This window comes from Protopterus annectens, chromosome 8.part0 (genome assembly GCF_019279795.1).
Source record: "Protopterus annectens isolate FY-2018-M chromosome 8.part0, PAN1.0, whole genome shotgun sequence".
In the NCBI taxonomy this organism is placed as follows: domain Eukaryota; kingdom Metazoa; phylum Chordata; order Ceratodontiformes; family Protopteridae; genus Protopterus; species Protopterus annectens.
In genome coordinates, this window is record NC_056741.1 from 1325538766 (window position 1) to 1325682944 (window position 144179).

Genomic DNA, 144179 nt, shown 5'->3' on the forward strand with positions numbered 1-144179 from the left:
GAGGTGGTAGGTAGATGAGTGCGACTCTGGGTGGTGTAACTGTGTGAGGTAGTAGGTAGATGAGTGGGGCACTGGGTGGTTGTAACTGTGTGAGGTGGTAGGTAGATGAGTGGGGCACTGGGTGGTTGTAACTGTGTGAGGTGGTAGGTAGATGAGTGGGGCACTGGGTGGTGTAACTGTGTGAGGTGGTAGGTAGATGAGTGGGGCACTGGGTGGTTGTAACTGTGTGAGGCGGTAGGTAGATGAGTGGGGCACTGGGTGGTGTAACTGTGTGAGGTGGTAGATAGATAAGTGGGGCAGTGGGTGGTTGTAACTGTGTGAGGCAGTAGGTAGATGAGTGTGGAACTGGGTGGTGTAACTGTGTGAGGTGGTAGGTAGATGAGTGAGGCACTGGGTGGTTGTAACTGTGAGAGGTGGTAGGTAGATAAGTGGGGCACTGGGTGGTTATAACTGTGTGAGGCGGTAGGTAGATGAGTGGTGCACTGGGTGGTTGTAACTGTGAGAGGTGATAGGTAGATGAGTGGGGCAGTGGGTGGTGTAACTGTGTGAGGCGGTAGGTAGATGAGTGGGGTACTGGCTGGTTGTAACTGTGTGAGGTGGTACGTAGCTGAGATGGCAGGTGTCTGGAGATGGATGAGAACGTAGATAGACTTGAAGGTAGGTGGCAGTAGATGGGAGAGGTGGTGAGAGTGTAATTTGATGGGTAGAGAATGAAGAGGGAAGAAGTGGTAGGAATGGTGAGTGGCTGTACATAAATGAGGCTGTGAGTTGTAGATGGTGACTGGGTATCATTTGATGAGGGAGACAATGAATGTATAGGGAAGAGGTGTTGAGCAAAATGGTGAGTGCATTAGTTAAGTGAAGGTGAGGCTTTGGGTTGCTATAGGTGTCTGAGGTAGTGTGTGTGTTTATAAATGTGTCAAATGATGGGTGACTGCAGGCAGATTATATGGTAGGAGGCTGCAGATGGATGAAATTGTGGGTGACTCTGTGGATGAGGTGGTGAATGAAATGGTGAGCGGTTATAGATGAGTGAAGGTTATGGGTCACTGTGATTGAGTTGGTGTGGTGTGACTATATAGATGCTAGTACACTGTCAGTGACTGTAAACAGTTGCCGTGAGGAGGTGGATAACTTCAAAATGAACTAGACAGAAGGTGATTTTAGATGGATGAGGTACTGTTTGACTTCTAGTAGATGAGATTGCAGAGGGAAGAGATAGTGGGTGACATACATGACAGAGGCTGTTGGTGTCCCTAAGTGGTTGAGATGGTGTCTGAATGTAGATGGATGTGACAGCAGGTGAATGTAGGTCGATGAAGTGGTTGCTGAGGTGGTGAGTGACTGTAGGGGGCAAGATTGTTGATGGCTATATTGGTTTAGGTGGTAGGTAGCTGTAGGTATATGAAGTGGTGGATGACTATATAGAGATTAAATGGAAGGTGTTTTAAAGGTGAGGTAGTTAGTAAGTACAGACAGATGAGGCTGCAGATGACTACAGCAGGATCAGCTGATAGCTACATACGACACATACCTCATTGCCAATTGTCATCAAGATCCACTGTTCTCAAGTTAAAGCAACAGCTGATTGTCCATCTATGGCAGTGAAGAAAATTAAGAAACAGGTTGTGCTTGTACCCTGAGATGAAGGTAGCAAACTGCTTTAGCTGAATGTTTAGTTTGATTACAGCATAATTAGTCATTTGTAACTTTTAAAAAAGCCAACCATTTTTGGTAATATGTGCATGAAAAATGAAGCTGGAAGGTGGGAAACAAAATCTACATGTAAACAGAGTCTGATAATAATCCACTGTGGTCAGTGTTCTGCCCTGGTTAACAAATATAAATACATATGATGTTACTAAAATACATTATTTCAAATTATAGGCTTTTCAAGGAGAACAGGCACTTCAACCCACAATGATAATCCGTAACTCTCACTTTTCTCACCTAATAACAACCTCTCTAGGATTTGTTTAATTATTACTTTTTAATTTTCTGTCTACTCAACATATTCTTATGTATGTAACACTTTGTATATTATTTCTTTTTGTGGAACTTTCCTCCCCGGGCCTGTGCTGAAAAGGGGTACTTTTTCCAGTCAGATTTTCCTGGTCAACAAATGCAAATAAACATAGCATAGCATAGCATAGCATAACATAATAAATCACTAATACTCTGTGAATGGTACTCATTCCCCAGGCTAATTGTCATATTGTGCCCTTTGCACTCTTTCTGGCAAATTATAATCTGCTTAGTCTTGTTGACACATTGGATTTGTTTTATAATACTGCAATTTTTTATCCTCCTCACATTTGTGTTGATGAGACATTAGTTTTATTTTATAGCATTGTAATAGGTTCATAGAGTCATAGGTATTTACTAGGCTAACAATCGCCAGGACATTTATAAGTTTAGCTGTGCAATCCAACCCAACTGTGTCCCTAAAGGCATTTATTAAGAGGTGGTATGTTAGTTAGGAAGTTTCCAGGGGAGTATGTTTGATTAGGCATTACTATCTACCTCTGTCTATCAAAGACATGGGTGCCAGACTCTAGTTGAATTTCTGATTTTCCATCTGTTGCTCAAGATTACACTTACAGGGATGCACTGTGCTTCACATGGATAGGGAGCCTGTTCCAGAGCATGGGGATCCTCTTGAGACACATATCTGACTCGCCAACATGTCTTACTTATGTCACAAGCAAAATTTAAATCGTTAGCTCTAGTGGTTCTGATGCTGTTCATTTTGCGGCTGTGCAAAGGGTCCAGCAGAGTTGGATATGAGGATACCTTGTATCCCATGCATAGATCACCTCCAAGTAACCTGTAGGAGTCTGTAATAATATTTCCCTCCTCATATTTGTCTTTTTGGTTTAGTTTGATGTTTTTATTAAACTTCATACTAGCATGTTGTAGACATGGAGCTTCATGTTAGGATCTCACTGAAAACGGACTCCGTTCAGTAGACTTTTCCAGCAAGTAAAATAAAACAGATGAATGACTGCACAGACACTTGGAAAGCTGAATGCTGAAAAGAATGATATGCAAATGACACTGAAAAGAGATTTGTTTTTCTCTCTGTAGTATGACCTCAGAGATGACTATACTTATTTTAGATTATAGGGATTAAAGCCTCTAGCAAAGATGTAACTTGGGACAAAGCCCTTTGTAAATATATTTATATATATTTTTCAGCATTTTGTGACATTATTTGAGCCTCAGCTTTGCATGCACCAGTAATTTGTAAATGCAGCAGATTTCGTGAACGAGATGGGGTAATTAATTTAACTTACTAGGAGCTTTACTGAATAAAAATAGAGGTGCTTAAAACCAAGCTGTTCTGCCCAGATGCAATGTGGGAAATGGGAATCTGTCATCTGGGGGAGATACGATTTCTCTTCTTAGTCCTGATACAAAGCATATAAGATAAATTTAAAGAAGAAAATCTTGTTAGACAGACATAAGTGAATCATTGGGACAGCTTCTGAGTCCATGACTATTTTATAAACACGTGGAAAGAGAGGTAAAACATACCTGAAAATCTGAAACAGCCGCAGTGAGAGGAAGGGATGATAAAAAGTAGGTCAATACTTTAAAAAACCTTTCTGCTGCTGGGCTCCATTTTATGTATTGCATATTTTTATTACTGCACGCCTCATTAATCATAAGACAAGTCAGTACTCACTAGTTAATAGGACCCCTAACGTGAAAAAAATGAATAAATAAACTCACAGAATTAATTGATTACATATAATGATTTTATCGGGGAGTGCAGTCTCAGTTCCTGTTCATTTTCCCGTACAAATTAGCTGTGGCAGCAGTTAGAAACCAGTGCTCCAGGAACCGATTCCTGTTGCATTGAGTTTGCATTTCAAGGTTTTGCTTTCATATTTACCTTTTAGGATAAGTCAGCACCTAAGTAAAAGCAAAATATTGCTACAGAGAACAAGTGAAACATTCGCTCCTGCCTATTTACCTTTCAGTACATTTACTGTATCTTAATACTCACTGTAATAAACTGCTGTTTTAGTCATTGTATAATTACAGGAAAAAAACAAGCCACATATATTCTGAAAACGTGTGTGAAGTAATTATTAAAAGAAAATGTAATACATGAAAAGCAATAATATTGAAATATAAGTGGTGAAGAATAAATACCTTATAAACCGTTTTATTCTGAGACTTTATATCATTTTCCTCTTTTTTGTGGATAATAAGATTATCGGTAAAATATTCTTTACATTTTCATTTAATTTCATTTCAAATGCACAGATTAAAGCATATTTGTCAAACCATTCAGTGCATGCTAAGTGAAAATAATAAGCAAGTATATATATATATATATATATATATATATATATATATATATATATATATATATATATATATATTTGGTATGGCAATAGATCTGGACAGAAAAGCCTTAAATAGAGTACAACAATTCACTGTGACCTTCTTGTTAGATCCCTGGCAACTAGTTAAGTTGTACAATGAAGCAGTAAGTTAAGCCAGTACCTTCTTATTTCCTCGAAAAGCAGCAATAATGCAGGAGGCCATGCCGTGTCTCCCTGAATGGAGTATCGTGATGTTCCCTGTTGCATTCTGTGGTGACCCTTAGAGGGCCCACTTTAAGGTCATGGCTCCCAAGCAGCACCTACTGCCGCTTGAGCTGATGGGACCTGGAGAAAGTAATGGACTTCGGATAATCACAATTACTCTTAATATAGGCAGCATTTATCCTACTGTCTCTTGTGTTTTGAAAATCCATCAGTAAGTGTAAAACAGTCTGCAGAGCTTGGTGGCTTGCAATAGGTGGAGTACTGTAGATCAACACAGAGAAAACATCCATTAGTAGTCCGCAGGCTTCTAATGTTTCCCTCCACTACATTAATCCATTAGCTGTTAACCTCTAACAGCTTGCTCTGAGCAAGATAAAAATATGCTGATCCAGAGCTCTGCTATTTTACCATAATTCAGCTTGCATCACAAGCAATTGTGGGGGCAGATGAGCATGGTAAGATCATTAGCTATATTGACGTATCACAAAAAATTAAATTAAGCATGCATTGTTCCATATGCAGTTGCTTGGGCATACTCAGCTATACATATTGATTTTCTTTTACTTCTTTAAGATTTTCTAATAGCTTAGCAGATAACTTTTATTGCAAATTGGTATATATTCATTTAAATATATGCCTTGCTTGAGAAACTGTGCATTACAATGCAGCATATCTTTCACATACGTGTTTTAAGAGTCTTTACTTTGTAGCACAAATCTGAACCGATTTCTGTTTATGTTGGACATGGTGAGCATGTTGCTCATTTTTTTTCAATGTATTACAAATTTATTAGGTTTGTTTCATTTTATTTTAACTATCATTTGTTGACCAGGCTAGTCCCACAAGGCTAGTGTCCTCTTTTCAGGGGAGACCCAATATTGTATTTATACACTAATGGAAATTTGCCAAGAGCATTGGAGAACTTTCACTACTCTTTTTGATAGGTGCCATGGGATCTTTTACATCCACCTGAGCTACCATCATCTCAAGTAGATTTTACCTTGGTTTAACTTCTCATCAGAAGGACAACAAACAAGGAGTACAGGACTCCCCCTGTGCTGCACTGTAGTGTCTGCAATCCATCCACCTGGTGTGGGAAAAGAACCCACAGTCCAATACCCTAAAGGTGAGTTTGCTACTGTTAAGCCACTGACACTGCTAAAATATAAACCCCCCAGTTTTCTTTTCTACTTAGAAATGCACTTTCATTGGTAATGAAGTGTACTCCTATGAAATTGAGTTTTACCAACCATATGCGTGTCCTCCCTGTGTTTGCATGGGTTTTCTCTGGGTGCTCCGGTTCCCTCCCACATTCCAAAGACATGCAGTAGGTGGATTGGATACTCTAAATTGTCTATAGGTGTGAGTGTGTGCAAGTGTGTAGTGTGGAAGAATTACTACTGCAGGGCTAGGCACTTGGTGATGTAAACCACGTCTCTAGATGACTGTCACTGTTGATGTAACACACTGGCCCCCCTGTGGGGTTGTAGATAGATGGAATCAGTCAACAATTAATCCACTGACAGCACAATGAATGACACACACACACACACACACACACACACACACACACACACACACACACACACACACACACACACACACACACACACACATATGCACACAAATATGAAACTGCATATGTGACACCATGTGCCACTACTATTACATTCTAACTGAGACAGCCATTGCCACTTATCATAGGATCATAGGAGGTTACTAGGCTAATAGCCCCAGGGCCCTTACAAGCCTAGCCAAGTTCAACCCGTGTTCCCAAGGGTGTCTGGTACAAACAGACACTAAAATCAGCACCTATATCAACATCCTCATCACTAAGTTCTGCATTATCTCTGCATTCAAAAAAATATCAGAAATGAATCAAGCCAGCTTCAAGGACTAAGCATTCATTCAGTAATCATGCCATTAATGTAAAAGTTTTATTTTTTTTCTTACATTTTTTTGGTACATTGATATAATACTGTACTATGATTTGGTAGACAATTTCTTAAACCAAACAAGCCTTTGTAGATGATGTTGATACTGAAAACCATGTTTTCTTGACAAGATAAATATTAGCCAGATATTTCAGATTTTCCAAAGAAAAACTAACAAAACATGTCCTCCGTACTGAGATTTGTTGATTTCTTTTTCACATGCACAATATATATGGAAAGGGCACATAATGTTTAAAGCAGCCCAGTTTTTAATAGATAACACAAAACCTATTTGTTTTCATAAATTAATTGTTTATAATTTATATATTCCTTACTTTTAGCTTCATTGACATCCTAGAGTTAATTTTCTATGGATTACTGGCCATTACATTTTAATAGACACTGTAGTAGGTAGGGGCCATTAAGTTTTTCTAAAGCTACCTTGCAGTGGCAGCTTGACAAAAGACCTGCTAATTAGCTCTGTGGTTACATCATAATGGGTTAATACAACAACAGGTCAACATCATCCGCTCCCTTGTGATAAATGAACTGGCCTTCAGCTTTTCAAGCGTATCTTCCTGCCTTGCAACCAATGTCCAGAGTGAATGTAAACTCATACTCTGTTATGTGCTAATCCCAACCCCACCCTGCTTTATATGCACGAATGTAAACTCATACGATGTTATGTACAAAGCAGGCTGCCAGTCAGATCATATCGGATCTAACTGAGATCTATACCAGCTGTGTCTTTTCGGAACACTTGGAATCCTTATCTCACCCACTGAAGAAAGTTCCGGATGCTCTTTTTCCATGGAAAAACAATCCAGAGAGAACAGTAACCTCATAGATAACACTGACCAGTCCATTGGTGCCGCTGTTATTTGGCAGCCTAGTTGCAACCCTTCACTTTATTTTATGGTGTTGCTGTGTAGAAACACAGCTCCTAGTGTAGGTCTCCCTTTGCAGCCAACTGTAGTCATAACAGCTGCTGTTGCCAGAAAGCAACTGCAACAAATTTCAGGTAGCTAGCTGTGACAAGTCATACAGTGGCAATGATAAGAAATCTAGCAGTAGGTCATTTTCTCTACAGGTCATTAACTTGTTTGTGACAATGTGGGACAGATGGATAGGCTAAAATAAATCACTATAAATACACCTAAGTGCTTGACATTTCCACTAGTATTATAAATTACCATTGGTCCTCCCTTCTAAAGTTTTATTTTAAGTTTGTCTCGTAAAGTAAAAAAATTCAAGTCCTTCTGCAGTTGATCCTGCCTTTCTTGAAATACCTTTGATTTTTATAGCCATGGTAGTATATCACAATTGCTAATTTCTTATTAATTTAGAACAGTACTAGAGGTTCATAGGTTTGTAGGTGTTTACTAGGCTAACGACCACAAGGACCTTTTTAAGCCTAGCCATGCATCCCAAATCTCTGACAAGTTCTGATACCCTTGGTAAGTGTAAGCAGGTGTTTGGGAGATGAACCATTTACAAGTTACCTGGGTCCAACAGAGACATAAGTGCCAAGCTGGAAACCTGCTATTATCCTTCTGTTGTCCAGACATCCTAAAACACAAAAACCTGAATATTACATGTCCTTTTCTAACTTACTCTCACTTGACAACATCTTTTTTTTTTTTTTTTTTGCAACTTTTTGACCCCACTGCCTGCTGGCCATCAGAATTTTCCTCACTCCATTGGTCCATTTGTTCCAATCACTGGATGAAAGATGACCCCAAGAAGACTCATCATCTAGGCATTCATCAGGGGTGGTTTGAGCATTTTTTTCTGTTTGTCTATCTATCCTTATCCATGCATCCATCTAGTGAGATGCTGAAGAGGGACATAGAAGGGGCTGTCTATGATGGAAGTTTCCACACTTCTGCAGTGGTTTTCCTTGTCTCCACTAAGGAGATTGCACAAACCTGTGTACCTGTGAGGGAGTACAACCTCCCTGGGAGAGCAGAGTGGGCCACCCCCCTTCACCCCCCACCCTCCCCCCGCCTGGTTTCTGCACTGCTGGAGCTGCTAATAAAACCCAAGTCACCTGAGTCATAGACAGAGCTCTATCCTTCTGCCCCATAGAGCCAGGCTCAGATCTTTGAAAGAGGTATTTACCTCTAGGTATTTGACTTTGCTAGTCAGCATGGAACACTTAGCATGGATTAAAAAACAGACACAGTAGAATTACTTTGGTCAGTGACTACATACATATTTAATAACTGGGATAAAGTCCTTATTGGGGTTCTTTTCACTAACATCAAATGAGCCGTTGACTCAATAACAAAGTAATAATAAATAAACTCACAAACCTGTCTTCTGAAAAGGAATTTACTTGTTTTAAAGGCTGTCTATGTTGTTTGTAAGGTTAACTCATCAGCCAGATTCTGCTACAGTGGAGTATGACACGAATGTTCCCTGGGTCCTCTCATTTCCCTATTTCATCAGTGATCTGCCTGTCAAGTTACCAAGACTTGATATCATGCTGTATGTGGATTATCTTATTATTCTGACCCTGGGAAAATCTATGCAGCATATACAAACCCTTTTAGTGTATTGTTTCTTCCCTCTAACAATGGTTGGAAAACCTAAATCTCCACAATAACATGATTAACATGGATACTGTGCTGCTCAGAACAGGTAAAACTCTTGTAAAAGTGGGTGATATTCACTTTCAGACCAATCGGTGCCTACCAGCTCTGAAGCATTTCAGTTTAAATATTTAGATATTTGGTGGGATCCACTTTATGATATCAACTGCCAAACTGTCTGAAAACTATCTGCATAGGGAGAACCCCTTCAAATCCCCATGAGAGCTCCATTACTCCTGCTAAATATAACAACTACAGGACAGGATATTTTCTACAAAGTTTGAGAGATCATATAATTTGGTGAAACAGATATAGCGAAATGTGTTGCACCAAATCACTGTCTAACCATCATGCTTACCTTGACAAATGCAATTGTTTTACTGGTGATATTACATTTTCCTATAAACTGTAGTGGTTGTAAAACTCTACTAAATGTATGCTTATTTGTGTATACTGCATGTGGCACCCTTATCCTTAATTATACTCCAGTACTCAGCTCTCCCTATTAAAATGTAATGCCTCTATGTTTTGCCTACTAAACTATAAATACACCTACTGTTGCTATGTTCTTCTGTACCTGTCGAATTATGTTGTGCTGCTTACATTTATAGCAAGTTTTGATTCAGAGTGAATTACTCAGTTATGTTTTGATCTGCATTTAACTGAGCCTGGGTCATAGATGTATAAGGACCACAAGCCCAATCCATTATACCAATTACATAACAAACAAATAAATAAACATACCTGTTTGGAATAAGAACGTGTTATCCAGTATTTAAATGCAGAAAACAGCTCACACTGCCACCTGCTGCTTTGTCAGATAAACTGCATTTTAGTGGTTGAAAGACTTGATGGCTCAGCTCATTTTCCATTACAACAACCTAAACAATGACTTTATAAGCATGTTTTCATTTCCCTACAGGGGAAACTGGTAAAAGAATAAAAGAAAAGCCATTTTGCAGACTGAGCTTTTGTTGATATCACCTTCATGAAATCCAAATATAGGTAATGTTTATGTACTGGACAACTTTATTATGGATAACCAGAACAGGTACAGATGCAGCCACCACATTATTTTGAGTTCAAAAAGTAAAATAATTGAATGTAATAACATTTCCATTTGTTAGATTTTTTCCATCAGTTTCAAAATATGACAGGTAGATATAGTCAGTATGCAGAACTCATGATTTATGAAAAAGGAGAGTGCGTACTTATAGGACAGAAAAGTGATGGGCAGAGTATGTTGACAGTCACCTACTACTTAAATAAAATGACAGTGTTTGAGAGATGCAGTTATTTAATGCTGTGGAGTCAAAACTCTCACATGAGGACAATACAAATGGGTTCATAGGTTCATAGGTGTGTACTAGGCTAATGGCCCTGGAGCCTTTACAAGCCTAGCCCATAGGATTACCCTGGCATCGTGCTACCTGACCTTAGTTCCCAGTGCCTCTGTCAAGTAGATCCACTGGAGTGATCCCTGGGATGAATTTTCTATTTTCCATCCACTCATCAAGATTTCTCTTGAAGAGGGCCAGTGAGGTGCACTGCTTGACATGTATGGGAAGTTTATTCCATAGCATGGGCAGTCTCTGGGTTATGAACTTGTTCCTCCAGCAAGTTCTGTTGATTGTGATAATGAGGTTGAGGTCTCTGGAACGTGTGGTGCGGAGGGATTGGGATTTCTTTAGATGTAACATTTCTAACAGAGCTGGGTCAGACATGGCTTTGTAACTTAAGCAGAGATCGCCTCTAAGTAGGTGATATGAGACAAAGAATAGTTGGAGTTTTCTGAGTCTGTCCAAATAGGGCAAGTGTTTAAGGCCTGGGATCCTCTTTGTGAGGTACTATTGCGGCCTCTCCAGTTGTTGCGGTGTCTAGTGAGGTACATGCCAAATGGGACATTGTACTCGATGATTAGCCAATGAGGGAAGAGTAGAGGGAGACAATGACCTCTTTCTTCCAGGATGTAAAACCGTTAGTAATGAGATGTGCCACACAGAAGGACTTTCTGACCACAGTGGCAATGTGGTGGTCAAAGGAGAGGTTGCTGTCAACCTGTGTTCCAAGATCTCTTATAACGCCTTCTGTGTTCAGTGGACTACCATCAATGTGGTAATTCATGAGAACCGTGTTTTACCCAAAGGGGATGACGACACATTTTTTGGCATTGAGCTTAAGGCCATGGTTCTGACACTAGTCGTTGGTCTCAGTGAGGCCTTTCTGTAGGATATCAACATCACTTGGGGAGTTAATAATAGCTTCCAACTTGCAATAGTCTGCGAACATTGTCAGCCAGAGTCCCTTCATATTGGCTTGGACTTCAGAGAAATAGATACCAAACAGGAGAGGACCCAAGACCAAACCTGTGGGACTCCACTCGTGACTTGTCGGCAGTCTGACTTGGAGTCAGCTACTTTCACACTGTGGGTTCTGTGAGCCAGTTTGCAACACACCTGGAGATATAGGGGTTGATGCCTAGCTTAGTGAGTTTTTCTATGATTCCTGAGTTTGGAATGGTATCAAAGGCCTTGGCCAGATGAAGGTAGGCTGTATGAACCACCTTGCTTCATCCATAGCTCTGGTGACTGACTCAAAGAAGTCGACTAAGTTGAGCAGGCATGATCTACCCTTCACAACACCAAACTGTGTGGGATCCAGAGTTTGGAGATTCCCTATATCCTTATTTATTAGGTCCATGATGATGCGTTCCATAGCTTTGCATATCAGACTCATCAGGCTAATGAGGCAATAGTTTTGAGGGTCTGTAGTCACTCCTCCTTTGTGGAGGTAGGAACAAAGCCTGAGGTGAGGCTGTGATTGAACAGGGCATACAGGTGAGGTCTCAGTTCACTCTGTAGTTCATGTAGAACACAGCCAGGGATATTGCAGATCCCATAAAAGCTGTATTCTTGGCCTTGGACAGTGCTGTTTTAACCTGTGCAGCAGTAATACTGGTGCCTGGCAATCTATTGGTATTGTGATTGTTCCTTGGGGGGGGTAAAGTTGGCACTGAATCTGTTGGCCAGTATATTGCCAATATCTGTTGGCTCAGTATAGGGGGTACCATTATGCAGTAGCTCAGAGCAAATCTGGGTATTGCCATGGATATTCTTTACATAACTATAGAAGAGCTTGTGGTTGTCTTTACTATCTGCTGCAGTTCTGTTTTCATAGCTGGCTTTAGAGGATTTGATGAGGGATCTCAACTTTCTGTTGAGGCTGATAAGGGAGTTTTTCCAGTCTTGGGACTTCACCTTATTTCACATCAGTTTCCTCCTTCTGTTGTAGAGTTTGTTTATGGCAGGGAACCACCAGATTGGCTTCCTTTTTTTTTTTTTTGGAGGAGAGCATCTTGGTTCTATTGGGTATGGCAAGATCCATGCATTTGTGTACATGTTTGTATAGTGCATTGGTGTATGATTTGGTGGTCATGCAACTATTCTCCATTTGCATGGGTGCCGTGAAGTTAGCCACCTCTGTTTTTAGGCGACCAAAGTTAGCTTTGGAGAAGTTTTTCATGGTGGTTACCTTTGCGGGGGGTGGATTTCCAAGGTGATTAGTTTGTGGTCAAATTTAACCAGGGAGGAGTTAACTACTGGTGAAGAGCAATGGTTGCCCATGTTAGTAATGACCAGGTCAAGGATGTTGCTACCTATAGTGGGGGTAAGACTGAGCTGGTCCAGGGCATTGGAATTAATGAATTCCAGGAAATGTTGGGCAAGTGTATTGGTACATGAGTAGTTTTCCCAGTTAATCGGGGGTAGTTGAAGTTGCCCAGTATGAAAGTGTTAAGTTGGACCCTAATATTCTCCAGGGTGCTTAGGAACATGGAGTGTGAGTCTTGGGACATGGTTGGGACCAATAGCAGGCTATGACCTGAATCGTGGTCTTACCCAATGTTAGCTGCACCTGAAGTATCTCTGATGTGTTATGTTGGGCTACCAGTCTGGCAGTGTGCGCATCCTTTATGAATATGGAAACATCACTGCCTTTGGAGCTTTGGTCCAAGTTCTGGGGCTGAAAGGTGTGGAATGAGTTATAGCCTGGTAGTGCTGCCTTGAACCAGGTCTCTGTTACAGCACAAATGTCGATGTTCTCCTTTTTAAGGAGTGCTTTGAGAATAATCATATTCTCAATGCCACACTAAGCCTATAACACATAGGTCAAACTAAAACATAGACCATATGCTGAGGCTCTTAAAGTTAATTTACCTAAACCACAAAGGCTTGTAAATGTAACCTAAAAAACAAATACACTCATCACCCTCACTAACACACAACACAACACAGACATCATCCACCTTAAAACATACGTCTAAGAGTCATATTGTCTCAGTTCAAAAGCCCATAAGGCAAACCTTCACAAAATCCAACATCCTAGTCATAGTTTACTCCATTGTGAGACACACTGATGCACTATTCAACAGGCTATGCAAGGAGAGGGTGATGGTCAGTTGCCTATCGGGGCCATGCTTCATCACATCGTGCAGGCAGTCAAATCCTTGCACAACAAGTATGCATAGGATATGGTCATACATGTGGGTAAAAATGACTTGAGATACACCTCCCTGGACTATATGAAGAAAACCATGATGGAGTTCTCAGAATAAGTGTCCATGGCAGGTATGAAACTAGCCTTGAGCAGCATTTTACCATCACCAAGAATGATACCGCAATACAAACAAAAGATTATTGACTTCACAATTTGACTTAGCTTCTAATGTCATTCAGAAGGGGTCCAATATATCTATATCAGCCTGAGAAGACATGGTAGACAGTCCTAACTGCTTTAAGAGGGATCATCCGCACCTGTCCCCAACCCCCAAGGCTTTTGTATATTAGATGAAACTCTTGTTTGCCCCATAGTGCCTTTTTAGGCAACATCCATCTTCATAAGCTTCCAACATAACAAAACAGAATCTGGGTAACATAAAGGTATTGCTGTTCAGTACTAGGAGCCTCAACAAAAATCTCCACTCACTGTGAGCACTCCTTACCCTGGAAAAGATTGATATATGCATTGTTAGACAGACCTGATTCTAAATCGTTGAGAGTACCCCCTTAGTGCAGGTTTCAACACATACCACAAGTTCAGGCTCACTGCACTAGATGAACACATCACCTCCAGACTAGTTAGACAAGGTAATGATCTGGAATGTTTCCAAGTCCAACTTCCCATTAACAAGACCATTTATCACATCATGGCTAACTATAGGACCCCCTCTATGTCACACCAGCCCATAACTCCTACCTAACTAGAATGGTCCCTAAGAATTAAGCCAAATACCACACTCCTAGGGGACTTCAACTACTCCACCATTAAATGAGCAACAGACATCCTCTAACATGTATTCTAAGAGACTTCTGGATTTTAAACTGTCTGGACTAGTTAATCCACACAGCAACCAGGGGTAATAAAATCCTGGACTTGGTTCACACCTATATGGGACAGCGCCACTCCCTGCCAACTGTAACTCCTTCCTTAGTCAAATCGCACCACAGATCAGTCACATTAACCTTAGGGCTGAAGCCAGAAGCATCCTACACTACCTCAGCAATTGTCATTCTCTTGCACAAAGGTGTGTCATCAATGAACTGGTGAAATTAGATACCCATAAGTATGACAAGCCTCATATGTAAGGCTATGAAAAAGATCATTAAGAAATTATTAAATACGGACATAGGTAACATGCAAACTCTCAACCCAAGTACGTTTGGATTTGACAAGGGCAGATCCTGCCTACTTTACCCGGGATGACTACTTCAAGAGGGTTACTGAAGCAATGCATGAGGGGAAATCAGTGCACACTGCATATCTAGATCTCACAAAGGCATTCAATACAATATGCTATAGATAAACTATCTCTGCTAAATGTTAATCCCTATATAATTTGTTGGATAGCAAATTGGCTCACAGATAGGACCCAGAAACTTAGGTTGGGCTGCCCTACTTCCTCCAAAAGACATGTCACTACTTGTGTACCCCAGGAATCAGTCCTTGGGCCGCTTCTCATTGAAATTTAGTTCTCAGAGGTCAGTGCTACTGTTAAGGGCTTATGGCTGACCAGATTTACAGAAGACTGTAAACTTGGTGCCATCACAAACTCCTCAGGGAAAACAAGATCCTTCAAGAGAGCCTTTCCTAAATAAATAGCAGGTGTCAGAATCATGGATTAAAACCAACTGCCAAGAAGTGTATAATATTTTTTTTTTTGACAAAAAAAAGTCCTTTGTAAATGTCACATTGACAACACTCCCCTGAAAACTGTTCTGGTAGTTAAGAGACCTGAAAACCTATGTAAACAACGAACTGTCCATCAATCATCATGTATCTGCTATTGTCAAAAAGTCTTTTTTTTTATTGCACAACTTATTACTAAGAGTTTGGCATCCAAGACCAGATATGTAATCATGCCACTGTATTCTGCACTCACCAGGCCAATCATTAAGTATAATGTCCCCTTTGATATGTACTTGTCCAAACATCTGCCACAATCTGAATGCCCACAACTATTTTTTATTAAGAAAATCACAAAAACTATGTGCACCATCTCAAAGCATTGTCCCTCTTCTTGGTGTCATACAGGTTACTGAGATGTGATCTCCACTTCACGTGTAGAGCCTCAGAAGACCCTATACTGTCATACCTACTGCATATTTGCAAATCCAATGGGGGCATAAACACCTGCTCAGGTGTAACATAAATAACATGTTGGAGGGATAGATTTGTATCACAAAGAATAATTCTCTTTACATATATCAAAAGTACTTCTCTTACACTATTCAAACATAATATGGATAAATCAGTTTGTAACCACAAATTCATCCCTGGTTTAGCACCATTGTCCCCCATGTATAGAGACGGCATGCAAATGTTCTGCTCATCTCTGGGTTATTCATACTTAAAATATAAGCGCTAAAAACTTCATGGGAAGCTATGGCTAGGCTTTTAAAGATCCTCGTGGATCAATAGCCAAGTAAGTGCCTTTAAACCTATGAACCTCTGCTTTTCAGAAGTTCAACAGACTAGAACCTGTTCTTGAACCATTACAAAATAAGCAAACCAGGTACATAATGTAGGGAAACCATATTCTGGAATAATTAACAGAAATAAAGGATAAGCCGGAAGATCATAGTTGAAATACTAGTGAGTGGCTTCAAGAAATGTCAGCTTGTACATTAAATAAAACGCTTTGACTGAGATAAGCACATAATAAGAAAAATGGTAAAGCCTGTCACGCATCCTGTCTGCAGTGTGCATAATTCACGTGACTCCCTCCAAGTAGTATATACTATAGAGGGATAAACGTCCCACAGGAAGAAGAGTTGTGTGGTGGCAGACTGTTGCCCCCCTGGGTGTGCTTTTTTGTCCTGCCATGGTCTTTGCTAGTCCTGGCCACATTTACTGCAGCTGTCCTGTTCTTTCTGCAGCATAAATATTTTTAAATGATTTTCTTGAAGAAGATATAAACTCTTGGGCTCTCCCACTGACTTCCTTCTCTTTTCTACTCCATCACTTTGGAGTCTTAAGTATTAAAAACTTGGACCCTTCCCCCTAAGTATGACCAAGTCACTCTCAAAGGGACCTATAGCCATCTATAGCAGACGTATATGCTTCCTTCATTAGATGCATCATACACTTATGTGATGATGGGTAAGCACATGGAACTTCCCCACTGGCAACTGGTGGTACTGCCAGGAACTCCCTCCAGCCAGCCTCTCCTGGAGGAAGGGAGTTCCCAACAGAAAATTCCAAACCTACACTCAAGAAAGGAAAAAAGTCATATGGCTCACTTCTATCAGAAGTCATACAGTTCAGTAAACTGCATTCTATCGCAGCTGATTTCATCACAAAAATGACATTAAAGTGTATTTTACTGATTATCAAGTAACAATAAGGAGGAAGGAAGTGTCTCTTACGCCCTCTGCTGTGTGATCTTGGAATTAATAAAATGAGAGATGAGAAGAGCAGGAGGCTGTCTGCCTGCAAAAACATGCTGTGTGTGAGCTTGACAGTTACTGGTATTTACACAGACCACACAACACTGGGTTTAGAGGATTTGATGTTTTTTCCATGGTTGTGTGATATCTTGAGTTGCATATTTAGAGAGATGGAGGTACAGGGAAATAGCCCCATGTGGAAAGTATAGGGTAGCTTGCCCCACTGAAAAACACTGTTTTTGCAGTTTAGCTGGGTTTCACAGTTGGGTGCTATTTTGATGGTTTATGACATGCATTGAATCTTGATGTATACTTATATCAATGATTCAATATACACATTCTATTTACCCAAATCATTTCTCTAAGCATCTGAGACTATTCCTGAATCCAAATCACCAGAAGAGTGGGTCAAACCCCTACACCCACGACAATGGTTGCATAGCAAACATCTCCGTCCACATCACATATTAAAAAAACAGTGCATGAAATTCAAACAAAAGAACCAACATTTTAATTAATTAACTCTCTTACATTCTGTGTGAAGGTGAAAATGAAATAGGAACAGCAACTCTCAAACAGCTATTACGCTGACCTCCAGGTTTCCTTTTTGTAACAGTGGCAAGTTCATTTGATAGAAAAAAATCCCAGTCTACCATGCATTATATAAAATGAATATATAAAACTAATGGTGGCATTTACCTTTTCCCTGTTCTAGAGGTTTCTGCAGTGCAGCTGCATTCTTTAACACAAAGGAGAGCCATGTGCATAGAGTGACTAGAGAAGGTGCATACAGCAGAGTAAGGACCAGCATAATGGTAAACCTTCACTGCATAGCCGGCCTTAGGCATAGGCAAATGAGGAGACCACCTAGGGCACCATTCTAGCAGAGGCACTTTTCCAGTATTTATTTGGTGTATGTAGACCAGGATGGGGGCACCGGGTGTTGTGGTGGCGGGCACCATGGAGCTCTTTTGCCTAGGGCACCAGTTTACCTAAGGCCGCTCCTGCTTCACTGTCACAACAATATCAAACACAGAACAATTCCAGTGTAAGAAAATACTTGATAGCAGGTTCAATACAACAAAACATCTTTAATAATACATAAAGCATTCAGACATGCATCCTTCCTCAGTGTGAAGAAACAGAACAAAACACTGCCTTTTCCTTTTATATTGAAGCTTAATTGCATCAAATGACACAGCCAGCAATCAAAATCTTCTCTAAAACTTGACATTTTAAAACCATGCATAAAAAAATACAACTCCCCAAACAGTTACTAGGTATAAAAACACCCACATAGAACATACCTAAAAGATACATTTAACATGCATAAGTTCATTTCCATAAAATCACCTGCTTCTTTTTCAGTACAGGTTTTAGGCTTACAGCCATATTGATTCCAGGTTTAGCATCTGCTTGAAGCATTACTATTCACTTGCACTCATTCATTTCTAGCATATTATTATTGTCATCCCCTCTTCTATTTTTAGGGACAACATTTATCACCCTAAACTTAAAAATGTGTTCAGCACCCATTTCAACAATATGTTTTGCAAAAGCATTAGTGCCTACTCTTTTAACATCTGAGTTACACTGTTTAAGTTTACGTGTTGTCTTCTCTATATGAAAAAACGCACATTTCATGCACTTAGCAAGGTAAACTATAGTACAAGTGTTGCATGTAGCAATTACTCTAAAAGTATATACCTTTCCAGTTATAGGGTGCACAAATTCTGGATCTGCAAGTTTATCAGGGCAGCATACACAGTTAAAACATGGGAAAGTCCCTAGTTTATTACTACATTTATTTTCTGCAACCTGCAAATCCTTATAGCACAAGTGTTTCTTCAAATTTTTACTATTTCTATATGAGAAACTTGGTCTATCACCTATAACATCCCTGATTTCAGGTACAGCTGACAATAACCTCTGATTTTTAAGGATAATATTTTGGACACCTCTAGTCCTTCTGTTACATGTAATTAATTAGCGTAGCCATTCAGATTTACCATTCCCCCCAGTAATTTGATATTGGTGTGACAGTGAAGGTTTACCATTGTGTTGGTCCCTACTTTGCTGTATTTTGTGGATTTGGAAAATAGCCTGGGCACTTGATTGCTGAAAGATGACACAGCCTACGTCTTGTACAGGTTTAAACCTGACTAATAACAGCACTGGTCACTCTACCTATGGACTATTGAAGGTACATAGATAGTAACTCTCATCTTGGGACATTTGAAGAATCTGTATAATGCTGGTAACATTGCTGTAGTGGAATCAACTAACAACTTTGAGAAAGCAGTCATAGTACTAGAGAAAAACATACGAACATTTAAAAATTTACAATGGCAGAAGTTCAGTTTCTGTGCATATTTAGAATTGGGGATAGTTCCCCATGGACTTCTGTTATTGAACATGCCCTCATATGGTAATACATATCCTGAACTCTTGCAGAAATGCCAAATGCGTAATTTAAAGCTGGGAGCAGACTATATGAGTCTAATGAATGATTTTTTTTTTTGTTAAAATTGAAGACAAACTGCAAAATCAAATATTGAAACTTGAAAATGATTTAACTGGTCTGCCAGTTGTTTTTAATAATTCAGCTGGATATGAACAAATGCTAGAAAGACTGGTTAAATTTGATGAGAAAATGCAATCTGATAAGAAGTGGTTCAGGACCTGAAAGATTTTAATTCGGGTAACATCTTTTCTTGGTTGGAGGAGAAGGCTGGTAATAATAGAAAGGAGGAGCAGAGTCAATTAGCAACAACCACTACTGAACAAGTTGTAGCTCAGAGTGGATCAATGCATGATTTAGATAACTTTTCCCTCCAGATACCAATTTACTACCGAATGAATGAGTGTTAAATGATAACACTGGTCAGTTTTTGCAAGGATCAATTATTTCGGGTCATTCTGTGCTATTGCAACCTGCAGCAAGAGATACCTCTAGCATGGAGGAAAATGGTTTGAACCAAGTGGATGAGATAACTCAACACACCTCTTTTTGCCTCAACCAACCAGAATGTTTAGAGCTGAGGAGGTGCAACCAATCGAGAGGAAGACCAAAAGGAAGGGAAGACAACAGAAGGACAAGAAGGCGAAGCAGTGGCCTGCAAACACGGAGCCACTCAAAGAACTTGAAAAAGAAAATAAACAAAGTATAGTAAACCTTTCCAGCTTCACCCTTAGAGATGAAGATGTTAAAATTCTGAAGAAAGGTCTGACATTCATCTCAGCAGGTACGGACACTATTGTAGATGTCATTACTGACTTAAAAACTTTTTCCAGGAATTTAAGCCTTAACTTGATTTTTAAAAAGATCGAACTTTGATACACCCTATGTTTGTAAAAATGTTCTAGTGTTTTATACCAATCAATCTTCCTTTGCTAAATGTTTTTAGTGACATTTGTGAAAAGGAACTTCAGTTATTATATTCCCAGAATGAAAAGAAAAATTGGTATAACCTGGCACATAGTGAGCATGAAGGTTTTGTGAAATTACGGAGTAATAATGAAATATTAATAAAACAGGCTGAAATAGTAAAAATTTGAAGAAACAGTTATGCTATAAGGATTTGCAAGTGTAGAAAATAATTGTAGTAATAAGGGACTTTCCCATGTTTTAACTGTGTATGCTGCCCTGATAGTCTTACAGATCCAGAATTTGTGTATCCTATAACTGGAAATGTATATAATTTTAAAGTAGTTGCTACATGCAACACTTGTACTATAGTTTACTTGCTAAGTGCACGAAATGTACGACGTTTTATATAGGGAAGACAACACGTAAACTTAAAGAGCATAAGTCGGATGTTAGAAGAAGAGTAGGCACTAATGCTTTTGCAAAACATATTGTTGAAATGGGTGCTGAACACATTTTTAAGTTTAGGGTGATAAATGTTGTCCCTAAAAATAGAAGAGGGGACGACAATAATAATATGCTAGAAATGAATGAGTGCAAGTGAATAGTAATGCTACAAGCAGATGCTAAACCTGGAATCAATATGGCTGTAAGCCTAAAACCTGTACTGAAAAGAAGCAGGTGATTTTATGGAAATGAACTTATGTATGTTAAATGTATTTTTAGGTATGTTCTATGTGGATGTTTTTATACCTACTAACTGTTTGGGGAGTTGTATTTTTTTATGCATGGTTTAATATGTCTTAAGTTTTAGAGAAAAATTTGATTACTGGCTGTGTCATGTGATGCAATTAAGCTTCATTATAAAAGGAAAAGGAAGTGTTTTGTTCTGTTTGTTCACACTGAGGAAGGATGCATGTCTGAAAGCCTTGTGTTTTATTAAAGTTTTGTTATACTGAAGCTGTTATCAAGTGTTTCCTTACGCTAGAAATTTTTCTTTGTTTGACTAGAGAAAGATGAAGTGCTGACCACAGCTACAGGCAATCAGGATTATCGGTTCCTCACACCCTACAGAAAGGCTTCTGATAATACTTATTTCCAGTTTTCCAAAACAAAGACAAGTATAGGTGGAACCTGGTCTCTGAGGTGAATTACATAACCGTGTTATGATTTGCAGTGGCTAACAACACATTTTAATACAGGGAGACATACATTTGGGATATGCACAATGCAGGATGGAAGCAGAAGTGGCAGCCACCTGAGCTTTAATAATAATGACAAGCACTTGACATGTCAACACAGGAAAGCACTGACACAGTGACTAAATGCCGCTCATCAGTTAAGACCTTAAACTTCCCTGCAGCTATGTATTCTTTTCCATTGCTTGCTGGGTAATGAAGCTTAGAGTCTTAGCAAATGATGAAATAAACAGTGTTGTCTTTGGAAGACTAAAACACCTGCACTGCAGTTTCTCCCATTTTTAGCGCCATGGATTGTATTCACAATGCAGGCTGAAGAAGGCATACTTTATCTTGCACTGTTCTCAGTGCTGGCAAAATATTTCTTGGTCGAAAGTAAAAGCATTTTGGTACTCATTGAAACTAAACCAGTAAAAGATACTACACTCTTCAGCCATTACTATAAATAAGTGCTGTGAGATTATTACTCTCATATGCAGTATTTTCTTATACATAAAATAAGAGGTTTCCCCATAGGTCCCAAGACTGATGTTTCAGCATCCTAGTTCATTTCTGAATTTTCCGAATCTTCAATACATTATTACATTATAGCACACAATCAGAAAAATAAGTCACTGCCAAATAATTTAGCACCTTCCCTGATGGGTGATATTTAATTATAGGGGCATCATCTATCATGTTTTTTTTTGTCTTTTACCGTTTTTATACACCTGTCATTTTCTAGGACCCTTGCACCATTCTGTATATCTGACTGCAGCCAAATTTTCATTTTACAGTCATTCATACGACTCCACACTAGATGAATCTAGCTGTGACTCCTCACTGACAAGGCACTGCCGTTTCACAAGATACAAAGCCTCATGGTGCCTCTTACTGAATGACAGACATAAAAGTTGAGTGATGGTTTAGCCATGGGTTGAAAGCCATCCTCCTTGCAAAAGATCAGTCAACTCACCTACCATTAGAATGTTTTAAGATGCAACATGTGCCTCATACTTTCTCCTCCATGCAGTGGTATGCACCCATTCTTTTCATAACACTGAGCTCTGAGCAGCCACTGGTCTGTACTCAGGAAACACAGTCGTCCATACAGCTCTAGAACCTTAAACTGGGATAAGAGAGCAGACCTATCCCCTTCTTCATCCTGTTCCTCTGAGCTAACCTTTTCAGTAGGCCATGCTCATTCCTCAGCATAGATCACCAGTGTGAGACTCAAACACACTGTTGCCTTTCTCAAAGGGTGAAACCAGTAAAACATCTCTCCATAAAATTTAATAAATAAATAAATAACATAATAAATATGCACTATGCATTTCAGAAGAGCTAGTCGGGTAAAGATAGAGGCATGTCTAGAGAAAGTCTTGGAGACAAAGCTGGACGGAGGTGCTGTGCATGAACGAGACTTCATCGCAAAGTAACAATTTGAAAAACTAAAAGTAGCTCAAGCAGAAAGCTGGAACTAATGAGGGACAAAGACCCAAAATCAAGAATATATTTAAATACTGGTTTTATTCAGTCAGAATATTACAATAAAAAGAATTGCATTTGCCTGTATTTTCTGAAGAAAAAGAAGTGCAACGCCTCTCATTACTTACCAAATATAATCTTTACTGTTCTCTAGCAAAATACCATTTTTAAGGAAAATAAAATTCATAGTGAAAATAAAGAATATTCCTAAAATCAGGGATTTTTATTTATTTGTATTCGCTAATGGAGGTGAAGAACTGATCCACATGGACCTTTTTCAGATTCAGCCCCGAAGCTTTACCTAATTGAGTGACTTGCTTAGAGTCATACAAGCAGGCAAATCAAGCCTTAATCTTCTGTGCTAATGAAAAGCATCACCTTTTCATTTAAAGGGACAGGCTGCAATAGGTAAAGCTACCGACTTTTTGTTTAGGTCAGCATAATAAGATTAAACGAGGAAATAATGCATGACAAGCAAAAGTTGTCTTTATGAGCAATAAAAGAGGTGAGAACTGCAAAAGCAACAGAGGACAAACAAATGAAATGCAAGTGAAACACACACACAAAAAGGAGACATTATTTAACTATAGAAAGAAAAGTGGAACTCAGCCAGAACTAACATGAATGTGGCAAAAAACAGAATTCCTAAACCAACACCTGTGTTCAAGCTTCACTGTAGTAAGGGCTGGTACAAAAACATAACAGAGTATATTTACAGGACTCTGTGCTTGTGTATGTGTGTTTTTAAGCACACTCGTGCATGTTGCGGGTGCCTGTTATGATACAACATGCTCAGAAGACATATAAAGTAATAGAAATAAGAAACAAATCTATTAACTATGCATTATTAAGGTAACTTCACATACTGCTTCAACAACAGCCCTTTAGGGAATATGCAGCATGATGCAGGCCTGAATTCCCTGCCCATACCTTTGTATGAAAGGTGTAACATAATGTCAAAAATATTGACTTTGAGAAAGGTTCATAGGTGTTTACTAAGTTATTGATCCATGAGTGTCTTTATAAGCCTAGCCATTGCACTCCGGTGAAGTTTTTAGTCCTTCTATTTAATTAGAAATAACCCAATGCCAGGCAGACATTTACATGTTACCCCAATCCATTAAGGACAAGCATGCTAGACCAGGGGTCAATTTGTTATTTCCTAGCCAATTGTCCAGATTACATTTGAATTGAGAAAGAGAAGTACTTTTCTTAATGTGGAGAGGAAGATGATTCCAAAGAAATGGTGGTGGAGAGGAAGATGAGAGTCCAAAGAACTGCTAGTGGAGAGGAAGATGATTCTAAAGAACTGGTAGTGGAGAGGAAGATGGTTCCAAAGGAATGTTAGTGGAGAGGAAGATGATTCCAAAGGAATGGTAGTGAAGAGGAAGATGATTCCAAAGGAATGGTAGTGGAGAGGAAGATGGTTCCAAAGGAATGTTAGTGGAGAGGAAGATGATTCCAAAGGAATGGTAGTGAAGAGGAAGATGATTCCAAAGGAATGGTAGTGGAGAGGAAGATGGTTCCAAAGGAATGTTAGTGGAGAGGAAGATGATTCCAAAGGAATGGTAGTGGAGAGGAAGATGATTCCAAAGACATGGTAGTGGAGAGGAAGATGGTTCCAAAGGAATGTTAGTGGAGAGGAAGATGATTCCAAAGGAATGGTAGTGGAGAGGAAGATGATTCCAAAGACATGGTAGTGGAGAGGAAGATGATTCCAAAGACATGGTAGTGGAGAGGAAGATGATTCCAAAGACATGGTAGTGGAGAGGAAGATGATTCCAAAGACATGGCATTCTCTGATAAATATCTGTCCTTCCAGCATATTCTGTTTATGTTGCAAAGGAGTTTCATACTTCTTGGGCAGGTGTTAATGCCACCATTGGACTTGTGGATGTGAAGAAGGTCTTAAAAGATAACATCTGTTGGGAATGTGAATATTTGATGGATTATGCTTCACTGGAGTACACAGCTACCTTATTGCTGAACACCACCTTCAGCAAATAGGATTTGTTGCATTTTCTCCACTGTTGTGTGACAGTTCCATTGGTATATGCAAGTTAAGGGGGAGTACTGGGTCTCCCCCCAACATGGGAGGTGCAGAAGGGCTTGCCCCTTCAAAAAAAATTTAAAATTATAATTGCCGAAAGTACTTTTCATCGAATCATGTTCATGCATTTGTCACAAATAATCAAGAATCTAGTCTGTTGAGGCTCAGAGGCATGATATTAAGAGGATAGGCAAAGCTTTCAGATGGTCATTACAGTTTTTATGATTCAGGCCTTTGATTTTCTTGGTGAGATAGAGTTATGGTCATTCAAGCTGGGTCAAGTGCATATCACAGGGGACATTACACTGAATGATCTGCCTAATATGCACCGAATACAGGAAAATCATCACACGCCTGACTTGGACACCGTAGCCTTACTAATAAGCTGTACAAAGAAAAAGGACTTTCTTACAACAACGGATACACGATAATCGAAGCTCAGTTCATTGTCTCCATAGGTTCCAAAGTCCCTAACTACTGGATCAGTTTTCAAGGGGTGTGTTGTCAGTGTGATAGTTACAGGGCTTGTTATACTTTCCAAACAATACTATTACACATTCTTTGGCATTTAGCTTTAGTCCATGGTTTTGACACCAGCTTTTTTTTGGCAAGCCCTCTTGGAGAATCTTGGTGTGCTCTGGAGAATTTATGATGGCACCAAATTTACAATCATCTGCAAACTTTGTCAGCCATAAACCCTTAACATTTGTTTTGATCTCTGGAAGTAAATGCCAGGAGGAGTGGCCCAAGGATTATACCCTGAGGTAAATCACTAGTGACAGGTCTGCTGGGAGAGGTAGAGCCAAGCATCCTAATTTCCTGTGTTCTACTACTGAGCCAATTTCTTATCCAGTGGGTTACACAGGGATTCGCATTTGTCTTGGAGAGTTTATCGGTGTTGAAGAATCGTATCAGGGAGCACTTGTATGAAATAAGCAGATGTGACAGTAGGAATGCTTTATATAAGCATATTTGTAACACTGGTATTGAACACTCTTTTACGTTTTTAGTTTTGGAATTCCTGAATGTAGGAGCCTGAAGAGGTGATATTAAAACAAAAACTGAATGTTTAGAAGTTAAATGGATGTTAATTTTACAATCTGACAAAGGGAAAGGATTACATTACACCACCATCCATCCTACAGAACGCACCAAATTACTAGGAGTAGAAATAGACAATAAACTGAACTTTGACATTCACATTTCCATGACCATTAAAAAAGTGCACAAAAAACTAGGAGCATTATATAGAAATCAGCAGCTACTTACCAAAGCAGCTAAAATAATAGTAGCAAATTTTCATCTTATCTCTACCCTACTCTACACCTCTCCAATATTTACTAACCTTAGACAATGCAATCTAAATAAGCTCGAAGCCTGCTACAACAAAATCGCCAAATTCACCACAGGGGCTTCCTACCGTACTCTGCACTGTCTCTCACTAGCAGAACTGGGCTGGCTAGAGCTCCCCCACCTCCTTCAATGGTACCAACTCACACTCACCCACAAACTAATAAACCAACCACTAAAAGTCCCATCCCTCCAGAATCTACTCCAACCCTACATAACTACGAGACCACTAAGGTCCAGCCACAAAAAACTCTTGCAAGTCACAAGAGCCATTAACTCTGCTGGAGAAGCATTATTCTCCTGCACTATAGCCAAACTCTGGAACTCGCTCCCATCCTCAATTACCTGTGTAACTTCTTGCGCCCACTTTAAATCCTTACTAAAATCACACTTAAAAACTTGCCAGATATGCCCTTGCAAACCCCCCCTCTAATACCATCCACTCTACCCACCCACTACCTCTCTCGGCCCCCATCAACAACCTACTCTTAGCAAGCTTGGTTATTCATGTTCCCAGTTACCTGCCACATAGTGCTAACTTCTTGTAACAACAACTGCTAATGGCTGTTACGTACCTCAAAAACAGATTGCATCAATTGTTCACTGATGAATCTCAACTGCATTTGTAACCATGTTTAGTATATGTCACCATATTTTAAAATTGTACTATGTTCTACAGCTGTTTTACATCTGTTTTCTTCTTGTCTTGCGTCCTTAACTGGACTAATGTCTATATTTAAATGCTATGTTTCTTAACTGTATAATGCAAATAATACTTAATGTGGAGCTTTTCTTCCCGGGTCTTCGCTGAAAACGGACCTGTGTCCAGTCGGACTCTCCCGGTCAACAAATGTAAATAAACAAATAAATAAATAAATAAATAAATGAGCATATACCTTTAAAACCCTTGCTGAGATCACGTGACTTGACCAGGCGATTTTGAAGTTACCTAACTGTATTTAAGCACTGTTTGTTAGTTTGTTTTTAGATCTGATAAAGTACCTTCAGTGTGAAAGAGCTCATCTGTTATATACTTTTTACTGTTTTTATTTTTTATATTAAATTTTTTATACAGTGCTGTGTTATCTGGTTCTTTTGTTTTACTTGCTAGAGTAACAATGATACCAGAGTGTGGGATGATGTCAAAAACCTTTGCAAGATCTAGATAATGTGGTGTGAAATGATTTTCCCTCATCCATTGCTTCAGTATGCTTCTCAAAGAAGTCAACCAGATTAAATAGGCAGGATCTACCTTTGACAAAACCAAACTAATTTAGGAAAGCTAAACACTCTTAACCCAAGTCAATACTTATTAATTCCATAATGATCCTTGCCATAGTCTTACAGATTAAGCTGGTCAGACTTATGAGTCTATAATTACCCAGGTCTTTTGATGCCCCAGCTTTGTGAAGTGGGATGACCGTTGCTATCCTTCATTCATCTGGCACAAAGCCTGTTTGAATGCGGAAACTGACTAGCCTCTGTAGAAGTTTTAACAGGTCCTGTTCCAGACTGGCCAGAGCCATCCTGGTATGTTATTTGGCCCCATAAAAGTAGTGTTTTTGGCCTTGGATAGTGCTTTGAGGACTTGTGCTTGTGAGATTTGATGGTGGTGTAGATACACGATCTCTGAGTGTTCAGAAGAGAGGAGGTAAAATTAGAGCCAAATTGTTTCCGCTAATAGACTAGCGATGCCCTCTTGCTCAGAGTATATGATATAATTTACTATAAGCTCTGCAGAGTCCTGTGCATTGTTTCTAACATAGTTAAGGAAGGCTTTATGGTTTTCTTTTGCCTGTGTGGCCAGTTTTACTTCATACCTAGCTTTGGTTGATTTGATCAGGAACCACAGTTCCCTGTTAAGTTTAGCAAGAGCAATTTTAGCATCTTGAGAGTTGTATTTATTTTTATGTTATATTTATTTATTAATGTTTTTCTTCAAATACAGAGCCTGGTTATGTTTGGTCCATCACAAGGGTTTATTTTTAAATTTGACATTGTATTTCCTTTAGAGGGAGATAGATTCATTCTATGTAGCTATCTGGGTTCAATTTACATGCTCGAAATTCTAAAATATTGAATTTTAGAATTTCGAGCCTGTAAAGTCGAACAGACGGAAACTGCGAACCTCGAAATGTCGAACCCGCAGTACAGATAGCGTGTTAGGTAAGTTTACATTTTTAGGGTTTATGTGTGTTTGAGTGTGTTGGGATGTTTGAGGTGTGGGTTAGGGTAGGTGTTGTGCGGTTTGAATGTGTTAGTGTTGGGAGTGCTGGTGTGTGTATGTGATGTGTGTTTGTGCGGCGGGTGGAATGTGTGGTGCTGGGTTGTGTGTGTTATGGAGTGTTGTGTGACCTTGGAGTTAGTATATATAAGTAGGGGGTGTGGGGGTTGCAGGGGGTCTTGCCCCCTGCATATACTAAGGGTAGGTGTGTGTATGTGTTTGATTGTTTGCGTGTGTGTTATGTTTGTTGTAGGGAAGTATTGGGAGGTATGTACATTCATCTATGTATGTGTTTTGTAGTCTGTGATGTGTGTTTTTCGGGATTTTGTAGAGTCGCGATTTTGGGTGTCGGGTTTGTGTATGTTCGGTGTTTAGGGTATTCGACTTCATAGTTTTGTGATACTGAAATTCGATATTTCATTATTTCGAGATTAGGAAGGGAATCCAACTATTCACATGTGCATAGAATTTGGCTGTAAAGGATTCCATATAAGCAGTGGAGTCATCGGTTGTAAAGGGGATGTCGAATTTATCCAGGCCATCCCTTAGGTTTAGTTATTTAGTCTTCTAAATACAGAGTTATTAGAAGATGCTTCCACCTTCAGTTTCATGGTAAATGTGACAGATTTGTGGTCTGATTTGACTAGGGAAGAGGTTATAATTAGTAGGGAACAGAGCTATCCCATATCAACAAGGACCAAGTCCAGGATTTCATCTCCCCTAGTTAGGGTGCAAACTAACTGGTCAACAGAGTTTGTACTTATGAAGTCCAGAAATCTCTGGGCATACATTATTGAGGGTATACAAGTCTCATACTTGATGGAAGAAGTCCCCTTGGAGTACCATGTTGGGATTAATGAACAGGGCCTGCATACTAGTTAGGTTGGAGGTATGGGCCAAGTAGGACATAGAGGCGGTCCTATAGCTAGCTATGATGTGATAAGGGGTTTTCCTAATGGTAGGTTGGACTTGGAAAAGTTCCAGGTCATTATCCTGTCTAACAAGTCTGGAAGTGAAATTTTGTTTTATGACTATACAGACAATGCCACTTTTAGTGCTTTTATGTAGTGCAGAGGACCTGAATGCATGATTGACGGTGAAACCCTGCATTGATGGGGTGCTCTCAATGGTCTTGAACAAAGTCTCCACAATGATGTATATATTGCTGTATTCCAGATTAGGAAGTGCCTGTTGGGAGTTAAACTTTTGTTAAGGCTCCTAGCATGAAATTTTACATATTTATCAGAAGATTACATCACCAAAGGCTAATGTTTGCAGAAAAGTAAAACAGTTCCAATTTTAAAACAAGGCAATCCAACTTATAAATAAGGAGCGGGATAGTTTGAGAATGACATGAATATTTGAGTACGGTGTTACAGGCATGAGTTTTCTGTGGGAAACTGTACTGGGGTATCATTTTTGTACTCACAAAACTAATGCAAAAAACATACCATAAAAACAAACATGTTTAATAGTATTTCATAGATGGTTTTCAGTAATGTGCTCTTCTGAATAAGTAAAATGCAGAGAAATATTTTAAGCAAAGATTTCAGCTCTATGTTGCAGAAGTGTGGGTTAATAAAACGGGCTCCAAAAGAAATTCATCTCCTTTTCTTTGTATAATGGGACAGAAAACAGCAAACGTATATAATGCTCTTCATTCAACAGTGATGAACAGAGAAATAGTTTAAAACAGTAATAATGAAGTCTAAGACTTACTTTAATCTATGGAAAATGTTACTCATAGAAAGAATAGATACTTTTTTCATTTCTGTGCAAGTTTATGAAACTAATGTACACTAAGTAACCAAGTTAAAAGAATCTAGCTTACTGAAGTTGATGATTTGGGAGAATTGTTAATAAAGGACAGAAGTGCACATGATATATCTACTGAAACATTACTTAAAGACTGTACTGTTTTGACTTTGAAAAAAGATTTAAATGTTTGTAGAGATAACAAAATTATTAGAGTTAGTAAGACAACTTATTGAAGAAAATGCTTACAGAATTAAATGCCTGGAAAACGAAACCAAAAATAATTAACTCAAAATGCTCAGTCAAAATGACGATATTGAAACTGTTTGTACAAAATGTGAAACCAGGACTACTGATGCACAGAATGTGTTTGGTGAAACAGAATTTCCCTAGTCTGGTTCTCTGAATTTATTGTTCAGCAAACAGACCCTTAAAGAAATATAAACTACCCTAAGGTGTTACAACACTGGAGTATAGTTCAGATTACATAGAGGGTTTCACCCCCATATGACAGTCTGGGGTTTCTCTTCCCTAGGACTTGTTCAGTCTCTGAATACTTCTGTGTAATAGAGTATCTGTTTCAACAGACTGTTTAGTGCAGTCAGTAAAATGTGTGATCTAGGTGTGGTACAGTTAATCTCTGGCTCCATGATGCAGAAGGAAAATATCCTGATTGCAACCCAGATGACCCTTAACACTTAGTGATCTGGGTACCTGGAAAGACAGCCATAGAAGGGAAACAGCCAACTCACTGCATATACAATACCCAACAACAAAGTGCTGCAATATATAGTATAGCTTCACAAATTGAATTGTCAAACTTACAGTCTTCCTTTTTTATTATTTTTCAATTTTATGTGAAATCTGTATTTTTGAATTAATAATCAGATAAATTGCATTAAGTAAATTAACTATCCCAACATGATCCTCCCAGTTCCCCCTGTCACCTGCATAAAATAATATTACACCCTTATCATCTAATAGAATCGGTAATTGTTATTTTAGTCATCTTATATCATCTTCAGAATTTCCATTGTTCACCAGTTTCATATATCAGTTAAAAATACCATCATTTATCTACTGGAAATGTATGGTCTTGAGGAATAAGTGGATGCCAGTTCAGATCTTTGTCGCTATACTACCCAAGACAATTGTCTTAGCAATATATCTAGGTGTCCCTGATAAACCACACAATATCCAAATGTTATAATATTCCTCTTATTAAAGTCTTTTAGCAGATTGGGTTATTTATTAAGGAAAATTTATTATTCCACCAAGAGTATATCTTGGGACAGGTCCACCACATATGTTGCCAGTCTCATGTACTGTCACAATCATGCCAATATTTCTTAGATTTAATGGTCCACCTCATTTTTATGGGTTTACATTAGGACAGCAAAGCGACGAAAGAGCGAACAGATTTTTGTAGAATGTCCAGATTTTTGCCTCATATTTTTGGTGTGTTCCTCCTAAAATCTGTACTTTTCTGGCAAATAGCTGAGGATTGAAGTCATTAAATAATGACAAACATTTGAGTTTAAGATTCCACATCCTTCAGAAAATTCATGCAAATGCAAAACCTATATTCTATCAAATTTCTAAATTTGTAAGAGCAATATTTAAAATCTGTCCCCTATTTGTCCCCCTGTCATTTTAGGCTTTGTCCAGATTTTTTTCTCTAAGAGGTTGAGAGGTATGTAGGTCCCCCAGATACAGCCTCAGTGTTTCAAATCAAACTTCAGTCCCCACCTATCTATACGTAATATTCCCTGCTAAAAGCTGATTATTTCTCCCAAAATTCTCTTAAGCTCCATAATAGGAGTTTTTGGTGCAATATAAATACATGCCAAAGTAATCCTCCTGTATTAGAAGTAGCCCCTTACTACCACAAATCTGTCATTATCAGCTTTTTTTATTCTCTCTTCTATCACTATTGGAGCTCCTCTAACAATTAGTATAAATACTCTCCGTTTCATTTGTTCCTGATACTCTGCTGAATCTCCATCCTGAAATCCTTCCTTTATCAAATTCAGATGTTCACTTCTTTCCAAATGCGTCTCCTGTAGCACTGCTATTTGCACTATTATTTCTTAATATAATTTACTCTTTCCTTTTTATCTATATCTGTGAGGCCATTCAAGTTCCAAAATGATATGGATAGTGTCACTGGTCTTTCTGTAACATATATGACAAGCAGGCAGTGTATTTCATTTAGATGCTTTAATACATAGAAACACATCAGGATGGATAGCAGCATTATAAAATATAAACTGGTTAACAGACAGACCTTAAATACATACATGCTTACATCTCAACATCTTACTACAAAATGGCAGTCTAGCTTGCATGTGCTCAGTATAGGTACATACACACACATTGATCTACATCATCCCTCTTAAAAAGATTGCCCTTTGTAAAAATAATATCAGAGTTAGACATGCATTACTACAGACATTGGAAACAAAACACATTGTTCATGTCAAAGTTGCTTCATATCTGCTACAGGGTTTAAAGATTTGACCATATCTCGTAACTTAACAGTCTGGACCAAATTTAGCAACAGGGACAGTCTGTGGTGCACAACTCTTATTAGGAACTTCTGGATTCATCACAGGAACAGGAATGTCCTCTAGGACTTCCTCAGGAATTGGAACACCGGCCAACTCACTCTGAGATAAAGAGTCTTTCTCACAGGTTATGTGCTATGGTATAGACTCAGACACTGGTCTCAAATGCTTCTGATTCCACCTAAAGAATGCTCCTTATGATTCCATTGTGATTCCACAATGTATGATCTCGGCTCTGGACAAATATTCTTCATGACACCAATCCGATCATAACTTTAGACGTTTGCATCCTTACCACTTCTCCTTCTTGTAATGGATTGAGCGGTTTGCTGGTTTTATTGTAGTAGGACTTCTGAGTTGAATGCTTCTTCAACAGATTGGCTTTCACTGACCTATTGTTCTTGACACATGGAACCAACAATTGACTACTGATTGGTAATGTGGTTCTGGTTTGTCTCGACAGAAGTCTCTGAACAGGTGAACCAAGATGTTTATCACGAGGAACATTCTGAGATTCAGGAGATTCTGGAAAACATCACTAGTATCTCGTTTTGATTTCTCTAGTAACTGCTTCACACTTTGAACTGCATGTTCTGCCAAACCATTCGACTGTGGGTACTCAGGGCTACTAGTGACATGAGTAAAGTCCCATTCTTCAGCAAATCTTTTGAACTATTGGCTTGTAAACTGAGTGCCATTGTCAGAAATAACTTTGTGTGGACTACCATGTACTGCAAAATTACACTTCATCTTAGTAATGTCAGTACTGGATGCTAGGTTATGAAGTAGGTCAATCTCGAACCAACTGGAGTAAGAGTCTAGTAACACCAAATAATGTTGACCATTCCACTTGAAAATGTTCATGGCTACTGTCGACCAAGTTAGTTCAGGAATCTGGTTTAGCTGAAGTGGTTCCTTCTGTTGAAGTGGCTTAATACTATTACACATTGAACAAGATGAAAGTGCTCTCTCAATGTCTTGTGACATAGAAGGCCAAAATGCTAGTCCTTCTGCCCTTCTTTTGGTAGAGTGAGTTCTTTGGGTGACCACGCTGCAAGATAGTAATGTACTCTAGTTGCAAGGACTTTGCAACAATTACTTTTGGACCTTTCATAATAATAACTTTGTCAGACAAAAATCTCATCTCTCTATGGAAAATAAGGTTGCACTTCTTGAGGTAAACTAGATAGTTTTGATGTCATCCTTGATTGATAAAGTGGTTAAGCCTTTGTAAAACTGGAGCTGTGGCTGTGTGATTTCTCAACTCATCAAAGCATGTGGAAGAAATATTTCTCACTTCCATGACTTCAAAATCAAGGTTCTCATTCTCATGTTGTTCTGTGGTGTTTCTGGGTGATCTAGATAAGGTATCAGCAAGATAAAGAAGTTTGCCTTTCTTGTAGACAAGATTGAAATTATAGTTTTGCAATCTCAGCATCATGCATTGCAGTCAGGTTTCAAGATAGTGACTAAAGGTTGGTGGTCTGTTTCGATCTGGATAGGTCTACCATAAAGATAATCATGAAACTTTGGAACACGCAAACACAATTGCCAAAAGGTCTTTCTCCAGCTGGACTTACTGCATTTCAAGTTTGGGTAAGAGTTCTCGATGCATAGGCAACAGGTTGCTCCTCTTGTGGAATAACTGCAGCAAGACCAAATTCTGAGGCATCACAGGAAAGTGTAACTGGCTTGTGAACATCATAGTTGGTGGACTTGCAATTCTCTGTTTCAGGACATTAAATGCTCTTTGGTATTGTTCTAACCAAGACCAGGATACATCTTTATGTATCAGCTCTCTGAGTGGTGCTGATATTTGGCTCAAGTCTGGAATGACCTTGCCTAAGTAGATGACCATGCCAAGAAAACATTGAAGGGCTTGGACATTGTCCAGAGCTGGCATCTCAAGAATGGCTGTTTGTTTAGAAGGGTCTGGTTATAAGCCTGTACTCATAAATAAATGACCAACATAAGTAATTTCTTAACGTGTCATTTCTAGGACTTCTGAGGTTTCTGTCATGTTCTGCTTCATCATGACCTCCTACTAGTATGTTGTCTACTTTAATAGCACAAGGATACCCAGAAAAAAATTTGCTCCATTGCATGCTGAAAGACTTCACTTGCAGAATTTCTCCCAAATGGCATTCTTAAAAATCTGTTCCTGCCAAGTGGAGTGCTGAAAGTAGTGAGCAATGATGATTGTTCATCAAGCTAAATTTGCCAAAATGAACTATTTGCATCTAAGACAGAAAAAAATAGTGGCATTTGGCATTAAGGCGGCGACTTCTTCAATTTTGCACATTGGTTGATGAGGTTGTTTTAGAGCTTTGTTCAAGTCTCATAGATCGATACATATTCTGATGTCATCTGAGCTTTTCTTATGAGCTACCACCATGGAAGATGCCCATTCAGTTGGAGTTTCAACTGGACAAATCACACTTTGTCGCACCATTTTTGTCTAGCTCAGCCTTGACTCTGTCCTGCATGGCTATTGGAAATTTGCATGCTAGCCTGATAACTGGACTGACCTATGGGTCTAACTTCATGAAGTACACAACTGGAAGTTTTCCTAGTTTGTCTTCGAAAAGATCATTATAGGTAGAAAAAAATATACTGGACAAAATTAGAGTAGTGGTCTTTCAAGCTAACTTGGTGGACTTCTTTATTAAATGAAAGTAGTCCCATTTTCAAACTGTCTCTAAGCCATAATAATGACTTGACGTGACCCTTGACCACATAAAATAACACGTCGTAGCTTCTTCCAGCAGAGTAACATGAAAGCACTACTGAGCCTTCAATCTCAATTTCTTTACCTCCATAAGTAACAAGCTTCACACACCTTGCCAAATCAAGCCTTTCACCTTTCACATACTCTAACAAATGTTTCTGCTGACTTAACATTGCACTTGGAACCTGTTTCAACTTTGAGCTCTATGGGTTTGCCATTTATCTGAACAGTACAAAATACTTTATTCTTTGCCATTAAATATACTGCATTAACTGTTTCATGAAACACTTACACACCATCAACATAAAGAGCAGGGTTGCAGCTCTCTAATTGAACAACTGATTTCTTAAAATGTTCCCTTTTAATAAAACAATGTGGGCCTTTTGATTTACAAAACCTTTTGAAATTATTCCATTTATTGTATTTGTGGCATTGCCAACCAAAAGCTAAACATTTTTCCTTTTAGATTCATGACTTCCACCACAGTTATGACAGTTGGCAATGAAATTGGGTTGGGGCCCATGCTCTGAGTTTGCTGACTCACTATTACGCTTCACTGAGACTGTGCAAACTCTGGAATTTGCGGGAAAGTTCTGGAGTTTACAAGTGAGTGCTGCAGGGGCTACAGTTGCTGCCATGTGCTTGGGCCTGTTTCTTTTAACTATGTGCGGCATACTATCAACATGAGCTTTATCACTGTGCCTTCTAGAGCTGCTCTCATTTGTAAGCATATCTGTGTGTTTTTGTGCTTTTCTGTGAGCTCATGTATCTGAAAAATCTCAATGGCCTTATTCAAAGTTAAATCACGGTCATGAAGCAAAATCTTTCTCACAGCGTCATCTTTAATACCACACATAAGTCTGTCTTTTATCAACTCATCCCTTAAATCACCAAATCTGCATATTTTAGCTTTATTTCTCAGGGCAATTTTATATGCTGCAAAAATTTCACCGGGCTTTTGATCCTTTTTATAAAATAAGTGCCTTTCCATTGTAACATTTGTCTGGGGGTTACACATTTCTCTAAATTTATGTTTTAAGCACTCTGTGTCGTCCCTTGACTCAGCCTGTGCAACAATATGAAGGTTCCCCCTTTCCTATATAAATAGCAGGTGCATACACAAATGAACATTCCCTTTCAATGGCTTCTGACCCAGCTACATTAAGTAGAATAACTGCCTTTGTATGGTCATCTTTATCAGAAAATGCAGCCTGTATGAAAATGTCGTACTCTTGTCAAACACTACAGTTCTCAGCAATATTACTGTCAAACACAATTGCACTAGTTTTTTTAAGTCCATCTGCCATGCCTACAAATTATACACAAACATACTGAAAATATGGCCCTTGTAACTATGTATGAATAACCTATGCTGTGAGCTTGTAATAACATTCAAATGCACTCTTTGAAATACTGTACTTTATGAAATATGCTCAGTAATGGCTGTATTCTGTGAAATATGTCCTGTAATGCCTGTACATTTGCAAAATAGCTTTACTGTAACACTGCACAAACATGTGAACATTTTATACACTTCTGATAACTCGGATATCTTTGCTTAATACTAAAAATACATATGTTGCAAAAATGCGGTCGCTTCCCTTTATTTTATTAATTTTATGCAATCAGGCTTTATTTCAAAATTTTCTGTAATAATTTGAATATTTTTATCAATGTCGTACATATCAGTTTATGTGAATATCATTTAGAATGTTCTGTATACCTTGTTTCATATTTTGCGAAAAAGAAATAGTGATGAGTAAGTTTTAATATCTAAAATTTGTTTCTGATCTGTTTTACAAAGTATGCACATTTTAGGGATGATTCACTCCTGTATATTCCACCAGTCCCAAGCAAGTGCCTTAAGTTGTTTTAGCCACGCCACTTCTACCTTCATGCCCTTTAGACATCCCACTTCTGACACCATATGGCTCATCTCTTTTTAACATAGATAACAAGCAGGCAGGGTGTTTTGTTTAGATGCTTTAATACATAGAAACATATCAGGATGAATAGCAGCACCATAAAATATGGGCAAACTAGTTAACAGACAGATACTACATACATACATGCTTACATCTCAACAGCTTACTACAGAATGGCAGTCTAGTTTGCACATGCACAGTATTTATACACTTTTGCAAGCCCTTTGATAGCTTCTTAAAGGTACATACACACACATTGATCTACAGATAGTATAGCCATTTTAAGAAGTTATTATTCCCACCTATTATATATGACAGCTTTTTAAATGTATTTTCCAGCTTTTGTGTTACATCCACCCACTAATGTTTGACAGGTTGATCTCTTATGCAGTTGTTTCTTGTCATCTCCATGTGAACCTATGTAATTAAATTTTTTTGTTTTAATGAAAACCCTCATTCAAAAAAAAAAATAAAAACCCAAAACACCCCAAGAACCACTAACTTAAAACAAATGCACAAAACTATGTACATCTTCAAATAATGAAATTTAACCCATCATATAGGAACAACTGTCTCAAATTGACAGCTGTATACACAGGCACTATCGCACCTAATATTAAGACTATCCATGCTAAGACACAAGTTACAATCTGTGCTCCTACTTACACTAATCACCATTTGTTCTTGTCTTATTATTATTCACCTCACAGATGTGAAAAACAGCTTGTATGCTTTCAGAAAACACTAACTTTTAGCCTTAAAATGTTCTCTGGTATTTATCGCCTGCCTCTGTAGTTGGCTTTTCTCCATGGAAACATAACAAAATGTACAGCTGCCCTCAGCAGACTTCTCAACTCACACTGAACATTTATTTGTTAAAGGAAAACTTTTCATTACATTTAATGTTCTCTATTATATTTGTTTCCACTAAAAACATATCAACCTTACATGTATTATAATATGTGCTCTTTTAAACACCATCCCCATCTCAACAACCCAAGATTACAGCCTATTAACTTAAATATGCTTTTGTCTAGCTTTTCTACTCATTTTACATTGTAATGCTTACATTGCTTAAAACTAAAAAAGAAGGGAAAAGTGTTGGGGTACTTGTTTACTGCAGTATCTTTATCACATACAACTATAAATGAAAATGCTTTACTGTATAACATGTAATTTACATCAGAAAATGTTTTTTACAAATACTATTAAGAACTAAAACTGTTTTACTTAACTACTTTTCCCCTTCCTTTCAGTGTTCTTCCAAACATTCATGATGTGAAGTGGGGTATATGATTTCCAGTCCCCCACAAGTTTAACAAGTCAACAAAAGCCCTGGGGTGTGTGTATTTTTATTTGAGGGTTTTCAATAAAACATAAAAATTCTGCAAGATGTGACATAGGCTTAATGAAGATGACAAGAAACAATTGTATAAAAGATTAACCTGCCAAATGGTGCATGCATTGAATACAAAACCTGGAACCATACATTTAACAAAAAAGCTGTTATACATAAATGGCGGGAAGAATAATCCCTCAAGAACATGATTCTTTCTATAATGTGTGTAAATGTTAATGGTCTCACAGATAAATACAAAAAAGAGAGTAGTGAATTATATTAAAAAAATGTAGAGTATAAGTAGCTATGCTCCAGGAGACACACTTGGAAAGAACTGAACATGTGAATTTAATAAAGAAAGGTTTTCAAGATGGTTATTCAGCAGAATATCTGGGGCAAAGGAAGAGAGGAGTACTTCTATTAATTGCAAGAGGAATAGTAATAGAAGAAATTATAAAAGACAATAATGGAAGATTTATAGTATTAAGGGGCTACTGGCAAAGAAGAAGAATTACACTGGCACATATTTATACTCCACTGAAAACTGCTATAATGGATCTTAAGAAAATTCTTGGAGAAATAATCCACTTTCAGCAAGGAATATTATTTATAAGTCGGGACTGGAATTTGATTTGCAACAGTGAAGATGTGTCTGTGGAGCCCAGAAGGGAAAATATAACAAAGGAGGGTAGATTTATGAAGAAATTTATGAAAACATTTGGCATGAAAGATGTGAATTCAGTAATAGGAGTTCAGAGTGAATTTACATACTATTCTTTGAGATATAAAAACTGGGCTAGGCTAGACAGAATATACAATTCACAGGAACATTTACATTTAATTGAAGGTCTTGATATGCACCCAATAACTATTTCAGATCATGTGCCAATAATAAGTAAAATAAAAACACAGGGTAATGAAATAAAATGGGACACTGGCACTTTCCCACCTATCTGTTGAAAAGAAAGGAATTTAAGGAATGGGCAGTGGAAATTACACAGGAGCTATTAGACAATATAGAGAACTAGGGAGTGGGATAAAATTAAAGTGGAATTTAAAAATAGTGTGGAAATAAAAGAAAGGGAGATATGGTTAAGAAGTAACAATAATTACTTAGAGGGACTGACAAGTGTTAAAGTACTGCAAAATAGAGGGAATCTGAAAGAACAAGAAGAGGAGCAACTACAGAATGCTAAACCTTGATGATATGCATGAGTTTAAAAAGATTGCTGTTAAGCAACTGTTTTTTGATAATAACCCTAAAGCACAAAAACTTTTAGCATAATGGCTCAGGCAACAGAAACTAGAAAGGGCTGTCACCAAGCTTAGGAAGCCTATAACAAGGAAGGTAACAACAGATCCTGTAGAAGTATTGGAAATACTTCAAAAATTCTAAGATAGTCTGTATAAAGCAGAAAATATGGAAATCAAGAAAAGGTACAAATGGAAATGTTTATGGAAGAATTAAATATGCTCGGGCTTGAGGTAGAGGAGGCTCAATTGCTAACAGTTAGAATAATAGGAGATGAGATAAAAATGGTGATGTATAACCAATCTACAGGGAAGTCCCCAGGAATAGATGGTATTCCTGTGGAGGTTTGGAAGCTAGGAGGGAAAAAACTGATAAAGATCTGGAAGGTTTTGTTTAACAGTATTTTAAGAGGATGAGAAGTACCAACATCCTGGAAGAAAGGGGTAGTAGCTGTAATACCTAAAGAGGGTAAAGATCCATCAGATACAGCTTCATACAGACCCATTTCAATACTAAATCATGATTATAAAATGTTTATGTATATAAAGGCAAAACGAATGGCAAAAGTGATGCCAAATTTGATACCTATGGCTCAGTGTGGTTTTGTGGAGGGCAGGCAAACATTTGACAACATTAACCAAACAGTGATGATCCAGAGGGAAGCAGAATGTAAAATAATACCACTGTTGTTGATAGGTCTTGATGCAGAGAAAGCATTTGATAGAGTGAGCTGGGACTTTATGAGCAGAGCAATGGAAACATTCCCTGAAAAAATTATAAGGTTGATTAAGAGGATATATGAGGGATCTGAGAAGTGGGTGGGGTCCTCTCTGATAATCTCTGTTTGAGCAGAGGAACTAGGCAGGGGTGTCCTCTCTCTCTCCTTTGTTGTTTGTATTATATTTAGAACCACTGGCAAAGAAAATAAGCGACTCAAAAATTCAAGGATATAGTTGGTTTGGTAGTCAACAGAAGCTGGCTCTATTTGCAAATGACATTATTTTATACCTGGCAAAATCAGAAAGAGATATTACAGTGCTGTGGAACATATTGAGACATTTTGAACATTTTTAGGATACAGAATTAATGAAGCCAAAACAAAAGCAATAGGGGTAAATTATGTACGAAATACAAATTGATTCAGCAATAGCCATACTTATAGGGACATGACAGAATGAAGTATTTAGTAGTATGGATTAAAAATGATACCGATGTGGCAGCTGAGGATATGTGGGAAGTGACCAAACAAATGATAATACAAAAACTGAGAAAATTGAAGCTCTGTTATATGGATAGTAATAGTAAGATATGGGTAGTTAAAATGTTTTTAGTCCCTTTAGTCTTATATACAGGTCAGGGATATTTTTATCAACCAGAGGGGAAGTTATGGATAGTAATTAATAAAGAGTTGAAGGACTTTATCTGGGAGGGGAAGACGGCAAGAGTCAAGTGGGATAAGCTTATTCTTCCAATCAAACAGGAAGGATTGGGATTACCTGATGTGAAGGGGTATTTCAGAGCAACATAGATAAGCCTCCCATACATAGCACAAGCAGAAAACTATAACTCAAAATAAAAAGCATTGGATACCACGTCTCGTCCCAAAATCACTCAGTTTATTGAAGCACCAAACAGTGAAGCACAGCATCAACCCCAACAAGAAAACATTAACGCTCCTATATTATCCACAAATTTTCATCCAAAAACTTCATCAGATGTGAAAGCTACTACAAACGAGATTAATTTAAATTCTCTAACCACAATTAGATGAGCTTGAACACTGAATAAATTAATAAATCAATAATTTCAAAAACAGTTTAAAAAGTGCTAAAAAAACAGGAATATATGTGTTGCCAAATAAAATATGTATATTCAGGATATTGTAATATGTATAACCCCCTCAATATAGGACTGTTTTCTATAAAAAACAACATATAAAATGGAATGTTTAAAATGTTAAATACATAGATGTTTAAAATCCACTCGTTAAAAGATTATTTCTACCTTGGATATATACTATATACTAAAACGCAAATGCAGGGCTAAATAAACCTTAGATGTATAACTAATGCTCATAGTTTAGCTGCTCTAAGCTTGAATACAGGTTTCAGTGAGACCATGTTGTTTAAACCAGGGTTCTTAGTGGGTTCTTAGTGGCTTCTAAAATTAGCTGCCAATATAGGAGCGTTAATGTTTTCTTGTTGGGGTTGATACTGTGCTTCACTGTTTGGTGCTACAATAAACTGAGTGATTTTGGGATGAGACGTGGTATCCAGAGCTTTTTCTTTGTTTCGTTGTTTTCTATTAAAGCAATTTGGTCATCTTTTTTTGGTTATAACTCAAAATAGAAAGAGATGATGAAGAAACGGGGAAGTTCAAGTAACAGGAATAGGCTGGGATTTTGGATGCAAACCTTTAAGAAGAACAACAATAATCATATAGAATATTATATTCATAAAGTAGCAGAAGCTATTCTAAGACCTAAGCCAATATGGGAATGGAGAAAGGAGATTCTGTCAATAGGGGTTACTGCAGTTAGGTATACAGAAAATAGGCAAGAGGGCCAGGATTATATTGAAGAAAACTTGCATAGGAACCAGGGTATTGTGAGCAAACAAACTGACAAGGAAAGGTAATAGAATGGGAAATGGTAAGAGCTTATTAGGACTGCAGGTTAGAGACTGTCTTCCATAACAAGCATTGACATCAGAGTACAGACACAGTTAAAGAAATAGTGGGGTCCTAAAGAAAAGACCAGCACTGGTAGAGCTCTTAGTAGAACTTAAACAGATGTGGTTGTAACAAAAGGAATAATTAGTACAGCAAATAAAATACTGCATGATAACTATTAGAATCAATCAAAAGAGGATAGGAAGAATTGGGAAGAGAGAGACTGGATAAGCAATTCACAAAGAAACAGTGGGGGATTATATGTATGTCTCTCAAAAATGCAACAAAATCTAGAAGATTTATGATCTTTGCCTGGAAGTGTTTTCATAGATATTTTTATACCCCAAGCAGGCTCCAAAAAATCTTTCCTCAGGTAGAGAACAAATGTTGGAGATGTGATGGGGAAGAAAGAGGTAACTGGGAATATATTTTCTGGGAGTGTATTGAGTTGGCTGACATTATGGATTCCCTGTAGACTGATTTGTCAGAGATGTTGGGTGAGCAAATTTGGAGTGACTAGGGAAATTATTTTTTGAACTATGATAGGGAGTTGGAATTGTCTAGACACAGTGAGGCCTTGCTGAGTCTAATTATGATGGTTGCCAAAAAAGCAATAACTAGAAAATGGAAATCAAAGTCTAAACCAACTTTACTAGACATAACAAAGATAGTAAAAGAGATAAAACAACTGGAACTGGGATCTTTAGAAAAAGGTAGAAATAAATTACAGAGGAAAAAATGGGAACTGTGGGACCATTACATGCAGAGGAGGAACGATGTTTAAGAAAAGGCAGGATCTGAATGAGCTATGCAATGGAGACTGACAATGATAGGATGTATTAAAAGTGATGTATAATGTTTGCAGGTACAGTTGTGTTGGCATGGTTTGTAAGCTATAATGTTTGCAACTGAGATTGTGCCACTATGATTTATTTTCATTTACATAAATGTAAGACTGTCTGTGTCACACATGATAATTTAATAAAGATGCTTCTTGTAAAAAAAAAATAAAAAGTCAACAAAAGCCCAGTCTTTGCACTTTTTCTTGCAAATCCATATTTCAAATGTGACTGACACTTTACAATCTCACATTTATTTACTAATTTCAGTGTTGTTGGTCTTCTTGTTCTTCTCCATCTCCCATCATTAGACTCCAGTTCAAGTCCAAGGCACTCGTGATTCTTTTAGTCAACTCCTGCACATTTTTCTGTCTTCCAAGCATTTTCCTTATGAACATTGGACAAGGTTTCATTGGCAAAGTCTCTCTATGAACTTCATCACCAGAAGAATGAGAAGCAGAGTCCCCTTCTGTGTGATGGTTCACTTTTTGTTGGACAAACTTTTGTATTTCCTCCTTAACCTGTTCTGCATCAAAAATGACTGATCCTCCAGAAAAAAATATTCTGAAGACAGCTGGATACAGCAGCTTGAATCTCATACCTGCCTCTTGACATTCTCTGATTGTTGGGATAATTTTGCTTCTCTTCTGCTTAGTCTACAGTGAATAATCATTTTCTACAAATCCTCTATTGTCTCCAGTTTTTAATGCTTTGCTCTTCTGCCACTGTTTTATCAGGATCGACTCTTTCTGCTGGTATGATTGCATCTTTATTAATACAGGTCTTGGCTACTTTCTCATGGTCAGGTTTTGGGAATACAAATGATGTGCCCTTTCTATTAACAAATCCTGCTGTGGAATACCAGTCCAGTTACTTACTTGTGCTTTCATAAAATGAATATAATCTATGCCTTCCAGTTTCTCTGGTACAGCAGAAAATCTCAGGTTTTCCCTGCATGCTCTGTCCTTTAACACTACCAATTTTTAAACAGTTCTGCTTGAGCGGTTTCGTATTCAGCCAGCCTTTTCTTCATTTCAACCTCTGATTTTTTGTTTGTTTGTTTAACTTTTATCAGTTCATCTGAATACCTGTTTGAAGCTTCCTAAATTTTTTCTAGCCTTTTGTTACTTAAGTTGATATACTCCTTCAATGTTTCATTTAATCAGCTCGGAGCACATTTGATTTATTTTTTTCTCTAGATTACTTGAAGCCATGTCATACACCAAAGGTGGAGCTTGAACTGCCTTTTGCTGAAGAAATGCAGGATTCTTCTCAGTGTCTTTTCTTCACCTTTTCTAGTTGATTTTATATCAGGCTGTCTTAAGCTTCCTCTTTTCTCACATCCAGGCAGTGTACTTAGTAGGCAGTAACCAAATTTACTGAAACTGGCCGAGTTGCAGACCCTTATCTCTCAGTTTCTTTTTCCACACTGGGAGAGCTGAAATTAAACTGCTGATTAGTGTGCAGCCATCTTGGAAAACATCAAAGTTTTTTTAATACTTTCCCACTTACAATCCCAAGCAGCCACAGTCTATCTCCCCATCCCAGCTACCATGCTCATTCCTTCCCTCATCCATTGATCCCCTTGTTGCTCCTTACTAGATTCTCAGGATGTATCCATTTGCAATGTGGGCCTTATGACTCCTTGGGAGTTCAACCTCTGTGGTAATTTACTTCTAAGCTGAGAAGCAAATAATCCAAGTGAAGCCTGGAAGTTGTCATTCATCCAGTGGCCATTCAGCAACCCAAGTACTGTGAGTGGCTAGTGAAAAGATGTCAGGTCATCTTTGCCTCCTTAAATTAACCTGAGATGGCCTACAAGGTTTTTAGTCTCTACCAGAGGTCACCTGGGCATCGAGTTTCCCCTCAAACTCCCTGTCAGGATAGGAAGGCAGGTTATTGTCCTCTTCATTGTATCCATTCCAGCCAGCTCTTCCACTAGCAAAGTTTTTTTCCAAAACTTGGCTCACCAGCAACCCAGTTGGATTCCCTGCCTCTGTGTCATTGACCTGAACCAGTCATTCAGGTTTTTGCATCATACAATTGCATTTATTACTATATTACAGAAAGTCCATTTACCTGTTTATAAAGCTAATATTTTTTTAAACAAAATTTATATACATTCTGTATATGTGAGCACTAATTGCAACACATCCAAAGGATTTGCTATTTTGTTTCAAAAACATTTTTTTTTATCCTGGATATCTCCAAGAATGATAATGCAAGTAATTTGTAACTTAAATTAAAGGTTGTGATGCTACCTAGATTTTGGCTTCAGGATATAAACCATTTAAAAACGCTGCTAATTTTCTTTCAGATTTATCTCAAGGTCTGCAGTTGCTGCAAGTTAGTTTTGTAATTTTAGTTGTGATTTTCAACACAATATTAGATCCTACACAAAACAAGAAGTATTCGATGAAGGACTGCACAACTGTAAGGTATTCTAAGTTAAGCCACCTTCTGTCATAGCATGATTGATTGGATACCTAATGATATAAATTCTCCTCCGATCCCAGTTATTCCCACTTAGATGTGAAGTCTAATGAGTAAGTCTTGGACAGAGTTTTCTGTTGTTCTCATCTCTTGTTGGATATAACTGTCATCTGCTGGTATCCATGACTTCTACCCAGCCACTCTGTACTGTCACTTAATTATCATCTAATGGAGTCTTCCCAGATTATCTTCAATAGAAATAATGTTAATGCACTTTCTGATGCATCCTCTGACAATATCCAGTGAAAAGCAGAGGAGTCTGGGGCCTATAATGAATGATCCCCCTCACCGCTAACTGGGCTGTTTTAAGCTAAATATGCACTTTCCATTTCAGTGTCTGTCAGCATTTTATAATAACATTGGCATTCTCAGTTAAATACACTATTACAGAAATTAGATATATCTGAGAACTTTATGTTGGTCAATTTTGATATTTGAAATTATGATGTTTTTATTTTATGAGCAAAATAGGACATTCTTCCTTATAGGCATCAGGCTGTCTATAGCTCAACTACTGATGAGCAAAAAGACTGAAAACTAAATTATGACTTCAGTGGTATTCAAGGTGCCTAAAATTGACATAGAGTGAGTGAAGTAATGACAGAAATCAGCGGAGTTAGAAATGCTAATATGACAGGGCCTGCAAGAGAATGTTCGATTTACAGGATGGAGACAAAGTAAGAATTTCAAAGCTGAGGGATAGTCCTGAAACTAAGGTGGCTCGTGAAAAAGATGGATCAAGATCTTGTGCAATTTCTGAGAAAGGGGACAAGCTGTATAGAAGATATCAAAGGAAATGATGAAGACTACATCACATGGGATCACCCATTACCAACAGTTCAAAAGACAGATGTGAGAAAAACAGGTATAGTGGTCTATGAAAAGAAGACAAAAGTTGCATTGATCACTGAAATTGCTACACCAAGTGACTACAGTGTCTTGCCTACAGAGAGACACAAAGTCATAAAATATCAGGATTTGCAGGCAGAAACCAGAGCAATGTGGAAGAAAGATACCCAGACAGTTCTAATAGTAGTAGGAGCAACAGGTCTTATAAAAAAGAATCTACAATCGTATTTTGATATGTTACCAATGCACGTAACACCATACAAACTTCAAAAGGAGTCATTACTGGGCATATTGCAGGTGCTGTAAAGAGCACTTCTGGCTGACATCAAAGATTGAAACAATACTAATTTCATGAACTTTAATTGTACTTTGACTTAGGAATAGGGTCCATTCCCGTCATAGTATTAGAAACCCAAAAGACTTGGAGAAATTAAAAAAAGAAATCAAAGGTGTCTATACAAGGCTAGTTATGCTAAAGTTTCAGAAAGGAGAGTAAACAGATGTGTCACAACCAGTCCCTTTGTAAAAAAAAAAAAGTGGTGGCTATGAGAGTTACACACTGCAGAGCAGGACTTCTGAGGCAGTTTCTGCAAATGAAGCTATTAGCTACCTAGAACTGCCCAAAAGCATGATAATATCACTGATTTAAACAGTCCTGTCAAATGATCTGCTGAAGGACATAGACAGATATATGGACTAATCCAATGTTGAAAAGGATTCTAAGGTCTCAAAAGTTACATTGTTAAAACAATGCCTTTTTTCCAATACATAAAGTTTCAGTTTGATGTAAATAGTCTACAATATGCACAGTACAGTATTCAGGTTACTTTCTAGCAATCAATATAATATAATATAATATAATATAATATAATATAATATAATATAATATAATTCATGCTGCACATAAATATGTGTATTTTTCAACTTAAAAGGGGGTGGGTGAGTAATGGGGTATACATTTTTAAATGTTAATGAGTTAACTACAATGATTAGTATATCATGTGTTACATGAAGTTGCAGGTGTTATTGCTTCATCTTGCTTATATGACATTGATATGTTTATATACATCAGAGTTGCTCTGATGCTACCTGTCTCTATTACAGGATCCTCGGTGTCTAGTTATTATGTACTCCTACCTGCATACCTTTATCAGTTGCTACTGATAGAAAGCAAACTCAACACAAATGCTTTTAATGATACACAGCATTACCCATTATCTCCTTTGTGATGATTCATAGGTTAATAGTCGATTCATAGATTCATAGTCACTTACTAGGCTATTGCTCTGTGATAACCTTAATAAGCCTAGCCTTACATTCCCATGGAAGTTTTTAGACCTTTTATTTTGAATATAAATAACGCATAGATAGGCAGAACCAGAATATGTTGGGAGATATTCATGTTTCCCCTATACTTGAGAAATAGGGTTGCTAAATTGGAGTAAATTTGCAGCAATCTGATGGGTCTACAGGATACCTACTATAAGTACAACCAGGTCAAATAGTTGGTATATAGGAAGATTGGACATGGACTTCAATGATGGTAAAGAAACACAGAGCAGCCTAGGTCACACATACTTCAGACTGGAGATAGCCAGAGGAATAGAAGGGGATGCAGAATCTACAGCAAATGGCCAGGGGGTAGAAGTAGTAAGGAATTCCAGAGTGATGACCCCAATGATGACCCAAAACCAGGGTAGACTACAAAATACTGATACTAGCATAAGAGTCAGGAACAAAACTGTGAAACTGAACTTTCACAAAATGACATTTTGAAAGTGTCCCTGATGATGTCATGTTGGACAGAAAACCTTTAGAGGCACATGACAGATAAGATGATCTTAGCATTACATGTCCAGTGAATATTGAACTGATATGTTATGAAATGTCTCATATACTTAAATGTAGCAATCTGCATGCTGAAAATTCTCTGCAGAGTATAATGACAAGCCTCAGTGTTTAACTAAACAAATGGGGATGCCAGAATATGACATACACAGAAGACAGGCGCATTATAATAGTGCCTTGAGCTAAGCACAGAAGCAGTCATTAGCAGCACAGCATCAAAGCACATAAATGTGCCGAATCAAGCAGCAGCCCTGTGTGCAAGAAACAACATCAGGCTGAGGCAGGCCTCAACTCACTGGCCTAAGCATTCAAGTACAGATGTATAGCACACAGTAACCTATTCATGTTACAGAAAACGTAAAAAGGGTGGAAATAAACAGGTTGTCCACATGTTATACAATTATAATTCAAAAGGAACTGAATTAAAACATACATCTGCAGAATCACTCACAGGGTCCTTGTTCAAAAAATCATTAGAAATGATAGTACCAGTAAACTGTAAGAAGGCAGTTAAGTTATTGCATCTTTCCATGAAAGCAGGAACAAGTAGAATGTATGTAATCACCTTTCAAGCAAGCAGATTAGCCACAGTACTTGATATTCAATGTTGAATTTTTTGAGTAACACATTTGACTCTATTTTGAACAAGAGATAAGAAAAAGTACTGGAAAGGTATAGGTTCATAGGTGTGTACTAGACTAATCGCCCTGGAGCCTTTACAAGCCTAGCTCATAGAAGTGCCCTGGCATCGTGCTGCCCAATGTTAGTTCCCAGTGCCTCTATCAAGTAGAGCCACTGGAGTGATCCCGGGGTGAACTTTCTATTTCCCATCCACTCATCAAGATTTTTCTTGAAGATGGCCAGTGAGGTGCTCTGCTTGACATGTACGGGAAGTCTATTGCAGAGCATGGGCAGTCTCTGGGTTATGAACCTGTCCCTCCAGCATGTTCTGTTGATTGTGGTAATGAGGTTGAGGCCTCTGGAGCATGTGGTGCAGAGGGATTAGGATTTCTTTAGCTGTAGCATTTCTAACAGAGCTGGGTCAGACATGGCTTTGTAAGTCAAGCAGAGATCACCTCTTAGTAGATGATATGAGACAGAGAATAGCTGGAGTTTTTTGAGTCTGTCCATGTAGGACATGTGTTTAAGACCTAGGATCCTCTTCATGAGGTACTTTTGTGGCCTTTCCAGCTGCTGTATGTGTCTAGTGAGGTATATGCCAAATGGGGCATTATACTCAATGACTGGCCTAATGAGGGAATAGTAGAGAGAGATGATGACCTCTTTCTTCCTGGATGCAAAACCCTTGGTAATGAGATGTACCACATAGAAGGACTTTCTGACCACAGTGGCAATGTGGTGGTCGAAGGAGAGGTTGCTGTCAACCTGTGCCCCCAGATCTGTTATAACACCTTCAGTGTTCAGTGGGCTGCCATTGATATGGTAATTAGTGGGAACTTAGTTTTTCCCAAAGGGAATGACGACGCATTTTTTAGCATTAAGCTTAAGGCCATGGTTTTGACACCAGTCATTGGTCTCAGTGAGGCCTTTCTGTAGGATGTCTACATCACTTGGGGAGTTAATAATGGCTCCCAGCATGCAGTCATCTACAAACTTGGCCAGCCAGAGTCCCTCTGTGTTGGCCTTGAGTTCTGAGAAGTAGTTGCCAAACAGTAGAGGACCCAGGACCGATCCCTGTGGGACTCCACTCATGACTGTTTGGCAGTCTGACTTGGAGTACGCTACTTTCACACTGTGGGTTCTATCTGTGAGCCAATTTATAAACCACCTAGTGATATAGGGGTTGATGCCTAGTTTGGTGAGTTTATCAATAATTCCTGAGTGGGGAATGGTATCAAAGGCCTTGGCCAGAATGAGGTAGGCTGTATGAACTGCCTTGCCCTCATCCACAGCTCTGGTGACTGACTCAAAGAAGTCAACCAGGTTGAGCAGGCATGATCTACCCTTCACAAAACCAAATTGAGTGGGAGCTAGAGTTTGCAAATTCCCTATATCCTTGTTGATTAGGTCCATGATGATGCGCTCCATAGCCTTACATATTCCACTCGTCAGGCTAATGGGGTGATAATTCCCTGGATCTGTAGTCGCTCCCTTTTTATGGCCAGGGATGACTGTAGCAATGCACCATTTGGTAGAGACAAAGCCTGAGGTGAGGGGTCTGTTGCATATGCTCAAGTTAAGATTTTAGATTTCCTCTTTTTGTTCATACCTGCAGGATAGTTAATGTGGTGCCAGTTCACTTTGTAGTTCATGTAGAACACATCCAGTGATATTGTCAGGTCCCATGGAAGCTGTATTCTTGGCCTTGGACAATGCAGCTTTAACCTGTGCTGCAGTAATGCTGGGTGCCTGGCATTCCTCTGGTATAGTGATGGGTCCTTGGGGGGAGGGGTAACGTTGGCCCTGAATCTGTCAGCAAGTATACTAAATATATTATGCGATGATGCAGCCAAGGTACACTTTCACAGTTTTGCCTTTTTTAAAGAAAAGGTACTATAAACCTATTAAACAAGTGTAACCTAATTAAACAAAGTCATACACAAATGCATCCAGTAGTACCCCTTCCCTTTTTAACCCCCCTTCCTCTTCCCTTTTCTCTCTCCTATCTTCTTTCTCCTTTACTATCAGACATGTTGTATATAGAGAATATGTTTATTCATGTGCCTTAAACTGCTTCCACTTAAGTATATATGTGAAATTGTACACTCTTATATAATGTTTCACTAATGATATTGTCATTCATAATCATACCAAAATCTTCCTTATTACTTTCAATGCATTTTATCGAATTCTTTTCGTCACTGTATTACTTGAAATACTTGTATTCTGTGTCTTATGTATGTTATGCATCCAGGTTGAGACTGAACTTGGTTCATTAAAGTCAGTGCTCTACCCTGGTAAACAAATAGATTATAATATTTATATTATAAGTGGATTGTGACAGCTTCTGGAGAGTACAGCATGTGTCACAATATTTGTCTTGTGTTTCATTTGATTACATGCACTGTCAAGGGCAGTAGGCAAAACAGATGGTAGTCCCTCTCAAAGAAGGATTGAAGTTGGGAGGTAAACAAAAGTGTGAACTAATGTTATGATGTTGAAATTTAAAGGCTGCAATATATATATATATATATATATATATATATATATATATATATATATACACAAAAATACTGTTAGGCTAAACGTTTGTTATAAAAGGTATAATTCTGTAAGTATTACTATACAACAAGGGTTAACAACATAAAAAATTATTTGTTGTTTCTGTCTATTATTTTAAATACATAAAAATAACATTACACAAGAAGCACAAAATTGCAAATTAATCTTACATTAATGATTCAAGGCTAGACAATAAAGTCAAATTAAAGAACTTAAGGTTAGTTGGAACTCTTAAGCAAAGAATTGCCATGTAAAGAAAGTGTCTGACACAACTAACTAACCAAATTCAGTGGATGAAGTTAAAACAATGCAGTACGTGGATGAGCTCAGGTACATTGACAGTTCTACTTTATATAAATAATTATGCAGATATCCATGTATTTAGCAGCACCCAGTAACGATATGCAGTAAGCATTCAAAAAAGAAGTCTACCAGCAGAAAGTCTGAGGTATGCAACTGCAATCCTCATAAGAGTGAGAACTGAAGTGCTAAAAGGGATAAGGTTGCGGCATCTTGGAATATTCCCTTTACTCAGACTCACAATAATCTAAGAATTAGTATATATAATTGCAATTACTAATGGAGTTAGGGGTGCAGTCCCCCCAACCACCCACAGTGGGAATGCAGGGAGCTTTTTTCTTTACCCTGTAAAAATGTTTTAACATCTGGTTTTATGATTTACTGTGTCTTTGCCAACAGCACTTTATTCTTCATAGATGAAGGACCTGTAATTATGGGTTTCACAGTTCTGTCAAGGATTCCCAATTTAAGGGATTCTAGTTCACAAGAAAGCCTGATATAAAGTATTTTCACCAAGATCATTAAAATGAGGTGTCACTGTTTTTAGGGACCTTCTTCTTTTGTTGAAAATATTTTGCTTCTTGTATTTATTTGCTTGTAACTGTAATGATTGCTAGTAGAATTCAGCATGAAAGGCAAAGTTGTAAAGAGGCTGCATCCTACATTTTTTGATTGATATAACCCTGACATACATACTGTCCAGCTCTTAGCAAGTGACTTAACTGGGCCAAAGCTCCCAAGTCACACTTGAAACCAGCCTTGTGATTACCTGCCAGTTAACAATAGGAAGTAAAACATTAGTCACCATGTTTGTGATGCCCGTGCACTAGCCCAGCAATCAAGGAGCCTCAATCCTCACCAATAAGACCAGTGAGGGGTGTCCATATAGGGAAAGGATAATAAATACACACAGAGTAAAGTACAATTTTCCTTAAGAGCACACAGAGATCACAGTCAGCCTGGGGCTGGTTTCTCTCCAGATCCCCAATAAGACTCCCCACTGGCACAGCTATAGGGGCCAGATCTCAGCCTAGTGGACAAGCTAAAACATCCAGCACTCTCTCTGTCCAACCAGTGCTTCGTGTCCCTGCCCAAGTAGCTGACACACACTCACACACACACACACACACACACACACATACACACACACACACACACACACACACACACACACACACACACACACACACACTTTGAGACAAGAGTTATATACAACCACACAGACACTCCTGGGGAAGGCTGGCACAGGTCATCCAGCTGTGCCTCTTTTACCCAGACTATATGGTAGTACAGCTTGCCACAGCCCACTAATATTTATCAGCTACTAAAAGGCCCTTATGAAAGGGTGCCCAATTATACTGTGCAATATTATTATCCAAATGGTAAGTGTGGCTGAACAACAAGGCTATTGGAGTGGCTTTGTACAATATAACTAAATACATGCAATGTACTCTTCGAGCTTAAATTGTCTCTACACAAAACACCCACAGTTGAAAGGTTTAAAAATATTTAATAGTAAATAATAAAAACACAAGACAATACTTGTTACTGCACAGTGCTAGTCAGGAGTTCAGAGATCACAGAGAAATACTTAAAATAATACAGTAGAAAAGTTCTGACATCAATACAGAAAAAAACTAATCTAATCTTCCCAGTTCCTAGCTATATCTAAGAGAAAACACAGTTCTAAAATAAACTTACATATAGAACACAGGCAGAGTGCTGGTGAGTTGGATGTTCTCAAGACAAATGCTAAATGCCCTCATTCTTTGACTCCTTAAATTGATAACACAGTACCACTGATTCATTTCAGATTACATCATTTCTTTCTGGTTCCCAGGCTAACAGAAACTCAGAGGTTAATAGCGCTTTTGATCTGGCAGCTCATCAGGAAGCCAGAGCAATAAAATAAATTATACATGTAAATTCTAGCCATTAACTTTGGCCTCAAAACAATAGGCAGAATGCCTCCCTCTAGACATCTGTGCTCCTAGTTTTAGATTAAAGAATTTCACAATGCTTGACTTATCAGCTTTCTTACAGCAGAGTGCACTGTTGTTACATTTTTTTCAGTTCAACACCCAATGCAGTCTTTTCACATTTAAGAGAACAAGCCTGTGGCTTACATTAATATTTACAAATGACATAATTATCTACAAAATTCTATCTAGCTAGGCTGGCAGCCTTCAACAATCTTCACAATGTTACATATTCAATGGATACCAGGTAGCATAAAAAAAAAGATGACTCTCTTAAAGAGTGGGGCAAATTAAATACATGATTTAGCCAAGGTATGCTGAGGTTAGCATTGCCACCTCACAGTAAGAGGTTTACTGGTTCTATCCTCAGCTGGGGTGCCTTCTGTGTGAAGTCTGCATGTCCACCCTGTGGTCCCATGGGTTTCCTCCGTGTGCTCCGGTTTCCTCCCACATCCCAAAGACATGCTGTAGGTGGATTGGACACTCTAAATTGGCCCTAGGGGTGAGTGCGTGCGTGTGTGTGCCTTCTGTGGAAGGTTGGGCGCCGAGCTGGCAACTCAACACCGTAAAACTCCACTGCCAATCATGAGCGGACAGGTGATCTGCTGTAGTGACACCTAACCAGGAAAAGCCAAAAGAAGAAGAAGAAGATGTAGCCAAGGTATACTTTCATAGTGCTATCATTTTTAAAGAAAAAATTACTGTAGACCCATTAAATAGGTGTAAGTATAATGATCTTCCTTTCCAGGAAGGAGTGGGTCTTGACCCTTTCACCCCAGGTGACTTCTCATCATAACACCATTATTTATTGGGCCCATCAAAAATGTCATAATCCCAGAATCCACACCCGATATCCATGTCCCAGTAACTGTCTCCAGCCTAGCTAGTGTTAATTTGTTTTTAGAAATGCATTTGTTAACTTCATCCTTAAGTTACTTTATGTTGGAAAGAGTATTCTCCTTATTCTTAAGAAGCATATGCTCAAGTTAAGATTTTAGATTTCTTCTTTTTGTTCTTACCTGCAGGATAGTTAATGTTGCCCTGCTGAGCTAACATTTAACACTGTCTCAGAAGATACTGTTTGAGTAGTTTCTGTCTGCGTAGTACTGGAGGAACTTATCAAAACATTCCCAGATTAGATTCATATAGTTTACATCCTGTAGGAGTACAATCAAGTCATCAACTTAACAAACTTTGTTTTAGCTGGAGGCTAGCAGCAAGTATCTCCAGAGTGGTGCTGTCAGATACCATTTGCTCACAGATGGCATAGATAAAAAACAAATGCAGCCGAAGTAAGAAAACCCATGTCCAGATTGCTCCCATTTGATTGGTGCACTGACAGTTGCATTTCCTATAAACCAACTCCACCCCTCTCACCAGAATGGGCACATCCATGTTCCCTACAGCTCCACCAAGCTCCAGAGAAGCTAATCAAACCTGAGTCGCCTGGGCTCTAGATAAGGCTTTATCCGTCTATGCCACTAGGCTGGCTAGAATAATAGCATATTTATCCAGGCTTATAGCTGCAACACTGGTCTTTTGAGAGTCCCTGTTGACCCATCAGACTTATCAAGACTTCTAATATGAGTGGTTTTAACTCACAAACACCTATGTGGTGTGGAATGTCATACCTCTAGCAGCCTACATACATTCTTGCATTCCACAACATTTTCTTAAAATCAACTTAAAAAGCCTAAGGTAAACAAATGTAAATATTTTGTGAAAAATAACATCTATTAAAACTGTATAAATATAACTGTATAAACTGTATAAATAGCAATGTTATCAATAAATACTATAATACATTAATAATTCACACAAGCTCAAAATTATATTTTTTGCTAAACTTTCACAAAATAATTGCTAAATCTTGGAAACTGTACAACCTAGGCATATATTGTTAGTCTATTTTTGTTAACCAGACAAGTTTTCATGTGACAGTAAGAAATTCCTCTCTCAGCACATATTTGAGATATTTACAGAAATATGAAACATATGATTGATGTATGTAAAATACACAGCCTACCAAGCAAATATCTAAAACATTTTTTAACAATATCGAAGGTTTCACCTGAATCAATGGAACAGTTGATAAGTCACTTGGTTTTTGAAGTATTAAGTCCATTTAGAAATATTGCTTATTTTCATAATTCCTACCAAGCAACTAGCAGTATCTCCAGTATAGTTTGATATAAATAGACATTTACAGTAAGTTGTCTTGTCTCTCACCATGGTATTTCATACCTTACCCCTCAGTACTATGTATGCCTCTCATTTATGAAAATATGAACATAATTATGAAAATAAGACAGATCCAAGAATGATCTGGACACCATAAAGAGCTATGGGTGTTAACTGGAAGTGTACAAAAAAGGCACTATATACTTGAATGAGTTAAAATATTTCTTGTATGTATATTCACAACTTTCTCTTGACTAGTGAAAATGTTTTAAGCATTTGATTCACAGTTTCTAGCTTGTCTGATTTTGGGATTTAGTCACTCCATATTGTAATCTGTCCTATAAATGTTGGCTGTAGATAATAGATTATGTGCTCAGTCATCTGTAAATTTCTATCCAAGTGACCATTTGATTCTTACCTATACCTTTACTCTGCTAGTACCACTCAAGACCTTATTTCTGTCCACTTCTGGCCTTAACCAAGTTCACATCCTTAACTTTTGATATGGTCTCTTCAAATAATCAAACTTTGTTTCTAGCCTGTTATAACCTCTCATTACTTTGCACATATTGTTAGATGAGCATAATCCATATATGCTCCAGGAGATATTTTAATCGCCGGGTTAATCCAGACTCATTATGTATAAAACATGGTTTGGGAAGTTTAACCTTATTTGCCACGTAAAAAAGAAAACGTTTTCAGTAAAGTGACCTGACAGCAGTGTTAAATAAACTAAAATAAAGGATCCTTGTGACAATTTCTGACTTGATAGCAAATGCATTTGAGACAAAATGGACAGGCAACCAGTGAGCACATCTGAAAGGATAAGAAGAAGACTACAATTCCTCTTTTGCTGGACATCACATCAACCACTGAAACCCAATAGGCAGGACAAGAAATGAAGTTACAACCAATATTTAATAAAAGTACAGAAAATGATAAGAAATACTGATTACTTGAAGCCTCATAGCAATGAACACAAAAAGGAAATACTGTGTGATATATCCACTATACATACTCTAATAGTGTTAAGGAAGAATGAAGTAGGATTATGTTCATAAGAGCAGGGTAAGATAAAAATGTATTGCTACCCTTACTTAAGGCATGGAGAAACAACAGGTGCATCATTTGTCTGGTACCATGGAAGTGTGTAATATACTGCTATCATATGATCTAAAATAAGGAATAGTGAGTTGAACAAACCAATAAGGTATTGGGGAACTTTCAAACTGGAGTTATAACAAGTTACACAGTAATAAACATGTAAGAGTTATAAAATATCACTCAATGGCAATAGCCTACAGCACCAGCCAATCATTAAAAAGTAATGGCGCCGCTGCAACAATAAGAGTTGTCATTTTGAAATCTACATTAATATTCATTAACAGCTGCAATTCACCAAGACTTCTTGTTGCAACAACTCACTCATGCATTTTGGACCAGTCAGCGCTGCAGATAAATACATTAGTTCTTCCCAGAGCTATAATGAGTCTTGTGAATCCATTTTCCAGAGACATGAATTGGCTGCCAGATGCTGTTCAGAAAGTGTTGAAGGGATCCCTTCTCAAGTGTGTGGGAATCCTGGCTGACTGCAGCACACCTGGGTCTGGGACCAAATTGCAGAATTGTTCAAAGGCTGACTTGGTAGTTTATGAGCATTGTATTTATCTTTTATTAATAAATAAACAGAAAAGTTCCTTGCTTTCACTTAATTGATCACTTATGCTCGAATCACCTTTGATTGAGCCTAATAAATTGAGGTAACAACTGCTCATTTTATGTTATCTGCTTCACTTTATAGTAAAATCGTAGTGCTTGTGTGTGACTCACTGTGAGCAGCCTAAGATCAGAGCATCTTAGGGAAAGAGTGAGACAGGTATTGAGATACAACTTTTAATTTATTATAGTTCTTATTTTCTATGCACTTAAACATTATTCTGAGTGGTCATGCAACTAATACAGTGACAAGAAAAACACATATATTAAAAAATGCAGAGTTATTCTGAATGTAAAGACTCTGAAGATGGTATCAAATTATTACAAAATAAAACAAATAGATTTAAATATGCACATATTGCTCCAATTAATAAAAGTCCCAGACAAACAAATAACTAATGTCCCAAATATCACAAATGAGACAAATGTAAATTAAGGTAGGGTAGATGAAAAAAATGTCTAATAAATCCCAATGATGACTGAGGTAAAACAGTTCTTAAACAATGCCACTGACTACAAAATTGAAGCCAAAGGGTCCTCTCTGGACAAGTCAAAAAGCTTCAGTAATGGCAAGTTATTCAAATACTGGCAAAGTGTCGAATACACTGTCTCTGAAGAGCATCCGCAAAACCTCCAAATATTTTCAGAAGGCATTCTGCTCTAGCCAACTACGGTCCACAGAAGCATAAATCTGGCAAGATTCCCTAATTCCACTGGCAACCTACACATACAAAAATTTTACAACAAGACAGACAGCAGGAAACCACTAAGGGAGTGAACAACAAGACATCAAGCAACCAGGAATACTCATAAGTCCATAGGTCCATAGGAGACCACTAGCTAACATCTCAAAAGCTCTTACAAGCCTAGCCAGTTTCACCAAGATTTTACCCAATTTTCAATCCAGAGAGGAAAGATTACAAGGGTCAGAAAGTGGGGTTTTGACATTTTTTACAGCCTGCCTTTGTCCATAAGGGACATGGATGCCACCCCCAGGAGTGAATCTGCAATTTTCCATCTATTGATGCAGATTGCACTTAAAGGTTGTCAGGGAGGGAGTCTGCTTGACATGAATAGGAAGCCAGTTCTGGGACACACATCTGTCTCTACAGCATGATCTATTTATGCCAGAGATCAGGTTAAGATCCTTGGAATGGGTACCCCTCATGCAGTTAGTTTTATAAATATGCATTTTCATCAGGGCTGGGTCAGAGACTGCCTTGTATGTCAGACATAGATCACCCCTCAGTAATTGGTAGGAAACTGAATACAGTGATAGGGCTTTTAATTGGTCTGCATATGGCAAATTGGTTATAACATGTATTTTTGGTGAGAAACCTCTAAGGACACTCCAACTGTTGCAGGTACCTGGTGAGGTACATGCCAAAGGGTGCATTGCATTCTATTATTGGCTTAATAAGGGCCAAGTACAGTGGTGCTGCAAAATCCTTAGATCTAGATACCATGCTCTTACATATAAGCTGAGCCACAGATAAGGATTTCCTCACAACTGTGGACACAGGGTGGTCAAAATTCAGATTACTATCTATCTGAGTACCCAGATTTCTTTCCACTGGGTCCACTGTTAGGGGCAGCTATCAATGTTGTAATTTGGAGGGGTATTTGATTTCCTAAAGGACATTATTATGTAATTCTTTGCATTTAGTTTGAGGTCATAGCTCTGTCACCAATCATTAGTCTGTGACAGTCCTTTCTGTAGGATATCAACATCATTTGGTGAGACAATGATTGCCTTCAACTTGCAGTCATCAGCAAACTTTGTCAGCCAAAGGCCATATGTGTTTGTCTTGACATCTGAAAAGTATATACCAAAAAGGAAGGGGGCCAGCACTAAACCCTGTGGTACTCCACTGATGACTGGCATCTTGCCAGATGTGGATTCTCCCACTCTAATAACACGTGTCCTATCCATGAGCCATTTGATTATCCATCTAGTGATGTAGAGGTTTATGCCCAATTTTGTGAGTTTATCTATAATACCTGATTGGGGTATTGTGTCAAATGCTTTGGCCAGGTCAAGGTAGGTGGTATGCACTGACTTACCCTCTTTCATGGCAGTGGTGACCTGAAAGAAGTCCAACAGATTGAGCAGGCAGGAGCTGCCCTTGATGAAGATGAACTGGGTTGGGTCTAGAGCCTGGAGATTTCCTATGTTATTGTTAATCAGGTCCATGATTATCCTTTCCATAGCCTTGCATATAAGGCTAGTCAGACTTATGGGTAAGTAGTCCATTGATGGTCCCCCCTTATGTAGAGGGGTGACTGTAGCTGTCCTTCACTCTACTGGGACAAAGTCTGTCTGGAGACTGTGTTTAAATAGAGATCCAAGTAGGTCTGCTAGGTCATGTTTCAAGCTATTTAATAGGCACCCTTGGATTCCATCATGGCCCATTGTTGCCATGTTTCTAGCTTTAGAGAATGCGGTGATGACCTGTTCTTTTATGATAACAGGTAAAGGAATGGTATGGGGTATTTCATGAGGCGTTACTGGAGATGATAAGCGGGGGTGAAATTTGAGCTGAATTTATTGGCTAGCATATTTGCTGTTTCCTCTGGCTGCGTATAGGTAGTGCCATCTACAGCCAATTCAGTACATCGTTGACTGCTCCCCTTAAGATTTTGAACATAAATAAAAAATGCTTTGTAGTTATCCTTTGCTTGGGAGGTTATTTTAGTCTTGTATTTACCTTTTGAAGATTTGACTAGTTCCCTGATTTACCTGCTGAGACTAATGAGGGACTTTTTTCTCTGTGCTATACCCTCCATCTTACTTCTGGACAAGAATTTCTTCCTTCTGTCATATAGTCTATTTAAGCCAGAGGTCCACCAACGTGAGTTGTTTTTTCTGCTACACCCGAGTTTAGTTCAGTCAGGTACTGCCATTTCTATACAGTTGTTTAACTGATTGTACAGGGCATTTGTGTATATTTCTGCATAGGTCTCCATGTTTTGGGGATTGGAGGTTGCTTTAAAATTACCTATGCTATCACTTAATAGAAGGTAATTTGTCTTGGAAAAATTCTTTAGGGTTTTAGGGTTTGATGGGGATTCTACTGTTACATTTATTTCAATGGAGACTGATTTACGATCCAGTTCTAAAAATGAGGACATTACGATGGGGGGTGCAACACTCCCCCATGTTTGACAGTAGTATGTCAAGGATATTTGAGCCCATAGTGGGAATGTAGACTAGCTCTTCCAAGGCATTTGCATTGACAAAGTCCAGGAACTTCTGAGCTTGCATGTTAGGGGTTGTGTATGTTTCCCAGTTTATCAAGGGCATGTTAAAATTGTCCATGAGTAGTGTGGTAGGCTGAATAGTAAGTAATTCTAGTAACTTCAGGTATGAGGAGTGGTTTCCATGGTTCAGGGTCATGGACGTGTAGCTAGTGATGATATGGTGGGGAATTTGGACATGGAGTAGTTCAACTGAGTGATCCTGTCTGAGCAATTTTGAGTTGTGATTGTTTTTTATATAAATGGAAACACCTCCTCCTTTAATTTTTTTTCCTTTTCAAAGGGTGTTCTGAATGTGTGATAGGCATTGTAGCCTTGCACTGCTGGAGTGCTTTCCGCAACCTTGAACCATATGTCTGTAACTCCACAGATGTCAGCATTCTCCAGTGTGAGGAGCGCTTCAAGGGAGTGAAGTTTCTTGTTAAGACTCCAAGCACAGAGAAGTAGTACTTTCATTTTGGCATTAGAAGAATTTGTTACACTGATAAGTCTGTTGGTTTGGCACTACCTAAAAAGGCACTATAGGGGTGGCTAATGCCTTTGATAGTATGTGAAAGCCTAGCTGTGACAGGTGCAGACCATCTCTGATAAAGCAGCATGTTTTGTTGATCAAGCTGTCCCCAGCAGACAAATACTGTATCCCCTTTGAATGACACCCATAAATAAGCCAATTACTAAAGTCAATCATTTTCTGTTTGTATTGTGGTATCATTCTTGGTGAGGGTAGAATGCTGCTCAATGTGAGGTTCATACCCGCCTGTGGCATGCATTCAGAGAGGTCCTTCATGTCTCCCTTCATACAGTCCAGAGAGGTACATCTCAGGTCATTCACACCCACATGGACTATGAGTCATACTGGTGCTTTTGGTTAAGTGACTTGAGGGCCTGTGTGATCTGGAGAATCCTAGCCCCTGACAGGCAACTTACTGTAACCCTCCCCTTATCCAACCTTGATCGGAGGCCATCTGTGGGTCTCACAGTATTGTGTCCTATGACAAAGATGTTTGACTGTGTGGTGTTTCACCTTAGGGGCTTGCTTGTGGAGACACTATGATGTATATTTTTATGTGCAGTGGTTGATGTTGACTTGGTTTTGTTTGCAAGTGGTTTATGATGGCAATGTATGGGAGTTCTCTGAGGATTTGGTAAGTTATTTGTGAGTACCTCCACGTATGTGGGTTTATGTGTCAAGACCTTATTTAGTAAAGGCAATGATGTCATATGCTGGCAACCTGTTTGTCATTTTTGTCAGTATGTGAGAGTCATGTCTCAATTTTCATAGTGTAACTACATGTGTCACATACTGTGTTTGTTTTCAGGATTAAGTGGTTGTCAGAATACATGAGACAATTACTACATTGCCTCAGGATGCCCGTGTCCACCAGGCTGGCCATAGAGACATAAGGAAAGTCCCTTTCTATGATTTTAGGTTTTTTATTATGTGTTTAACAAGGGAGAAGAGTGGGGAGATTTAACTGGACTGGGATTATAGCACACTTATGAAGAATGGGTCCAATACCCAGTATGAGCTTCAAGGTGATGTTGCTCTGTGTGCAACTCAGATCCTCCAAGAGTAACAGCAGAACAGGGGAAGGTTACAGATATAGTTATTCTAAGGGAAATTTTAACTTGAAAGTGTTTACATATATGCAGGGCAAAGCTAATCACTGCTGCTCAGACAGCAGCCTAGCTCAAACAATGGGCTTATACAGAATCAGAAAAACAACTTATATAACAGCAAGGCCTACAGACTAATCAGGAAAACACAAAATAAGCTTTCAGCCAGCAGCCCGCAATTCAAATAGGTTTCTAAAGCACACTTCTACCCCAACAGTGCAGTCAGAAAACCCTGTTAATGTAAAAATGCTGTCTTTAGATCTCAAGTGCAGGGAAACCACACAATCTAGATACTGCAGTCCTGTAAACCTAGCAGACACAATGTAACTAAGTATTACAGCAGCAGTGGAAACAGTACTCCAATAAGCGCTGCACAAAGCAATCCTAGTATCATGCACTACCAAAAACCAAACCGTCCATCACCTATATTCCAACATTCAAGAATATAATAGCATAACCAGATCCCAATAATAAAACAATGTGACTAAATAAACCAAGTTTTCATCTGTGCATAGACATTCACCTCCACTTGTCAGTGATCACTCATTTACTGAGATACACTGACTTTAGAGTTCGGAGAATAAAGTAAGGGCAGTTTGAAAGCAAAGTCCACCCCTCACATATGGTGTAGAGAGGCTTGTCCCCAACAAAACAAAAATGATTTTTGTGTGGGTGCTACTTTCTTGTAAAAGACCTTCTATTCCTGTATTGTAAGACTGTGACTACTGGAGTTGTCATTATATGGCTTTGTGAGGAGATGTAGTGTATCTCATAATCCCTCTCTTTCCACTATGCAGGATGTCATGCCTTCAGTACACCTCCTTTTTAACTATAAATGTTCAGAGTTTAAACTTCAAGTGGAAATTATTGTAGTTCATAAAATCACTTTAAGGTTGCATGTACCATTTTTAGTTATGTTAAATATCATTTTCTAAGCAAAATATTACCAATACAAATGTATAAATTATTCACATGTTATAATTCTGGTAGTCAATGTTAAACATATGATGGCAGTTAAGAAATTAAATCACTTTAACCACTATAAACTGTTGCAAATACGTTATATAGCTGCAGTGGTGATGCTGCGGTAGTGTTGTTGCCTCACAGTAAGACGTTGTCCTGTTCGATTCTCAGCTAAAGCACCTTCTGTGTGGAGACATGCATGAATGGGCGTACCTTCATTGAAGGTTGTACGTTAGGGCTGGCAACTCAGTACGTAAAAATCTACTGCCAATCATTAGTGGCGACCCCTAACCGGGAAAAGCCGAAAGATACAACAACAACAACATATATATATATATATATATATATATATATATATATATATATATATATATATATATATATATATAGATTCACTTTAGAAGCTCGAAATACCGAAATATTGAAATTCAGTATTTTGAGCCCATAAAGTGGAATCCTGACAAGAGCTAAACCTCAGAAGTGCAAAATTCAAAACCTCGAATACCGGAGGTTTTGAATTTCACGCTTCTGAGATTTCGCTGTGGTTAATGATTCAGGTAAATGTGTATGTGTTAAGGGTTTTGGGTAGGGGCAGTGGTGTGTGTTAGTGTGTTTTGTTGTTGTGATGTGTGTGTGCGAGGAGAATGTAGCTTGTGTGGTGGTGTTTTGTTTGTGTTTGTATGAAGTGTGACCTCGGAGTTAGAATACTTACTTAGGGGGGGTGAGGGGTGCAGGGGAGTGTGTGGGGAGGAAGGTGTGTGTGCAGTAGAAGCACAAAATTCAAAATCTTTGGTGTGTGATTTTGAATTTCACGCTTCTGAGTTTTTGCTGTTTTAAGGTTTCGTCTTTATAGCCTCGAAATACTGAATTTCGATATTTCAGTATTCCGAGGATATAAAGTGAATCCATATGTGTGTGTGTGTGTGTGTGTGTGTGTGTGTGTGTGTGTGTGTGTGTGTGTGTGTGTGTGTGTGTGTGTCGTATACACATATAAAGCTGTGTAGTGCTATCAACAACCAATATGTTTTTACCACCATCTTGTGTGAGTTCAAAATATAACTGCCTCCTGTAAAGTCACTGTTAAACTGTTTGAAAATGAGTAATTACTGGTTATCATGTACTCTTGTTATGAACAGTGATCATCAAACCTTATACAATAAGGTTCTGTGGAAAATAGGAAACGTTTGCTAATCTCATTTTTTCTAACTGCACATCTTTTTCTGAGAATATGCTGGGCAGGGTGGCTTTTGTTGTCATCATACTCTTATAACAGCTTTCTTCACAGTTTGATAACTTCTCATAATATGATTATCACTTCTTCTTCTTGCATGGCTATATTTTTTGCTTGCAGCTAGTCTTGAATACAGCCTGGGCACGAGAATGTACCATGGAGAGTTCCTTACAGAGTCCCAGAAAGATTTGCATATACTGTGTTTAAGATTTATGTCTTCATTCTCTGCAGCTGTCATAACTTTGCCTAATGTGTGCCAAACAGTCCAAACAAGTCCATTTGCTTAATTTTATAAAGATACCATTGTTTTGGGCCTGAACCCAATATAATTAGCAAAATGTACAAACCGCTGCCAACTGCAAGGTGATTAGTTATTTCTTAAAATGCCATTTATGACAAATAGTGCAAATATGTTGTCCATAACTGGGATGGTAGCACTCGGGAAATGTGGAAAGAGCTTCTTCTCAACCAATAAGATCTCTACTTAGGCATTAATTGTAAGCAACACTGTTCACCCGTGAAAAAGGTCTATAGAAATCAGTACTCAGTACTAAGTTTTGTCCATGGATGTGGCAGTAATTCTGACGTTTATATGGTGGTGGTTGTTTATTGCTCTGGACATTTGTTTGATATGACACAAAGCATAGTCTCTACACATACAAATATTCTAGTGCCTTTTCATTTACTATCCTTGATGAGTCTTAGATACAAGCTATATGGGTCTAGCTCACAAGGTCTGACATATGAACAGTGTGTTTCCTCTCAAGATGAATTTGCCATTAGTGGAAACAGTAAGTTCATGGCTAACACTATGACATGCCATAAATGCATCTGATGTGATTCCTTTACTTGCTGAAATATAAGGTCATTATTTGTTTCTGCCTGGAATACATCTAATGTCAGAGCTTTTGAAATTGTCTTCATTGCAACAAAATGAATATATTCAGCCACTCTGAGTTCTCTATTAGATAAATATTCAAGAATAACCTGATATCTGAACATGAGATTCATACTTTCCTTCTCCATTTTGATATAGCACAAAAAAAGCACGTTAGAACCTATAAACTTCTTATTTTGTATTTTTAGGGTGGTTTAAAACATTTGGTCTGTTACAAGACTGAAATTGTGTTTATACAGACACAAATGAAAATACTGTCAATTCCAGATTACTACTAATGCTTCTGTTTGTGAGTTATGTTTTCTACATAACTGAGTGAACTTCTGGCACACGTTATGGATTTATACTGATTTTTATGCTTTTGAACCAAAATACACTAAACTCAGTGGGGCTTACATCAGCACTATGTTGGATTTCTTTAGGTGGGTACAGATGTGACTTAACTAAATAAGAAATTAAACAGACATTTAGTTTTTTGATTGCATGATCACAGAACTCGTTCCGAACCCTTGTGAGAGTTCTCAGTAGCTCGGTGATTGCACAGAAGTGATTAACAATCTTGCACTGTAATTTGCATGCTTCTAAGGGCTGTTATATCTTTATGCAGTGGTGCATTCTTAATTGCTTCAGACCTTCTCTGGGTCCAATGAAATACTTTTTTCTGAGAAAATAAATCAATCAAATTCTAGTTTGCGTTTCCTGAAATGAAATTTCCATTTGTTTTAAGTTAAACCACTGTATTTCTGTCTTTGAAGCACTTTCCTCAAACTTGTGTCATACTCTTTTGCATTTTTTTCCAAGTAGTATTTTATTATCAGTGAAACATCTGACATTTTTTGAGTCCTACAAAACTTGTTGGATTGTGTTTTGGAATATTTTAGTAGTGTATTTAATATTCAAATGAGACATTCTGGGATCTAAATGTGTGGTAAATATTGTAATGTGAAGTTGTAATTGGTAGTAATCTGATCTCAAGTCTAATTTGCTGGAACTTTAGCAACAATCATATGAAAAATCGTGTGCTCCATGGAACTTCCTGTATGGCTGCAGCCTGATGTGATACTCATCTGCAAGTCTAGAGTCCACGAAAGCAAATCAAACAGTAAACAGGGCAGATCCAGACTCTGTTAAAGAACCCAGAACAAAACAGTACAAAACCTAATTTATGAGGAAGAAGCCTGGTAAAGAAAAAGTTAGACAGTGCAAAAAAAGAAAGAAAAACAAAAATGTCTGGGACTGACACCAGAGAAGAGGAAAATATCACATTTACTGTGATACGGAATGAACTGTGAGATCTTAAATAAGCAGTTAGAGAAAATATGATAATGCAAGAGACAAAAAAGGAGACCATCAATCGGGGACTCAACAAGCAGTCAGTAATTACGCAAAACTTAATAGACAAGAACATGGGCAGAAGCCACAGAAACGAGATTGAGTTTAAATAAGTAGACCAGGAAGACCTGGCAAGATACAAATAACTGAAATTTATGAGGACACCAGAAAAGTAAGAAGGCAATGGCTGCAGACAAAAGATGGCAGACATATGTGAGCCGGGCTGGCGTAGAAGCAGACTGTATTAAGAAAGGCAGAGTGCACAGAACAGTGTGGAGGCCAGACATGGACTTAAAAGGATTTCCCAGACCGATCATTGTACAGTTTCATTCCTATGAAATGAACAAATTAATTCTGCTGAAAGCCCAGAGGGTGGGGACAAAATGGATTGTATAAGACAGAAGATTTTTTGTAGCTCAGGACTGCTCTGTTGAGACCTGGAGCAGAAGAGTTGCATTTGCCCAGGTACTCACACAATGGAAAGAGAAGACCATTAAATGGAGACTGGTTTATCAAGCTAAATTTAAGATGTTTCTACTGGGTGGAATAAAGACAGTGGCTGACCCAAAGGAAGATGTAAAATACTAAAAAAAAAACAAAAAAACAGCAAACCAGAGGAAGGGGAAGAAGGAGGAAAAAGATCAGGCGGCCAAGGGAGGAGCAAAGAAAGAGTAGTGAAGCAGTGACCAGAGTGAAGAGGGTGCGTAGACTGTTTCCAATGTTGAAAAGACAGCGAAGGTTAAAAAAAAAAGCAGAACTGATTAAAGAGTTGAGACCAAAGCAATGCAATAAAGTGAAAGATTCATCACTAAAGAGGCAAACAAAGAAAAACAGAGGAAGTTACTACCACTGTGAAAAGTTTGTAGCTTGCCTAATGCTAGTGAAAATGATACACATATAGCAAGAAAGGAAAGACAATCACATAAAAGTGGAGAAACGGAAACTCCTTAATATACTCACTAGCAGATAACAGGAGATTGAACTGTATTTGAAGAAGGTAATATTCAAATAATTATTAAACATGGACGACTGTTTCAAGGTAGGAAATTATTATATATATAAGGTCCATATCACTTCATCGAGTACATGAATATGGAATGCTTACTTTGTCAAATATTCATGTACTTGAAGTTTGTGAATTTTTTTGCAGTACAGTGAAGTTCGGGAATTTTGCCCTTTCCTCACTGTAGTGTGGTCTCAGAGTAGGAATATATATTTAGCAAGCCCCCCACAATAACGTCTTCGAGAACATGAATATTTGAAGATGTAAGCATTCAATATATACATACTCAAAGTGATATAGACGCTAGATGTATATATATATATATATATATATATATATATATATATATATATATATATATATATATATACTTTGACAAATTCAATGAGATGTATTCAACTGAATGGGAAGGGAATAAACTGTTGAAATGAAAGAAGGGAACATGTAAACATGGAAGAGGATTAATGGGGAGAATAAATAAATTAAATAAAAATGCAAACAGAAAATGAACAGGAGAAGTAATGGAGAACAGAAAGGAAACATACAAGGGGAAATAAAATGGGATGGCTCGCTTTCACCAGTCAAGACCTGTAATGTATATAGCACAGAAAACAGCAGTGTGACAGGAGTACTTAGTAGACATTGTATGCATACTAGAACAACCTATTAGAGGGTGAAGAGTTCAGGTTAGTGACACATTGGAGACAAAGAAGAAACACAAGAAAAGCAATAAAGGACAGAAGCTGACCAACAGAGATGGAAAATGTCAGGAGAGAGGGAGGAACAGAAGAGAAACAAACTAAAATAGAGGGTAAACACAATGACACTTTTTTAAAAATATAGCAAGGTAAGGGGGGGGGGTAATGAAACATTATAAATGAGAGAAAAAGTAGGTATCAAAATGGGAAGGCCCATCATGAGTCAAGCCCTGTAACATGTATAACCCAGAAGGTGGAAGGGAAACAAGAAGAGTCAACAGGCACTGGATACTTATATAATCCCTACATTTGAGAGAAAAGAAAACAATTAGCTACACAAAGAGTGCAATGAAAGAACCTAGAAATATGGTTAGGGGCCTGGACAGAAGATATTAAAAGGGGAAGGTTATAAAGCAGCAACAAACTCCACATGGGAAGTAAATAACAGAGAGGAATCATTCTATTGGTTAGTATTACCACTGAAAATACAGGAGAAGTTGGAATATAAGGAGGGTATATTTGCAGGTGAAAGGATATTTAAACAGAGGGAAAAAAGCAATAATAACAGTACATATGCCTCTTCAGACCAAGGTAAAGACCCTAAGTGAAATGCTAGCAAAGTTACTAAGAGTTTAAGAAGTATTGGGAATTATGGTTAGGGACTAGACTACAGTCATATGCAGAGGAGATGTAACAGATGGCCCCAGGAAAAGTAGACTAATGACAGGAAGGAAGATTTCTGAAAGACTACCTTAAAACAGCCAGATGAGTGGGCACATGGGAGTAAGGAAGAACTCAGCCAGTAGAAGGATATATATATTTTTTTCACACAGGCATAAAAATCTGGTGAAGGATCTATAGGGGATATGTAACACAGGAACATTATCACAGAGTACATAAAACAAGGTTAGAACTAATAACATTAACAAACCACACAGCAATAGGAAAAGAATACAATGATGAAAAACATTGGAGGAAACCCACATACCTGCTGGGGAGAAAACTGAAGCACATTTTAGAAGAGGAAAGGCCAAAACAGGGAAAACATGGAAACAGATGAAATTAAAGTTAAATAGAAAGAATCAATGAAAAGCAGAAGGAAGCTAGACTCAAAAGAGGAAATCTGGTAAATGAATTGAAGGAAATAGAGCAGAGGGAAAGAAGAGGAAACAGAAGATAAAGACAAAAACAGAGCAGGAGAGATAAAAAGGCTGTTACAAGTATGGAATGATAAAAGGATATGAGATAAGAGAGATGCAGTAGAACAGATTTTCTTTAGTAAAAATCCAGCAATTTCCAAAATGCAAGTAGTCAGATTAAGGCAGCAGGAGACAGAAAGGGGAATATACGTTATGAAGATAGAGGAAGGAGATGGGGAGATAAGAACATAAGTGAAAACAACTATCTTTCAGCTTTTCCTGGTTAGGGGTCACCACAGCAGAACTCCATTGCGCTAATGATTGGCAGTAAATTTTTATGGTGTCGATTTGCCAGCAAAGGCACATCCACACACGCACACACCTACCTCATGTCTTTAAATTCACTTGACCACTGGGAGGACATGCAGACTCCACACAGAAGGCACTTCAGCCGAGAATCGAACCAGAAAACCTTTTGCTGTGAGGTGACAATGCTAACCACTGCCCCACTGGGGCCTCATACCACAAAGATTTAAATTGTACTATAAAAAGTTATACAACATGGAAAATAATACAGAAGAGGAGAGGACAGAGAATGGAGACTGGCAATATCAAAGAAAATAAAAAACTGAGGGATGAGGAAAGGGAGAAGTTAATAAGTCCAATACAGAAACATGAGATACAAACAGAGAGGGAGAAACTAGCAAAAGAGAACTCTCCTGGAAGTGATGGGCTACCTATCAAATGCTGGGGATTGTCATGGGAGAGGGTAACATCTGTTGGAGAAAAATATTCAATAAAATATTAGAAGGGGAAACTGCCACCAAACACTGGGGGGGATCAATAATTGTGGTTATCCATAAGGAGGGAAAAAGTTATATGAAGACGCAGGAGTAGGCAAAAAGAGAGATACTGGTTGTAAGTGTTGATAGGAAATAAGAGTAAAAACATGGACTGAGATAAGACAGAAATATCAGTTAGTCTCAAACCTGGAATGGGTATATCAGGTGCATAGCACACAAGGGAAAGGTGAGGTAGCGGAAATATACCAGAATACATGCAGGATATAGAGACAAGAATATTGGAAGGAAGGCCCACTAGAGGACCTACAGTAAAAGTGAAAAGATGGCTAAGAGTAAAGGCAGAGAGGTGGGGGCTGGAGCATGCTAGGATATAGGCAACACATCATGAAAGAGAAGATAAAGGGCTGGTGAGGGCACTGATGACAATTTATTTAAAAGAAAAACAATAACAAGGAGGGGGAAATAGCAGCCAGCTCCAAAAATAAAAGAATTAATAAAAAGTGAGACTCGGGCGGAAGAGGCAGAAAAAAAAGAACAAGCACTGAGGTGTGGCGATAAAAGGCATGAGAAAAAGTGAGACAAATGGAAGGAATGGAGAAGGAAAAGAGAAAGTATGTAATAAAGACAGGGGAAGTCAGGAAGGGGATGGACATAAAGGAACAGAATCGCCCAGTGCAACAGGTAAACAGGAGAGAAATGAAGAGGACAGAAAAGCAACATATCAAATGATGAGGAAAAAAACAGATAAGCAACATACATGCTTCAGGCTGCGGGTGGTTATAAATATACACGCACATAGTTACATAGTAAAGAGAAGAATGCAAAGTAAGAGAGTAAGGGGAATAACTAAGGGAAAATAAAGACACACAGGTTAGGTAGCAATCTAAAACCTGAGAAAGAGCAGGAATAAAGACAATACAAAGGGAAACACAATAACAAATGAGAGGTTAAAGTGGAGATGTGTAGTTTACCATTGTAAAATCACATAGAACTGGAACTGCCGAGTCTGGACTAGGCCTTCTGTTAAAAAAAGAAAGGGTTGAAATATAGAAGGCTGACTATCATTAGTTAGTATAAACTTGGCAAAAAGGGCTAGCCATTGGCAGAGACAATAAGGGCACCATGCACGAGGATTGCTCAGAATGTAAAATGTAAAATGTAAAATGGAACAAAGTACAGAAATCAAAGTTGGTCCCTAAAAAGGTCAGATGTCCAACCCAGTAAATTTGTCATTGTCATATCAGCACATTGATTCTGACCTCTTCCAGGGTATTAGGTTTAGACACATTAACTGTTGGTGCTATGCGAAACCCAATCAGTTGATCCACTGATCATTCTCCTTTAATAACGTTTTCTAGTTTTATAATTCTTTCACGAATTTGCTCTTGATGTGGAAAGGTATTCTTCTATGTAGATGATATCTGCGCTTTACTGAGATGGCCTTATGCAAGTTTTCAACTTTTCTATACTGTTACATATTTCTGCATACTTTCTGTAAATTTTCTGTCGAGTTTGTTTCATATCATTGATTAATAAATTAAGTTTTCTATCAGACCTATTGTTGTGCATTCATGAAAATTAGCAATGATCTTTTAGTACTTTTGACTGTCTATGTCACAGATTTGATTTCATTATTCATTGCTTTAGTAACTATCTCAGAAAAATTCTGTCAAAAACCACAATGGTTCTATATACAGAGTTCAGCAAAATCACAACTAAACCGAAGCAAACATTTTCTGTAACCAAAGAAGGACATGAAGGCAAAATCCATGTCTAAAATGAATATTTTATTAAAATAACAATAAAGATAGCAATTCTTGGCTATCACAAGCTGTCCTTCATCAGGCAAGCCTTTTGCTACCTGAGAGTGTTTTTCTCAGAAATTTCAATGAATTACAATGATTATATACTATTGTAGGGGAAGATACTTTTGCTACCGCCTTTCATAATTTGTGTTAAATGCAAATTGGAGGAAACTGCATCATTGATGTTTGCTGTTGCTGCTGAGGCTACAAAGAAACTACAGTATTTTATTTGTGTGCTACCATCACTGGTTAAGGTCTGGCTTGTATAGTGTCATCAATTTAAGTCCATCTACAGTGTTAGAGTATTTCAAAGAAAATGTAAGGCAAACAAGTTAAAAGTTGGTAGTCTTCAATTAAATAAGAGGTAATCTCTCCATGTGGAGTTTTATCCCCTTATTGAATATAATGAAATCTGAGGCTGAAAGCCTCTGGAAAGTTTTGTATTGTCAGTGAAATAGTCTATCAATGAACATAGACTTCATTGATTGTAGACTTGCTTGATTGCCAGGGGCCCTTATAATGATACACATGAAATTATGTGAATTGTTAAAATTCACGTTCTGTTCTTGCAGTGTTCACTTTCAGTTTGCCTTACTCCCTTGTTTGTTAGAAGTTTGAACATCATTATGTTGTTTTTAATATGACAAGATGTGGGGGGGGGGGGGTTGCTTTAAAGTGCTTGAACAATAATTACTTTCACCATAAGACTGACCCTCCACTCTGCAGGCAATTATTTTTATAAGGAAATCTTCCAAAGTTTATATATATATCTATATCTATATCTATATCTATATCTATCTATCTGGAGAGATATAGATATAGACACACACACACACACACACACACACACACACACACACACACACACACACACACAACTATTTTGTGGCTTCTGATCAACACACGTATGGTGTTATTTTGTGTTTTCTTTTGCTGTCTTATTTTAGTGGGCAGTTAAGATTGCATGTATTTCTGTTCTAGGTTCCTATACTCCAGCAAATTTTACAGAGTCAGTAAAAAGTCGCAAAATGCCATTTTCTTCAGTATTACTGATAATGTTATTCAAGTTGAACAGTAATTTCTATGGGTCAGTTAAATCATAATTTTGTGCTATCATCTTCAACCTTCTCTGATACACATCGTGTGTGTCACTGATCTCTTGAGATTTAAATATCAAACTGAGTGTTTTTTAATTTAAAAAATATTTGAGTTTAACCTTTACATTTTGGAATTTGTCTCCTTCAGCTGTCAAGAAAGCCATTTATAACATGTTCCTTTGCTTCAGCTATATGAAGTGACCTATCTAGTAAAAAAGGTCAGGGATGGCAAGATCCCTGAAGGCATGGTATGCAAGGCACAGACCCCCTGTCTGAAGTGTATGCAGCATTGAATACAGAGACAGGGATTCCAGTTTCTCCTGGTAGCTATGATTTTCAAGGTCAGAGATTGTGAAGCACTGCATTTTTTCAAGATTTTTTTGATGAGTTTAGTAATATACATGCCAAAGGGCAAGTTATACTCTACAATGGGTATAAGCAGGGCAGGGTATAAGGAAACAATTATTTTCCTTGTTTTAGAAGAGATGCCTTTAGCAATTAGTTGCAAGATATAGATGTATTCCCTAATTACAGTTGTCACATGGTGATTGAATGAGAGAGAGCTATCAACCCAGGTGTCTAGCTCACAAACTTGCTTGATAGCGGGGTGTTATTGAGATTGAAGTAATTTGCTGTTTCCACAAATTGCTGAGTTCAAGCCTTTTTTCACTGCATCAGGTGATGACACATGTTAATTTATTTTGAAGGTATAAGAATCTTGGGTTCCCTTGACAACTACACCTAGCAGTCATCAGCAAATTTGGTTAACCAGAGATCAGTGTTATCAGTTTTGAAGTCAGAGAAATAAATGACAAATGGAGAACATGACACAGATCCCTGGGGGATACCACTGGTCACCTTTTCTTTTAGTGAGGATGTATCACCAGGCTACGGTAGAGATGGAAATGCTGCTTTTAAAAGTTATAATCAAACCACTTCATGTGGATGTGATGTTCTACCTTGCCTTTCACTAAGTCCCTCCTGTTTACCTTGCTTGACCATTCCTTTTTGCATTCCGATTAGGTAGTCTGCAACATACTCACACTTCTGGAATTCATTTATTATGATTTATACTATTTTTCTTAATGGATACCAAACATCAAGAGACTAGAAATGTAAATGTTTATAAAAACAACAAAAGGGTTTACTTGCGGAATTACTGTCTCCTGGACGTGCCTGTACTGTTCATGGGCAGAGATGACAAGGTCGGCATTGTGGATACTGCAATCCAAGTTAATTATTATACTGCCAGAACTGATTTGCACAACTGATATAGCATATCTGCCAAGAGTTAGCGTAGTTTTAGACCTGGTTGCATATTTATACTCTAATGAATGAGGGCACTATTAATTTCATCTTGCATGGTTATATAGTGTTGTCAGAGTGTTTCATTTAAAACTTTCTTGTTCTTAGTTAATGTCTTGTTGTACCAGTATATTTCCTGTAAAAAAAGCTCAATTGTCTTTTCTAAAAGTTCGTGTTGCTTAGCACTGCATTGCTAACTTGAGCAAATCAAGTTCTGCCCCTTAGTATCATCTGTCAGCTGTTCCATTTCACTTAGAACTACAGCTAGAATCATTGCTTTCAATGAAGGTTTTACTTTGCACTTCTGCAAATCTGGACTGCAAGCCATTCATTTGCACCTGCCTATCAGAGACACTGAGGTGCAAAGCAGTCCCATACTACTGCAGTAGGCCTACTTGACTAGCACTCCTTTCTCTGGTTAACTCATATTGTGTATCCCAGCAGAGTTTGGAACAAAAAGGTCAGAAATGGTCACATTAAAGGTGAATCAGACCCACAGACTTAAAAAAAAAACATGTTTATTTCATCATGGTTTGGTGTTTCCTACATTTTAACAGCACTGGGACTATTTAGAGGTTTTTAAATATTTTTATATGTAATTTCTGAATCTGACCACATGGGGTCTGGCATCTTGAAGTAATACTGATTGTTTACTCTGCCTCTATGTATCCCACAATGCACTGTTTGTCTGTAAAAAATTACATCACGCAGTCCTCTTTCTTCCTAAAGCTCCTGTCACTGCATTGATTTTACATGCTGTCTTTCAGTCAGTTAGTTTTAAGTAACATTTCATGCCATTCAATGACTAATTAAAACACAAACAATGCAAATGCCATAGAACAGACTTTCAAAGTGCTTTTTACTGCTGCTTCTTTTTAGAATGGTTAAATTGCAGTCTTTTGTGAAGCCTGAATTGCACTAATTTGATTCATCTCCCATCCCCCTTCACACCTACTTTCCTAGCTGTCAAAGTGCTAAGGGTAATTTGAGCTGTTACTTGCTGTGGTTGACAGCTCACAGCAGGAGAATTGACTCATATACTGTTTCCTTGTTCTAGCCTTTACTTTCTGTATCGGTAGGGGAAGGACAAAGGGCCTGTGACATCACAGCATGCGTGGGTTTTTAGGACGGTCGTGGTGATGTCAGTTGAGGAGGAAATTGACCAGAAACCTACCTGTATTCACTGGCCTTGATGACGTCAATGAATTGGAGACTGTAGCAAGCTTTTCCAGGGCAGGATAAAAGTTTTTTGAAAGTGAAACTACCCCAGCATAGTAAGGTACTGTTCTAGTGCAGAGAAACAGTTGATTTAAAATATTGTAAATACTGTATTGTTGTTTATTCATAGTAAGGACAGTAAATAGGGAGAAAAAGGACTGAAAGTTTGATCATTTAATAATAGAATCACATTGTTGTCCTTTAAAAGAGTCACAGACAATGATATCCAGTCTCTACTCTTGGAGATTGAAAGAACACATGTCAGGTGAGTTTATTGCTTTACTTTGTAGTATGGTATAGATGTTCTTCATACTCAGTGCTGCAGTACTGATTCCTGTGTCTTCCTGCCATGCAGAAACCCATGACTGGCCCAATTTACAGGGTCTTAGCATCATCCTTAGCTGACAGATGTCTAAGGACTGATGTCTGGATGACAGGATCTAAGAAGGGCATCCATTAATACCATTTTCAGTTCTTTCTAGTGATGCCTTTTATTTGCACAATACATTTTCAGTCTGTCAGTTAGCTGACTCTTAGAGTTTCTACAATCTACCTGTAAGATAAGTACCCCATTGGGGATTTTCCTCTTCTTATTAATATTTAAAAAGGTTAATAATTTCTTGAAGTGTGGGAAGCAAATCCCACACAAGATTATTATTCTTTGCATCTGTTCTATTTGAGGCCTCGTCACGATGTCTGTAGTTGTCTTGAATGTACTAAATTCCAAGTGAATACTGAAATGCAGAGAAAAGATCTTAGCAGCTCACGTGGAGTCCTCAGTTTCAGTTCCCTCAGTCTCTTTGCAAACCCTGACATCCACCAGTGTCATTCCTAAAAAATCTAAAGATAAAAATGCAAGGAAAAGGACTCAGAATATTGCTGACACCTTTGCCTACACCACTAAGTCAACCAACAACTCAGGAGAGGTGTTTTCACAGCCCTCTTTGTCCATCAACTACTAGGTCCAAACCCTCTGGCAGGACCCTTCAGGTGGCCACCATGGCTTTGGGCCCTTCATTCACGTCTTCAACATCAATATCATAGGTTCATAGGTATGTACTAGGCTAGCTGTCCTTGTGGACCATTTTAAACCTAGCCAGTTTCTCCTTAGTGAGAATCAAATTCTGTACCTCTTGTCTGTGAGATAAATACCTTAGCCCTTATGCCAACCCCCAAATATCGGTTGAGTCTGAGGTCACTCTGCAGGTCTCAGCTTCTGACATTTGCATTACATGTACCAACAGAGACACATTATCTTCCTCAGCCTTGGAACCCCAGGCTGAGGTCACAGTCAGATGACCATGCCCTAAGGTTGTCTTAACTAAACAGACACCTAAACCAAAAAGAACAGCCAGCCTACCACTGTCTTCCCCCTCAGTCTTCAGCCACTCTGGCTCAGGTTGATGCTGAAGACCTCTTGAAAACAGTTCAGGAATTCATGGAATTTATGATATCCAGGTAACCCAGCCACACTCAGACCACTACCCCTGAAACTTCCTCCTCTTCCAAAAGGCTTAGATGAAGTTTTGTCAAAAATAGACTCTGCCTTCAAAATTATTTGGTCTTGTTGGGACTCTAGATACTTCAATATGTGGAACTGCCTCTCATAGATAGGGTAGCTTAGGTATAAGCTTTTTTGCCAAACTTGACTAATAGTATGCTCCAAAAGGCATAGGGATGTGGCTTTTCAAGAAGAATTTGATTACTCAGGCTCTGCAGATGAGTTGCCCTACTATGAGTACCTCCCACCCCAACTCTATCCTGACTCAGACTCAAATGATACCCTCTCTTTTGCATTCCTCCAGAGGGCCATTCCTTTGGGGATACCCTTCATAAAATGAAGGAGGCTTTTAATTCTGAAAGCAAATAATTCTTGCAGGCTCAAGCTCATTATAGGGAACTTCTGAGTTTACCATCCCCCTGACCATTGGCTATCTGTCCAGTTCATGTAGAGCTTGATAATATATTTGAATACGTTTCTTTGCACCCTGACTATCTACTACATGCCCCCAGGAAGCTTGATCATTGTATAGAGTGTTTGACTCTCACAAGTTCCTCCATAAGAACCCTAAAGCTGACCCCTCAGTAGTTTCCACAGACTCCACTAAAGGGACACCAAAGGGTAAACAGCCACCTCTTGCCTAATGATAGGGAAAATGTGGGAATGATGTACAACAACCTTTTGTAATCTTGCTATATTTCAGCAACTGTTTTTTTCCTCTCTGTTATCTGCTGTCATGAAGTGTTTGTGTTTGGAGGTGACTTTCTCAATGCAGCTCTGCTGAGATGCAGTTTCTGCACAGAATAAAATAGGAGAATATGGAAAATGACTTCTGTAAGCAACAGAGTGATATAAAACAACTAACCATTGGTAGAAAAATTCTTAAAGTACTGTTAGAGATATACGTTTATTACCTGCAGTTGTAATATAACCTACAACGTTAATGGATGCAGGAGGATTACGTATGCTGAATGACGAGACTTCTGATAACTGAGGAATTCTACAGTTTCTCCTTCAGAGGTAGGTGCTGTGTGCATCCTCTTTGTATATTGTGAGATCACATCAGCTTGTGAGCTTTAAAGATTAACATATGAAAACTGGTTAAAGCTGCATATGAAAGGACTAAATGAATGGTAGATGCAAGTAAATTGTGACACTCAAGAAAAATCCGATGGGAAGCATTCACTGAAATGGAGAGACAACACAGTAGACTAAGCAAATCCCTGAGAAGCAAGAAAATGTGTTGTGAAACAACAGCTGTTCCTGGGATACAGAATACTAGTATAGCTGCAAAACAAGGGCTACGTTTTGGAAGTGAATGCAGTAACAAAATAAGTAGCTAGACTAATTTATATAGGGTAGTTTGTACACACTGGGGGATGTTATCCATAGAGTACAACATGCCTTACAAGATGTAAAATTTGCAATTTTGCAAAAAAAGCAGAGCCATTTTGTTAAGGTTTGCAAGGGCAGAATTAACAGTAACTTGAATGAGGGAGAGCAATGCAAGAAAGCCAATTTAGTATTACAAGACCTGAAAAGACTGTTCTTGAGAGTTATGAGAAAGACAGAGAGTATGCGGACCTCACAAAAATGAGGCAGATGTTATCATTGGTGAACAAATAAGCGATATTTTGTCTGTGTAGATATAATGAGCAAGCTTAATCTGTTTGCTAGAGTACGACAGCTGAGTTGAAAAATAGAAATGTGAGTTGCTTTAAAGAAAGTAAATAACCATAGTCAGCTGATATTTTCTATAAAGCACTGCAATTTTAAGGCCATCCTAATCAGTATTCGCATATATTTCACAATGTACTACTTCCATTAAAAGATTGTTTTGGCAATCCATTAACACTGAATCAATATTCGTTATATTGTTAGGAAAAGGTCCTCTAATAAGTTACCCTATGCCATACATGTCAACCTCAGGCCCGGGGGCCAAATCTGGCCTGCAGTGTAATTATATTTGGCCCGCGAGAAAATACCAAATGTCTACTAGAGCTGGCCTGCCGGTATACAGCGCACGCACCGTTAATGCTACAAATCCCAGAATGTTCTGCTGGTGCGTTGGCACATCAATCAGGACCCACAAGCACCCCCACCTCTGTTGACATTCATTAGCGATTTCATGCTGCCAGTCACATCGGCCACCCCTCTCAAAAATAGCCAAACGAAAGGTTGAAAACAGAAGCTTTCTAGAAATGTGGGAAGCAGAATATCTGTTCTCAAATGTAAAGGACAGACTTGTTTGTCTTGTGCGTGGAGCCAAAGTAGCTGTAACCAAAGAGAATAACATAAAGAAGACACTGTGAAATGAAACACCACGACAAGTACAAGGACCTAGACATAGAGCAAAAGCACCAGAAAGTAGAGGAGATGAAAAGAAGTTTAGTTTCATGACAGACTATGTTCACAAAAGCCATATCACAAAGTGAAGCTGCTGTAAAGGCTAGTTTTATTGTGGCAGCAGAGATTGCAAAATTAGCTCGGCCCTTTAATGAGGGAGAGTTTGTCAAAAAGTGCATGATCAAAGTTTGCGACGTCATGTGCCCAGATAAAAGGCAAGCATTTTTAAATGTGAGCCTTAGCAGAAACACAGTAGCAGATTGTGCATGTGATCTTGCCACAAATCTACATGAACAGCTGATGGAAAAGGGAAAAGATTTCATTGCATTCTCCCTTGCTGTGGATGAAAGCAGCAACACATCTGATACTGCCCAGCTGTCAGTCTGCATCCATGGAGTGGACTCAAATCTGTGCGTTATGGAGGAACTTTTGGGATTAAAATCAATGCATGGCACAACCACAGCAAAAGAAATCTTTGAAGAGGTTTTCAAATGTGTAACTCAAATGAGGCTACCTTGGGATAAACTTGTAGGACTAACGACAGATGGTGTGCCCGAGATGTGCGGTCAAAAGAGTGGATTGGTGGCCAGGATTTGGGAGAAGATGCGGGAAGAGAACTGTGCAGGTGAGCTAACTGTTTATCACTGAATCATACACCAGGAGTCATTGTGTGCAAAGCCCTGAAGATGGAACATGTTATGAGTACCATAACACGAGTAGTTAACTATATAAGAGCTAAAGGTTTGAATCACCATCAGTTCAAGTCTTTTCTGAAGGAGTGTTGTTCAGAATACGCAGACGTGCCATATCACACAGAGGTGCGATGGCTAAGCAGAGGAAAAATACTGAACAGATGTTTCGAGCTGTGTGAGGAAATTTCTCAGTTTCTAGAAAGCAAAGGGAAAGACACAGCAAAGCTCCGGGATAAAGAGCTTCTGTCTGAGCTGGCATTTCTCTGTGACATCATGAGCCATCTCAATGTGCTAAATCTGCAGCTTCAGGCACAGGGCCATGCCATCACAGACATGTACGCTGCAGTGAGGGCTTTTAAAACAAAACTGTGCCTGTGGGAGACTCAGATGCTGCAAGGAAACCTGGGCCATTTTCCTTGCTGCCAGACCATAAAAACACAGATCTCTACCATCATGTTCCCAAGTGCACAGTTTGCTGAAACATTTGGAGTACTCAGCACCGAGTTTACCCAGCGATTTGCTGACTTTGATGCCCAGAAATGTAGGTTTGAACTGCTTAGTAATCCGTTTGCAGTTGATGTGGAAAGCACACCAACTAACCTCCAAATGGAGCTGATTGAACTCCAGTGTAGTGAAACGCTGAAGTCAAAGTATGATGCTGTGGGTGCTGCACAGTTTCCACATTACATTCCTGACACAATGCCCCATCTCCGTAACCAAGCTGCTCAAATGCTCTCTATGTTTGGCAGCAGATATCTGTGTGAGCAACTATTCTCCTTGATGAAGATGAACAAAACATCACACAGGAGTCATCTCACTGATGAACACCTTCACTCAATCCTGAGGATTTCCTCAGCTCATAGCCTGATCCCAAACATTGATGAACTAGCATCCAAGAAGAGATGCCAGGTATCTGGCTTGGACCAGTGTGCATCAGAGTAGATCAGAGTGTAGCAAACTGAGCTTGAATGAATGTTATCTTTATGCACTTTTCCTTGCTATTCCAAGGCATGGACTTGAATAATTGGATTTTCATTGAAGGAAATTATTATTGTTGTTAGCCTGTGGAAAAAAGGTTACCACGGAAATTTAAATAAGAAGGCTACAAACAGAGAAAGAGGCATAAGATTTTTTTATTTAAGAAATGAATGCCACAGACGTGTCTTGTATTTGATCATTTGATTTCACGTGTTTATACTATACTATAGTATTAAGCTTTGCTTGTTCCAGATTCAATATTTAAGTAAAACTTAAATTTGTTTCTGTATGAAAAGGTTCATCGTTATATCTGATGAAAAGGAAAAACTTCCTCAAATGTAAAAATTTTTTCAATAAATATCAAGCCTGGCCCACGACTTTGTTCAAGTTTTTAATTTTGGCCCACTGTATATTTGAGTTTGACACCCCTGCCCTATGCTTTCTGAAACAACCTGACAGAAATAAAACAAACTATAATGTAAGTTAAAATAAAAAAAAGTGAATCCATTGCTGAATAAACAACAATGAATTATTTTCAGTACATAGACAAACAATTCTCTGGATCCATAAGTGTTACTAGAAAACTGTAAAAGGCAAACTATTCAGGATAAATTAATCTTTACATTAGTGGTATTCATTCAGTTTGATGCTTTAAACTGGATTTTATAAGCCAAAAGTAAAGGCAGTGAATATTATTTCTGTAATGTATAAACAGCTTATCATATCTTAGTAACCATTCAAGCAAGACACATACTGCCAGCAGAATTTTCTTCATACAGCTATGAGCTTCCATATAAGGCTATGCCATTCTGTATGTGTTACCTGAATGTAAAGATATTCAGAGAAATATGAAAATTATTACAATAAAAAAGCAGTATATAAATAATATTCAATATCTCTTTAGCTGCATGAGGTCAAATATCAATACAATTGTTCTTGCCATCATGTATTCTTTAAGATGGAATCTTCTGATACCTTGTATGTAGCATGGTTTTGAAATTGTTAATGCAAATATGAACAAGCAATATTTGATGCCTACAGGTGTCAGTAGGAAGCAACTGCAGAAACGCATGGAGGCACACTCGGCTATAATGAGTTTTAAGATAGAAGAACAAAACATAATTTTAAAAAAGTATCCAGACCAACAGTTTAGGCTCCCCATTTGTTTTGTCATTCGAAATAAAACATCTAAATGAGGTGAAGGTATTTGTGGCTGAGAGCAGCTAACTAGGCCATAAGAGGAAGAGACTTATCACATCAGCAGCAGGTGCCATAATTATTGAAATCAGTGGTACAGCTCTATTCAACAAATTGTACCTTAGATCAAGATTATATCAGCTTAAGCTTCATCCTGAGAGTTGTCGTTGTCCCCTTTACTCAGCCCTCATGAGGCCAGACATTGAATTTAATGCCCCATTTTGGCATGCATCTGTCCAGACATGTGCAACAACTGTAACACCTACAAAGATACCTTACTAAAAGGATACAAGGCCTAAACAACATGCCCTACATGGACTGACTCAAAGCCCTGTCACTATAGTCGGTATCCTATAGACTGCTAAGAGGTGGCCTGTGTCTGGCTTACAAAGCATCCTCTGACCCGTTATTGATGAATTTACTGCACATCAATAAGGCAAATGTCATCAGAAATGCTTGGTCTAGGAATCTAAACCACTTCTACAACATCAACAGAATGATTTGGAAGGACAGGTATATCTTGCAGAGGATACTACTGCTCTGGAATAGACTCCCAATAAACATAAAACAAAGTTTATTCTTGTCCATATTTAAGTGCAACTTAGATCTATGGATGGGAAACAGAATATTTACCCCAGGAGTGACCCCTGTACTACTACTACTGTGGAAAGAGGCAGTTCCTAAATGCTTTATCCCATGCATGGGTCCCCACAAGTCATCTATGGTATGATCCCAGTTATTTTATTCTCATTAGGTATAATATATAATTATCGCCCATAGGATGAGTAGGGCCAAATTCTACCAAATGGGATAGGTTCATTTGAGCACAAAAAGGGAAACTGTCTGCGCTTAAAATGGCCCCCAAGGGCAGTTAGCCTAGTACTTACCTAAGAACTTCTATGACATTCTATGACAGCAGCACGTTTATGTCTTATTTTCACTACAGGCAACTTAACTAATTTATCAAGTTTTCGCACATATTTTTTAAATTTGTGCTTACAGCAGTAAACCCCCTTTACACTTTGAGTCATTTATTTTCAAAATCAACACTTCATTCTTGCCTCACACACTTATGAATCACTTTTTTTGTTGTCAGAGGATTCAACCTTTAGAAGCAACACCTTTGCTAATGCTTTACTCAGCAATACAAGCCCCTCCTTTTACTTAACAGATGGTTTAACTTTCTAAAAACAGTAAATTACATCAATTTTAGTTTCACAAAATGACAGTAGTGTTTTAGCAAAGCAATTTTATCACTCAGAGCATTTTTGTAAGTATTTTAGCCTAATGTAAAAACTGCAAGAAGCCCAGCCAAGCTAGACTATTCACTGTGTGATACATTAAACCTCCTGTAATGGAGGCCCATGGGATATATGCAAATGACCCCTTAAGGATATCAGGTATTTCAGCTACATGACTTCTGAATACCCATGACTTTTCCTTTTTAAGTCTTTATGGATACATTCAGGCCAATAAAGCCAAACTTCGCTGGCTGTGGACATACATGTTTTGGCCTTTTTACTGATCTTATCAGCACAGCATATATGGAATGTTTAGCCATACTTGAGAAACCCAGTTGATGTACAGCATACCAAAACAAAGACTATCCTTTTCCAGACTACCATTTAACTTCAATGAAGGCCCCATTTTATTGCTGGAGCATGTCTATGTAGGAGCATAGGGCAAACTTTTATACAGATGTACCAGTTCATTGATAGTAACAATCTGCTACTCAGAAAGACTTGCCTTTTACTGAAGTGTCTCATATATTTTGCCACAGATTTCTTACTACCATTCAACAGCACCTAATACAATGCATTGCTGTACAGAATTATACACTTTATCACTGACAGCAGCTAGCACGATTCAGTACTGTGTAAAATGATAGGACACCTGTGGACCAGACTCCGTAATCTCAATGGCCCACTCACCAACATGAACAAAGAGAAAATAACAGTCAGCTGCTTATCAGAGGCCAGGATCCACCAAGTTACACATGCACTAAAGTCATTGTACAACAGGTACCAGTATGATTCAGTCATAGTCCATGTAGGAGTGTGTCACAAGCTGGTTTGTGCCTAGCATTGAGCAGTATTTTACCTCCATCAAGAATGATGCCACAATGCAAATAGAAGATTATTGACTTTAATAACTGGCTTAGTTTTTCATGTCATTCTTAGAGGGGAATACAATATTTATCTGAGTGGAAGGACATAGTTAACAAACCACATTGCTTTGCCAAGGATGGTCTGCACCTGTCCCCTCTAGGCTTTTGAATATTGGCTAAAATATTGTCCTGCCCATACACCCAATACCAAAATGACAAATCTTCCAACATAGCAACATCTACCCAAGGAAATTTAAAGGTGTTACTGTTTAATGCCTGAAGTCTAAACAAGAAGCTCCAGTCCCTCCAAGCTCTGCTCAACCTGGAGAATGCAGACATCTGTTCTGTTACAGAGACATGGTTAAAAGCCAGTAGTGTAAGACTTCCATGCTGTCCACACATTTAGACCAGAAACTGCACCAACAGGGACTAAAGGTGACAGTGTCTTGATCTACATCAATAACAAGCATACCTCTAGGTTGGTTAAACAGGATGGTGCACTGGAGATCCTCCACATCCAGATTACCATAGAAAAAGTCCCAAACCATATCCTAGCAAGTTATATGTCACCCTCTGTGTCCCATAAAACACATAGCTCATACTTAGCCCTATTGGAGACATTCACCATTCAACCAAATACCATGCTCATAGGGAACTTTAATTCTTTCTCTATAAACTGTGAATCCTAAAAGCAAAAGGAGGCAAAAGTGTTTGTTAATTGCTTACTGCCTACAGGCCTAACCTTATGTGCCTCTCCAAAACATACGCTTTGTCTACCAGACAGAAATGAAGCCAAGGTGAGGAAAAGGGAGCAAGGAATTAAGGGGGTGGGATCTGCCAGTCATTTGGTAGTGCATTTATTCCTGTACCAACTGGAAATACTGTTTTTGCAGTTAGGTCTGGTTCAGTGCTTTATGTGTAGTATAACTTAAGGCAAGTAGTTAGCTACATGTTTTCAAAGTACAAGATAGAAGGATAAAAGAGACCCTGTTTTTGTACCTCAAATTGAGAAGCACATCAGACCTGGTGCTCCTTAGGAAACAGGTGAGGAGTGCCATATGAAAGAAGAAGTTTTTTTTTTTTTTGTTATGTATTGAGAGGTAACAAATTAGGGAGCAGAACCGGGTATTAGATGCTACCAGAGGGACCAAAAATCTTAACATTTAGCCTCATGATGTACAGCCCATTGTCTGTGTGTCTCGCTACTGTGCTTCCTGTCATTGCCAGAGAGTGTCACGACTCTCTCTGTCTCTGTCGGTCCCATCTTTTATAACAAGGTTTTGGCTTCTTCCTCTCATGACAGGCTTTGATCCTCCTGCTTGACTTCCTTAAAACTGCAACTTCACATACTGCAGTAATCAGGTTCTCCATAAGCCAAGTTTCATTAATCCACTTCCCAAAATCAATCAGCAGCTGTCAAATATTGCTAAAAAACTTAAAAAAGAAAGCAGAAATATCAAATTACAAAGTGCGCTGCCCAGTGAAACTCTTAGGTTCATAGGTTCATAGATTCATATTAAGCTAACTGCCCTTGCGAGTCATTTTAAGCCTAGCCAAGTATCCCTTGTGAGACTCAAACCCTACACCTTGTGTTTGTGAGGCAAACACCTTAACCATTAGGCCACCTTCCCAATCTTGTTTCCCAGTTTTTAATTTTAAGTTGGTCATGTTAAGATTAAGCTTGCATTTTTTTGTCTTCCTGTTTAACCACTAAAAGTAAGAAATTTCATGATATTAATCTGTTAAGTCTGCCACTGAATCAGTGTTATTTTACTTTCCAGCACATCTGCAGTAGTGCCAACTAGCAGTTCCTTCTTCATGTTTTCATAACAAGACAAGACATCTCGCAGGCTTATATAACAGGAACCGAACAGCTTACAACTGTCCCATCAGAACTGCTCCTAGTCAGAATAGGTATCATAGGTTCATAGATGGTTACTGGCCTGTTGACCTGGAGGTCTTTATAAGCCTAGCTGTGTATACCCAATATAATACTAGAGAAACCCAAAATAAAGGATCTTGCTAAAACTCGAGATCTTAGTTAGCAATGACTGCCCATATGTAAGGGGGTCATAGGTGAAATTTCCAGCAGGAATTTATGGTTTCCCATCCAGTTATCTGGGCTACATTTAAACAGGGTCATAGAGGGGCTCCGTTTGATGTGAATTGGTAGCCTATTCCAGAGAAGCGACAACCTCTGACAGACATATCTGTCTCTCCAGCACATCCAATTTATGTTGCAGGCCAGGTTAAGGTCCTTGGAGTGGGTGGCCCTTGCCCCATTTGACTTGTGGATGTGTACTATTTCCATTAGATTTTGATCCAAGCTTGCTCTGTAGGCCAGGCACAAGTCTCCTGTAAGTAGTCTGTACACTACTGAGTACAGTGACAGTGACTTCAGTCTGTCAATGTATGACATGTGCTGGAGACCCTGAATTTTCTTGGTTAGAAATCGCTGACGTCTCTAGTTGCTGCAGGTGTCTGCTAAGGTACATACCAAAGGGAGCATTGTACTCAATTACTGACCTGATAAGGGTTGAGTACAAGGGAGTTATGACCTCTTACATTCTTGACACAATGCCTTTGCTAATGAGGTGTACAATGTAGAATGCCTCCCTTACCACAGTAGACACATGGTGGTCAAAGTTTAGGCTACAATCAGCTTGCATTCCCAAGTCTCTCACTACTAAGTTGTTACTTAGGTTTTATTATTTATATGATAGTCTGCATCAATATCGTTTTTACAGGAGGGGATGATAATGCATTTTTAGTACTGAGTTTGAGCCCATGGCTTTGGCACCAATCATTGGTTTGTGTAAGTCCTTCTTGAAGTATATTGACATCATTTGGGGATTCAGTGATTGTACCTAATTTGCAGTCATCAGCAAACTTAGTCAGCCACAGCCCCTCTGTTTTGGTCTGAACTTCTGAGAAGTATATTTCAAACAAAAGGGGGGCACAACATTAAACCCCTGTGGAACCACACTGGTGACGGGTCTGCTGGTTGATGTAAAGTCCCCAACATTGACTGAGTGTGATCTGTCGGTGAGCCAGTTAGCAACCACCTGACAACATAAGGACTGATATTCAAATGGGAGAGTCTATCAATGATGCCAGAATGTGGGATTGTGTCGAAGGCTTTGGCTAAGTCAAGAAAGGCTGTATGCACAGATTTGTCTTTGTCTATGGCTCTGGTGATGTTTTTGAAGAAGTCTAGCAGGTTTAACAGGCATGATCTGCCTTTGACAAAACCAAACTGTGTCAGATCAAGGGTTTGGAGATCACCTATATCTTTATTTATAAGGTCCATGATGATTCGTTCCATGGCCTTACAGATAAGGCTGGTTAAGCTTATGGGTCTGCAGTTCCCAGGGTCTTTTGCTATACTACCTTTATGAAGGGGGTGACAGTAGCTGTTTTCCATTCAGCAGAGACAAAACCAGTACTTAGGCTGTGGTTGAGGACAGTACCTAATGGAGTTGCTAACTCGTATATTAGACCATTTAAAATGCACTCTGAGATGCCATCCAGTCCCATAGAGGCTGTATTTTTGGCCTTGGAGAGAGCATTAATGACTTGATCTTTGGAGAGGCAAGATGGGGGGTTGTAGAGGGAATGCTTTGTGTAATGTTTGGAGGGGACAGGGGGCGAAATTTCATCAAACCTAATAGGTTAGCCATTTTCACACCACAGCTAATAGGTTAGCCATTTTCAGCACACCTTTCTACCTCTATTCTACTCTCATCAATTAACTCCTGCCTTCATGGTGATGTACGAATGCTGTTAGTTTGATGTTCACCCTGTACAACTGTAATTTGTTATACACCCTCTCAGACCTCTTCATCCCAGTGTTGTCTGAGGCTCCCAGATAAGCTTCACTCAACAGAAAGATCTTCTGTGCAATAGTTGTATTTTTCCTACTGGACACCCAAACCTCCTACAGGATCCAGTTTTCCATATAAATAATTAATGTTATACACCCTCTCGGACCTCTTCATCCCAGCAATGCCCGAAGCTCCCAGATAAGCTTCACACAAGTGAAAGATCTTCTGTGCAATAATTGTTATTTTTCCTACTGTGACACCTGAACCTCCTACAGGATCCAGTCTTCCTCCATAAATAATTAATGCATGTGCCTTGTAATCTTACTTTATTTTTGACCTGAAGTTGTACCCAATCTAGTGGCCCCTTTGTACATCACCCAGAACTGTTCTTACTCTTGTTCTCTTGCTCCTATCCCTGTGTAGCCTACCTTCCTATCTTCTATCTCTTCAGCTCTACGTGCCCTTATACCCTGTCAATTTTCTCCTCTGTCACCCACCCCTGGTACTCCCCTGGTGTTTCCTCACTCTCACTCAATAACAAACTTTCTCATCCTCTTGCCATCTTCCCTGTCCTTCGTACACTTACTTAATACTCTTTTTTTTTTCCTTCATCCACTTGCAGAACACTCTTTTCTTCTCTCCCACCTCTCTACTTGCCTCCTCCTGGTTACAATAACTACACCTAAGACAGCTATCAGTCCCTCCAACTTTGTTCTTCTCTTGGTGATTGTTTGTTTCTTCTCTGTTGACATATAAGGGATACAGCCTGAAATCTCCATTCAACCCTGCCACGCTCGGGCTCAATCTGCTCCGCTACCCTACCCCCATTCTCACTCACCCCAATATCATTTAATTTATGCCTAATCTCTCCTTTACCCCTCACCTCTAACCCCTCCCCTTCCCATCCTCTGATCAAGCCAACAAGTTATACCTCACAACTAGATATTCACCAGGTCTGTACTGACTATTTCAGCTTTTCCATCTCCCTCTACATGAGTCATCCCTCCTTCTCCCTATTTACTCTGAAACTGTTAATAATATCTTTATAGCAATTTACTTCCATCGTTCTTGCTTCCTATTACTCACCTCCCTCATTGACCCAACCAATATGTTTCCAACATTCCTCTACATGCCTCATTTACTTCTTCTTTACCTCCTCATCTATTATACTGTCCAACCAACACCTGAAAATTCATCTCCAACATCCACTCACCCGAAAGCCTTTACACAACCTTTTAACTCATTTGAAATCTCTCCTTCCATCTTTCCTACAAACACTCTTCTTCCCAAAACCAAAATACTTCCTTCCCCAACAAATTTTCCAAAAAGTAAAATAAAATACTTCATCCACTACCCTTCTCTCTATAATGTAAACATTTTCCCTAAAACTCTACTACTATCAAGAGATATTCACCCAAATCCAGGGCCAAACTCTCTTCCCCCTGTCAACAATTCAACTGACCCCCCCCCCCATCACTGGACACCTTACTCTCCCAAAAATACATACATCTTTTTACTCTACGAATATTAGAAGTGTACTAACTAAAGTTACTTAATGTCATGCCTGGATGTCAACTCAATCCCCAGATATTATTACCCTCACTGAAATATGGCCAAAACCTCTTAACTCTAATAAAGATTTCCTCCCTCCAGGGTATAATATACTTTGACTTGACCATCAAAATAAAAAAGGTGGTGGAGTAGCCATTGCATACTTAAACCATCTTACAATCACATCTCTAGATAAACCAACCCCATCCTTTCTAGCTGCTGAACTCCTGATAGCCAATCTTAAACGTAACAGTCATATTACTGTGGTAGCCATCTATATATCCCCTGGTGACAACATTCCCCTACTTGAACATATTCTATCATGGCTTAATCAACATATACATAATGAAATTATCTCGTAGGGGATGTCAGTATAAATTGGCTATCCCTCTGCTCACCTAACTCCACTTTATGTGTCAACTTGCACAGCTTTACTCAGATTATCTCTACACCCACCAGTGCTAATAAATCTTGCAACTCTGGCTCATTTATTGACTGGATTTTAGTCTCAGACCCACATAAATATCATAACCCTGAAACTTTGCTTGACAGTCTAAGCGACCACTCCCCAATAAAAGTTCTAAGATTCTCTCCAGTTTCCCCAGACCACATAGATAAATTGAATGTCGCAAACTATCAAACTTCCATCCAGAAACCTTTAATACCCTCCTCTCCAAAATAAATTGGTCTTCTCTAACCCATCTCCCTCTAAATGAAGCAGTATACTCATTCAACTCAGCCTTCCTAAATTTCCTTACCTCATTTGCACCCCTGCACACAGTACGTGTCAAATCTAACATATCCCCTGTCTAACTAAAGCAAGGGACAGAATGTGGAAAACTTAGGTAAAAAACTAAGCTACCCATTCACTTACAAAAATATAAAGAACTCAGAAACCTTACTAAAAAAACATAAAGACAAAAACAATTTCTATAATGACCCACCTTCTTCACAAAGATCAAATCCAAAGAAATTCTGGCACTCAATAAATCAAATACTACATCCTGGTAACCCCTCATCTCCTAATCCTTGCCCAACAAATACACCCCAAGAAACAGCTTCTATCTTCAAATCCTTCTTCATAGTATCCATTAGTAAGATGAAAAGATTTCCTCTACAGATCTACCTGACCCTTCCTCTAGTCAGACTTCTACTAGCATATTTTCCCTTAAACCAATACCCACCAGCTACATTAAATCTCCACTTTGCAAACTAAAACCTGCTCTACATCTGCTGATAACATACCTCCCTACTTCCTTCAGATAGCAGCTGACTCTACCTTTCCTAGTCGCTATGCTGATAAACTGTTCTATCTCTGAATCCAAAGTTCCCTCTATCTGGAAAGAATTCTATACTCTACCTATACACAAAGGAGGTAACTCCATAGATATCTCCAGGTTCAGACCCATAGCCATCCTGTCACCTCTCTCAAAAATATTAGAAAAATGTGTGCACAAGCAAGTCATGAAACACTTACTTCAAAACAATCTACTTACCCCCACACAACATGGCTTTCATCCAAAACATAGCACCACTACTTCCCTCTATCCTTTATCAACACTATTTCGCTGGCCAGAGAAAACAATAACCTAGTGTCATGCTTATTCCTCGATCTCTCAAAAGCATTTGATACAGTCTGTCACTCCTTTCTACTGGACAAACTGTCTAAGCTTAACTTTGCCACCTCTACCATTGCCAGGTTTGCTAGTCACCTCAAAGACAGATTACAATCAGTAAAATAGCTCTCTGCTGTCTCCCTTCCTCGCCCACTACTCTTCAATATCTTTACTAATCTACTCTATACCTCCTGCCCTCAGTCATCCCTCATCCAATATGCAGATGATTCTACAGTCATCACCATTGCAGACACCCTCACTGACTTAAAATCTATTACTCAGAAAGGCTTCAGCTCTGTTGAAACCTGGCTCTCTAACAACCAGCTAGTTCTGAATCCTAAAAAAAAAAAACTCTTACTTTTTCTTCCCAAAAATCTAAACCACCTTATATCCACTTTTGATATCCATTCTCTAAATAAAACACCTATCATAGCTGAACTCAACACAAAACTTCTAGGGGTCATGATAGATGACCAATTGAAATTTGATTTGCATGTTAATAATTGTATTAAGAAAACTCATCAAAAACTCAGTCTGTTATACAGAAATAAAAAGTTCCTATCCAACAAAGCTAAAATCTCCCTGTCTCATGCCTATCACCTGCCAAGTCTACTGTATAGCTCTCAGATCCACACCAACCTCCAAACCTCTCTCCAAACTAAGCTAGAAACTACCTATAACAAAGTCGCCCAATTTGCCATGAATCAAAGCTATAGATCTCATCAACGTCTCCCTTTAAAACACTTAAACTGGCTAGAATTACCCCACCAGCTTCTCTTCCCACAGCTTCAGATTATCCACTCTATCTTGTACCAACCATCTTTCTGTCCCAACTTGTCTCTGCTTATCTCCTTCTACATTCCTTCTAGAACTCTCCAAAGCTGAGACCAAGACCTACTACAAACCTATAAACCCAAGAGCAAAATTGGTCAAAACCTCTGCAGCTACTTTTCTACCATTTCTCGGAACAAACTCCCATTGCAAATTAGCTCACTTAAACAACTCATAGAATTTAAATCAGCCACCAAAGACTACATAAAAAGCTCCTGGTCATGCCACTGTATTCACCCTTCATAAACTGTCTTCCTCTACTATGTAGATCACTGTCTGCCCTCATTAATCTTACTTCAGTTGTATGTTAGCGCTTAATCATTTTATCCAGGTAATTACCTGTCACTCAATCTGAAAAATATTTTTACTGATATACTGCCTGTACGATCTTCACCAGCTGTAACTACCTTAGCTGTACTTATAAAGTTTGCATTCTGTTTCTGCACAAATCTTAAGTCAAATGTCAACTCCAGCACTGTAAGTTTTATGATTTACTGTTCCAAGTTGAAAATGTTAATGCTTTGTTTATAATTACTATTTTCATTTAAAATTTATTGTAATTTGTGGAGCTTTCCTCCCTGGGCCTCCATTAAAAAAGGCTATCAACTCAGCTGGAAAACCCAGTCAACAAAAGTAAAATAAATTTTATTTTATTTTATTTATCATTTGTTGACCGGGAAAGTCCGACTAGGTTCCTCAGAGCCTGTTTTCAGCGGAGGCCCGGGGAGAAATGCTCCAGATGCATGTCTTTGGAATGTGGGAGGAAACCGGAGGAAACCCACGCGAACACAGGGAGAACATGCAAACTCCACACAGAAGGCACCCCAGCCGAGAATCGAACTGGTGAACCTCTTGCTGTGAGGCGACAACGTTAACCGCTGCACCACTGTGCCGCCCATAAATAATAATCGGATATACGTAAAGAATGCCTTATGGTTATCCTTAGCTATGGTTGCTAAATTTCTTTTGAAGTTGCCCTTAGAGAATTTTATAAGTTGTCTTATTTGTTTGTTCAAGCAGAGGAGGGTGTTCTTCCATTGCTGGGAAATCTCTTTTATATTCTTAGACAGCAGCTTCTTCCTCTTGTTGAATAACTTATTATTGCTAGATGTCCACCAGGGAGGCTTGTTTTACCTAGAGGATCTTGTTTTGATCCTATCAGGTACAGCTGCGTCAATACATTTGTATAAGTGTTTGTACAGGGCATTTGTGTATAACTTAGTATAGTTGTCAATGCCATCTGTGGGAACAGGAGCCTGGAAATTATGTATGCCATATCCTAGGAAGGTAAAATTAGCTTTGGTGAAATTTTTTAGTAAGATTTCACCTTAGAGGGGTTTAGGTGTTATAGCTACTTCAAATGTGACTGATTTGTGATCAGATTTAACCAGTGAGGGTCCTATACTTGTGGTGGTGCAACAGTCACCCATGTTGATAAGGAACAGGTCGAGAATATTTGAGCCCCTTGTGGAAAGTCCAGGAATCTTTGTGTGAATATGTTGGTACTTGTATAAGTTTCCCATTTAATGGAGGGATAGCTAAAATCACCTATGACTAGTGTGTTTGGTTGTAATTTGATTGACTCAAGTAGGTCCAAATAAGCAGTATGGGTATCTTGGTTCATTAAAGGGGGCATACAGCTAACTATGACTTGATGGGGGGGTCTTACCCACAGTTAGTTGAACTTGGAGTAACTTCATGGAATTTTCCTGTCTAACCAGTTTAGAGCTGTATTTATATTTGATGAAGATAGATACTCCTCCTCCTTTGGTTCCCACACATTCATTTTGCAGTCTGAAAGTGTGGAAGGCATTGTAGCCTTGCAAGGCCAGAGTACTCTCTACAGCCCTGAACCAAGTTTCTGTGATTGCACAAACATTAACATCCTCCAGAGAGAGGAGTGCTTACAGAGAGTGCAGTTTCTGATTTAAACTCCTAGCGTTTAGCAGCATAACATTTAATTTATTTGTGAGTGATATTTTCACATTGGAAATGTTGTACTTGAGACTTTGCGTAAAAAAGGCAGTATGGGAGAGGCAAATGCCTTAGTCAGTAACTGAAAGCCAAGAGGTGACAGGTAAAGACCATCTCTGGCAAAGCAGTGTGGTCTGTCAACCATGTCATTCCAGGCTGACTGGAACCGGATCCCCTTAGAATGACACCAGAAACTAAACTAATTGTTGAAATCGATCATTTTTTGTTATATTGTGGTATCACCCTACATGAGGGTAGAATGCTGTTTAAGGCTAGAGACATACCTGCCTGGGATACATATTCAGAGAGCTCAATCATGTCTCTCTTCATATAGTGGTACGTCTCAAGCCATTCACACCAACATGAACTATGATGGAGTTATAATGGTACTTCACAAAACGCCAAATAACCAAAAGAAACAAAACATTATAAAATGAAATACACAAACAGCAAGTCAGTCCCAGAAGCAGTAATGGCGGCAAAAATTAATTCAATAACTTTAATCACCTACACAGATTAAGCGCTTTCGTAAACTAAGTTACTTAATCAGAATCAATTCAATAAAAAATAACACCATCCTTATATACCCCTCCCATTGATCACATGATCCATTACACAACAAGTCCATATTATTTAAAAGCCACAGGCTCCAAATTTAAAAACACTCCATAAAGCAAAAAATGTATCAACCAAAGTAAAAAATCTTTTGCAAAGAGCAAACAAACTGAAAAATACTTAATCATAAAAATAAAAATGTAAAAATATATTGAGTGCATAAATTCACCCTTAAAATAATGTTGTACTAGTTTGACTAAATATGATAAGTTTTAAAATGCTAGCTATTGATACTCCTTAGTTCAAACCGGGGGGGGGGGGAGACAACGTAGTTCCCTTTCCTCCAACATGTCATCCCATCCCCCCCTATATCTTGCAACACTTGCTCCAGCACAAAAAATGAAAAAAAATGGCCTGGAAACTCAATAATGTGTTTCGCCAGGGCATTTCTAGAATCTTGTTTCCTCGTGTTCATTTTGTGCTTTTTATATATATATATATATATATATATATATATATATATATATATATATATATATATATATACGCTCCCTAATTTTTCTCTTACTTTTGCCAACATAATAACTCTGACAAGTTTGACAAATAGCAGCATACACAATCCCAAAATTGTTGCAGCTACTAAAACCCTTTGACTTAATAAACATAGGGTTGAGAGTGATGTGGTCACCTTCCAAAATATTGCAATAATTACAGTGACCACACCTGTAGGTATCAGCTCTTCTGTTACTACAACCATACTCACAGTGTACAGTAGCATGTTCCAGAAAGTTTTTTGTGGTCTTACCCCTCCTAAAAACAACTGTGGGGATCCTTCCAAGCTTTTCCCCAATCTCTTTGAAAAGGGAAAAAATCTGCCAGTTTTTAACCAAGACACATCTAATCTGGTGAGCCTCATTACAAAACTCAGTAATAAATGCTCAGTTAATTTTGGAAGCATCTATTCTTCCCCTGGTATCTACCCGGAGAACTGAGGTGTAAGTAGAATGTATTAAAGGGACAATGTCCCCATTCTATCTTCTCTCAACTATATTGTCGTGGATTGGGACAACTTAACCCCCGGGATACCCCCTTTTAAGCAACATGTCTTTCAAATTCTCACATTCAACAACCAGTTAGTTATGTGATGAAACCATTCTGGCCACTCTGATGTATTTACTTTTAATAATTCCCGTTCTTTGATGTAAAGCATGATTGCTCTCAAAATGTAGTAAACTATTACTGTAAGTGGGTTTTCTATAAATTGTACTAACCCATTTCTTTTCTTGGTAGTCTTTAGAGATGGTAACGTCTAAATATTTGATGCTTTCATTGTGTACCAAGTGGGTAAACCTCAGGAAGGATGTAGAGGAATTAATACATTTCATAAAACCTTCAATCTCATTAAAGGGCCTATCTCAGACGATAAAAAATATTGTCCAAAAAACATAAATATAATTGCCATGGTTTAACATCAAAATGTCTGAAGAGGACATGTCTTTCCCATTGTAGTAGCACTATGTTGGCAAATATGGGGGTGCATGATGCCCCCATGGCTACTCCCTTTCTTTGCCTATAATACTGTCCTTCCAGCAAAACAAAGTTATATTTCAAAACTAACTCCATACACGACTAATACATTGACAATATCGTTATTGAAATCAATGTTCTCACACAAAAAGTCATGAAACCATTCAAGCCCTTGCTCATGTGGTATACTATTAAATAATTCAGTGACATCTACAGTCAAAAATATACAGTCTTTTGAGTACTCAAGGTTCTTAATTTTCAACAAGAAGTCCAATGAGTCTTTACAAACATGTTCAAATGACTTTAAACAATCTTTGAGCAAAGTGTCAACAAAAACTCCAAGAGGGTAGTTTTAGACTTCCTAGCATTAACAATTGGTCTCATTGATGGGTCAATGGTACATTTGTGAATCTTGGGGATACCAAAGATACAGGGTACCGCTGGGTGCTGTACATGAAGAAACATGTGAACTTCTGATGTAATTTCACCCTCATCCACCATATCCAGCAAGAAAAAAATCAATTCTGCGATATGCTAGGTTGATGTAGTTCAAAGATGTTTCTTTGTACAAATCCCAATTAGTTACATGGCACATCATCTTATAGACATAACCATCTTTATTCATTACCACCACCCTTCCCCCTTTGTCAGGCTTCACGACTCTCAGCTTCTTATTGTTAGTGGGTTAGGAGGGTGGCTTAATGGATAAGGTGTTGGCCTTGCAAACACAAGGTGCAGGGTTTGAGTCTCACAAGGGATAAGTGGCTAGGTTTAAAATGGCTTGCAGGGGCAGTTAGCCTAGTACTAAACTATGAACCTACTAAACTATGAACCTAATTCATATAACAATTTGGATTCCTGGGAACTGAGGTTACACTTGTTCTTATAGCTGATCTTTCTGAGGGATCTAAAGTCAAGTTCAACCATTTTTTCAAAAATAATCAGGGGCAATAATAAGGGAGGATTAAATGTTTAATTACATTTCAACACATTCTCTACCAGATCAGATTGGCCTCCCAAAAATTCTCTCTTTGCAAAAAATGTTTTACTTTGATTGATACATGTTTTGCTTTATGGAGTATTTTTAAATTTGGAGCCTGTGGCTTTTTAATAATGTGGACTTGTTGTGTAATGGATCATGTGATCAATAGGAGGGGTATAGAAGGATGGTGTTATTTTTTATTGAATTGATTCTGATGAAGTAACTTAGTTTACAAAAGAGCTCAATCTGTGTAGGTGATTAAAGTTATTGAATTCATTTTTGCCTCCATTACTGCTTCTGGGACTGGCTTGCTGTTTGTGTATTCCGTTTCATAATGGTACTTGTTGTTGAGAGACTTGAGAGCATGTGTGATCTGATGGATCCTGGCACCCGATAGACAGCTGACCGTAACCTTCTCCTTGTCCAGCCTGGTGAGTGGGACATCAGTGTGTCTTACAATGGAGTGACCTATGACTAAAAAAATTGATTTAGATGTGCTTTGCCTTATGGGGCTTATTTGGTAAGACACTGGTGCTTGTGTTTTTGTTTGTATTGAGTGCTGTAGGTGCTGTATTAGGTGTAGCATGTTTGTGTTTGGAAGGTCTCTGGTGTTTAGGTAGGTTTCTGGTGAGTACCTTCATGTATGATGGTTTATGTGTTAAGTGCATGGTTTGCATAGGAGGTGTAGTATGTGTGCTGATAATCTGTTCATGTTACTGTTCTGTGCACAAGACAGCAAGGATTCCAGATTCTTAGTGTAGATGCATCTCTCACAGATTGTACTTGGGTGATTTAGGAATAGAGGGTTGTCACTGTACATGAGGTAGTTTCTACACTGCCTCAGTATACCCATGTCAATCAGGCTGGCAGGAGAAATGGAGGGAAACTGACCACCCATAATATTAGGTTAAAACCTGTTTTCACAGTCAGGTGAGAAAATGGAGGGGTGTGGTATAAGTGGGTGCTCTAAGCGGGGTCTATACTAATAGAATGTTCTACAAAGGATTTATACTACTAGGGGTTCTCTAAATGGTATGAGACTAAATTTGGTGTTTTTGGGACTGCTTAAGGGGCAAAAGTGTAGCTGAGGAGCTCTCTGAGCAACTCAGCACAATTTAAGGACTTCTCAGCCAGATCACATGCAGCTACTAAGAGAAAATGTATCTAATGATGTTTTGCATCTATAACTGCCAATGGTTACCCCCATTGCATGCTAGTACACGATGGTGCACTGTGGTTCACTATGGGTAAACAGATGAATACAGCAGAGCAGTGGCTGGTCACCTAACTCTGTGGAGCTGTGTTAAAGCAAGTACAAACCCACACAAACAACAGTGAGCAAACTGAATTAAACAATTTAAACAATAAAAGAGCTCAAAACTGAGCCCTGTTCCAGCAACCTTCAATCAGATAAGACCTAACTGCACTCTCCTGCCACAAGGGTGCAGGGAGGCCCTCTCCAACAAAAGATGCCTGGTTTAGTGCTCAGTTTAGCAAAAAGAACCAGATTCAGCAGGTCTGAACCTAGTCTATGCTACAGCAGACAAAACATGCAACAAATCAACAAGAACAGTTTTAAAAAAATCAGCAATATATCAAAAATACTGTTTAAAAGTGCAAAATACAGTATAAAATTGTATTTATGGTTAGCAGAATGCAACAGATTCCTTGGATTTCACAAATGAATACAGCAGAGCAATGGCTGGTCACCTGACTCTATGGAGCTGTATTAAAACAGTGAACCAACTGAATTAAACAATTTAACCAATAAAAAATCTCATAACTGAGCCCTGTTCCTTAGGCCTGTTGTGAAAAAAGACCAGCTATAGCTGGTGGTATCTACCAACTCAATAAATAAATTAATAATTAAAAATGGTTTCCCCATGCACCACCTACACAAGCACAAACAGATATGTACAAATACACGTGCATTATGCATTTCAGAAGCACTTATATGTATTTCATATAATATACATATATACACACACACACACACACACACACACACACAAACACACATATATGTGTGTATACATATATATATATATATATATATATATATATATATATATATATATAAAGTTTCATATTGGTCTGTCAGGACAGTGGTAATAACAGTAAGTGATCTGAGCCTTGCCGTGGCTTGTTCCATCATCTTAAGGACTGGCACAGGTGTTACTGCACCAGTATTTTTGGTGAGATTGAATCACCAGATCTGACTACTGAGGTAACATTCAAATCCCATTTCTAAAGTCTGACTGAAGGTTTTATTCCAGAAAATATTTGTTTTTGTTAACTGCCTTGATACTAATTTTCAGTGGATGCCTGGAGATACTGTTAGTTAAAATGACTTACTTAAAGTCACACAACAGCCAAATGGAGACTGAGAAACACAAACCTAGAACTACGGGATGAAGACCATTTGAAACTCATAGCCATTATCTTTTGTACTAACTGATAAACAATCGCCAACAAGTCACCCACCATACTGACAAACAATCACCAACAAGTCACCCACCATACTGAAGAGATTCTTCTTCTTCTCTTTCAGCTTGTTCCCGGTTAGGGGTCGCCACAGCGGATCACCTCTCTGCTCATGATTGGCAGTGGAGTTTTTATGGTGTTGAGTTGCCAGCCTGGTGCCCAACCTCCCACAGAAGGCACACATATACACACACACACATGCACTCATGCCTAGGGCCATTTTAGAGTGTCCAATCCACCTACAGCATGTCTTTGGGATGTGGGAGGAAACCGAAGCACCCGGAGGAAACCCACGCGACCACAGGGAGGACATGCAGACTCCACACAGTAGGCACCCCAGCCAAGGATCAAACAGGAGAACCTCTTGCTGTGAGGTGGCAATGCTAACCACTGCACCATCGCGGCCGCCCCACCATACTGAAGAGATTAATCTGCTAAATAAACAACAGCATAACTTTTACAAAGAATATTCCATTAATACAGACCTTCTGTTACTTGCCTAATAAGGGATAGCCTAGACAAAAGTAAAGTAATGGCAGGACTTTTCTTATATTTGTCTTAATCATTCAATGCCATCAGCCACAAAGGACTAATAAAATGATAGCTTAGGTTTTCATCCAATCTCTTTCAAACGGTTTTGCAGGTACTTATAAAAAGGAAATACAATGTAAGAGAATGCCATGAGCTATACAAATACTATACTGCAAACGAGGTTTCCCAAGGCTCCACATTACGACACCTGTTACTAAACCCTGTATATACCACAGAGAGTGCAATACACAGCTGACATGGCACTACTCTTCAACAAAAACAATCACATGGCGGTTCAAGCAAAGCTACAAACAGGTTTTCTTGTATTAGAGAGATGGCAGGGACTCTCATCTTATAGATAACACCTCAGAACGCAAGACCACTTTATTCAGAAGTACCCATTACAAAAACAGTTCTACCAAATGCTACAAATTACAACTGGTTTATGTAGTAATATGCCATATTCTAACAAAATAAAATATAGCTGGGCTGCATTATAAGTGACACATTTTCATTAGAAGGCTAGTTACATGCAACCTTAAACAAATAGAATGTAACACTTGTCGTACTGCATTAAATACTAAGGATTATGATCAAGTTTCTGATCATAATTGACATGTGTTTTGTAGACATGAATGCCAACAAATTCACCTTGAGAGTGAAGCTTGAAAAGTGATTTTTAGCATCCATGCCAAGGGCACATAGTAGAAGGTTATGCTCAGAGACCCAATCGTAATTCTTTGCAATACATGGAGCTTTATCTGCTCCATGTACTAACAGTTACATCGTTTATTTATTTATTGGCATTTGTTTACCAGGAAAGTCCATCTGAGCAGTGACCTTTTTCAGTGTAGGCCCAGGGAGAAAAGCTCCATTATACAAACATCATGGACATCACTTGTATTGTTTCATCATTTACAGCCAGTTTCATTCCTGAGCAACAGTGCCATTATTGAAACACCCTTGACATCGGTTACATACTTTTCAAACAGTTTCAATTAAAAATAACACAGTTACATTGGATGTATATGAGTAACTTTTTAATATAGGGAGGTATATGCGGTGCAATACCATCAGTATGCATTATGTAAGAATATTTATTACTATAAAAACATTTTCAAAATCTAGAATTTAGAAAGATAAGAGGGAGCAGCTCAAAGAAAGGAAGGAGATTAGGAGGCACAAGGAAAATAAAAGAGATCAGATGACAGAGGAGGGTATAGTTGAGATAATATTACATTACGTTTTGTGCAGAGGGTTATGGCACAATTTCATACAGCTATATCAGTATCAGTGTCACCAGAGAGCTGACGGTACAAAGCCATTTATCTATTAGGAGTTGCTTCAGTTGGCATTTAAAATATTTCAGTTTGCAGATTATTTTAAGTGAAGTAGAAAAGTATTCCAGTCATGAACAATGCTGTGTGAATACAGGGTGTATCCTGCTCTGTTGTTAGGTTTAGTAATGGACAGTAATGATTTGTCAGTGGAGAGTAGATGTCTCTTGGTAGTGTGAGGGCGTATGATGGAGTGGAGAAATGGACATTTTTCAGGGCTGTACAGTAGTTTGGAGGTTGTAATAAACTGTAAGCACAATAGAGAATCATTTAGTTTGAGTCAGTTTAATAGTTTTAGTGAAAGGCAGTGATGTGACCCATATTGCTGGTTAGTTGCAAATTTGGCTACTTTATTGTAGCATTGTTCTAGTTTGGTTGATAGAGAGTAGATGACATTGGTTAAGATTGGAGAGATATATTATTGGGTGGGGAGTAGAAAGAAGTGTCTATGTTTTGTCTAGCATAGTCAATAAGGTAGTGTTTCATTAGGCAGAAGCAGCCTACCTTTCCCTTTGTCTTCTTTATGGCTTGTGGAAGGTAGAGATCAGATTTCAGGTGGTCGTCTATAATCAGACCTAGTAGTTTGGTGTAGGATACCAGTTCTATGTAGGTTTTGTTGGATGACAATATAATAAAGGTAGTTTACTTATTTGTTGATTTTTATTTATTTATTTATTTATTTGGTGGGGGACAGAAATATTTTTTTTTTTGGATTCTATGGAGGAAAAGGATTTCTGGGTAAGTGAGTGGAGTGTGAGTAGTATCCTAGGAGTACATATTAGATGTAAGTCATCAGTGCAATGTATTATGGTGGCCTCTTTGGATGCTGTGTTTAAGTCATTGATTAATAAGTTAAACAGTAGTGGTCCTTGGATGGAGCCTTATGGGACTCCAACAGATATATGACAGAAAGAGGAGAAATAATCTTGCCTTTTCATGTCTTTATCTTAAGAAAAATCATGAAAGAGAGAGTGTAGGGATGTGAAGTGTTTTACCAGCTGTGAAAGCTGGTAAAGCACTTATTTGGTACTATCAAATGGACAGCAGTATACCTTTTAACTTCTTTGCTTAAGAATTCTGGTTAAATCCAAACGTAATGGGGAGATGAGACAAAGGATCAAAATCAGGAACATTTTTTACATATTACTCTGATTCACTTAAATGGTTAATAAAATCTGTTTTGCATTGAAATGCCTTTTTTGAACAATGAGAAGTATGAAACTGTAATGTATGGGACTTTGCACATGGGATCGGGGTGTCACTTCAGCAGTGACAACCATCTTGAGCCAAGGTTCACACTGCCAGGTAGCGAGCCCTGATGCAGTAGTTCATTCGTACCACACACTCACACACACACACTCTCACTGCATCTCTTTGGAATGTGGGATGAAACAGGAGCACCTGGAGGAAACCTACGTGACCACAGGGAGGACATGCAGACTCCGCACAGGAGGCATGCCAGCTGAGAATCGAACCAGAGAACCTCTTGCTATGAAGTAACAATGCTAAAAGTTGCACCACAGCAGCTAAAAACATTTTTGCAAGTGGCAGGCAAAAATATAAGGCAAAATCAGGGAAAGTTGAGAGGTACTTCAGCTAGAAACAAAGTACTTTTCTGGCAGAAACTGTTAAACACTTCATTCTTCCACACGTTCTGTTTGAAAGTGTGACATGGTGACGTTCTAACAGCCTTTAAAAACTGTTTTACATTCTGCTGCTGTTCTTTACTAGCCACTGTTAGTCCCTAGAAAAAGACTCTTTACAGCATTTAGGGTGTCTTTAACAAAATTTTGTTAAGCACCCCTAAGCACTGTTAAGATTGGGTTTCACGCTATGTAAGTTCTTAACAAGTTTATCTTTTTCCCAGTTTCAAGCATATTCACAGTGTTCTGTGCATTACAAGATACTTCTTAACACCTAACTTTTGAGCCAGAATTGCTACTCTATTACATAACACATTTTCCATGGTTGCATCATATATACTGACATTACAAATCAATTCCTCTAAAACTTAGAATGCATGTCTCATAAAACCATTGATTTCATTCTAAGGGTACAACCTAATACCCACCACTCCACCTTGCTGCAAGAGTTATCCTGGATATAATTTAAAAACAGATTGGATTACATTGTTCTGTTCAGTGCCAATAAAGATATTCACCCAAAGGTAAGACTCTGCCTCTCCAACTCCCTGAGAAGTACCAGCCTCCAAGGACTTGCACTCATCACAAAATACACCAATCATGACTCATATAACTAACAACATAAACAGTGTCACAGTTTTCATTAACTGTGCTGGTCACCTGGGGGAATAAACTGACCTCTTATTTGCTACAACACAAATACAGCCAACTTTAAGAAAGAATTATTTATCAAAAGAAGTAAAATGTGACTGCTAATATATTCCTACATCACTTCATGTTACACATAGTATGTACAATATTTCCTAAGACCTGCTGAACAAGACACTCCTGAACACATTTAAATAACCTAGAAAACCTTTGGGATAAAATCTATACACTTAGAAATGTAAGCATTGTGTTTTTTTTTTTTTACATATTCTTCTTCTAAATAGGCTAAGCAAGTACTCCTTTATATGTTCTGTACACTCAAGTGATAACACACAGAAAGAAAGAAAAAAAAGATCTTCGGTAATCAATACAGCTACCTGTTCCACATGGTATTAATTTATCTGTCAACCAAACCTTTTTGGAGGAAAATGAACATAGGTAGTGTGCATTCAATTAAAGAAACCTGAACTCCAACAAGGAAATGTAATTGTATGCCTTTAACGTGTTACATTTGTAATTAATTTTTGGGTGTTGGACCTATTTATCTATCTGTCTGTCTCTCTATTTCTTCTGTGTTGACCAGATTAGTATTACTTGACTGGTGGCCTCTTTTCAGGAGAATCCTAATGAGGTATATATACAGACTAGGGGACATTTAGCCAGGGAACTGAGAAAATTCCCTTGCTCTTTTTGATTAATGCTGAGGGATCTTTTTTATCCACCTGACCTATCATCAACTCAGAAAAATAGGGCCTCGGTTTAGCATCTCATCTGAAGAATTTTTTGACTCGTCTCAGTTTAAAAATGTAACTCTTTAACATCAGTGTTACATCCATTCTTACAATGTAATAGATTAGTTTCATGATACAGTGTTTGCAGCTTTCAGTTTGAACCTTCCTAACATCACCACTATAAATACACATGCATAGGTCATCAGCTTAAAAGAAGTTTGTCTTTCAGTGTGTCAGGTTTTAGCTTTATTTGCTTGCTGTTGCTGTGATACATTTCTGGATTCATTCAGCTTTCCTGCGTTTTGTTATGGCCAGATTTTATGAATGAATAGTTGTGAATCAATGAATGAAGTTAAGTTGTATTTATTGTGCACACTTGCAAGCTTTTCATTCATTATAGTAGCAGCTTATTGAATTATGATTTAGAACTTTTTTTTTTACTTCCGATCTAAGTATAAATCTAAAACTGTAGTGTTGAGTGTTACAGAAATGTCAATCATCAGATGCTTCAGTTTCTGTACACATACTGTCAAGATTAGTTAGGTTCTGCATGGGTAAACTGTAAATTTATCTGGCAGCTCTCCATTACCAATTAACACAGATTAATGGGGCCCAACTTTTTATGGAATATGTGTTGGGGGAAGGGAGAGCAATACATGAAATATTGTTTATTATATGTTTAGGGCTCAAGAGCCATGCTTACTGGCAAAGTAAGAAGTCAAAAACCAAATCCCCCTAACCCTACAGTACAAGTTACTTCATGTACCACCCAAACAAGACCCCTTCTATCTCACTGATCTATTTTTTTTTTTTAATTTCAGGGGCTGTACTAGCTGCCTAAGATTCTATGAAGGATTTTTGCCAGTTTGTGTAGGTTTCTATAAATGGAGGATTGTTTTGTTGGTGTAGTTATTGGACTTTAATTACTTTTTTAAATAATACAAGTTAATTTTACTGGTAGTCAAGTAAGGACAGTATTTATATTTTTTATTTGTGACTGATTTTTTTTTTTTTTGCATTTTAGTATTATAACGAGGTTAATGTTTATAGCTTTTTTTCTTTTTTTTAGTTAGCGTATTTTTAGTTAGTAAGAACCTGATTCCATTTTGCCAATAATGCTATTTTCAAAATGGCTAATGGCACTCTGTGTTTAGTTTTATCATTTATATTTTATGTCATTTAACTATGAGGCATTTCCTTTTAGAGAAAAAGCTCTGGAAATTCTGGGGCATCTGTCCAAAATCTGGGACACTTGATTAACATAACCTTTACATATCCAATAGATTACAACTCTTCCAACTACAAATAGGTTTGTGAGATTCTAGGCACACATACAACTATTAAATGCTGTCACTAACGAGATTCTAGGCATACATACAACTATTAAATGCTGTCACTAATGAAGACAAAAGATATATGTTCTAATTTTGCTTTTATGGTAAAAATATGTAACAAAACCAGGGATCACCATTGTATTCCATATATCATACAACAGGTGATATGCAAAAAGATAAGAAGGTTGTCATCATATTTTTAGTGAAGGGATTTAAATCCCAAACACTGTCTGCATAGGTGTGTGTGTGTCCCTTATTAGGTTATATAAAACAGTACACCTACTATAGATACACTGCTTGCTATAGCTGTTATACATTCAAAGTATTTCTGATTTTGTAAATGGAATCATAAAAGAAAACAATACTATAAAAGTGCTTTTTAAGGCAACCAACTACTGTAAAACTCAGAAAACATAACTTACTTCATGTAATAAACTTTGGACTGAATAACAGGACAAGCAATTCTAAACTATTTTCTTCACTTCGGTTTACAAAGTATTAGAGTAAGTGTAAAACTGCTCCCTGATTAATTTGTTGTGGTTATCTAGAGTTCCATGGGGATCCACACTACTCAGTCCCTGCTGGCTTCATCACAGCACTGATCACCCTATCCAGACTTTTGTCCAGCTGAGGGTAGCTACAGGTACTCCAAAAATAATCGCCTGCTTATCAGTTACCCCTAGTACCTTGCTGTCTTCTCTGCTAAAATCTTTTTCTGAAATAAAATTGAATGATCTGCCTAACATGCAGGATGCTGTCAGAGTCAATTACGGAATCTCCTGACCGGAATGTGCACCTCTCTGACCACAAATCTGTAACTATTCTCAGGTTTTGCTCCCATACAGTGTATAGAATGCCACGTACATTTTTATTATCTCATCAGCTCACATCTCCCTCACACTGATGTCTGTTAACGTGTGCCTGATAACAGAAAACACAGCAGTAGCATATGGACAAAGCTAAGGGAGGAGGTAGGACACCACAGCACAAATATTAGTGATGTAATAGCATCAACAGAATAAGGAAAGAACACTCATGTAATGAAATGAACCAAACCGTTCTGCATGGAATGAGAAAGCCATTACTTGAGAATAACTTGATCACTGAGAGGCAGAGGGGATGCAAATTAGGGACAATCACAGAAAGCACACAGCAACATACACAAGCGTTGTCAGTAGAAAACTGGGACCAAAGTGCTGGTGACAGAAATGGGGAAGAAGATTTGATTATGTCATCAAACAAGATATATTACAAAAATTCAGATAGCTGAAAGCTAAGGTAACAAGAACAAATAAATAAATAAACTTGTGTTCACATTTCAAGTCTGTAGATAATCATCTGATGTTTTCATGGCATGCAAAAAAGCATACAAAGAGAAAATGTTAACACTGCCTACCAATTCAATACATCCTTAATAAAGAAGCAAGCCTTTTTACTTGAGGGTGTGTGACCACAGAGAGAGACAGAGATAGAAATTAAGCAAGTTATGGGGGTGCAGGAGACCTTCTGTCTACAAACAAAAGTGTTTTTGCGTTTATTTATTTATTTATTTAGTTTTTGCACAGAGCCCAGGATTCTGAATGCCTTGTTTATTTTTCTTCGAGATTATATACACAGGCCACATTATATTATATGTATGTAAACACATCATACAATATATAGCATCTATTAATATAGTTGTTATACACACATACATAAATACACACACACTTACATGCACAATATATACACATATACAGTATATTAGGGAAGAGATGTTTGTGGGGGAGGTAAAAAGAGGTCGAAGGAAAATGAGGCCAGGATAAAGAAAACAAAGGCCTGCTAATGAGAGGGATGGAGGGAGGGAATGGAATACTACAAAGTTTTTGCAAAGAGAGGCCCAATTAATACAGCACAACAGGAAATGATAAGAATAGCTAAATCAACCAAGGAGAAACTTATACACACACACATAAAATAAATAAAATGCAAAAAAAAAAAAAAAAAAAAAAAAAAAGGAATGCATGAAAGAATGAAAATTCAGTGCTGTGGAACTCCTGATGAGGAACACAGACAAATGAATCACTGATGTAGTGATACTGGTGGTAAAAACTGTTAAAAAATGTTTATTTGAGTCAGCATTCCTGCCTTCCCTCTAGTTTCCCTGAATTGGATAGCCAAACATCTCATGTTTTTTCCAACAGAAATATATGAACCTTTCATACATATAATGCAACATTACACAAACAAACACACACACACACACATATACACACACACACGCACACACACACACACACACACACACACGCACACACACACACGCACACACACACACGCACACACACACACACACACACACACACACACACACACACACACGCACACACGTGCGCACACGCGCGCATGCACACACACGCACACACACACGCACACACATGCACATGCACACACACACACACACACACACACACACACACACACACACACACACACACACACACACACACACACACACACACACACACACACACACACACACACACACACACACACGGAAAAAGCCTTTCTAATGTAAAAGAGACCACTGAGCCCTCGAATCTTGGAAGTACTGTGGAACAGTTTATAAGTGAAATAGAGATTTCTGCTGCAGGGCTTTGCACTAAGTGGGAAGTATGCAGATTGTCATTCAGCAGAATATTCTGCAGACAGCATGGTCAGCGGTAAGAGACAACTGGCAGCTGTGAGATGGAAGCAGTAATATTAGGGTCAAACTGTATGATAAGAAAGCTTGCCATACTGGGCCTGTGAAAGAAAAGTTATTTTAAATAGCAGCACAAACAGAATACATTTTTGTTGTGCAGCACTGTCCTTCCTTAAGGGTTCAAGGTTGCATTGGGGACATCCTCTGCTGATAATAAATATGGGCATAAATTGTGCCAGTTTTTAACATATCAGGTATGTAAATAATGATTTGTCATACTTATCAGATTCTACATTGAAAATTCATTTTACTGAGCAGGAACAACTTATGTATGTATGTGTGTGTGTGTGTGTGTGTGTGTGTGTGTGTGTGTGTGTGTGTGTGTGTGTGTGTATATATATATATATATATATATATATATATATATATATATATATATATATATATATATATATATATATATATATATATATATATATTTATTTATTTATTTATATATATATATATATATATATATATATATTTATATATATATATATATATATAAAACAAGGTGTATTTCAAAACACAGTGGATTAAAGCTGAGGTGTATGTAGGGTGGGGGTGAAGGGTGCAGTTACACCAGGCCAATGATGTTAGGGGGCATGATTGGCAGATGCCGATCTGTCAGTAATGCAGTATCAACATTAATCTCTGTACTGACATTCAGGAAATGAATGCTGATACTACTGTTGCAGTCAGGAGTGAAGCCCTTCAGCACTGAATGTCTGGTATAAGTGGTATAAACTGTAACACGCTGACATATGGTACAGTTTTAAAAGTAGAAAGAAGACCTTTTTATTGAGGGAGGTGCCAGACTGAGTACTAGCATACCGCACCAAAATAGCTGTTTACAGCTCTGGAATGAAGTAACCATAAACCCCTGAAGAACCCATACAGAAGAAAGACACTGCATTTGTGCTACCATTTAACCATGGAAACATTTTCCACATGAGCCCATTTCCTGTTTTAAAACTTGACCTTAATATAGTAGTAGTGGCAGAGCTGATAACATTGTCACCTCACAGCAAGAGGTTCTCCAGTTTGATTCCCTGCTGGGGTGCCTTTTTTGCAATGTCTGCATGTTCTCCCTGTGTTCACAAAGGTTTTCTCTCACACTCCAAAGGCATACAGTAGGTGGATTGGACACTAAATTGGCCACAGGTGTGAGTGTACAAGCAAGTGTGTGGTATGAAAAGAGACCCACGGCAGGGCTAGCCACTCAGGGGTGTAATCCTTGGCTTTAGATGATTGTCACTGTTGAAGTGATATCCCAACCTCTTATGTACAAATGGCAAAAGGGGTTATGGATGGATGGATGGATGGATGGATGGATGGATTCCTTCTCCTAGCCATCCCAGTTGTATATGCATACCATTAAATAAGATACAGTGTTAAGATTAACAAGTAAGAGGAATTAGCCAAGAGGTGCTTCCATCAAGAAGCTTTAAAACAGACCAACTGTGATGTTAGTATCACAGAATTAACAATACACAGTGACTTTAGTTTTCCTTAAAGATGCATACACTCTTTTCACATATTACTATACATGTAACATACCACATACTTTAAATAAATGTTTTATATATATGTATATATTTTTAACACACATAGTGATTCAAAAAAATTTCTTATTGTCGCTATGCATTTCACAAGCAAACAGATTAATTTAATACTCCTCTATCATTTACATTCTCATGTACTGAAGTCCCTATATTTGAGTGTTTTGTTCATCAGACTTCCAAACCTAAGATATTTGCAAATAGTCTCATGAGAACTGCCCCTTTTCTGACAACATGTGGCATGGTTTGCAGCTTTGGAAAAATGAATGATTATCTGTTAGTATTAATGTTGGATACAGTGATAGATTCTGTCTGAGAATTATTACCATTCGGTTGAACAGATTCTCTGTGAGAAGATATGGATCATCTTCTCATATTTTGGATAGAGCAACAGCCCTTCCTTTTGCTGACCCATATTACTGTAATCTGTAGTTAACTCAGAAGATTTAAAATCTATAGTTCAGAAAAAATACTTTTGGTTCCTTCCACAGATTTACATAGCAGTCCTTGCACAGTACAAAATACATTTCTGAAATTCTGTAGGAATGGTTATTGGGCCTTGAATCTGATTTATTAATAGGTTCATAGGTATGTACTAGGCTAATGACCACAAGGACCTTTTTAATTTTAGCTACACATCAACCACAGGTGAAATCAAACCCTGTCAATTGCATTTGTGAGGTAAAGACCTTAGCCATTATGCCAACTCCTGCCCCTAACCTATTCTAATAGTCTCTTTTTTGTAAAGCTTAAAGATTCTTCTTGTCAAAGTAAAAGTCCTGCTTATACAGTCTCTCCTGCAATAATGTAATAGCTGTATATTCTCTGTTCACTATCAGGTCGTATTATGAAAAATGAGCTAGACAATTGGAATTTGAGATGCCAATCCATCAGTGCTACTGCGAGAGATAAGCCTGTAGAGTGTGGTGGTTTATTACTATAATCAAAAACAGATAAAATAATAGGCCATATGATTCAGAGTATTCACATTTCTTAACAAATGTTTTTACTAATTATACCACACATTCCACTGCATTACTCAGAGAATATCCAGGACTCAAATGTAATATGCTTGAATTCCAACTACTTCTCCATATTATGAAATTCCTATGACACAAAATGAAGGCTATTATCTGATTTTATTTCTTCAGGAAAGCTACACCTTGAAAAGCCTTAATATAGTAACAACACTTTGTCAAGTGACATATTTGTACAACCTCAGGGAATTCTGAGTAATAAAGTTTATACATAGGATAGATGTAGGTCAACTCCCACATTCATCCAAGGAAAAAATGTAGTATCATGATGTGTCATCTCTTTCTGATTCTAATTTCTGATTATGTTGCAGACTACACAATTTTGTGCTATCTGTTCTGAATGTGTAGGTACGCAAGTCAATATAAGATGTCACAAGTGCATTCTTTATATTTACTCATCCCTAAACTCATGGATTGTATTTAGCATAATGTCATGTAGAAATTGTAACTCATCACAACAAAATAATAAGCCTTGAAATGATAACCATTAGATATTCTAAGACTCGTAACTGTAAGCACTGGAATGGTGAGACTGAATTGAGTATAAATATAAACTTGTATATACCACATCTGACACTGCTTTTTTGGGGGGAGGGGGGATAGTTGCTTTTCTCTGAGGTACAGTAATCTCAGTGTTTAAATATATAACTTTAAGAGTGTGGACATCTTGTCTCCTGAAATAAAAAAAAAATAAAAAAACTTTAAATGGAGAACAACAGTGTTCAACATTCACTGTTCTACTATATTTTTCTACTTTTTTATCTTTAATTCTGGGATTCACAGTTAGAAGTCTTAGAATTACAATAGGAAGCTGCCTTAAATACATGACAACTAATGCAATGTTATGATTTGCATTATCTGGACAAGTTCTCAAGACATCATGCAAAAACTCAAATTTAAAGTTATTCTTGGTATGAGTCTTAAAATCTTAAAACTTCCCAGTATGCACTGACAAGTTGTAAGCATTCATAAAACTTCCAGTTCCATCTTCAACAAATCTTTATATTCAGACTACTATGATCAACTCAGGGTATCAGTTATGTCCATCACCTTCCCAGGTTTATACTGACCTTGTAGATTAAATTTTTGAAGTTTTACAGATGCCTTGTGTAGAGATTTTTAAATATGCTTTCTAGTGGTTTATGGTCTAACTTTATAATTATAATTTCACCACAGGTATAATTATGGGACATTCGGAAACCCAAAAAAACTATACTTAGAATATTTCTGTCTTAACATGGTATAGTTGAGCATCAGCCAAAGCTATGATCTCTTAAGCTATTGATCTACCTTTCTGTAATAACAGTCTAACAATATCTTGTTGACTGGCATCCACCTGCAGATTACTAGGCTGTGACACATCACAGAAAGTGAGCATATCTGCTGTAGTAACTATATGTTTAAGCATTTCTGAGCTCTTCTCCTTTTCCACTGACCAACACCATGCTACATCCTGCTCTAATAGGTTCTCAGTTGATAATATTACATAAGAAGATTTAGGGGGTAATTTGAACAGAAACTGACTATACATTTAAGACATACTGACTTTCCCATGGAAATGCAGAATGGTTTGTTTTCATTTCTATTAATATATGTGTGCCTGTGTCTTTTTGTTTCTATGTGCCTATGTCTTGAGCAATGACAGAATAAAGGCATTTAGAAAGAAAGACAAACTACCATGAGGATATTGTATGTCTACTACTGATTTTGCTTTGCCAGCATCAGCTTTCAGCCCTTCTGAAAATAAAAGACAGTTCCATGTATTTGACAGAAGTCACACTGATATGACATTTGCTTTTATTCAACTTTAAGACGTTTTTTCCTTAACCAGTCTAGAAGATTTAACAATTATAATTCACATTCCTGTTCCCATTTTGTAGCACCCCAGACTAGAATATTAATTATGTTGACTACTTTAGCCCCTCAAGTACAATTGTTACAGCTTTCTGGATCACTTCTGGAGCTGTAGAGATTCCACATAGTAACCACTAAAATATTTATCTGCCAGTCTGTCAAAAGGTATATTAAAAGTGCTCAGTTTGGAACTAGCTGCATCCAGCTTAATCTGTCAAAATCCTTCGAAATTACCAAATACTGAGAATAACATGGCATTTGGCACAATTGTTACTCCATCTTCATTTGTCTGAACTAGATAGTGTTACACTTTAATTCACTTATTTATGTATCCTATCCTTAATTTGGCCTGCTGCAAAACTGCCATCATTATTCACTTACTTACTTTATTTGATTTGACAGTGCATTCTATTGCTTCCATGCACTTTAATTCATCCTCAGTTCTATCTGAGTGTAACTGGTAACCTTCTTTAAACATGATACATTGTTATTGCTTGAGTTGAAATCTTCTTTGTGATATACACCTTGTAAATATACCACACCTTACCAAATACTGAAACAAATTAGAGTATTTCTGCAAGATGTCAGTAGTAGTTTGCCATGCACACTCAGCACTCCACATATATATCTTTATTTCACTTTGGGATCACTTGTCTGTGACAAATAAAGGCTTGTTGCTTTGGAACACTACCTGGGTTTCATGATTTTTGGAAATTAATGTGACTGTGCTCATCGATGAAGTTTTAATACCACCAGTATCTCTGTTTTTTTTTGTTTTGTTTTGTTTGTTGTTTTTTTTTTTTTTTTTGATTTTCAAGAAATGGTTACAGCTATAACAAAGCATATAGCCTTTATTAAATGCACTGAAATATTGTTTTCTCATTTATGTGATGGCTTTGCTTGTTGGCGGTGTATTTCTTTCTGCTCAATCCTTATTAGCCACCATCTTGGATGCTATGTGAATCAACAGTATTTTCATTTTTATTTTTAATACTTCTTAATAGTTTTAGGCTTCATTTTGCTCTTTTTCTTATTAACATGCCTTTATATACTTCCAGCTCTTTAGTCATGCATTTAAGCTAAATAGTTGAAATTACATCCACTCTGCACACATCAGCCATTTAGTCAATTGTCAAGTCGGCTTCAACTCCACACAGAATAGTATTCCTTATTAATGAATCATAAGCTACAGTACTCACAATCATGTAACCTACGTTTTAGCTCAGTCAAATAAGCACTGACTGTGACTTTACTCCCTTTGATTTCCAATGAAAATAAATGTCTTACATATGCTAGATTCTGCTTTGGCTCACAGAAATTTGCTTTTTATGGCATCTCATCTCTCTTCTGCTCTTTAAATCTAAACCACGGAATATCATAATGGTTTCATCATGTGTAACATGAAGGAGCTCTGTGTACTACATTTTTTAATGTCCTTTTTTTTCAACAAGTCCACATGTAAAAAGATAAAACCCAAAAAAATTGAATCTAACTTCAATTTTCTAAGAGATTTCATGAAGCTTCACAGACATGGTGGTTGTAGTTTACCCAAGCACAAAACCAAAAAATGATGAGATGCAGCTGAAAATGCTGTTTGCCCAGAGAAGCATGAAAATGAAATATTTTCACGAATGACCTCAAATCTGTAATTTGTGAAAATAAATCTTTTAATTGATATAAATGTGAAAATATGAAAAACAAGATATCAGGTGGAATTTTGCATCAAAAATGGTACTTTTAGAGATGGTCTGCTACTATTCATGGATAGGATAAAATACAAGCTTCCTTAGTAAATTCTCTGGTCTACAACTGAAAATGCAGATCAGATCAAAACTCAGCTTTTGGTGTCAAACAAGTTTAGTTCTGGCACTATGTCATATATGTTTATTGATAAAGAATATACATTGTCAGAATGTTCATATATGATGGTGACATTAAACATGAAATGATTTCATCTAGAAGCTTTACTACAGGCTGACTATGACTGCAGGACCATGAGTACCTTGTAGCTTTGGTTTCTCCTAAACATACATACAGTAATTTTACACACTGCTGTACAGGTAACAATCCATGTCCTCTAACCATTACCTACCCAATATGTAGAATCTTCTGATGAGAGTATGCACAACTACAACAGTTCCTCCTAAACATCTGCAAGAGGACTGCCTGCTTTATCTGTAAATTTACTTCAAATACACCCCAAGTTTGATTGCCTAGCAGTGTCTCATATTAACAAAGGGTTCTCAAATGTTTATACAATGTGATATGTTGCATTATTTGCAAGAACTGTTCCATATTTTATATTGGAGCTGCTCATGGAAGACTGGATGACAATTTGAGGGAACACTAAAACATAGTAAGGAGTGCTAACACAGAGAAATCTGTTGTACCTCAATTTACCAACTACTTGTTCAATGATTTTTTGTTTCTGTTCACTAGAAGGGATTCCACAGTGCTGATTTCAGAAGAAACATTGAAGATGAATTTATTATTTGACTTGGCTCCCTGCAGCCCTACTATCTTAATAAAATCTAACTGTTGCTAATCCCCTTTAGTCTGTTTTATTTCCTTCCAGGTGTTTTCTTTTCCCTACCCAAATAAAAATAATAATTTGATTTTATTTTAGTTAGTTGTCCCCCTAATAATCCTTAAAAATATTAGAGTACAGACCAAGTGACTACCCTTTAGAAAACACTGTTTCCCTAATAAAAGGGGACTGACATATATTAGTCAGTAGCATACTGCCGCTTCTAATACCCAAATACAAAAAAAAAAAAACTTCCATAAAACAGTATTTTTTCCTGGGAGGCAAGCCTTCCTGTATCCTCACATTGGGGACTGTACCTCACACACACTTCCACAATTTCATATACATATAATACATACACCAAATCTGAGATTGTTCCACTGCCAGAGAAAAGGCATACTTCCAAATTCACTCTGTACTGGGATCTTGCACACAACTTGTCTTGAACTTTCAAATGAGCTGAGCATTTGAATGAGATACAGCTTAGATTAGCTATTGACTGATCGAGAGAGAGAGAGGGACAGACATAGATACATATCGATATCACTCATTTCTATGTCAACACACACAGATATAAAATCATTCTACTTTGCTTTTCTGCTATCTCTCTCTCTGCATATAACTTGACCAAAATAAGATGCATAACACACAAAGCAAAGGTACAACGTACAAAATCGCAAATATACTATAACCTCCTGGTCATTGTCAAAGACAGGCTGCAACATTAACAACTGAGCTCTGAATATTTTTTACAATCTGCTAAAGCTAATAAATTCAAATTCCAGCTTAAACACCTAGCCATTGATATGTTTAAGATACTTTTTTTAAATGCATGCATGTAGTATGCATTCCAGACTTCCATGCCCTTTAGAAGTTGCTTCCATACCCTGCTCTTCTAGCACCATCAAAGACATACCTTTGTTTTTATCTACTGTAATTCTCACATTGCAAAGCCAAGACATTTAAACAGCCTGCGGGTAACAACACCAGCATAAAAGATGCATGTGGACTTGGGCAAGGATCTTTTAAATCTCTGACTTTCTGTTTCACTGTATCTCCGGAACTACTAGAATTAACAGTCTGGCGTGAACACTCATATGAAAAAAAAAAAAAGAAACCTTCAAAAACACTCTCGGAGCGTATGTAACATTTCTTACTGCTTTAGCAATGTGCCATAGGATTTTAGACATCTGCTGCTTTCTACACAGACTTGGCTGGAAAAATCCACAAGATGAAAACCTGTTACATACTTCATAACTGTACTGATATCTTAATTATTTTGCCACAATTTAGTACTTGTCTCATTCAGTTGTTCATTTTCTTTTCAAATGGAAGTGCTTGCATAACTTATACCTTGCCAAAATGCTTTCTTTCTTTTCAGCATCCAACTTTGAATTAGTTTTTTTAATAAAAAGGTAAATATAGACATTCCATAAATCTGTGCTGTTCTGTGTTTCTCGATAGATATTTAAATAAAATTAGTGTATACAGGGGATATTAATCATGCAATACATGCACTGCTTTAAGCAGTGCAACACTAACACTCTTTCATACATCATGGACTGACTTTCAAATATGCTAGAACTTCTCCAACATTGTAACTATTTACAGAATAGCATTACTTACACATCAGTCTTTAATTTCCTTTGAAATATAGACTGCAGTCATTCAAAGGATGTGCAATCGCAATTACCGTTTATGGCTGTGATGACAAAATACTTTTACTTTTTGTATTAGAGTAAGCGTTAGAAGTGCATATAAGTTTGCACTCTACAACTAATTTAAAATGCATATACAGTATAGGGATGGTTTCTTAAAATAACACAACTGAATATATTGTGGCAAGCTGGGTTCTTAGAGTAATGTAAATGAATAGGAAGTAGCAATCTATCCATTTAACATTATACTATGTTTCATGATTTTTGTTCTACAAAAATGTTTATTGTATTGTAAGAATTACTACAAGCCCAGGAAGTAAATAAGCTATACTAGCATCCATGTTCGTAAAATGCGTCTGTGTATTTTTCAGCATCTATTGCAAATCACACTCACAAGCTTGTATCTGATGAGCAGACTTAAAGCACAGAATAATGCAGTGCTAATATGAGGATATATACTTCACCCACTATGTGAGAATGCACTAAATACAATGGCTCCTGGTACAGCATACAATGCAAATTATCTATTATGTTTTAGTACTAATTTAATATATTTGCTTAAAAAGGAAGACAGTCAGAGATATTGTACTGCTAGGCTGGTGTTCTTTCTGCAGCAGACAATTCTGTCTGCTTGCATACTAATTTTGGTGAGAGTAGTTTATCTCCTTGACCAGACTGTTAATGATCTAGCAGGATTAGAAAATCATGCACTTCCTTTTATCTGTTGGTATATATTTTTTCAAGAGATAAAGCTAACAATTGCATACATGTAAATATGCAAGAAATTGCAAATACTGAGAATTAAATGCAATGGCTAAATCCATGTAAATTTAGAATTCTGTATATACGTTTATCAAATGTTTTGTGTGTGTATCCTAAGCCTTACATATTGCTCCACTTGTATGCTTTTATATTTTGTTAAAGGTTTTTGCTCCCTTGGAGCTCAGGTTTTCACTAAAAAGGGTCAGTTGACAAGTCGAACAATCAGGTATGTATGGCTGAAATGGTTCCTTATTGAAATGTCAGCAGCCAAAATGCCAAATGGCAACACACGGAAAAAAAGACCAAACTCCAGAAGAAGAGCAACTCTCAAACATCCTTCCTCTCCTTTAAACTTCTCTTTTGCAGGGGGGAGCAAGCCCTCAGTGCACCCCCAATATGGGGAACTAGCCCCCACACCCCCAAATATATATATACCAATTCTAAGATTACCACAGCTCAGAAAAAGGGAATATTCCTGGAAACGTCCATCTCGGACTTTTTATACAATAGTCTGCTTTTTCAGCCATTCAGCATCCATGTTTTGAGACTCACTCTAGCAGGTCCTGACATTTCAAATCATTACCGACAAGAATGTTTGATTTATGCAAAACTTACAAAGTAAGTAGTACAAACTTGAAACAAATTTTCCATCTATTCTACAATTAGCATTGCTAGCATCTGTGATCATCATCTCTGGCTTAGGAAACCTAAAAAGACTAAAATCATGTTACTAATGTTATGTAACACCTACACGTACTGCTGGGCCATAGTAAAATGGGAACATGATACATTACTGATGAAAAAATGTCATGTCTGAAAAAGACAAACAAAAAAATTCTGATCTAACAAAATGGTGAAAATGAATGTTGAAGGACAGAAATTAAAACCTTGTAATAAACTCTAATAGAGAATGTGGAAAAAAATAAATAATATATCTTCTATATTTATTCAGCAGAGCTTACTCCTTATGTTAGAAGCTGTACTCCCACATCACTGCACTGTAAAACACTAGATATAACACTAGATATACACCATCTCTGAGGTAATATTACTTCAGATATAAAGGAGATTCTTAGTTTTCTTGTAAAAAAATTTTTTTTTGAGATAGTGTGTCATCAAAGATGGTAGATATATTTAGTTTGGTGCGGGAGAGGCACTGTTACTTACTTGCCTGCTTATTACATGTCTGTGGCATCTTATATATTTAAGAACACTAGCTGAAACACACTTCAAAGTAGTAATACAATTATGTGCTGTCCTTTCAGATTCCAGTTTCAATATTGTATTGGTGTGATGTGTTGTGCTTTCAGAACAAAATCTTTGACATTTTGAGTTTTAACATTTTGTGATTTGAATGTCTGCCATGACACCCAGTGAAAGACATTCTAACCGACCTCTTACACTAAACAGTCGATGAATATCACACTTGCACTTTTACTGTTACTGCTTTTCCCTACGTAGGCCCCGTGTTTATATTTTGTCAGAGGTCTTATCATCCATGTTAATCATCTTTGCACTTTTCTGACAGGCTTACTGTACACCGTTAAAAAGTCCTTATCAGCATAATATATTCATTCTGCCTTTATACTGTTTATATTTTAAAAAAATCTGTTTACATTACCTGTCCTTGGGGGAAGTGACCTCAGCACAAGAAGCTGTAGTAATTGGTTGTTTTGGACCATTTCTAGCTCTTTTGTAGTTCACTGTTTAAAATCCGCCTCTGGGCGTTTTTTTCTGGCTATACTGCTCAGACAAGCTCCACGTGGGTTTGCAGAGTGGTCCTAGCAGCAGGGAACTCAGAAAAGCGACTACCTTCTGGATTTAAGTATCTTTGCTTTTTTTTTCACTTGAAATAGCTTCTGTAGCTTACCTTGAACTAGCCTGAACTGTTTTTTAACTGATTGCTGCATTATTTTAAAATCTGCACTTAAAGTTACATTTTAGTCAAATTTGATCGAAAGTTTGCTTGTTTGTTTGTTTAATTTAACTGTGGAGGCTGCCCACTAAAGTGTGCTAGCCTGTGTAATTAATTTATCACTGTTTCTGCATTTTCTGTGTGTTTCTACCAAAAAAACAAAAAAACAAAAAATAATCCTTGTTTTCCTGCCTTCCTCGACTAGTTTAGATAAGTTTACAGGCATTGCTGTATTCTGGGCTGTGGTGTAGTTCCTGTGTTGTCCATTACCTTACTTGGATAGAAGGAAGTTTCTTTGCTCACCAGTGGGAGTGGGGAGCCTTGAGCAGCCTACCTGTCCTTGGGGGAAGTGACCTCAGCACCAGAAGCTGTAGTAATTGGTTGTTTTGGACCATTTCTAGCTCTTTTGTAGTTCACTGTTTAAAATCCGCCTCTGGGCGTTTTTTTTTCTGGCTATACTGCTCAGACAAGCTCCACGTGGGTTTACAGAGTGGTCCTAGCAGCAGGGAACTCAGAAAAGTGGCTACCTTCTGGATTTAAGTATCTTTGCTTTTTTTTTCACTTGAAATAGCTTCTGTAGCTTACCTTGAACTAGCCTGAACTGTTTTTAACTGATTGCTGCATTATTTTAAAATCTGCACTTAAAAGTTACATTTTAGTCGAATTTGATCGAAAGTTTGCTTGTTTGTTTGTTTAATTTAACTGTGGAGGCTGCCCACTAAAGTGTGCTAGCCTGTGTAACTAATTTATCACTGTTTCTGCATTTTCTGTGTGTTTCTACCAAAAAAACAAAAAAATAATCTTTGTTTTCCCACCTTCCTCGACTAGTTTAGACCAGTTTACAGACATTGCTGTATTCTGGGCTGTGGTGTAGTTCCTGTATTGTCCATTACCTTACTTGGATAGAAGGAAGTTTCTTTGCTCACCAGTGGGAGTGGGGAGCCTTGATCAGCCTACCTGTCCTTGGGGGAAGTAACCTCAGCACAAGAAGCTGTAGTAATTGGTTGTTTTGGACCATTTCTAGCTCTTTTGTAGTTCACTGTTTAAAATCCGCGTTTGCACAGCTTTGCGCGGTTGTGCGCATAGCCGGTTAAACAAGGTTAAACTTTTTCTGGCTCCGCCAAGTCTGCTCTTCAAATTTTCCCTTAAGGAAGCTCTACTCTTAGTATAACCAGACTACTCACTGTATTATAAGCCTAGCACTTGTTCTCAATACTTCTCTACTAAGTAAGCACTCTCGTACTAAGTAAAGCACTACATCTACTTACCACCCCTGTGAATATCCACTTCCCTTAAAGGTATACCACTCCCTTATACTGTTCTAGCATGTCGAGTGGTAGATTACTAGCATCGTCTCCAGTTCAGCTGGTCAATCTGGGCATCTTGAGACAATGCTACAATTGTCTCATGTACACAGACAACCCTCTCCTCCTCCCAACAAACACAAATACATGTGAAAGATGCAACTATATAGCCAAACTGGAGGCTGAACTCTCTCAACTCAGGGCTGACATGACCAGACAGGAGGAGATGGCAACCACACACACAACAATCCCAGTCCCACATAGACCTACCACAACTGCAAACCAAACACATAAAACACAAAGACATACTCGGAGGCTCTAATAAAAAACTTACCAAAACAACAGAGGCTCCCAAAGCAGACATCCAAAAATCCACCACCTCAAAACAAAACACATGCAACACATACTTCAATAAATCAGTGTGTCGACCAATCGCAGCCCTTAAGGCCAAACACCTTGCCTGATACACTAGTAATAGGTGACTCCATAGTCAGACACACTGATGTCCCACTGACCAGGCTGAACAAGGAGAAGGTGACTGTAAGCTATCTATCGGGAGCTAGGATCCGCCACATAACACACGCACTCAGGTCACTCCAAAGCAAGTACAAATATGACTCCGTCATTGTCCATGCAGGTGTGAATGACCTGAGACGTACCTCCCTGGACTACATGAAAAGAAACATAGAGGAGCTCTCCGATTATGTAGCCCAGGCTGGTATGACCCTGACCCTGAGCAGCATCTTGCCCTCACCAAGAATGATACCACAATACAAAGACAAGATGATAAGCTTTAACAATTGGCTCAAGTACTGGTGTCATTCTAAGGGGATCCAATGTCTGTCTGCCTGGGATGATATGTTGGACAAGCCACGCTGCTTCGCAAGGGATGGCTTACACCTGTCACCACTGGGCTTCCGGATATTGGCTAAGGCTCTTGCCACCCCCATAGTGCCTTTTTTAGGCAAGGCTCAAAAGACAAACCCACGTCCTTAGAAAACAAAAATGGAAAAAAACTAAGGGTAATGCTGCTCAACGCCAGAAGTCTAAATCTCAAGATGCAGGCACTTGATGCACTCCTCAGCATGGAGAACATCGACGTCTGTGCAGTAACTGAAACCTGGTTCAAGGCTCCTGAGAGCACCCCAGCGCTACCAGGCTATACCTTGTATCATGCTTTTCGGCCCCAAAACCTGGGCCGAACCACAAAGGGAGGGGGAGTGTCCATATTCATAAAGGACACCCACACCTCCAGGTTAGTAGCAACACATGAAGCATCAGAGACCATACAGGTGCAACTAACCATAGGCAAAACTGCTATACAACTGGTAGCATGTTACAGACCACCCTCCCAATCTCAAGAACCCCACTCAGCCTTCCTGAAGACATTGGAGGATATGAATGTATCACAAAAACCATCATACTGGGAGACTTCAACTACCCAAACATAGATTGGGTACATTATTCTAGCCCTAATACCCTAGCCCAAAGGTTCCTGGAATTCATAAATTCAAATGCACTGGAACAACTAGTCACCTCTCCCACTAGGGGAGATAATATACTAGACCTGATCATCACAAACATGGGGACAAAATGCTCCACACCGGAAGTATACCCCTCACTAGTGAGATCTGACCACAAACTAATCACCCTGGATCTACATATCCCACCTCCACCCCCAGCACAAAAGACCACAGTGAAAAACTTCTCAAAAGCAGACTTCACTCTTCTTAAGACTGAGATGGTATCCCTTAAGCCCACTGTGCCAGTGGATACCACATCCCACAATGCCGAATCCTTCACAAATGCTTTCTATGGACATCTCCAAGAATGCATGGATCATGCAATCCCAAACAAATCCAAGTCCCTCTCCACCAAATGTAAGCGTCCTGTCTGGTGGACCTCAGCCATAAACAAATTGTATAACAAAAGAAGGAAGCTACTGCATGTCGGAGTGAAATCCCATGAAGGGAAGACATCTCTGATCAACATTAGCAGAAAACTACGTTCTCTCATAAAAACATCCAAGGCAAACTTTGAGAGAAAAATCGCTAAGGACACTAAAGATAACCACAAAGCCTTCTTCAGCTATGTTAGAAACCTGGGCGGAAACCCTCAGATATGCTCAGAGTTGGTTCACAACAACAAAAAATACACTGAACCCACAGATATTGCTAACATTCTGGCTGACAGGTTCGGTGCAAATTTCTCCCCTCCTTCACCCCCAAAAGAAGAAATACTTATCCCAGCTGAATGTAATCTCCCTGTCATCTCAGATGTCCAAGTGAGAACCGCCCTAAACAAAGCAAAAAACACAGCATCAATGGGACCTGACGGTATCCCGGGGTGCGTGTTACGTGAATTCCAAGAGGAGCTAAACCCACACATAAAAATGCTATTTAACCTTAGCCTTACTTCGGGATATGTACCTGAACACTGGCGTACAGCAACAGTGGTCCCACTCCACAAGGGGGGTGCCTCTACAGACCCTGGAAACTACCGCCCCATAAGCTTAACTATCCTGGTCTGCAAAGCTATGGAAAGAATCATTATGGAACTCATAAACAGAGACGTAGGGGACCTATAGACACTTGACCCCACCCAGTTTGGCTTTGTAAAGGGCAGATCCTGCCTTTTAAACCTAGTTGACTTTTTCGAAACAGTCACTAGAGCCATTGATGAGGGCAAAGCAGTCCATACGGCATACCTGGACTTGGCTAAGGCCTTCGACACAATACCCCACTCAGGCATCATAGATAAGCTAAACAGCTTAAAAGTAAACCCTTATGTCACTAGATGGGTTGCAAACTGGCTAAAGGACAGAACCCATAAAGTTAAAATCGCTGGAGCAATGTCAGACTCAAAGCCAGTCACAAGTGGTGTCCCACAGGGATCTGTCCTGGGACCCCTCTTGTTCGGCATTTATTTCTCAGATGTTAAAGCAAACATGGGAGTGCTGTGGCTGACAAAGTTCGCAGATGACTGCAAACTAAGCGCCATAGTCGATACACCAGCAGACACACACATCCTACAAAAAGGCCTCACTAAAACGGACAACTGGTGCCGTAGTCACGGCCTTAAACTAAATGCCAAAAAATGTATAGTCATCCCTTTTGGAAAAAACAAAGTACCCACAAATTATTAGTGAATCCAAACTGGCAAATAACCGGAACTGCTTTCCAAATAATGCCTTTTTAAGTTGAATCACCAAGAAGAACCACTGTTTAATGAAAAATACAGGTTTATTTAAGTGCTTTTCGTTTGTCCCATAGACAAACTTCTTCAGAAGTTCTGAAGAAGTTTGTCTATGGGACAAACGAAAAGCGCTTAAATAAACCTGTATTTTTCATTAAACAGTGGTTCTTCCTGGTGATTCAACTTAAAAAGGCATTATTTGGAAAGCAGTTCTGTTTTTTTGCCAGATTGGATTCACTACTGGTTTGTTTTTGTTTAGTAGTTTAGAGTTTTTTACAAGTTATACCCACAAATTATCACATAGACAGCAACCCACTGAGTACGGAAAAAGTAATCAGAGACCTAGGGACCCAAGTAGACAGCGACCTCTCATTTGACACCCATGTTGCCAAAGTGGTTAGAAAAACATTCTACCTTGCACACCTCATCATGAAGGGATTCACATCCAGATCCAAGGATGTCATTGTACCCCTATATTCCTCCCTCATCAGACCCATGATTGAGTACAATGCCCCATTTGGTATGTACCTCACCCGGCATTTGCAACAGCTGGAGAGACCACAAAAGTACCTCACCAAAAGGATCAAGGGTCTCCAACATATGTCTTATTCTGCCAGACTAAAGAAACTTCAGCTCTATTCAGTAGCATACCGCCTGCTCAGAGGTGATCTCTGCCTGACGACAAGGCCATGTCCAATCAGGATCTGATGGACATGCTCCACCTCAAAAATCCAAATCCATCAGGACCACGAGAGCTAAAGACTTAAACCTCAGCACAAGTATGAATAGGACATGCTGGAGGGATAGATTCATAACCCAGAGGCTTCCCATGCTTTGGAACAGGATCCCAGTTCGTATTAGGCAGAGCCCTCACTGACTCTCTTCAAGAGAAATCTTGATGAGTGGATGGGAGATTGTAAGTTTACCCCAGGGGTCACATCTGTGTCACTGCTAGACAGGGGCACAGTAAACTAATTCTATTATATAAGGGGGCCTTCATTGTGTCACTACTAGACAGAGGCACAGTATTCTAGATTTATTCTGTACATTTTTGTACCATTTCATGGGGTGGCAAAAGCCGCATCACTATGGCTAGGCTTACAAATGCCCCAGGGCAGATAGCCTAGTACTATACTATGAAACTATGAAACTATGATCTTTATTGCATGTCACCATACAACCCATTTTTTTATTCATTTATTCCTTTGTCTTTTTTACTGGGAAAGGTTCATTTTCAGCAGAGGACCAGTGAGAAAAACTCCTGTAATGTGACAATTACATTTACAATTTAATTTCATACGCTCATAGTTGAGTACCTGGCTATCCGCCTTTGAAGACCATTTTAAGCCTAGTCATTTACCCCATTTGGTATTAAAAATTACCCTGTCCTTTTCACAGATCTATATTTATATACTGTTTATTGTTAAGTTACAAAATATCTTTCACACCACACAGTTCAGCAAAGAATAATAATCTCATTTATTGCAGAGAACACACATGCATGGGAGACCAGGAACTCAAGGTCCTGTCTCCTCAAGCCATGTAAAATATGAATATTATATACTATTACTGATTAAAGGCAGCATTACTATATCAATCTCAATACAGCCACTGACCGATTAGAAATGAGCACTAGGGCATTATTTTTGCTAATTAAGATCTCCTGACTCTTTATCTTTAGATTTCCATATTTGGTACAAGTTCTGAATTCCAAAAAATAATGTTCTACACTTACCATGTTGGCACTTTTATGCTGGCAGGAAATAAATCATCAGAAACAGATTAAAACAATTAGGAACACATCCTGAAATGAAAATATATTTAAAATACAAACACTTACATTTTTCTTTCATTTTAACTTCTCATTTCACACTATATTTATATCCTACCCATTAGATTGTGATTATTTCTGGGTCATACCATAGAGAATTTACAGGGGACCACACTGATGAATAGAGCCGATTAGGTGCTGCCTGTGTCCATTAATGGCACGGGTACAGCCCTGGGACAAATTTCCTATTATCCATCCATCGATTCTATTTATTTACTTGAATTTGTTTACCAGGACAGAGCACTGATCACATCTGACAGATGTTAGTCTCAGTCCCGGATCAAAATCTGACCAGACAAAATAAAGAAGAGCACAGTAATATAGAAGTGGCAATAAAATGTGCAATGGTACATTAATGCTTTGGATACATAATAAATTCTATAAATTTACAACATGTGCAAAAGTTTCAAAATGTGAGAGAAATCACAGTAAATTAAATTAGAGATGTGAAAAGGAGAAAAGGATCTTTATTGGTTGAGATAGAGTAGAAAAGAGTTAAAGTAGACTTAAGTGATATGACCAGAGGGATAACTAGTACATTCTGCTTGAGTAACTAAATGTGATTTTAGAAGAGAACAGAACTTGGAATAAGTGAAGAAGTATTTCATTTAAGGTCAGAAGGATTCCTCAGCTTGGGCCTGAGAAGTGTGAATGCATAGTCAGAGATATTTAGCTTGGAGTCTGGTATTTGTGTTTTTGGGTCTGACTGGTTTATGTTTCTTAGGCTGTATGTGGAGATGTCTTATTAGTTTTGAGGTTAAAAGAGGGAGAGCATTTTCATGTATGAGCGTAAATAGTTGGGCTTCCACGAGCAGGTTTACAATTTGGTTACCTGGGGGTCATTTTGCTTTTTTTAGAGTTATACAGTGATGCTCATTTCTTGAAGAGTGTGTAACTAATCTACATATTTTGTGTTCTAGTGTTTCAATAGTGGTGAAGTTTTTAGTAGAGGCTGATGATATAACAGGGACGCTGAATTTGAGTTGAGGGAGTAAAGTCCCTTTCTGTACTGTAGATATGGTGGAGTGTGAGAGAAAATGGGATATTTTGTACCCAGAAAAGTAGGGGATTCATATTTTTGTGTGTATTATCAAGATACAGGTGGAAGGTGAATGAGGGATCTAAGATACTTGAAAGAGAAGACTTGTTCTGAGGGATAGTTGTGATCATAGATTGTTGAAGTTTTCTTGGCTTTGCTGAGTTTTTATCACCAAAAAGCATGAATTTAGTTTTGGATGTATTTAGTATGAGGTTTTTTGTAGTAATCCACTCACCGAGGTGACTGAAGTCAGATTGTAGATCTTACTGTAAAGGTAGTTAGGGAGTAGTTGGAGATGTAGAGGTAGATGACCATGTCATCTGCATAAAGGAGGAAAGAAAGGTAAGGAAGATCAAGGGGAAGCTTATTGATTTATATAGAGAACAAAAGGGGGGCAAGAACAGATCCGTGAAGTATAACTTTGAGTAGTGGAAAGGAGAGAGGTACAGAAGATATAGTTCACTGAGAACTGGTGGTTTGTCAGATAACTTTGGAACCATGGGATAACATTAGTACTAATGCCTAGTTCTGAAAGGTGGATTATAAGAGAAGAATGACTGACTAAGTCAAAGGCTGTGGTGAGGTCTATTAAGATTGACCAAGAGAACATGCCTTTCTCTACTGACATGAGAATTCCATCAGTCAAAGACCAAATGGCTGTGATTGTGCTCCTCCCTGACCAGAAGCCATGTTGTTTTGTGAGAAAGGGTAGTATTTTATAATATACTCACTACATAGGTTCATAGGTGAATACTGTGCTCACCTGTTTTCAGGTCCATGGACTGAGTATTTCTAGTACTATATGACTTACAGATGTGCAGTAGGTCCATGAGTACTGGGTCAAAGGATGTCTTACATGCTAGGCATAGGTCCCCTTTCAGCAACTGGACTTTTCTGGTAAAAGGACAAATAGATAATTGCACTTGCATAGGGACAGGAATGAGCTTTGTTTTACACAGAGGGGAATTGTCTATTCCAGAGAAGTAGTATGATCTGAAAAATGTACCTGTCCCTGCATACCATTCTGTTTATGCTGCAGAAAAGATCCATGTCCCCTGATTGAATAATTCTGTCACCATTTGACTTGCAGATGTGCAGAAGGTCCATAAGTACTGGGTCAGAGGATGACTTATATGCTCGGCACAGGTCCCCTTTCAGCAGTCGGTAAGACACTAAGTATAATGGCAGTGTTTTAAGGTGGTCTGTGTAGGACAGGTATTTTAGGTCCTGTATTTTCTTCTTGAGAAGCCTCTTAGTGCATTCAGGTTGTTGCATGTACTTTGCCATATACATTACAAAGGGGACATTATACTCAGTGACTGGCCTGACGAAGGCTGAGTAGAGGGGAACAATGATATTTGTGGATCTAGAAGCTATCCCTCTGCTTATAAGAGAAGGATCTCCTTACAACAGTGGACATATGTTGGTCAAATGATAGGTCACTGTCCACAAGTCCTGAACTACTGGGTCAACTCTTAGGGTTGTATTATCTATATGATAATTTTCTAGGGTAGTCAATTTCACAAAGGCTACAATAATACACTTTTTGTTATTTAGTTTTATTCAATGGTTCTGGTACCAGTTATTTGTTTGAGACAGGCCTTTCCACAGGATAGCCAAGTCATTCGAGGATTCAATAACTGCTCCTAACTTGCAATTGTCTGCAGACTTAGTCAGTCATAAACGATTGGTGTTTGCCTTTACTTCTCAGAAGTAGGTGCCAAACAGGGGAAGTCCCAGCAGAGAGTTCTGTGGGACCCTACTAGTGACTGGCCTTTTCTGGACGTATGCATGACAATTTCCTGTATCCTATCTGTCAGCCATATGACAATCCCATGAGTGACCTAGGAGTTTATTCCTAGTTTGGTTAGCTTTTCCACTATGCCTGAGTGGGGGATTGTGTCAAAAGCTTTAGTCAGATCTAGATAGGTGGTATATACCATCTTACCTTCATCCATTGCTTTTGTGACTTTTTTGAAGAAGTTCACCAGGTTGAGTAAGTATAACCTGCCTTTGACAAAGCCAAACTAGGATGGGTCCAGTGTTTGGAGGTTCCTAATATCCTTAATGATTAATTCCACTGTAAGTCTTTCCATAGCTTTACATATAAGTCTGGTCACACTTTGGGCAGCCCAGTGGTGCAGAGGTTAAAGTTGTTGCCTCACAGCAAGAGATTTTCCGGTTTGATTCTTGGTTGGGGTGCCTTCTGTATGTAGTTTGCATATTCTCCTTGCATTCACGCAGGTTTCCTCTGGGTAGTCCGGTTTCCTTCCACAATTCAAAGACATGCATCTGAAGTATTTCTCCCATGGCCTCCGCTGAAAATAGGCTTTGTCCTAGTTGGATTTTCCCAGTCAACAAATGTTAAACAAATAAATAAATAAATAAAATTATGGGTCAGCAATTACTCAGGTCAGTGGACCTTATGCAAAGGTATGAATATAACTGTCTTTCATTCTTTCTCTCGGCACAAAGCCTGTGTGGAGACAGAGAAGTATTTTTGGCCTTAGATTAAACTCATTGCTGTTTAGAGTCCCTTCAGATTGTGAACGCAGCTGAACTCATATGATAAACAGAAGTGCATTTTCAAATAGTAACACTTGTAGTATATAAAAGTACATTTGCGGTAGTAGCAATGCTAGGTGTACCTTCCAGTAAGTAAAAACTATCTTTGACAACCATTCTACAGATACAGTGTTCAAAGATTATTGTGTCAGAGACAAATCTATGTATGACAATCAGACAGATGGAATATTTATTATGGCAGAACAAGGGTTAAAGAAACTTATCAAATACATACTGAGTGAAATATGGGGTTTGATGTAAGTGAGGACAGAAAGATACTATATAGGATAAGAGATAAAGTTAAATATTGGTTTTAAGAAAGCAAAATTAGGGAAAGGGCTTAGTGAGAAGAGAAAGATAAGATTTTCCATAGGAGCTATAGTCATTATAGAGGATGATTTCTAGATACAGTATAGACAGGAGCCAGTTAGTGATGAAGTAGGTGGAATATGAGAGGATAATCAGATATCCAGGATGAATGTATGGCTAGACTGAAGAGTTAATGTAGAGAAATGGTACAGGTATTTCAGCTTAGGAACAGAACTCAAAGGATAGCTAGACAGAGCAGTAAGGGATGAGGGGTATGAGCATAACCAGAATTGGCTGAGATGTTGCTTAATCAAAGGTTTAAAACTTGAGAGTTGTTCAGTCATTTTAGCTTAGTTTTTAAAAGCATTCCAGAGTTTAGACAAAATGAGACTGCAAGTAGTCCCTGGCTGAGTTATTTTGACTTATTTATGATAAGAAAGTGTTTTTACTTGAACATATGATCCAAATAGGAGAGTAGGGCTGCAGGGTATCTTTTACTGCTGGGCATTTTTCTGGAGAATGAATAAATAAGATTATATGCAGTAATTAGTTGTGTGTAAGATAGGTAGTTGGATAATTCAAGCCACTTCAGTTATTTTAGGGCTTCATAATGATGTGATCTATACACAATGGCAAATTTAGCTACTTGGTTGCACCAGGAGGAGAATTTGGTTTTCTGTGTGATGTTCAATTTAAGGATAGGGGAAGCATATAGGAGTGATGGAAGTAGGTTGAGGCTAATGTTTTCCTTGCAGAGTCAGTAAGGTATTATTTGGCTCTTCAGAGAACTTGGAGTTTCTGATGCGTCTTTTTAATGATTTGCAACATATGATGGCCAAGTCTGTGTGTGTCAACAATTATAATGCCTAACAGCTTTGTTTGAGTTACTGTCTCAGTTTAAGTGTTATTTGATGAAGTTATATTGAAATGTTGTTTTGGGCTGAGCTATTGCTTAGGAGTCAAGATTATCAGTTATATTTCTTTGGAATAAGAAGTAACCAAGATTTTTTTAGCCAAGATTCAACTCCAGCAAATGAGTTTTAGGTGAATCCTGTAATGCGGCAATGGGTGGTGCCCATACAAGGATGGAATCATCAGTGCATTAAACTATACTAGCACTATGGATGACAGTATGCAAAGCTTGTTTATGAATATATTGAAAAGAAAGGGCCCTAAGCTAGAACCTGTGGGCACCAATGCTAACTAGTTGAAAGGAAGAAAAGTCTTGCTGCTATTTAACTTCTTGCTCTCTGTCAGACTGCTATGAAACCAAGGAAGGGAGGAGTGAGAGAGATGGGAAGAGGAGGGCTGAGACAGAAAGTACTGATAGACTTATCAAAAAAATTTTTCGCTACATCCTATCAAAAGGGCTGATGCTAGTTTGTCATTATTACTGTGATACTTGATGGTACAGGTAAAATGAAGGAGAGCAGTTGTGTTATGGTAAGGTCTGAGCCCATGCTGAGTTTTGGAGAGAAGTCGACAGATTTTTTTGGTAAAGGGGATAGAATTCCAGTTGGTCTATAGTTATTGAATTCTGTAGATGTGCTTACTTTGTGTAATGATATAATGTAGGATTTTTTTCCAAATTAAAGGAATATACTTTCTAGATACAGAACTGTTTCTCAGGATGGAGAAAGGGAAAGCTATTGCATCAGCAGCTATTTTTAGGTAGTCAGTTGGGAGTTGATCAGAGGCTAAGGATATTGGTTTTAATTTAATCAGAACATATGTTTTGATTTTTCAAATTCAGTTGTTTTTGTAAAATGAGCACCAGTCTTCCTGAGGAATATTTTTATATAGTTTTGTCTACATTCTTCTATTTTGAGCTTTTCTTGCAAATGTAAGACTGCAATGCTGTTTCTCGAGCTTTTCTCACTACATCTTCTCTTTAAATGGGTTATGCTTAGTAGTAGCTAACGTGTATACATGATCGCAAAATATAAATATATCACAGGTCTGCAAGGATCAGTTCACTTTGTGTTAATGATTAAATGTGTGTGTGTGTGTGGTGGGGGGGCATAAATCAGATGACTTAATGCCCATTTTAAAACAATGTCATAAGCTTCCACTGCAAGCATTCATTAGACCACAGCTATTTGTGTGTAGTTATGGTAGACACTATCTGCTTGGAAAGATTGGTTTGTGTCAGAACCAGAAGTTTATAAAATCTGTGGGAAGCCAAAAATAATAATTTTTTTTAGAGGGAATTGTTTTCAATACATTAACAGTTATCTTTGTAATATTTAAGAGCCAGATACTGAAGTAAAGCTAAAACTGTTATCTACCGCCTACCTAAAAACTTTACTAAATCCTCCTTCTACATTCCCACTGTGATCAGGGCAGTAAGTGCTGATGGGAAATTTTCCACAATCTCTAGTTCCATCTTCCTAGTGTGATCAAAAAATCATAATGTACCCAATATAGTGTAGGCAGGACCTCATAGTAAATGAACTCATTTAAGCAGAAAAGAACATTTCTAACTTTTCTTTTTTGGCATACATTCCCTCAACCATCAAACCATGTCCCCTACTAGCTTATTTGTTCTCCCAAATCCTGGTAGCACAAGACAGCAGGATGGTCAGGCAGGAGTCAGAGACTGTGGCCACAGTTTAGTAGGAGGTTAGGAGACTTTTTTAATGCCCATAGTAGCTCGCACTGTCAGTCAGCAGGCTCTGTGTAATGCCCAGCTATGCCATGCTACTGAGAGTGTGTCTTTTGGCACACCTGTGAGGCTTAGCAATATGCACTACCTGTCAAAGCTTATACCCACTAAAGTCCCTGTAGTACTGGGCCTACTGTTTCTGTGGTGGGGCTTCAACCATATCCCTTCCCTTGGGATAAGAAAGCTGACTTTCACAGCTTACTTCCTTCCTTCCCACCCTACATAGCCCCTCCAGTGCCTCGGCTCATACTCAGTTTTGGCTCATTTTAGGCATGGTCAGGGCCAAAACTTTAAAACTCTGTGGTGGAGCCTACACATGGGTCATCTACTTAATCTTATACTTGAGAGGGTCAGATACTTCATTTTTCAGTAATGAACTGTTTAAATTATGTTTTGTCATATATCAATGCACTGTCACCATAAAAGGAAGCTTTACACAGAAAAATATCTGCAGAATATCTTCACAATAGGTCTAATCAATGAATCTATATGCTATTTGCATATTGACCCCACATCAGACTATTGCAAGTCTTCAAACTTAGTGAAGATATGTTTTGCAAGAGCAATAAACTAGAACATAAATTTATTACCAAGACAGATAAAAAAGACCAGATCTTATATAAAGTCAAAACATTAGTAGGTACATTTGCCTTTGGTGCTAGAAGATCAAATGACTGTGGTTTCTATTCCCCGACCACACACTTGAATTTGCTTTCCAAAACTGACACTGCAGTGTAGCATAAGACTGGTGCTGCACTCCTGCATGTGTTGTCCATCAGATGGGATTTTAAACTGAGGTCCCATCTACTTGAAATGCTGGGGACTCAAGTGGATGAAAAAGGACCCATGATACATAATGAAGAGAATGGGGGTACATTAGAGTGTTGCAGAAATACATAAAACCATGCAAACAAACTGACAAACAAATAACATTAAAGAAAAAAATGCAGAAAAAGAAATGATTAATGTACATCATTGAACCAACCAATGTTAATTGCAAACAGTATGTTTACTGCCCACACTTTATTCCACAACCAGTGTTCAATTTCCTTAAAATATCTGACATGCCCACTGTTTAGTCCATAACACATGAGAATATTGTTGTATCTTTCACAGTGGAACTCCGGTCCGCTAATGATTGGCAGTAGATTTTTTTATGTACCGACTTGCCAGGCCTGACGCACAACCTTCAACGAAGGTACGCCCATTCACGCATGTCTCCACACAGAAGACGCTTTAGCTGAGAATCGAACAGGACAACGTCTTACTGTGAGGCAACAACGCTACCGCAGCACCACCACCGCAGCTATATAACACATGAGAACATTAACCTTCCTAAATATATCACAAACAACTAAATACAATTTTACCAATACTGTAAATCTGTGCCCATATTAGTGTGTCATAATGTCCATATAAAATGGTAAATAAATATCAATAGATTATAACATGGAAAAGTGTTTGGGCTGCATCTGAAAATTCTGTAATTCTCTATGGAAAGAAAAACATGGGAAGTTGTCTCATGAATCCCACAACCAAGCACAAAGTACACATATTCATACACATATTTATATTTCAGAGTTCTGCTCAGGAAGCTTATCCAAAGACAAACATCAAAGGAAATCTGCCCATGCCTTCACTCCCCTAAAACACCATTGTTTTGAATGTAAACTACAAGGTACTGAAGGAGACAGAGAGTCCCACAAATTAATGAGAAAAAATGCCTACATGATGAAATCATACCACTCCTGTCTGGAACATGCTGTAGAAGAGAACTGGAATTTCCCATCCTTAATCCTAAACTGATAATAATAGGCTATTTTCTCAAATTTTCAATGTAATTCCTTTCCTTAAGGTAGCATACTTGATATGGAGAAGTTGTCCTAGTAAGGAATCCAGATTAGAGACAGCTGTCAACATAAGAAAAAACTGCAGATATATAAAATAAACAATTGTGTTTAACAAAAAGAGGTCTCCCTTATCTTAGGAGTTAGATGCAGTCCCACAGTTAATTGGTGTGAGCTAGGAACCCTAAAAAGTTTAAAAATTAAAGTTAGCATGTCCTTCTTCAAAGAAAGGGGTAGGTTAACTGCACTGGCTAAGTAGGCAAAAATATTCAGGAAAAATAGTACGAGTAAAATAAACTTTCTGAAGGGCAAGAACACAGAAGTAACTAATGACCAGCCCTCTGCAACTTCTCTTTTTACTGCTATTCATATAATTCTTTTGTACCAGAAGTGATGTCCAACAGATGAATGCCCTGCTTTCTAAATGTAATTCCTTTAGTGATGCCTTCAAGCCTAAAGTCCTTGCATTTATCCTTGTTTAGAGACAAACTACCCCTTGAAAATCAGACAAAAAATGGATGGCTTCCTGGATCCACAAAACATTTTCTTGAACTACTTAGCAGATCTCAGAGTACAATCCTGAGGGAGAGGCAAAGCAGCAGAGTTATATTTTCAGCAAAAAATGCAGTAAGACATACAATGACTCCATAAAATAGAAAACAGTATGCATGATATTTTCCTGAGTGGTAGCAACAGACCTATGTACATCACATAGACCATGCACAACCAGCTGTTCCCACTTCTGGACTTTGCCTAAAAAAGAATTGATAATATCTCCAAATACATCAATTTATTTACTATTTATTATCATTACTATGATGATTTGAGGTAGTGCCAGCTGTGCCAGAGAGAGTAGGGTAGTGCATGTGTAACATACACCAGCATAGCTAGCTGGATCTTTGTAAAGAATCATATGTCATTTGAATATCAAGCTGATCTGTACAGATGCTTGTGTTAAATGCATTTATAAAGTTGCTTATGCTAAAAATGTATCAACAGTGGGTTATGCTGAACAGAAAAGAAATATACATGTATGTCAGATTGTATTGTTGCAACTGATGAAATGTATATATTTTAGCAGTGGATAACCAGTGGCCTAATGGATAAGGCATTGGCCTCCTACTCCAGAGATTGTGGTTTTGAGTCCCATCTGGGGTGACATAATCTTGGGATGGGAGGTTGGCATAAGGGGTGGGAGGTTGGCATAATGGTTATGGTATTTACCTTACAAACACAGGTCGCAGGGTTTGATTCTCACATAAGGTAATTAGCTAGAATTAAAATGTCCCACAAGTTAGCCTAGAACTAATCTATGAACCTATGAACTTGGAAGGAAAGGGATTAATCTTAGCCCAGCTAACCTTAAGAAAAATAGCCTGAAATTAAATTACTTGGCTTAGGCCATAAAGATTTTATCTCACAGGTCTGAATGCTGCCAGAGAAGAGCTTGTTAGTTTTTGCAGGAAGGGTGGAAGTGTTGGAATTTTTTTACAGTTTCCAGATGCTGTAATAAACCTTAGCTAAAGTTCTATGTGTGTATTGTACACATCAGTGCCAGATCCTGGCTGACTTTCTAGAGAGGGGGTAGTGTGGGAACCACAGAATCAGGTGACCAGATGTGATGTCATTCTGTAGCCAGCACTGAAATTGTATTTGAGTACTAATGGGAGATGTGATAAGTGTACTCTGTTTTTGGACCTGACAAGAGGTACTCATCCACTTTCATCTTGCCTTGCTTAAGTAACTAGGGAACAGCAGTTCTTCAATCAGTTAAAAATATAGTGAGATTTGCTAAATGTAGCTTTTTATGTACCTGTTTGAGTCTTTCCATCTGTGTTGTTTTTATTTCATGTGAGTGAAACTCTGGTGTTTATTGTAAATAGATATTCAGTATTTTCATTTTTTTTTTTATTTAGTTGCCCATTCAATTCTCAGTTAGAGCGTCTTCTGTGTGGCAACATGTGTGAATGGGCGTTCCTTTGTTGAAGGTTGTGCGTTAGGCCCAGCAAGCCAGCACGTAAAAATCTACTGCCAATCATTAGCGGACCGGAGTTCCACTGTGGCGACCCCTAACTGGGAAAAGCTGAAAGACACAACATTAAATATATCTAAACCTTTCATTGTGGTTGGTCTTTTAGAAAATATTTAATCTTTGGGTGTACTTGCATTTATTTAGTGGCAGTGTGGATACACATTCCTGAAAGTCTTGCTGATTGGTGAAATAATTCCATTTGTATAAGTATTCATTTTTCTAAATGTAATTAGGTACCCTTGTAAGAGCCTTAAAGTAGCTGGCTTCAGGTGTTCTGGTGGCAGTAAATCTACCTTATAGCCTGGGTTGAGCTGTCAGAGCAGGTAAGCTGTGCCAGCCTTTCCCAACTGTGTGTGTGTGTGTGTGTGTGTGTGTGTGTGTGTGTGTGTGTGTGTGTGTGTGTGTGTGTGTGTGTGTGTGTGTGAAAATCCAAATCTCAAAAGACAGTGTGTGTGACAGCTACTTTGAACAGGATCACTGACAGCACAGATTTCACAGAGTGGATGGTGGAGGAATTGGTTTGGAACACCCAGCTAAGGACTCAGCTCTGTAGTGGTCAGTGGGGAGTCTTATTTGAAACCTGGAGAAAAAGCCTAGCCCCAGGACTGCAGTGCGCATTCCCTGTGTGCTCTTAAGAGAAATTGTACTTGGTGCAGAGGGTTGCATCTGAAAATACTGTGAGTGTCTATTTTTCTCACCATGAACGTTCCCCACCGGTGTCAGTGGTGAGGATTGAGGTGCCTTGTTCACTGGCCCAGAGGAGGGATGTCATAGCTACATCCATGGTAAATTAATATTTATCTACAAACTCTTTGATGGCTCTAGTTTACAGGCAGTCTTGGGCATAAAAAAATTTACAGCTATAGTTTAAGTCAGAGACATTAGGCTATGAAGTTTGATGTAGGTGCTATAAGGACACAATTCTGTCACTCTTACTTAACTTATAGATTAATATATTAAGGAATAAATTACCACTTCATAACAGAGGCAGCAGGAACTTGGAATCCTTTAAAAGAAACTGGATTTGTGAACTGGGGATAAAGTATTTGATCCAGAAATCTTGGAGTCAGCATTATTAGTCAACTTATGAACTTACGTTCCATGTACTCTAACCAAAAAAGTTGCTGAAAAAAAATCTTTCATTTTCAGCAAGTTGTCTGGTGTAACTGTTTTTGCAATTTATTGCACAAGAGATTTTCTGAACTGGAAATTGTATTAAGGGTATGGAATAAAAAAAAATCAGATTATCTAGATTCTCTAAGCATAGTTGGGAATGCAGAAACATTGTCTTAAGCTTCACCTTCTAATGAAGCCACCTGGTATAATAAAGATGTAAATCAACATTAGCCTCCCACAAAGCTGCAAGCTCTTTAACAACCCAGGCCCCTGCACTACACTGCTGTTCAAATGAAGACTATCTTTAGACAGAAGGGAAAAAAAATGGTCTGAAAATAAAATGAACTGCAAATATCAACACAATGAGAAAAATCAATGTGCGGTGTGAAAGAACAGAATTCATCTGGAGTAGCAGAATAAACAGAAAAGTAAATCTCAGACCGTCTAAAACCCAGAAAAAATGTGGAAGGTCAAGCTGCACCTCTCTGAAACTGTCTAGCATGCCTTTAAATCAGGAGAAGCACTGCATATAGAAAGCATGATCATCATGTTGAAATCCCCTACCCAAATAATCCTCATCTCAGCCAACAAAAATGAGCATTACTTGTCAGACAATATTTTTCTGTGCAATAAAAAAATATTTTTATGTCAGTAAAGTTAGTAGAGGCATAAGGGATACAAACTGAACACGTCACAACCAGTGAAACATCTAATACTGCACTTGTCACAACCAACAAAAGATCTAATACTACCTATCTCCCAGGGTGAATAGAAATTATGTCACTGAATACCCAGTGACCAAATGGAAAGGTAATGACAATCTCAGAACACCTATCATCCTCTGTAGTCTAAAAAAGGGGTACCTCAAAGGGATTGATAAATCATTACATTGACTATCATTCTTATATTGTATGTCCAAAAGGTGTAACACGCAATGTGTGAAAGACATGTCCCACTGAGCTGTTATCTACCTCTTTAAATAAGATTTAAATAAGACTGTATACTGTTAACATTCATACAAAGGCATATATGGAACAGTTCTTATTTTTTCTATTTTTAACAGGCTCTGAGGTTCCCTTCAGTTTCTTGCTCTGAGTTTGCTTATCTTGAGAAGGATCAACAGGACCATCACCATCTATAGCACCTCCTGCATTAGAAGGTAACAAAACAAATTTATTTTGACTAGCCATAATCTGACACAGCACTGTAGAAGATACATTATCCTGAAAACTTGGACTAAATCAAGAGAAGAGGCAAGAACTCATTATGTGTGCGTGGGAGGTGCATCCTGTACCTCTTCTGTTACACACATTTTTCATCCTGTTTCACTTGGGCTGTGTTGGAACAGAGATAGGGGCAGTCAAACCAAAATTGTAATGTGCTTTTACAAAGCTGACAATGAAGTACACAGCTGAAGTTTATAGACATTCACTTCCTACATTCAGACCTCCAAAAAAAGCATGATTTTCCAGCACAGACTATGGCAGTACCCCTAAAATCATGTACGGACACAGCACTATCTAAATGCACAACTTTACCAGTATACACTTTCAGTTTTACCCACGCTTCCCACCCTCCAGTTCATAAACCACTTAAGTCTCTTATTGGTAGCATTTGAAATACATTTGCACATCACTCTTCTAAAAAGAAGCCCAGATATTCTTGTTCTAAAATATCTGTCTGAAACTGTATACACAGTTGGCATTTTCTCTTGCCAGTCATGTCCAAAACCTCAAAGTTACTCCAAGATGGCCTGTATCATTAGAATTGAAATATACTAAGAAACATGCTTGCAAGACCAGCTGAGAAAGAAGACGACTGCAAAAAAAGTTTCTGTTCCAAGGTAAGTAAGAGACTTAATACCAGGCTGCAGAGTGAAAACCAATCAGCTTAATTACAGAATCCCAAACAAAAGCTCTGTCAATAACAGTACCTGCTTTGGAGAACAGTCATTCTGCACAACACTAATGTTGCCAGAGTGCTAAATGCTGGCCACAGTCCCAAAAAGGAAGCATTTTGGAGGTAGTAAAAGCATAAGCCCTGACTGTTGTTTCACCAGTAACAGAAAAGACTGAATAGGATCAGAAGCAGGAGAAACAGAAAGCCTAACTATGCAGGAAGAAACAACAGCAGTACTTGCAGTCTGAAGTTCAACAAGTCTTGATTGCAAATTGATATAGCAGAAGGGAAAGGGGGAGTTTTGGTCAAGGTTTCCCATAATATGGCACCATCTTTTTTCATGGATGTCATGTACATCTGTGATAGTCAGAATTTCCAGTAATACTGAATCACCAAGACTTTGATTCAAATTTGTATCTCAGTATGCTGAACAGACTGATCCCAGTATCCACAAACATTTTTAATAGTGAAAGCATAAACAACCATACTATTCTCCGTAATCACAATTGAAGAAGCAGTCACTTCAAACATTCATCTCTATGATTTCAGTCATGACTCTAACAGGAAACACAACACCGCCACCTGCTGAAGAAAAAAAAAATTCCCAGTGTCATAACCAAATTTTCCCTAGCTAGTTTGAATACTACCTCAGGACTCTCCTGGAAAGAGGCCACTGACCTTGTGGGTCTAACACTGTCAACAAAGCTTAAACTAAATTAAACACAGTGTTATTGCTGCTTCTAATGCAGAAGGGGTGTAATACTGACCATAATGCTAGAACAAGATCTTGGCAAAAAGACATTTAAACAGTTCAGAGGAGTAGAAAGAACAGGGTATACCACTCATCTTTGTAAATTGTTTAAACAATTCTCTGGACCAAAAGGTATAACAAAGACTGATACAAATACAAATGACAGGCAACCTGCACTCACTTGGTGATATTTCTAACCAACTCTGAACTTCAACAACAGCTAAGAACCTCTTGGTAACAACTGTTTTAAATCAAAGAAAAAAGAAAGTAGCTGCTGAGAGAGAATACAGTACACACAGACACAAACACACACACACACACACACACACACACACACACACACACACACACACACACACACACACACGTATCTGAAATTGTTAACTATTGAAATCAGAACACAACAAAGCTAAGGCTCCTTTAAAAATATGCTTAGGAATTACACACATTATATCTAAAATGACACTGTGCTGGTATTACACAGGTTACTAATTCACAACTTCTGATAATCTAGAACTATATCATTAATAGTGCCTTACTTAAACTAAATGCCATCTTACTGGCAATATCATGTAAATATGTAAGAACACAGTGGTAAGACTCATGTGCATGTTCTAGTAAGGTGCTTAACTGTTACCTAACACTTCTGAGATAGTTCTCTTTGAACACTGCATTTGAGGATGGAACCATGCACGTGGCTGTAGAAGGGAAGTACATACTGTATAACTAATGCATGACTTGCAAATAGCTATTATAAGACAAGAACAATATGTTTGCTGCTAATGTTAGGTTACAAAGACAGAAGAATTTCTAACCAAGTCTTCCTGCTAAAAAGACCTCTGGTTTTATGGTCTAGCCTGTTCAACAAAAATTGAATGCTTGAATTAATGAATGAAAGAATGAATGAATGAATGAATGAATGAATGAATAAATGCTATTGCAAGCATCTTGATATTGTTGTTGTGGTTTATTTTCCCACCCAAACCACATACTATGAAGTGCCAATGTACATGCATATTGTGCTGCACACACACCAAAAGCAACCTGTGCATGGTCTTGCCCATTCATTTTCATCTAGAACTCCCCTACTGCACTGTCAGAGGTCAAATCTGTACTTCAGATCTCCCACACATGTCTGAGACAGAAGAACTGGCAATAACCTCCCTGGTTGATGGTTTGACACATGATAAAAGCATTCCCTTCTCCAATGGCCTGTCAACAGCATTGCTTCTGACACCCTGAATGACTTAGTAGCAAGGCAGCATACTGCCAGCATTTCACAGTAGCTTACAGACTTATACTAAAACTGGTCATTCCATTCTCCTACTGCTATTGCCATGTGGCTCACAAAAACAAAACTACAATCTGAAGATAAGCATTTTTCTGTGCATTTTATAAATTCACTGGTTTCAGGAAAAAAAGGTTATGACCTACTAAACTCCCAGAAGATTGATTCTGTTGCTTGGTGAATCTATAGTCAATATACCTCGCAACTTTTCTCAGAATGTCCTGATTTTTGCCTTGTAGTTTTAATCTGTTCCTTGAAAAATTTTCTGGCAAACCATTGACTTAAGTCATGAAATAATGACAGACATTGAGCCTTCTGACATCATATCCTTCAGAAAATACAAGCTAACTTAAAAGTTGTTATTCTAGCAACTTTCTAAGTTTATAAGAGCAATATTAACGCGTGACCCTATTTTCATGTCTTCCCAATTATTTTTGGCTTTGTCCAGATTTCTTGAGCTAAGAGGCTGAGAAATTTGATGGTCACAAAGATGTTTTTTAAATGTTGCTAGAGACAGCCATTGTCTTACAGTCCAGAATAATTTATTCCAGAATTGTGAAAACTCAAAGGTAATTAATCTGTCATGTCTCACACCATGGTTAATGGCAAGATTAAAGTTAAAATTATTTTTCTAAGATTTGTCCCTGTATATTTTCTAAACATACGTTTTTCAGAAGCAAAGGGTCACTCATAGTCTGGAATACAAAACATAGGTTAGCCCAGAGAGGGCAGTAAAATACCAAGAAGAGGAACTGTTTGGAGTTATTGGAGTAACTCAACTTATTGAGATCACTGACCGCTTCACAGGGAATTTTTAACATTTCTCCTTCAACAAGGTGCTTGCTTAGTAAATTATGGAAAGAGAAATCATATTATATAATAGTGGATTGCAGAGTTCTATGAGGGAACAAATCATACCTCTCAACTGTCCACATTTTCACAGAATGTCCAGATTTTTGTGTCAAACTTTTGGTCTGATCCTCATACATTTTGTGGTTTTCTGGCAAATCGCTGAGGTCTGAAGTCACTAAATAATGACAATACATTTGATTTTCAGACTCCATATTGTTCAGAAAATACATACTAACTCAGCCCATGTTATTCTAGCAACTTTTCTAAGTTAATAAGAGCAGTGTTGAAAATCTGTCCTTATGTTTGAACCTTTGTCTTCATGTTAGTTTAGGCTTTATCCAGATTTTTTGCAATAGGAGTTTGAGAAGTATCCCCCTGA

The 144179-nt window shown here is 38.2% G+C and overlaps 1 pseudogene; it reads left to right on the plus strand.

Annotated features, from left to right (window-relative positions):
- Positions 1 to 20061: 20061 nt before the first annotated feature.
- LOC122808476 lies at positions 20062 to 82162 on the plus strand (annotated as a pseudogene).
- The last annotated feature ends 62017 nt before the right edge of the window (positions 82163 to 144179 follow it).